Source organism: Strix aluco, chromosome 2 (genome assembly GCF_031877795.1).
Source record: "Strix aluco isolate bStrAlu1 chromosome 2, bStrAlu1.hap1, whole genome shotgun sequence".
Classification (NCBI taxonomy): Eukaryota; Metazoa; Chordata; class Aves; order Strigiformes; family Strigidae; genus Strix; species Strix aluco.
In genome coordinates this window covers 49,398,651-49,542,829 of record NC_133932.1, presented here as the reverse complement: position 1 = coordinate 49,542,829, position 144,179 = coordinate 49,398,651, and the positions used below count along the sequence as shown (strand labels likewise).

General features: G+C 41.6%; 4 protein-coding genes and 4 long non-coding RNA genes across 14 annotated transcripts; 3 read left to right on the top strand and 5 right to left on the bottom strand.

The window, feature by feature from the left end:
• The first annotated feature begins 37,635 nt into the window (after positions 1-37,635).
• On the top strand, positions 37,636-46,856 carry PRDX4 (peroxiredoxin 4). 2 transcript variants are annotated; one of them, XM_074814652.1, is made up of 8 exons: positions 37,636-37,904; positions 40,200-40,317; positions 41,336-41,452; positions 42,030-42,152; positions 42,800-42,930; positions 45,122-45,156; positions 46,343-46,389; positions 46,733-46,856. In XM_074814652.1, exons 1-8 carry the CDS (start codon positions 37,661-37,663, stop codon positions 46,734-46,736), a joined length of 819 nt encoding a protein of 272 aa, XP_074670753.1. In that variant the 5' UTR covers positions 37,636-37,660; the 3' UTR covers positions 46,737-46,856. The 2 variants fall into 2 exon arrangements, with proteins under 2 accessions (XP_074670753.1, XP_074670752.1); XM_074814651.1 differs by lacking the exon at positions 46,343-46,389 and having other exon boundaries at positions 37,638-37,904.
• A 5,183-nt stretch (positions 46,857-52,039) lies between these two features.
• On the bottom strand, positions 52,040-75,707 carry ACOT9 (acyl-CoA thioesterase 9). 4 transcript variants are annotated; one of them, XM_074814646.1, is made up of 16 exons: positions 75,526-75,707; positions 73,955-74,046; positions 72,347-72,373; positions 69,309-69,354; positions 65,533-65,703; positions 65,402-65,439; positions 63,206-63,289; positions 62,497-62,600; positions 61,312-61,385; positions 59,111-59,178; positions 58,039-58,150; positions 56,774-56,864; positions 56,201-56,286; positions 55,409-55,496; positions 55,104-55,254; positions 52,040-54,851 (listed from the first exon to the last, which is right to left on the bottom strand). In XM_074814646.1, exons 1-16 carry the CDS (start codon positions 75,537-75,539, stop codon positions 54,793-54,795), a joined length of 1,305 nt encoding a protein of 434 aa, XP_074670747.1. In that variant the 5' UTR covers positions 75,540-75,707; the 3' UTR covers positions 52,040-54,792. The 4 variants fall into 4 exon arrangements, with proteins under 4 accessions (XP_074670747.1, XP_074670748.1, XP_074670749.1 ...); XM_074814647.1 differs by lacking the exon at positions 72,347-72,373; XM_074814648.1 differs by lacking the exons at positions 72,347-72,373; positions 75,526-75,707 and adding an exon at positions 70,817-70,915.
• A 273-nt stretch (positions 75,708-75,980) lies between these two features.
• Positions 75,981-80,456, top strand: LOC141919325 (uncharacterized). Its single transcript, XR_012621931.1, has 2 exons — positions 75,981-77,351; positions 78,303-80,456. It is a non-coding gene; the product is annotated as an uncharacterized LOC141919325 (long non-coding RNA).
• On the bottom strand, positions 78,251-81,344 carry LOC141919323 (uncharacterized). Its single transcript, XR_012621930.1, has 2 exons — positions 80,723-81,344; positions 78,251-78,453 (listed from the first exon to the last, which is right to left on the bottom strand). It is a non-coding gene; the product is annotated as an uncharacterized LOC141919323 (long non-coding RNA).
• Positions 81,345-81,611: 267 nt separating this feature from the next.
• On the top strand, positions 81,612-84,642 carry SAT1 (spermidine/spermine N1-acetyltransferase 1). Of its 2 annotated transcripts, XM_074814645.1 has the most exons (6): positions 81,612-81,883; positions 82,172-82,223; positions 82,308-82,391; positions 83,584-83,685; positions 83,773-83,813; positions 84,127-84,642. In XM_074814645.1, the coding sequence occupies exons 1-6, from the start codon at positions 81,818-81,820 to the stop codon at positions 84,295-84,297; spliced, it is 516 nt and encodes a 171-aa protein (XP_074670746.1). In that variant the 5' UTR covers positions 81,612-81,817; the 3' UTR covers positions 84,298-84,642. The 2 variants fall into 2 exon arrangements, with proteins under 2 accessions (XP_074670746.1, XP_074670745.1); XM_074814644.1 differs by having other exon boundaries at positions 82,172-82,391.
• Positions 84,643-84,973: 331 nt separating this feature from the next.
• On the bottom strand, positions 84,974-88,171 carry LOC141919322 (uncharacterized). The gene is made up of 3 exons (XR_012621929.1): positions 87,991-88,171; positions 87,130-87,341; positions 84,974-85,108 (listed from the first exon to the last, which is right to left on the bottom strand). It is a non-coding gene; the product is annotated as an uncharacterized LOC141919322 (long non-coding RNA).
• Positions 88,172-89,019: 848 nt separating this feature from the next.
• LOC141919320 (uncharacterized) lies at positions 89,020-96,567 on the bottom strand. The gene is made up of 2 exons (XR_012621928.1): positions 96,267-96,567; positions 89,020-89,333 (listed from the first exon to the last, which is right to left on the bottom strand). It is a non-coding gene; the product is annotated as an uncharacterized LOC141919320 (long non-coding RNA).
• Positions 96,568-103,747: 7,180 nt separating this feature from the next.
• On the bottom strand, positions 103,748-138,816 carry APOO (apolipoprotein O). 2 transcript variants are annotated; one of them, XM_074814642.1, is made up of 9 exons: positions 138,744-138,816; positions 134,293-134,400; positions 131,810-131,929; positions 129,092-129,146; positions 127,915-128,010; positions 125,040-125,131; positions 119,485-119,592; positions 107,103-107,198; positions 103,748-104,075 (listed from the first exon to the last, which is right to left on the bottom strand). In XM_074814642.1, the coding sequence occupies exons 1-8, from the start codon at positions 138,750-138,752 to the stop codon at positions 107,130-107,132; spliced, it is 657 nt and encodes a 218-aa protein (XP_074670743.1). In that variant the 5' UTR covers positions 138,753-138,816; the 3' UTR covers positions 103,748-104,075; positions 107,103-107,129. The 2 variants fall into 2 exon arrangements, with proteins under 2 accessions (XP_074670743.1, XP_074670744.1); XM_074814643.1 differs by lacking the exon at positions 138,744-138,816 and adding an exon at positions 136,220-136,283.
• Positions 138,817-144,179: the final 5,363 nt, after the last annotated feature.

Here is a 144,179-nt window from a genome sequence, read left to right as displayed (position 1 = left end):
TGGCCTAATCATATGCAAATCTCTAAAATTAACATTTATATAATTCTTGGCTCATCTTTTTTTGAATTATTCACACAATAAAAAATTTATTCTTTCTATACTGAGTCCTCTGCATCACCTTTGGAGAGTATTCTACAAAGTACAAGTGTATGTGTATTTTCAAAACACACTTGCATAAAACGTGTAGTGCAAAACATAAAACTCAAAACTTGCTCATGTGCATATAGGTTTTCAAAGTTGAACTGCATAAAACCCCAGTAGAAATGCAAAACACTGAAGACTTGCTTACCATTTTTGCACTACTACATCCTCCAGGAAGATGCAGTATTTTCTTAGTATTTCTCAACTGAATCTTTATTAAGAACATTATTATTTTGCTGTCATTGTGTTTTGGTTATCACTTGCCCACAAAAGTTTCAGTTTTGGATTTGTGATTTTAAATGTTAAACTAGAAATTATAGGGTTCCACCTGCTACAGATATCATGGAAATTATTTGACACTTTGGGGTTCTTCCTGGCTTTACAACATAGGCAGCTTCACCATCGAGTTTAGGATCTCCTAAAAAAAAAAAATCTCTCAAGTGAGTGAAAACTATTGCTGCTGGGGGAGCTCAGTGGGTAACGGATGCACTAGGTGCTGCTAAACACTCAGTTCAGAGTGTGCGTTGGGCATAACTGGAATTGGAAATAATTAGATTAATATTTCAGTTCTGAACTGTTGCCTGTTCCTCTAATCCTCTCTGTTGCAACTGTATTTGCTGCTTAGCGATATCAGTTTTAATACTCAATTCCTAATTAGTGTTATCAAGCACCTCTCTCAATTCCATTATACAGAACGGGATGAAACGTTAGGTCAAGTGTAACCCCCAGGTGAGCTTATATTACAGTTTGCCTCCTGGTCTCTGTATGCACTCTTGATGTTCCACCTCAAGCAATGGCAGATTCCTTGTAAGCACAGAAATTGTTCAGCTGGGTCCCCAGGGCACCCCAAAACACAGCAGACATCACACAACAACTGTCACCATCCTGACTTGAGGAAGTGTTTAGCTATGACAGTGCAGCTGATAAAAATGAGTAGTCAGCCTATTAGCCAATAAATGCCACCTGGGTCAGCTGGAAGGAGAGTTAGGTTTAAAAAAAAAAAAAAAAGGAAAGCACAAACCATCCTTCATTTAAGTGTTCTTCCCATTCTTTCCATCCTCTTTCCTGACAAACACTTTGAAATAAAAAAATGAAAGTTCTCATTTCTGCTTCAACTTACATAAGCAAAAACTGATAGTTCATGTCCACTGCAAATTATGAGCATGAAAAATGTGAACAACTGTATGTATTTAGGAGGCTTGGAGGAGGCATTCAGATCATCAGGAGCCTTAACCACATGGTTTTTAATGTGCATTTCTAGATATGATGAAAAGTGTTTTACTGCTGGCTGAGCACTAATGGATTTGGAGCTGTTAGCTGCAGTCCACAGGCAGCCGAAATGGTGAGCTAACAGGCATTTAATTTTGCTCATTTGGTTTTAGTAAAACCAGGTTTGGTTATAACACTATAGTGTCAGCACCAGCAATCTGGGGGTTGAACACTGTGGGAGAAAGGAGCGTGAGTGGTCAGTGAAACCCTCTGAGAAGGGGAAATATAAAAAGATGTGGATGGAAAACAGAAGAGAAACATGCAGGGAAAAGAAATAGGAAAAATTTGGAGAAACAACAACAATAAAAGGCAGTGGCAGAATAAACCCCATAAGGGAGTGTCTTGAATAAACATCCACAAGACTTGTTGCTGGGAAAAGACTGGGTGCTGCCGAGGCACTCTGAAAACATCTTATTAATATCAGTGAACTGAGAGATGCCAGCATTCCTAATTTAGATTTCAACCCTCGAATAAGGATCTGGGTACTGGATCCTCTCCTGGAACAAGAGCAGTCCTGAAACCATTCAGTTAGTCCTGGAAACACTTAGGAGCTGCATGGCCATTGTATTTCAAAACAAAAGAGGAGGAAATACTTTTCAGGGAGGAAACTTAACATTAGCTACTTGGATATTTTACTGTGGACTTTCACCTCTAAGTTTTGCAAGTAATAATGAGCTGGCAGGATGTTGGCACAGGAGCTAAAGGACGACAGCCCTGAGTGTGTACGGAAAAATGGGACCATCTAAGGCTGGCAGGAGAGTTGCTACCAGCAGGAAGAGAATCCAAGGAAGCAAAAGGCTAAAAAGGTAGAAGTACTGAAGACTAGCAGATCTGAGCAATGATATCTCTTCTGCAACCCAGCAACATGACCCTCTTTCTCAGCTCCAGCTGTGCACCTCAAGTACATCCCAGCTCATAAGGACCTGAAACCCAGACCCACATTCCTAGGGAGAGGAAAGATCCAGCAGAACCCAAGCAGAAAAAGGTGCCTCCCCATCTACTGCAGGGTGAAGGAAAAGCAAGAGTATATGCTGTGTCCTAAACTGAATGTACAACCCAGCAACCAGGCTAACACCAGTTCAGCTGACTGGCACCAACACAGCGTAGCATCCTGGCAGGTAGACCATGAACCAACCACAGCCTGAACAGCTCTTGGCATTAACAAATGGACCAACCACAAAAAATCACGATAGTTCATTTTCATGGTTATAGATTTTGTTACTAATGATTTCATATCAGTTCAAAAGGACCCTCCATAGCTCTTAGCCTGGCAGACCCTGAAGCAGGGCCAGCTCTGAGCAGACAGTAGATATATTCCCCTAATTTTTAAGGCTAACTATGTAATATCATTTTGTCATCACTATCAACAAGGACTCTTCCAACAGGCAACCTTGGAGAGCCTGGGGGGGACTTTTAAAATCACATAAAAATATCCCCTGTTTTTACCACTAGCCAGAACTTCACCGATTTTTCCTGTGGGAAAGTAAACTGAAGAAAAAGAAAAATCCACCATCTCTGAGTGACTTGCAACAAGCACCAGGTTAAACTGTAATGTCAAATGTACAAGTTTTTACCTGCAGTGTAGATTCAGAACCTGCTGGTAAATAAATATTTAAATTAATATTAATCTCAGAACATTAGAAGTATGCTGCACATGATACAGGCTTTTTTCTAGTAAATAAAGAGTCTAAATACCAGCTAAGGTTTAATTATGTGTTCATACACCTACTTGTAATTGGACATCTTTGCAATGCACTCACGTACCAAAGTACTGTAGCAGTTTATGCGAGATATGAGCAGGGTCTGCAACATAGGTGTGCCGCTCTCCATCACAGCTGCTTCTCAGCTGGGTGAACAACCCTACCTGCAGCTGCAAGCTGCCAGGGCAAAGCTGTCTCCTGTGCCGAATCAGCTCGTTTGGCTTGGGTACCATGACAGTGTTTTGCAGTCAAAACTGAAGAAAAATCCAGAAGGATTAGTGGCTGGAGAGCAGGAGTTGAACTGAGAAACTTGCTCCTCCTGCCAAATAAATGCAGCAAATGAATCCTGGGTAATGGAAGTTGAGGATGCTGTGCAAAAGAAATGCATATTGCTGTCTCCTAAAATGAGGGCCCCAAACGACTGGCTGTACCAATTAAATTAAATCAACTTCAGAGCCAGTATCACACTATTGCACAATCATCTGTAGATAGTGTTATTTAAATTAAGAGAATTTTCTCTCAGTTTAGATTAAGCCAGTTCACAGTAAATTTTTTAAAAATTAATATAAACCATTGCTGAAGAGAAATCAGAGCCTTGACAGCACACCATTAGCTGATTTCATGCAAGTCTTGAAAAAGCAACTTCTCAGCAAGATACATAAAGTAATGAGCAAGGTTTTTGTTTCTTGTGAGAAGATTTATTATTACCACTATTATTTCTAAAATTCATTTCTAAAGCATTGTAAGACTTCACTTCAGCGTGGCTGGCTTTTTGCTTGAGTGCTGCAAAGCAGTTTGTCTGAATACTGAAAAGTTTTTTGCTGATAGAAGATACTGAGAACTTACACCCTCTTACACTTGGACTAACAAATGGTCATTGAAGATCTACCAGCTTTCAAGCTTCTTTAAATTAACTTATGAATTTGTATCATCAGTTATTAGCATTTTTAAAACTTCTAGAAGAATTTTTTTGGTTATTGTAGGAGAAAGAAACTCTTGAACAGTGAAGCTAGTGAATGGTGTTGGTAGGTGAGACTGTCCATCAGAAGCAGGAACATTTAGAATTAGTGTTAAAGTGTTCAGTCAGACTGACACAGATTTACTGCGAAAAGTGAAAGCATGCAGACATTTGAGTTAAATTACCTGGTAGGAATACCTGTTGGAGGTTTTTTTTTCCTGTAGTGGGATTTTATTGTCACTTCATCTAAGGCAAAGTCCACCCTTGGAATATTTGCCAGTATAATCATCTCCTATGTATATATGGAGAAGGAGGGAACAAGGCGGGGAGAGAAGGAGGAAACAAGGGAGAGGAGAAATTAGATCATATGACATTTTTAGACTGACAGAATAGATGTATTTCTGTTGGAAAATCACTTTAGCTAACCTTGTTTGTTTTATTCATATAGCTGGTATAAATAACAATGACAGATGTAACTTTTTGCTGTTAGAAGCTTATAAAGATTCCAACTATATTACACAACTGTAAGCAATGAAATTACTACTGCTCAACCAGAGGCTATCTGAGAAATCGTGAATGGTTTTGCACATATCCTCAGTCCAGTTTAGTATGAAGTGCAGTGGCTTGGATTATTCCAACTCCGTTTGAGATAGCATTGCTATTGAGGTAGAAATCACCACCCCCACACCCTGAACAGCTTCAGCAAACAACTTTCAGTCTGAGAGCAAGCTAAGCAGTCACAGCTCCTGCACTGAAAACCTTTTGAACAACTTCAGCTCAGGATTCCGCATTTGTCTGATGATACCATAAGAGGGGTGGGCAGTAAAGCTATTCCACTACACTATGTGTCTTCTAGAGTAGCCTTTGGCCATGACCCAAGAATATACATCCTAGGGCTCCACTTGCATCATTTTGTCAGGATTTATGGTCACTGCTCCATCCCTCTTATGAACAGGAAGAAATATCAGCTCCCAAACCACAGATCAGCAAAGATTCAGTCCTGCCCCTCTGACCCTACCAGACCTCAGCTCCCTGGCCATAGGACTTCTTTGAAACCACACTGGTATGATTTCTGTTAGCAGCTCCAGCCTCTTAAACTATCCCCTGGGGAGTTTTTCTCACATAGAAAAGTTGATAATGTCCTTATTTCAGTTGAGCATTCATTAGCTTTATATAAGCAAGCCACTGAGTGGGCAGGAAAGAGCAGAAGAAAGGATATGTATTGAGAAGACACAATGTTCTTCTCTGGCAATGTGGAAAGACTGGCACATCATAATATTCAGGGATAATAAATGCACTTCTAGCACCTTCACTAGCTTCTTGATCAATAGGTTTAACATATTGATGTATTTGAAAAGTAACCACCAATCCAGATACAGAGCTTGTGTAGGTCAGGATAAGGGCAATGGAGGAGAACTCTTTAAAACTACTTGATAAAAAATTTGATTGAAAACAGAAATATTTGAAAAGCAGGTTATTATTTCTGACTTTTGCTACAGAAATGCAAAATCTCAAATAAAAAAATAATATATTTTCATCAGAATCACTGGCAAAGCAGAACTAGTAACTGTCATTTGAGTGACTCGCGTTGCCCCTGCTGTAGGCCAAGCTCTGTGATCCAACTGCATGTCCTGTCATGCCTGAAGACATCACTCCCTCTCACCTGTGAAAGTCATTGCTTCTGGGAAGCCTGGTTTACAGGGCAGAATGGGGGCATGAGGAAAATAAATTACAGCTTTCCTAAGGATTTGGCACAGGACTTCCAAAACCAAAGGCACAGGTTTTGGCTGGACTACCTCTGTTTTCAATGAAAAGAAGTACCTATTTCTGCCAAAATGCCACTGAAGTCTGAGTGATTATTTTATTACATCTTAATGATTGAAAACATTACCTCCTCAAATTTTGTGAATTACCCTTCTTGAACCATAGGAAACAACGATGAACTAATCTTTCTTCTTACATTAAAAAGGAGAAAATGTGGTGCTATACAACTTGACTAATTTTGCTTGACTTTCATATCTGATAATAGCATTCTTCATAATTGATTTAGTCTTTCTCAATTCCACTTAAATTAGCTTTCTGCTTTAATTAAATCGCAACATATTTTATGCCAGGAGAAAATTGGTCATTTTGAACTACTGGTATAATTACGAAATATCATCACAATGCACAAGAGAATCCTGAGGTCTATAGTTATAAATAAGCTTAAGAGTTAATTTTATGCCTTTGTTTTCCCTACAATATCTACAGCATATTTGCATTGCTGATATGTTTTACGCTGCTATGTTTTATAGTGCTTTGCAGACAGTGCTGCAATTCTCAGCATGCAATAATAGGAATTAAATATTTATGGTTGTGTATAACTTCAATTCTCTCTGCAGTCTTCAGAGTTCCTCTTAGAAGTCAGCATTTGTCAGCTCGGAGCCTGCACTGGCAACAGTGATGATTGTACTGGCACTGCCTTGTGCTACAGCAAGGAATCTCTCTAGACCCAGCTCATCCATAATTTCAGTGCATTTCATCCTGTCTTCTTCACAGAAAAAAGTTATCAAATTCAAAAATGTTGCCCTGCTTTTCAAGCCTGAAGAAGACATGGTCTGCGAGCTAAAATTTTGCTTTGATTTCCATGCATCTCATGCACGCCTTGGAGTGGGAGGTTTGACTCTGTGTGGGACATTTGTAACTCATGCTTCTGATCAGGCTAAGACTTCAGACTTCACCTGACAATAGGCCACATAAAACACACAAGAAGAGATGTACAAGCACACTCCATAGCATTTGGGTCTCACTAACGGCTGCAGTGAGGAACTGAAGGACCAGGCTTTCAGGGACAGATCCTCTCCTTCCAACCAGAGCCACCACAGGACAGGACCACAAGAGCATCCAACCTCTTAGCAGAGCAAAAGCTGCAGTTGACACACACAACAGTTGAGACAAGACTTTGTTTACCTCTCTCTTGCTCCCTCCTAGGTCTGGGTCTTATCCTTAAAATCAGTCCTGGCAATGTTCCCAAATTTTGAGATCCTTTTCTAACTAGTAGACAGAAAAGCCACTGAGGAACTTAAAAGACACAGGACAAGAAAATGGAGATGGTAACTTCAAGGAGAGACATAATCTAGCTATGGATCACTTCAAGCCCAGTCCTCACCAGTCACAGGTACCATGGAGGACCACTGCTTCCTTCCAGTCACCACAAGCCACAAAGCACTCCAGCAAGCTACAGTGAACTCCAGGTGCATAGTAAACTAAAACCTATAAAGGGTCATGTACTTCGAGAAGTGGTCAGAAAGATCAGGATCATCACCAGTGTTAATGACACTGGCCTTTGGGCTCACTAGCCTTGCCCTGACAGTGGCAGGCCATCCCACACATTTATTCTAGAAATTTAAACATTAAATAAGAATCAAAAATCAAGTAAGTGTTGTTAACATCTCTTTAAAATGTCTAGACTTTTTATTTCTTTCTCTATTCCTTTATCTGACCATCTGTTCTGCTTTAAAAACAGGAACTCAAGTTGCCGTTATCTCCACTACACACAATTGAATGGACCTCCATAAATCTGCAGGCCCTTCCCCACAGCTTTTGCCCTCTGCTATGTAGGTGATGTTATTTTATGAAGTTATTTTAATGATAATATGACACTCTTACATTAGGCTTAATTTCCTTTCAACAGAACCTCAAAAGAGGGAGTTCATTTGCAGTGTTAAAAGCACTTCTGTTTAAGTATTGCCTGAATATTGTCCGAATTCTTGCAAGACAGAGTGCAACATGAATTATCTGTATCTGTATTTACTCATGAGCCTATAAATATTTTCATCTATTCCCTTCTTGCTTTTTCTTCTTGTTGGATTTGTTGTTTTCTTCGCAACATAATCTGTTAGGAAACTGGTAAATCATTTACATCAGTACATGTTGCCATTTTCAACCTTGAATGTAACCATCTAAAGAAAAAGAAGAGGTCAAGAAAGTCAAATATTCCTGTACTGTATGTACTCTCGTATATTGTTCCTAAATATAATTTCCATTTTATCTGACAGAAGCTAGGAAGGGACAGCAATGATTTCTCTTAAAAATGACAAAAGCTTAACAAATTATGGAACAAGATTTATGCCTCCAAAGGCCTATTCACTCAAAATGCCCTGTGTGTCTCAGTATGAGTAGAGTTACATGCCTTCTTGTTTGGACATCAGACTGTTCCCTGAGTGCCCTTTCTGAAAGAACATCCAGTCTGTAACTCGGACACTCATTAAATAGAAGTGAGGAAATCCTCTTTGTAACTTTGTGCGTAGACATAGGAAATGATCCCTTGTGCATAACTGGATACAACAATTTCCATTTTTTATACCTGTGTGTTTATATTTATATAGAAATGTAAAATATAAAGATATTATTAATGACTCACAGCTAGAATACTGCTGCCTATTCTGGTGATAAATGATTTAAGAAATCTCCCAAGGGATGGTGTCAATGCAGTAGAATTGGACAAGTGGAGTGGACAATTGCTATGGACAACTTGCTCTTCATGTGAAGATTTAGTGACAATATAGCCCTAGGTAGGTTTCTGTGGCAGATCTCTATCTATAGCTGCACCGGCTCTTTATATGAAAACATAGGTAAAGCCTTCAAATCATGCTATGAAGACTCATAGCACTAAAGCCTCTGAAAATATTTTATGAAAATATTAAATATTTTAATGAAGTATAACTGTGTGGTAACTGACCTGGTTCAGAAGGTGCTTGATGTAGTCATATATGCATGGCAGCATTCTACGACGTCTATCTGGAGATCTCTTTCAGTCCAAAACTGAGTTTTAATAATCATTGCAAAATGAAAATAACAAATTAAAGGCAAAGGAAAAAAGTAGTTACTTCCTAGCTTTTAGGTTCTACCACTATGACCACAAAAAAGCAGTAGAATTCAGTCACTGATCTTACATTTGAAATCATGTAGATGTCACCCAGGACATGCTGATGTGATAGATGAAGACAAAAGAAAACAGGTGAAGAAAATAATTAAGCAAGTCATAATACATTACTGCTATACATATACACAACATACAAAAAAAAGAAATCATGTTAGCAAGAAGAACACATAGAGGAGACCTAGTGGTTTTCCTGAAAAATTGTCTAAACTTCTCTCTGTAAATCTTATTTGGGAGCACATTGGGTTTTAATGCCAGTGTTTCTCATATATTGATAATGCGAGGACATTGATTTTTTTCATTAAATCAGAGCTATAATCCATAAGACTGACAACAAAAGAATTCATGGTACTTTGTCCAATTTTCAACTGATTATCATCCACTCCAAGCAAAGCTGCAGTAAGCAAAAAATTAACTGACTCATTCAAAAACAGACCAAACTGCATTTCTATCAAAAACTAAAATGTCCTTCTTTGGGAACACACTGGCAAATTTAACTGAGAAACTTATCTGTCCATGTTCTACTCAGCATATGACTTGTTTCATATATTATTATTTACTTGAAGTAAATCAATTTAAGCATTGCCAATAACCAAGTCTTTACTTATTGAGCTCTATCAGGCTTGTACCCAAAAAATCCTAATTTAGTTTGAGAGTCACAACTCTTTTTAAACACTTGTGCAAGTCTGTCCTGTACTTTTATAGAAAGGACAACTTTGCTATAATCTTTTAGCATTATTAACATGAAGGAACTATTCAGGTTTAAAAGTTGGCACTGATTTATTTATACAGGTGATTCTACAACAATTGTTATAGTTTCAGTAATACACAACTGTGCATGAGACAAGGAGAGAAGGCCTGCTGCATGCTGGAATAGACACTGTGAAGATTTCCACCTGTGGTGACACTGTTGAGTTGGGTCAGGTCAGTGACAGTGCAGACCATGCACTTCACTGCAGGGATGGTGACCAGACCAATCGTTCATCTGCAATGTGGTTTATAACATTTAACATTTGGCCTTCTTTGCCTCACAGCTCCAACTGCTCCTCCGACCAAGCCAAGATCAGCATTGCTCCCATAGCTGGAGGTGACCTTCCCTCCTGTGGGCCCGAGGGGTCTCCGGGATGGTCTGTGACGTGCAAGAGGCTCAAGTGCTCCTCTCAGCTTAGGGCTCTTTCCGCAGCAGGTCCAGAGAGACTGTTTGAGGGTTCCAAATCTGCCCACAGACTTTGGCAGGCTTGCAGTGAGGAACACCAAAGCCACAAATCCATAGCATTTGGGAGACTGTTCAGGGAAGTATCACTGTGTACTTTCTCCAATCTTCCTCTCTCACTCAAGTATCTGCTCCTGGACAAAAGGCAGAATACCTGTTTAGGTGGTCCCTGGTCTGACACAGTATGTCTTTGCTTATGTTAGGTAGGAGTACTGACTATAATTTGAAATCCAGAATTCAGAAAAAGAACGAGACAACATCAGTTTCTCTAGATCCCTTTCTTCCTTCTTTTTTTGATATTCCAAGGATTGCAAAAAAATTTTTAAGAAGTCGGTAAAGATTATCATGTCCCTGCAAGTAAAGGAATGACATTTAGACTTTCCACTATACAAGTTTGAATATCTGGTTGATTTTATGCTGGAGAATTTAGTTTGGGCAAGCAGTACCACTAAAGTCTCATGCATCAAAACGAGACAGACATTTATTTGAGATCTCCTGAAAAACAGAGTGAAACTGTAAGTTTAAACTCTTCAAGTACACTTGGATTGCTTAACCTCGTAGAAAGCACTCTGAGAGCTACCTATAACACCCAGGGAAGTGCAGCACAGAGTGAAGCTATGCTTCCATCTGTGTGGCCTCCTTTTTGCTATACACTTCTATATGAATGGTAAAAATTATCTCAGGAACGAAAGTACAGATTAAAAACTGGAGCCAAGATGTTCTCAGAACAAGAGCATTAACAGCAGAGCAACAGCTAGCAAAGTTTACAAACTGTGCCATTAGAAAAAAGCAGCACAGAGACTCAATCTAGCAAAGTTCCTGGGGAGAGAAGGTGGGCAGTGGCCAGAGAATTTGTTCAGACCTCAGGCACATCTGAACAAAGGTGGCCTCAGCCACACCAGTGACTCCAGAAGGCCACAGAAAGCTAACATCCCAGTACCCAACTGTAGGTCTCATTCTGCAGAAGGAGTGCCTGAGAGATTTCTGCCCACTGAACACTAAAGCTAAATCCCACATTCGCAAAGTGCAAAGAAGAAACTGGACTGGACTCCAGCTCGTAGTAAACACAGGCTTAAATCTCTGTTAAGGCAACCACAGGTAATCCATTAGGGAGGGCCAAACCTACACAGGGAACACCTTCATTGCTTGTTGGAGAGTATCTTTGAAATGCAGATTTGAACTATCATTCTGTTAGATGTTAGTGTGATTTAAAAGCAAAAAATTCAAAAAGCAAATCAACTTATTATTACAAATTCTAATTAGATTGGAAAGTGATAGACAACTTATTAACTTGTAGAGCTCAAATTCTGTTCTTTAGCATTCTCACAATAACAGTCCAGCTACTTCCTTTAGCTGACTAGCTTACAGTTAAATCTCATCATCTGATTTAGTTCTGAATTTTCAGATTAATTTTATCTTTTCTTACCAATGTTCTGTCATTTGACTGAACTTTCTCACCCTGCTTATTAAGGAGAGAGTTTACTTGAGTTTTAAATTATGATGGCATTTTTCCCTGGGACTGTATGCTGATAAACAATGCTATGCAACTTCTGTAACTATTTTTTTAGATACCAAAGCAATAACAATTTTATCTGAAGAGCACAAATACATTTGAGGTGACCAACAAAGACAAAATAACATTTTTTTAACTTAAATATTCTACAAAGTCAATACAGTTAGAGTGGGTTGACTGAAAAACACATCAGTCAATAAAGCAACAATCATCATTTCAAATCACTCAGGGAAAAATATGTTTATCTATAGCTGCTTTTAAGAGTGGAAATTAATTTAGCCAAATATCAGAGGGAAATAAATGACCTTTTGCCAGAGCTGCCATAACAAAATTGTAATTACTTGCTGACTTCTAGCATGATGGCAAAACCCAGAATCCCACACAGCATGTGAGTGCAGAGTCCCATCAAACAGAAATCAAGGAGAGGATCCAACCAATGCTAGTCCCTTTCAGAGCTATATACATTTATAACTACTCTGATTTGGACAAACAAAAAAACCAGGGCAGGATGAATGTGCTAGCTATTTCAAACCTACGGTAAGGTGTGCTGCTGCTTTTTGAATGAATTGCAAGTGTCAGGTCAGTTTTACCAACAAGAAGGGCGTCACAAGCATCACATCTCAAGAAAGCACGGGTTATTATTGCCAGATCAATACATGATAAATAACAGTGCATCCCACACAGACCACATATCTTAAATCAGCCCTGCCAAGCTATGCCTGTTGAAGCAGAGCTAAAAATGACATTGAAATTTTTCATGTGGCTTGTACTTCAGAGTGAATCCATTCAACCCAAGGAGACACAAAGCAGGAGCAGATCCTCTCAGAGAAACTGCTCTTATCTAGCAACAGCATTCCTGCTTCGCCGGGTCTGAGGACATTTTTAATGCATTTAACCAGCAGTGTCACTCAAGCATCCCTTCCCACAGAACTGAACCCTAATTTGACGAGTATGCAGAGCATAACATACAGAAGCAAATCACGACAGCTTTATACCCTGTGCCCTGCTCATCTCCCCAAACACCTCCACTTTCGCTTTCAGTGACTAGTTTCCAAACTTTTCTGACAAATGAGTCACTACCCATCCACCCATGTTTCTTTTGGCAGAAAAAAAGCCTTGTGCAATTTCCTTCATGATGAGGGATAGCAACGCAGCTGTGAAAATGGCTGTTGGCAGCAGGGCGCTGCTCACAGAGAACATGGGGCCAGCATGCAGATCCATGCACCAGGCTCTCCCAGGTCACAGCGTCCCAGAAACCCCCACCTCAAATAGAGGGACAGGGCTGGCTCCCCAGGACCACCGTGTCAGGCTTTTCAGTGCTGAGAAACACTAGCCTGTTGCAACAGGGTGGCCACCCGAAGCCAGAGCTGCAGGAGAGCTGGCCTCGGCACTGCGGCCCCCATCGCTGTGCACAAAATACTCTCAGAAAATGGCTGAGGGCTCCAGTTAACATTATACCACTACTAACAATTATCTTATACATCAGAAAAGGCAACTTTTAAGTACCCTTCCTGAACACTTGAAGGAACCATCTTCTAAATACCACCTTTCCTTTGAATCTCTGAGTTTACCCAGGTAACATCTCACTGAATGCCTACCTCGCCCTGCCTGACTCCGATTTTTCCTCCCCAGTTTTTCTCTATTATCAATGAGCTTCTGCTTAGACTCATTTTAAAATTCAGTTTTCATTAAAGTATCTTGATCTAAACTTTTTCTGTTGAAAAAGAAGTAAATGGCATTAAGCATATTTGCAATTTCTTGTGTGAAGTAAATCTGAACTGAAATACACTTCTAAGGATTTCAAAGCTGCTGCAGCTCCTTGTCATATTATACTGATAGTACCCTATCAACTAATTAAAGATTTTACCCTCTTTGAAAATGTGTGCCCTTTTTTTTCTCTGTTTTCTCAGACAAGAAGTTCTGATTTTTTTAGTATCACCTGATATTTTCTGGAAGACGTATCTTCCAGATAGACATTCTGGAAACCGCAGCAATAATTTCTGACCTATTATGGGCAAATCAGCAGTATTAAATCATCTTCAAAGCACTTCTGTGGATGGTGCAAAATGTATATAAGCTGCTACAGCCAGTTATTGACAAAATTATCTACCTTCTGGTGCCATTCCACAGAACAGCCTAATATGCATAATTACAGTAATTATGCGGAGTATAGCACAAACAAAAACAAAATTATATGCTGCTTCACACTGACACTTTCAGCCAAATTCATTTTCACGTTTACAGTATTGCAAATACAGACAACATTATTAAAGCAGAATTTGAATATAATTATGAGTACTGACTCCACATTAAATTGGTGTTTTCCATCTTCAGTAGGTTGTAGGTAGCTGCTGTGATGTCATTTTGATGGTACGTTAAACCACCTAAAGTCTAACAACCTGTGAGACTATTTCTGCTTTTCTTTCAACAGTATTGCGGGAAGTGAAATATTACAGCATCTCTAATCACCTGATGCCTTCAAGCTAACAGTCCCTGCTTTACATAGCACAAGAAGCTGGCAGGAATTAGCAGACAAGAAATCTTGACTTTGGGACCAAACGAGTCCAAAATCACATCTTCAGGTAATCCTGAAAAGAAACACCTTTTCTGTTTTAGAATTAAAAATATACTTTTTAATTTCCCCCACAAAAAGGAAAAAGTATAGAGAAAATATTTTAAGCACTATTATTTCATTTCATTTCATTTCACTTATTTTTAAGCAAAATGGAACCTTGGAGTCCAAGCTCTGAGACTTCCCACATTCCAGTAACAACCTGCATGAGCACAGCTGTTTCCAGAACATACATCCCTCTATACCCTCTGATAAAATTTCAAGCTACTGTTATTTTAAGCATGAGGTTATATAAAAGGAGAACCCCTGCTGGGACACAAGACTGCTCTGAGTTTGGGGCTGGCAGTTTGGCCTGTGGTTTGCTGGGAGCCAAACTGGACTTTTTCCTCCTGCCAGCCCCAGCATCTGGGCAAGGCACCGGGACAAGGGAGCTGAGGTTTGCTGGCAAGTATTTTAGGGGACAAAGTTGAAGGTACCTGCAAAAGATTCATCAGGCACAAGTGATAAGATACTGCTGTGGCTGAAAGAGTTTCCAGACTCATCTAGCCAAGCGGTAAGTGATTATAGCTCTGGTGTGTGATTGTAAGTGATGAATTATTGCCAGCACAGAATATCTGCTGGAAACTCCGTAGCTGAAAGAGGAAGAATAAAGGATGGCCCAGGTTAAAGTCTCCAGGGGAAGAAGCTTGATACCAGCAGTGATTATGGAAGTCTTTTTCACCTAACTATTTGGATACCAGCTCTTTCACAAGTGGTTTCATCTGTTCAGGCTTTTGATACTTGGGAGTGGGAAGGGGGAGAAAGAAAGAACATTGCAAGCAAGCTACTGAGGAAAGCCAAATTCTGAATAATTTGTTAAAGGACTAAATTAGTAGAACATTCTTCCACTTTGACACATGTTAATGATGTCCTCCTTCAGCTCAGAGTGGATACCCTAGCAGACATTAAAACCAAGACCACCAGGAAATGCAGAGCAAGGGAGAGTCAGCAAAGACTGAAAATGTGAGAGGAAATCCGTGAAGCTCCACTGTGGGTCAGCAGGGACAGGGTGGTGTTCAGGCTTGCCCGGACTGATCAAGCATGAGAGAGGAGACCTTGACACCAACAGCCAGACTCCTCCAATCACTGACCTGTCCTGAAGGTCCCCATATCTGAAGAACCGTGTGAGCAGAAAAGTACTGTTTCGTTCCATACGTTCCTGTAGTCAGTTTTGGTTCTTATTTTAAGAGTGAAAGCTAAAATGCTAACATTTCTTAAGGAAACAAGGCTCTTGGTGTCTGCATCCATGCTTGTTTCTCTTTTGTTTGGGTGTCTCTTCCCTAACCTTTTGTGAGCCTGCTGGCCAGTTTTGATCAAATAAGACAAGTAAAAAGAAGTCTTAAATTCATTAAGTTCCTACATATTTCCGGAAAAGAAGGTGTGGGTGGAAGAAAAAGTCCTCATTAATGCTGTCTGTGAGGGAAAGGCTGTTGAACAAACTCCCACCTCTCTAGAAACCAGATTGCACACAAGAGAAGGAAGGCAAGAGGTTATGAATATCTCAAGTGTGGGGAAAAGCTTCACTGAGCACTTATGCCTTGGTAGTCTGCAGAGGACCCAGACAGAAAGCTCAGAACCACAGGAATTCAAACTTTCCTTTCTCATATATTTTGACATTCAGTATTACCATTTGGGATAATTCAATCTTTTTTTGTTTCAGGACCTGAAATGAGAAGGGGACCAGATGTGTTTGTGCTTGGGGTCTAAGTGTACACATCTGTGAGTCCACACAAGCTTCATGCAGGAAGAAAACATGCCTCAAATAACACACAAAATTATTCATGTATTTTTAACTGTCCTGAGACTGGAGAATTGCCATCTGTAATTGCTGATAGTTGATGATCATTGATAAAATTGATGGGGGAAGGGAAGGGAAGGGAAGGGAAGGGAAGGGAAGGGAAGGGAAGGGAAGGGAAGGGAAGGGAAGGGAAGGGAAGGGAAGGGAAGGGAAGGGAAGGGAAGGGAAGGGAAGGGAAGGGAAGGGAAGGGAAGGGAAGGGAAGGGAAGGGAAGGGAAGGGAAGGGAAGGGAAGGGAAGGGAAGGGAAGGGAAGGGAAGGGAAGGGAAGGGAAGGGAAGGGAAGGGAAGGGAAGGGAAGGGAAGGGAAGGGAAGGAAAGGAAAGGAAAGGAAAGGAAAGGAAAGGAAAGGAAAGGAAAGGAAAGGAAAGGAAAGGAAAGGAAAGGAAAGGAAAGGAAAGGAAAGGAAAGGAAAGGAAAGGAAAGGAAAGGAAAGGAAAGGAAAGGAAAGGAAAGGAAAGGAAAGGAAAGGAAAGGAAAGGAAAGGAAAGGAAAGGAAAGGAAAGGAAAGGAAGCATTTGGTTACCACAAGACAACTTAAAGCTAAGATGAAATCTTTATAATCAGAGTTGCAGTTGTGGTTCATGTATTAGATAAACATTCTTCTTCTGTGTAGAGATGTTACCCAGCTAAATGGATCAGCTTTGACTCTTTGATAAAATTATCTATTTAATCAAGTTTAGAATCAAATAGTGGCGAATTTCTTACTAATTTCTTCACAGTGAATACGATTTTGATTTTATATATATATATACATATCTTAGCATGCTGTGTGGACTCTGACTGGATCTCCACCAGGTGCAGGGACTCAGGCCTTCACTTTTCTTGGCAGAAAATCTCCTACAATTCCCCTAAAGTTCAAGCCTCAATTCTCACACTTCTCCAGCACTCTGTATATAAGTCTCCAAGTTGTCACTTAGGAGTTATGGCAACCACTTGAAGACAATGACCCAAAACAGCTTTTCAAGCATCTACTTTTTTTATCTTACATTTCTTTTAACCTTAATTTCTATAGAAACAAATTTTTTTAAAGATAAAAAGATTTTAAATAGGGAAGATGATATTTTAATTTAATTTCTTTAATCACAAGATTTTCAAAAATGTGTCCACTGCAAAAGAAAAATTTCCACTGTAAATGCTTGAAAAATAAAATGCATTCCATAGAACGTTTTCAGCTTCTTAGAGTCACAATATTTAATTTCCATATCTGATTTATTTTATGGGAGTGTTCTGCCCATTTTCCTTTATCCCGTGATGTTGTTAGAATGAATTAATTTTATGCTTAGATCAAACCACCTCCCTAATAGGTTCATGTATCCTTTTGGCCTCGCTGCTGGTGTTCCAGAGCACAGTGCTGAAACTGCTGAGTCAGCACATCCAAGCCAGCGCAACACCTATCTGCTCCCAAAAAACACTGCACCCACAAGAGTACAGCACTGCACCTGAGCCAGGTGAGGTGAAACATGGTGCTCACACTACTGTAGCAGCTCCCTGTCTGTGGCAAATGTGACAATCACTGGCTCAGGCATGTCTACACTTCCAGAACAGAACAGGAAGATATTTCCCTTGGGGGAAGGAAAAAAAACCACCACAATCTATCTGTGATGGGATTAGATGGGAATTAGCTATCTACTGACCCCTGTAGGCACTTCAGTCCTATACTGAGAGTCTCAAAAACTGAAGAGTGAGGGTCTCACTCACACACTCGCTCTCTAGTGCTACATGCCTGACTATAGGCACCTGCATCTTCAGCCTTAAAGCTCCTCTGGTGCTACCTCAAACCTGGGCTCCCACCAGGATTTACAAACCGTGGCATTTGTCCATTTGCATGTCTCACTGCTTCTGCCATTTGCAGGCAACACTACCAGGGCCAGTTGAGGATAAATCAGCCCACAGGGGTTAGGCACACGACAGAAGCTGAGTACACCCAGGGCAAAGGATGATCACACAAACACTCCAGTGGGAAGCCACCATCCTGCTTTAGGTCCAGGATGGGACAAATTAGCTCAAGCTTCTTTCACCCACTCCAAGTGGACAGTGACAGTCAGGTGATGCATCACCAAGAAACAGTCACTGGATTTCACATTGGCAAGAATGAATTTTCCTAATGAGCACTGATTAAGAGAGGCTGGAAAGGTTTTGCTACCGCCCTTGTGACATCTAGAGAACAAGTCCTATGAGGAGCAGCTGAGGGAACTGGGATTGTTTAGTCTGGAGAAAAGGAGGGTCAGGGGAGACCTTGTGGCTCTCTATAGCTACCTGAAAGGAGATTGTAGCAAGGTGAGTATTGGTCTCCTTTCCCAAGTAACAAGTGGTAGGACAAGAGGAAACAGCCTCAAGTTGCACCAGCAGAAGTTTAGATTAGACATTAGGAAAAAATTCTTCACTGAAAGGATTGTCAAGCATTGGAACAGGCTGCCCAGCGAAGTGGTTGAGTCACCATCCCTGGAGGTATTTAAAAGACACATAGATGTGGCACTTAGGGACATGGTTTCGTGGTGGACTTGGCAGTGTTAGGTTTATGGTTGGACTCGAAGATCTTAAGGTCTTTTCCAACCTAAACGATTCTATGATGGTACAATCTTAAAAGATCTGGAAAGCTGGCATTAGTATTCACAAAACTCTGTTACAAATGAGGATTACTCTGAGTGCACGTCACTTATGGCCAAAGGCCAAGCTTCCACAGTTTGTATGGGTGGCAGGTTGATAAATCTGGAATCATGGCCAGTCCCCAGGAGGAAAATTGTTTGAAAGTTGCATGGGACTTTCATTTTCCAGGAGAAGGGCAAAAATCTAAGGATCTTGAGGAGCACAGTTTGATTCAATAGAGAGAAACACTTTTTGGAGTCTCCTACAGGACACCTGGGCTCTGTTCTCTGTTCCTGTTTCCATGAAAAGGTCTCAACCTCTGAGTAAAAATGTATTCTGGGTTCACAAAATCACAGATTGCTTGAGGTTGCAAGGCAGATCATCCAGTCCAAAACTGTGCTCAGAGCAGGGTCAGCAAGACACAGTTGCTCAGGGCTGTGTCCAGTCAGGTTTTGGATATCTCCAGGATGGAGACTCCACAACCTTTCTGGGAAACCTGTGCCAGTGTTGGCTCACCCTCACAGAATAAAAATAATAATAATAATAAAATATTATTATTACGTTTAAATAGAATTTCCTGAATTTCAGTTTGTGCCTCATCCTGTCACTAGGCACCAATGAGAATAGTCTGGCTCCATCTTTTTTACGCCCCCCCCCCCATCAGCTATTTAGACACATTGATGAGATCCACCCTGAGCCTTCTCTCCTCGAGGCTGAGCATACCCAGCTCTCTCAGCCTCTCCTCGTATGTCAGATGCTCCAGCCCCTTAATCATCTTCACAGCCCTTTGCTGGACTCTCTCCAGTATGTCCATGTCTCTCTTGTATTGGGGACCCCAGAACTAGACTCAGGACTCCAGGTGTATCTCACCAGTGCTGAGTAGTGGGGAAGGATCACCTCCCTTGACCTGCTGGCAATACTTTGCCTAATGACACCCAGGGCACCATTCACCTTCTTTGCCATAAGGGCACACTGCTGGCTCATACTCAACTTGGTGTCCCCAGGACCCCTGAGTCCTTTACTGCAAACCTGCTTTCCAGCCAGCACCTACTGGTGCCTGAGATTATTCCTCCCCAAGGGCAGGACTTGGCCTTTCCCTTTGCTGAATTTCATGAGGTTCCTGTCAGCTCATTTCTCCAACCTGTTGAGGTCCCTATGAATGGCAGCACAACCATCTGGTGTATCAACAACTGCTCCCAATTTTGTAGTGTCTGCAAACTGGCTACACTTGGATACAGCTGCCCCCTTCTTGAAGCAGCTCCAATTTATCAGTCAACCACCTGAAAGTACTGAAAAATATCTCTCTGGGTAGAATATCAGTATTGATCTGTCTTTTAGCAGAAAGGCATGAATTTTGCCTAGGGGCAATTTTTCTTATAAGGTTCAATATTAAAAGAAGCAGTGCTACTATAAAACCTGTATCAACAGATTTAATAAAAGATACCATCTCTTCCTAAAATGTCACATCTCTTATTAGACCAAAATGGTTGCTACTAGTACTACTGCTATTGTTACTATAAAATTTCAATCTTCTTATTTGGGCTTTAGGAGTAGGATTTACGGATTCTTTACCAGTAGTTAAAAACCCCTGGCTCTTACCTCTGCATACTTGAATAGATTGCCTCAGATAGTCTGTTAAATTAATCACATTTATTACCTGAAGATTTAAGCCTCCATTTGGGAGATCCATAGAGAGAGTAAGGAGGCATACACTGTTGGAGGGGCACATTGCTGAGCTCTCTACTTCTTCCATTAATCAAGGCACCAAAGGAAAGATGTCCACCAATACAGCTACACCAGTTCTCACCAGGCAACGATCTCCTTTTAACGTCTGAAAAGCATTTCTTATTTAACAATGCTAGATAATTAAATAATCAGAGAAGCATATGTCTATGGAGAGTCAGAGAAGTATATGCCTATGAAGATTGTTCAGTCCCAGGCACAAGTGTGAGAATGGGGTTTTTTCCTCTAATTATTATTGAAGTTAATTTCCTCCTTAACTCTTTATCTTACTGCTCATTTGAATTTCTCAGAAGCATTCATTCTGACTCTAAGAAAAGCTGTGTTTCAAATACTTGCACCTTTGCTGATGTTCGGATTAGATCTCCTCATGGAGCAAAGCATTCCCCAGGACGGCTCTGCTTAGCAGGACGCAGGGCTCGGTATTTGTGTGAATCAATCCAGACAGTTTCAGGGTCACTTTTAGCAAAGGAAAGCCTGCCTGTTAAGACCAGATAAGAGTGAGGTCATTGATTTATTTTTTCCTCATTATCTGGCAAGGTTTCAGTTGAAGCCTAAACTCATTATCTCTGTGGAAATACAAACATAAGTTGGTCCCTTGAAGCAAGTTAATTTAGTTTGAAAACAGTTAGGGAGTTACCTTCTGAATTCAATTAGCTAATAACTCCTGATGGGTAAAGGTCACAGAAGATCAAGACACCGTGCTGGTTTAAGTTAAATGCAATTCCAGGTAATATCAGAGCGTCACTTTTCCCCTTCCTACTGAATCATGGCTGCAGCTTCTGGCCACCATCTCCAAATTCTCCATCAATAAGAGAGACAAGTTTATGCCAGAAGGGAACACCTTCAGGGATGAGGAGCAGTACCTTGAGTCACAGCTCCTTCAAAGACTTCCCTTTGTACAGAAAAGAAGTTGGTAGGGGAAGAACTTGCCCCTTCCAACCACACTGAATAAAGCCCCTCTACTCACCTACATTAATCAGAATAATGTGTACATTAAAATCCAAATCCCTCTCTGCAGCAAGGTTGCAGCCAAATGCAGGATCCATTTTCTATTCCCAGATGTAGAGACGATTTTACAAGGACTCATGCCATAGAAGAGCCTGTGTTTCTGCAGAAGATGTAACTTCTAGATCACTCATGGGTCACCAGCCACAGAGGCTGTTTCAGGCTGGGCTGGGAAAACATATCCAGCTTAACAGCCAAGTTAGAAAATAACACTATGATAGAAACACTGACAGGCTTGATCACGGTATAATAACTGTTGGTATCACTATAATGGAGGGGAAGTAAACAGTGCAAGGGTGGCACATTGTAATTGTTCTCTCAAGGAAACACCGGACTCTAAACTACTCTGGGCAATCACAAGCTACAAGCAGCTGCCTCTTAGAGAAACGGTTTTTCATGTTACAATGTGAAAGCAAATTTCTTGCCAGTATTACCTCAGGTCATTAGCTGGATTGTAATTCCTGTGTTTTTCCAAACTGATTTCCACCTTAATTTGATTTTGAGCACTTGATTAAATTTACCCTCCCTGAAGAAACAGACATTCAATTTAACTCCAGCTCAACATTATCCTCATACCAAAATACAGTTCTCATGGTTGCACTTTTAGCTATAGAGTAATTTTGTCACTGTTTTAAAGTGGCATTCTCTAACCAATGACAATATATTGGCTCGTTCCTGCACATTTGTGCTATACACAAGCTCAGAAAGCAGAACAATAAACTGTACAGTGCAAAAGGCGGAGCAGTAACTCGTCAGAGAACTACAAAACATTGAATTACAGGATGAGGAAAGCCATGTATCATGCATTACTCAACACACTTTACCTAACATGCAAGGTGCAGCACTGGTATTCATTTTACTTCCTCATCCCACAAGGAACAGAATTCAATACCCAAAAGCATGGGTGTCTCTTTGGCCCTCCTCAGGTGGCTGGATCCATGCGACCTTCTGGATACTTTCTCTCCTGAGACTCCAAGTGGACATCCAGACAGGTCTAAATTCTTTAAGTAGAGATAAAGCCTCAGGACCCTGTGTGTCTCTGGGGTATTTTATGTGCCTTTCTCCCAGACTGATTCCTCATAAAAACATTATGCAGAAAAAATATATCAGATCAGATCAAAGGTCAATTTAGCCCAGTATCCCACTGCCCACAAGAGGCAGCAGCAGACACCAAGGGGAACATTTTTAAAAAGAGGTAATCACGCAGGCATTTTCTCCACTCTCTCCTCCCTGCATCCATCAGCCTGCCACACAGGCAGCTCCTTAGGCAGGAATGTCATCTTGCTGCCTAATAGCCCCTGATGGATATTTTTTTCCCATTAATTCATGTGATCGTTTTTGAGCCTGTCTAACCTCTTGACACCCATCAGATACTGTGAGACTGGTTCCAGTGTAATCACACACCGCAAGGACCAAGTTGTTCGCTGTTGTTTGCTTAAGCCACTACCCAGCTATTCCACCTGATGTCTCTTGTTCTTGTTCTGGGAGAACCGCAAATAATCATTTGCTACTTATTTTCTCCATGCCACTCATGATTTTAAACACCGCTATTGGATGCTTTTCTACCTTCTCTTTTCCCATCTAAAGAGTCTATTTAATCAATCTCAATTCAGAAGCCATTCTCTATTTCTGAAAACACTTGTCAGGTTTCTCTGTCCCTTTCGGACTCTGCTATATCTTTTCTTAGACAGGGAGACCAGAACAGCGCAGAGTAATCAAGAGGTGAATGCACAGCAAAATGATTATTTTGTTTTCTGTGTCTTCCCTAGCAATTTCTGACAATCTATTTACTTTTTGAGCATTGCTCTGCCCTCAGCCAACATTTCTTAGAATTACTGACAGCCACTCTGAACTCTCTTCCCTGAGTGGTAAGAGGTAGTTTAAAGTCCATCTTCAGGGTCATACAGTCAGGTTTATTTTTTCCCATGTGCATTATTTTGTGCTTATTGGCACTAAATGTGGGCTGCCATTTTACTGCAATGCTACTCGGTATCATGAGATTCTTCCACATTTTTTAAAGTAGAATTTTATTTTTCCTACCCTGAATAACTCAGTTAAAGAAACATCCAGCACGTCACTAGCACATTTTCCAGACATCACAGATCTTCGTGCAGATCCCTGTGGGATTCCACTTGTTATCTCCCAGTGAAATACCTGACCATTTATTCCTACTACTCACATCAGTTCCAGAGGGGATCTTTCCTTTCATCCTGCTACAGTTTTGCTTCTTTAGGGTCTTCCAACTGAGGAGCTTATCAAAAGCTTTTGGAAAATCTGAGCACACCATACCAACCAAATCACCCTAATCCATACACGTGTCAGTGCTTCAGACGAACAGCAGTGGATTTCTCTCAGACATGATTTGTGTCGACAAAAGTCACATTGACATCTTTCCAAAGTCCTTTTTAAAGACTGGTGTCAAATTGCCATTTTCCCTTCCTGTGGTCCTTTAGTACAGTGAATTGGGGGAGGGGATGTGGGGGCATTCCTGCTCTGCTACTGAGAGTTGGCTGAATCAGAGTACACTGTGGTTGCAATGACCAAAAGTCCTTCCAGCCCTAACTGGGCAAACGAGGTCCCACTTGCTCTTCTGAATGACGCCACACATTGTTTCTTCTCCCAGGGATTCCCTGTTTACTGACTTACAAGCAGTCACTTGTGCTGCTTACAACAGCAGTCTTCCTCCCCATCACGATGCTTTCCCCACTAACACTCCTATTTTTTTCTTCAGCTGCTCAGTTCTGTGGATTTCTTCCACTCCTTTAATGCCCTAAACAACCCCTGCAGAATAGCCTTCCCCTCAGCCATCAGACCTCTCCCGCAGCCACTCAGGCCACTCCTTGGGATCTCAGGCCCTTCTGGAGCTCACCTGGAGGGCCAGGGACCTGCTTCCGTAGGGGTGAGGCCCCTGCCTTTCACCCCTGTGTTCAGGCACCCTTGATGAACATCACACAATAGAGCTGTCTTTTAAGAAGTGTTAACAAAAGCCCAATTTACAATTCATATGGGTTGCCCAGTGATGAAAATTTTGAACCTACACAACCATACTGGCCCTTCCCTCTATGATTCTAGATTAATTGTCTTAGTGTTACGACTACTCATCTAAAGCCTGAGACATTAACTAAATGTCAGTGACAGAGTTCCTCTAATAACATCCAGCTATTTGTCAACAGATACGTAGTTATTCAAAATTGTTGTAGTTATTCCAAATAAAATTTAACTATGCAAACATACTTGGTTCTTTCTAATTTTACTTATTTTTATGTTAACGGGCTTATTCTTATCCCTTTTCAGATTTTTCATTCAATGCCTTGAAAAATATAAATGTGCAAGTTCCAGTGGCAACTTAGCTTTTCAGAACACATCACAAGTTCTTAAGGCTTTATACATACAATCAGTAAAAAAATCCACCAGGATCTTAGGCACTGCTTTGCATGTATGAGGTGCTATCTGTAAAAGAATTCAATCAGAAAATTCATTACAAAATGTGAGAAACGGCCCAGAACCTCCAGTCTAGTGTATGCAGAACTTTATGAAGTGGTGTAAAGGGAAAATTGTTTCCAGAAGGCATCAGATGGATAAGATAGCAAAGATAAAAACTTCCAGACAAGAAATCAGAAAACAGACCACACAATGATGCCCAAAAATATGCCATTATAATTCAAGATACCAATGCTCTAGTTAACAAGTAGATTTGTATCCACTCAAGTGAAGCAAGACTGGGGATTAAAAATGTTCCTGTCTCTGAAAACAGGTATTATGAAGTATGTCAATATTAATGGAGTATTCTCCACTGAAGAGGTAAAACCTTCCAGTGGAAGAAAAAAAATTAATTTGGGTTTTCTCACTGGCACGCGTATGTGTCTCTGTGTGTATAGGTATATAAAGATGGCCACGTGAGCTCATGGAGCACTGTGAAAACATATGCTTTGAGCTTTGCAGTATTTTTCCAATCAAAAGGTGAAACAGGTAAGGTAGCACTACTGTTCTGTTGTGAAACACCAACGTGTGAAATGTTTCATTTCAGATGAAATGTCTTTTGGACAGAACCATTTATGTCACCGGAGCTACAGTAAGTACCATTAGGCAGTAACTGGTATCATTTACTGCAAAATTTAGTGTGCAAAAAAATCTCCCTCCACAGCACTCCAGAAGCCAGGAGGACACATGTATAATGAATATTTCAGTACTTAGCATTCATAAAGAAAGGAAAATTCAGCAGTGTTAAATCCCAAACCCAACCACATTAGGACAATCACTGCACAGAAACAGAGTTTAAATGAACAGTTTCCAAATAATTAAAACCTAAAAACCGTAGCAATGTTTCCAGCTCTGCATGCTTCACTAATGTTTAATTTTTTTCCATTAACATTCATTTCATATAATATTTTAGCAATATTTGTGTCTTTTGATGCTCAGACTCAGTTCAGCTTCCTCAAGTCTTTATTCCATGCTAATTCCCTCGAGCGCCAGAGTCAATCTTTCAGAGATGACATTCCTCCAAACCCAGGCCTGGCCCAGCTGTCTTGAGGTATTTAACCAGGGCAGCAGGGTCCATTGGGCAGAGCGGAATCAGAGTAACGCCAGACTCCCCCTAGTGATGCCTGTAATCTCCTTTTCTCCAACCAGCCTCTGAAAACGGCCCCTGACCCTGCTTCATCTCCCAGCAGCAGTTGCCTGCTGGGGAAGAGGGTGGAAGGAGCTGCTGGACTCTCCCTTAGCCAGCCAGCAGCAGGACAAGCCTGCAGACACAGCAGAGGCTGAGCACCTGCATGGACCCCCATGCACTCTGCCCTTACAGCCACCTTGCTTAAGAGCCAACATCAAATCTGACCCATGGCAAAAGGAAGAGACTCCTCCAGGCTCTTCTGCCTTCACCTGCCCAAAGGCTGGGCACAGTTCTTCAGGAGCATCACAATATTTTCTTATTTTCCCAAAGTCCCTCCTTCAAAAGTCTCATAATTACATGAAAACTCATCTTTCATTTGAAACAAACAACAGTTTGGGGCCTTCATGGAAGCCCAGACATATGAACCCTACATGCACACAAGGAACCAGACAGGTCCAAAGGTCTCCAAGTCTATTACTGTTACTGCTTCCCATCCCCTGATCTTTTAGCATCTGGATTTGGCAACACTGCACAAAAGCTCAAGGCATGGGGCTCATCATTTCCTTTCTTCCAGCCTTGGGGCTGTTATGTGCCACTGGGGGTGAGGAAAGGGGGAGTTTTGGTGCAGTGACTTTCCCCACTGGTCTGCCAAGAAGCAGACCACTGCTGCCCAGCGAAGCTCCCGCTCTTCAGTTGTGGGACCACTGCCTTCACCAACAGCAGGCTTCACAGCAGAGACATTCAGGCTAAAAGCAAAATCTTTACAGCTGCCAAAAAACAGACAGCTCCTGTAGCTACAGACAGGGCAGACTCACATTTTCTTTGAGTGGGTGCAGAAGGATTTAGCACATCTACTGACCAGGCTATATGTTGTCGTCTGGAGCCTTCTGCTTGCTCTATATTTGTAATTTTAAAAAAAAAAAAAACCTTGGTGAGGAGGGACATACCCTGGGTTGCTGGTGACAGGCTTTTCCCTCCCTCCTGCAAAAACAACCCCACAGTGGCTCCCCCACCCATTATCAGAAGCACCCAGGAGCACCAAGATGGGACCATGGATGCGCTGAAGCATGACACGGTGTGGGATTATAATGAGCTACTGACCCTCAACAAATAATTTGGTAAATTTATCAGCAGTTACCTACAGTGACCTGTTCAAATGTGGCCAAGCGCCAGGTGCAGTGAGCAGGTGATTTGCAAGGCCTACTGCCGCTGCCTGCGGAGGAACCAAGCACAAAGCCCGTGACACAGCCAAGACTGTTTGGTACTGTGAAGAATATGGTGGTGATTTGCGTTAAGAGAATGTAGTGATTTTAACATGTTTTGCGATGTATATATGTTGAAGGAGATGTTTCATGGTTTTATGGTTAAAAGGGTTTGGAGGTTTTTTTTCCTCGGTGACTGTTGCTAAACAGGTGGAAAATTACTGGCGGGACCCCCGTCAGAAGCCCCCAGCAACACCAAATTGCGCAGGTGAAATATAATTGGAGGAATCCCTGCCAGGAGCCCCAGCAACACCAGAAAGCCCGGGAAAAGTTTAAGGGACCCCGCTGCGCATGTGAAGAAGAGACTATAAAAGGGAGTGACGCAGCACCACCTGGTGTGCGCCGGTGCGGAGCAGAAAGCCCCCCTGCCCCCCGGCGTACAAAGCTTGTTCTTATTGCAATAAATTTATAAAAGTTATTTTCGGCTCTGCCTCCGCATTTATAACAGTACTGATGCCAACTTGCCACAGCTGTTTCTGGCTGTATCCATGGTTTTCCAGTAAGTAAACTGCTCTTAGGTAATAAAAATGAAATCACCGAAGAGAAGATGTCAGGTATTTTTAATGAGGCGTTTTTAAAATAAATTATTCCTTGCTAAACAGTGAGAGGCTCCAGTCTGTTGGTAACGTGGCTGCAGACTCACCAGGATGAAAAGCATCAAGTCAGTCCTCTGCAAAATGCCAGCAAATGTTGCAAATGACCCTGAAGTCTGCTTTCCTACAGGATGATCGGGGGATATGGAATCTGACTTTTCCTTTTTTTTAAAGTGCTGCTTGTTTCATTTCCATTAAAAATACCATCTGGCAGAAGTCTTATCTCAGAAATCAACACCCAGGTCTAAGAGAGGAATTCTGCCCCATGAACTATTCAGTTATCATCTTTCTTAACTGGGAACTTGAGCTCACTCAGCCAACTTTTCATAACAACTATTTCAAAGCGTAGGCCTCAGGAATAATTCCATGTAACAGCTAGCTGTGCAGCAGGTCAACACATTATTTCATTTATCTCAGCAATACTTACCATCTTCAAAATCTTGGAAAGTTTTAAAATCTTTTTTAAAATAGCGGGAATTATTTAGCAGCACCTCCCACCCAGTGGGAGGCAGAGATGATACAAATTTTGACAAGACGGTTGCAGCTCCACAGCAGTTCAGATGTACCTGTCCCCATATCCAGGGACAGGCTTTGCTGCCTTGAACCGTGTGGGAAGCAGCCCTCAGCATTAATGGGAACTGTGCACATGCAGAACTGCTATTTTATTTTCAGATTACCTGATGGCATGAACAAACCCATTCCCTTTTTTATCACTTTAGACTCCATACTGAAGAAAACAGTCATAGTATTTCCATTTTCACTCCTGTATTGTGATTTAAGTGCCTAAGTTTCATACCATGCTTTATGTAGGCTTTGAGAGCAGCAGACACAAGAAAATCAGCTGCACTCAATTGTATCAAGTATTAGTATCTTTTAAACATTTTCCTCCATATTTTGATTCTGTAATGGTGAATGAGATTGTAGGGTATAAACATATAAATGCTTTGCATATAAGTAGTATACTTTAAGTGTACTATCTTGAATACATACAGTATCTTGAAATCCCTATGCTTTCACTTAAGAGTTTGTAAACTTGCAAACTTTCCTAAACATCTAAGAATGATGTCTTTCTCAAGAAAAAGTAAGCATGTAATAATAAACAAAACCCCTAGCTATAAAGGACAGGGGTTTTTTCCTTTAATTATGGGAAAACAACAGCACTCAATTTCAAGTTTAGATGTGGTAGATCAAATATTGGCTCTTGCACAGAGGCATGGCTTCCCAAGGCACCTTGGAAAGTTGACGATTCAAAGCAGAGACAGGGCTTATGTTAGTATTGACCTAAATTAATGTACAGTTTACTACCAACACAATTTATATGCCCAATTAGGCTATAGGAGCTAACTGAAGGAGATTCAAGACACATACCTATGGTCTGGGGAACACGACTATTAGATCTGTTTCACTGCCAATGACTAAGAAATTTTGCTTTGCAAGGAAACCTCTAGGTCCTTGCATTAGACCAAGCAGACAAGGTGAAATAGTTGAATCTCTGAAATGTATGCAAAATTTAATTGGAATGGATGAGAATATTACCATAAAAATTTGTAAAGTCTTCATTTATTTACAGCAATTCTAAATGGAGCACAGGGATTTCTGAAGCAGCAGAGAAGAACAAAGACCTGCGCACTCTACTCAACTTAGTTAAAGTAGAGATGATAGCTTTCTGGACTGCTATTTAACCTCCCAGAAAACTGTGTCTAGCTAGCAAAACAGGAAGCAGAAACAAAAATCCAATATTAATTTCAGTACTTCATAGTGATCAGGTTAAAACTTATCTTCTGTTACAAATTTCCACCTTTTTCACCACGAGTTTTATGGTTATTTTTTTCTTATTTTGCCCCCCTTTTTAAGAGACTACTTTAGTATCCCCAGCATCTTCACTCTTGGAGGCATAATAGAGAAAACTTACTGAAAAATTACACAAGGATGGTTACCTTTATTGTTGTAACAAGTTCACAGGAACTTCATCTTGCATTTCCCACACCTGTGAACCTTGTACTTTAGAAAAAAAATCTGATACCAGATCCTCAGACTTTAGGAAATTTCAGGCACTTGGAGAATACATGACTTCATTTTTTTTTAATCAGTATAACAGCATCTTACTGCCACCTAGTGAGCAGCGTAAAAGCGGCTAACTCATCAAGGTGCGTAAATATTTCTGGTCAAAAGCCATTTTTCTCTTTCACAAGTCCAAATAGAAGAGGAAGGCAAATTTAGATATGGAAGAGTGCTAGAAAATAGATAATACAAAAGGCTTTTCAAGAGAAGACTGAAGAGGGGCAGGTAGGCAAGCATAAGGAGAGGAGCTGGGAATTTTTTAAGACCACATTATCCCAGTATCATGGGAATGCAGCCTCCTCTCTTCCACAGATCTTAATGTGATCACCCATGCTTCAGGCAGTAGGGTCTACTTTTTTGACAACAGCTAAATATTTCATTTTCCTCCACTTATCCCAAATGCAAGGCAGCTAGCATACCCATAAGCTTGAGCGAGGCTTTAGTGACTACCCACAGAAGAGGAATATCCAGGCATCATCAACAACTATCAGCATCACCTGTTCTGGTTTGAGAGAATATGAAATTGTGTTGCCACAGAGTTTCTTTCCATCCATGAGGCTGTGGTGCAGATCCCTGCGAGGGCAGGATGCAGCTTCGCTTTTTGTCTGAGCTGAGGTGACAAATTTTCCACCTTTTCCCAAAGGCTGACTGAGCTCGAGGCTTAGACCAGAGTGTGCTTGTCTCAGTTCAGACCCAAGAAGGCAGAGCCAAGGGTGGGACCCCGAGGGCAGGAGCCTGTGAACCCCCATGAATGACACTGAGGGAGACCACTACACTTGACACAGTGGGGTTACTGCTCTGTGGGTGAAGATCTGTCTTGGCCGGGAACACCAGACAAAGATAGATACATTATTTTGGCTAGCAAGCTCCTAGCTGTGATGGTCTCAGGGCAAGTCAGCAGCACACTGCCAAGGGTAAGTCCAGACATCCAGTGTTGATTTTCTGGAGCAATACCTCAACTATCCTCATAGTCCATTGACTTGTAAAGGACAGCTTATGTATAACAGATGTTGTTCGGTGTTGACTTTCTCTGCCTTTACTTGTCAGTGAGACTGTCCAAAAATCATGCTAATGCTGAGAGACATTTTGGGCACTTTCTTTGAATACATGTTTGTTAGGAAGAAAAAACGAGATAGAGTGTAGACACACTTGTAACCCACCCACAGGTGACAGCCAAAGGAAAACTGACAGGGCCCACAAGGACTACATTATTTATTAGGTCAAGAAGGTGGTTTCACAATATTTGTTTACATTCACAAACTCCTAGATTCTGTCAGCGCTTACAGAGGCAGAAGAAAGCTTGGAACAGGTGGTGCTTTAGGAACCCTACACCGCCATCACCCAGTGACTAGCAGTATTGATGGCCCTTTTTTGCCATGCTCAGTCAAACACATTAATAACATGCTAGGTCCTGTTGCTATCACACAGGCTCCGCAGGGTTTCTGACACTGATGCCGCAAGAAGCAAAGCCAGCTGGAGGAGAAAGGAAAAGAAATGAAGCAGAACTTTTCTATGGCAGGCATGTTTGCAGAGGAAAATCATAAATTCGTCTCCAAACACTAGCGTATTCCCCAAAGGTAGGTTATGGGAATAAATATATCTGTGATACCTCTACACTACTGAGTGGCAGGTTTTAGAACTTTATATCTACTCAGCCATACTGCTTCAGCTTGCTGATAATATTAGCAGCAGTTAGAAGTCAGGATGAAGTTCCCATCAAAGCAAATGGCACCACCCAGCACTTCCCAGCCTGATACACATTTTCTTCAAGGAGTCTTTGCAGTCAGCGCACACATAGCTGATCCCACCAGTCTAGCCTTATCAAGAGCCAAAAAGGAGAAGACTTCTCTAATTGATAATTTTAATTATGGTCATTCTGATCCAATACCACTTACAAAACAGAAGTTTTCTACCCTCTTTTCTCGAGCAAAGTTTTCTACACTATAGATTTTCTGTCGTGCATGACAAGCAATGCAATATATTTGTTAAAATGTCCCTGTAAGCCATGAGGAAGATAAGCACAACTGCTAGTTTCACCAGCACAATATTGAACATCTGCTCCATCTGTTCCAGGAAATGGCGACAGACATCTTGCTACAAAATAGTATGCTAATTTTTCCAAGATAATTTTGTATTAGGTCATTTAAATGATAGTGAAGTATTTTATGACTACAGGCAAGAATAGACAGAACCTCCATAACCATTTCTAAATTGCTTTAGTAGCCTAAATCACTCTCTGCTTCCATAACTTTATTGACACCGTGGCAATTACACCCTGCCACAATCAAGCCCTTTGCCAAAACTGAACAACCTTGTGAGCCTGAATAGGGTGTGACATGCAGGAACACAGCCTGTTAAAAGAAAGGAAAGATTTAAGAGCTTTCCCCTTGCACATGGGTAAACCCTACTATCTTTGGAACAGCTGTACAACTGGATAAGTGTAGCACGGTGATGAACGTAGCACCGTGTTACTCATATTACATATTAACAGCATAACTTAATTTCATCAATTTAATACAAAAAGCAGTATTCACATCAAGTATTTCATCACTAGACAAAGAAAGAAGCTGCCCATGTTATCTGTTTGGACACTGAAGAGTGATAGATATGTGGATTTCTTCTTGGATTTCATTTACAAATTTTTTAATTTTTAATCACTTGCAGAAGTTTTGATAGTAGAGCAGCAGCCAGAAAGTTTTTCTTGTTGCCCTCCTGAACTCTCGTCCATGTCTATATATATTTAATCACATATGAACTTCAAATTAGTGCTATTTAACTACCTTATATTCTGCAGATAAAACCCATTTTTGTCCTTCAGCATTTTCTCCACTCACTAGAGGCCTGATTCTTTTCTATTTTTACTGCATTGATTTTATTGGTTTTCTCTCTCATTTATTGGTACCTTTCAACTGAGGGATATTAACATTATACAAAGTGCATACCTCTCAACCTCTCACTTTTTTTCAACTTTAGTATACAACTAGTCTTCAAATCACTACTCTTTTACAGAGAAGAGCAGGTACAACCAAAATAATTTTGTGAGGCCATGACTGTCACTTTCCTTACAAGCAGTGGGATTTAGGAAAGCTTGATGTTAAGTTTAGTACGACTAGAGTTGGATCATGCAAGACAGTAATCCATCAACACATTTTAGCAAGCTTAAATGTAAGGCATGCCTGAATCTGAAATCAGTGGGAGCACAAAGATTGTTGAAGTGCTTTTTTTCCATCAGGGTCAGAGTGCTTAAGCAAACAGGTTTTGTTCATCCTCCCTTTAATGACATGCCCTTGATAGGGGAGGAAAGTCAAACTTAAACAGCAGCGCTGAAAAGAAGATCAGATTTTATCCTGCTTCCAACATTTTAGGAGGTATAATCAGACTGACCACCATCAACTCCATGTGAAAAAAAAGGACAAAGGGATCTCGTGCCATCAAGTCCATTTCTCCTGTAGGCAGGCATTTAATACAGTTTTCCATAATTTCACACACACTGATCAAGCCTGACAGCTATGTAGGTGTTTTGCTTCCACAGCCATCAGAGGGCTGTTCCAGAGCCTTACCCTTCTGATCTCAGTAATCTTCAGTTCCTTCAGGTGGGCAAATACACCCCAGTAAGATTATTACTGTGACAGTAACAATATGAATGGCATTTTACAAGCATGATCCCTAACTTGTAGAGCCTAGACTGGAACTTAAAGGCAAGCATGACAAGAGATGGGAAGGGAAAGGAAAGGAGAATCTTCTGAAGAGGAGTCAGCTTTGGGAGAAAGGAACACTAAAATCACAGGTTAAGAAGTGCAAGCATGCCTGCAAGGTCTTGTTTCTCCCACTTCCATGAATTTAATTTTGTGAAATATCTTTTTAAAGGGTGGATTCTGTTGTAGGAAACCAGAAAAACAGTAGGATTTTTTCAAGGCACAATATATAATGATAGGTGCCTTGCTAAACCCTTTCTTCTTCTACAGAGACCGTATTCTTTGAAAATAGCCTTCAGCATTTTCTTTTGGCTCTGCTCTGTTCTATATCATTTCCCCTGGAAAAGGGGAAACATAACCACCATTTTTAAAAAGGGAAAAAAGGAAGGCTTGGAGAACTACAGGCCAGTCAGTCTCACATCTGTGCCCAAGATCATGGAGCGGATCCTCCTGGAAACTATGCTAAGGCACATGGAAAATAAGGAGGTGATTGGTGGCTTCACTAAGGGCAAATCCTGCCTGACAAATTCGGTGGCCTTCTGTGACAGGGTTACAGTGCGGGTGGATAAGGGAAAAGCAACTGACGTCATCTATCTGGACTTGTGAAAAGCATTCAATGCTGTCCTACACGACATCCTTGTCCCTAAATTGGAGAGACGTAGATTTGACAAATGGACCTCTCGGTGGGTAAGGAATTGGCTGGACGGTCGCACTCAAAGAGTTGCCGCCAACAGCTCAGTGTCCAAGTGGAGAGCAGTGACAAGTGGCACTCCCCAGGGGACAGTGTTGGGACCACCGCTGTTTAACATCTTTGTTGGTGACAGTGTGACTGAGTGCACCCTCAGCAAGTTTGCCAATGACACCAAGCTGTGTGGTTCAGTCAACACGCTGGAGGGAAGGGATGGCATCCAGAAGGACCTGGACAGGCTTGAGAGGTGGGACCATGCAAACCTCATGAAGTTCAACAAGACCAAGTGCAAGGTCCTGCAAGGGATCAAGGCAATCCCAAGCACAAATACAGGCTGGACGATGAGTGGATTGAGAGCCACCCTGCAGGGAAGGACTTGGGAGTAGTAGTGGAAGGAAAACTGACTATGAGCCAGCAATGTGTGCTCACAGCCCAGAAAGCCAACAGTATCCTGTGCTGCATCAAGAGAAGTGTGGCCAGCAGGTCAAGGGAGGTGATTATCCCCCTCCACTCTGCTCTCGTGAGACCCGTGCTGGGTTTTTGTGGTGGGGTTTTGGCAGTGGGGGAAGGGGCTACAGCTGTGGCTCCCTATGGAAAGCTCCCCTGGCTCCAAGTCAGACCCACCTCTGGCCAAGGCTGAGCCAATTAGTGATGGTGGCCACGCCTCTGCGATAATGTATTTAAGAAGGGGAACCTGAGAGGGGGTTGGGACTTATGAGGAGGAGTTACAGGAAGGACACTATGTGAACACCGAGGTCAGTGGAAGGAAGGAGGAGGAAGGGGGGGAGGTGTGCCAGAGCAGCTGTTATGTGAAAAGCAGATCCATGCCTGGCGTGCAATAAACCAATCTTAACACACTCAGGAGAGATATTGTATTTATTCAAGCCTGGGGGCTCGGTGGACTTTTCCACAAATCAAGCACACCAACAGCAGGTTTTCATGCTCCTTTTATACACAAAAATCAGAGGTTAGTACTTTTCCATAACACGCCTATTAGATACTGATTGATTAGTGATTAACATACAATTATAATATGGCTTACCTCATGCTTGTACTACTATGCATGCTCAGGGGGAGGGTCTTAACCTGGGCAGGGGTCTTCTTGACCTGTAGGTATGTTTTTTAGTATTCTAATGAAGGTAGTTCACTTTCAGGACACTCAAAAGTTAGTTTCATTGCCAAGTTAAGCAAGCGAATGGTCACTTTCCCAAATTGTCAAATAACTCATCCTCAACACAATCCCAGGCATCGTCTTCATGGTCCAGGTCATTCTACCTATTTTCTAGGGTTTAGAGATCAAAACCTATTTTTTATGAATTTCTTATCGCTCTCCATATGTGCAGTAACTATAGCTACTAGCATAATGATTAGCCATGGCTACAAGCAGCTGTGAAGTATAGTATATCACAGGGAGCCCCCCTGTAACCTGTGGTGAGACAGCAGGGCCCCCCCCGCACCACTCATGCTGGTCACAGGTGGAGCAGAGTGTGGAGGACACCCAGGATTCTGTGGGAAGAAACAGCCCCTGCTGTTGTAGTTCGGTGCTGGGAGGACTGCTACACGTGGAGGAGGCCCACGGTGGAGCATCTCAAGAAGAATCCATCCGGCGGGGAGAACTCATGGCAGAGAGAGTTTGTGGAGGACTGTTTCCCATGAGAGGGATGCCATGTGGAGCAGGGGAGTGCTTCCCCCTCTCCTGGAGGAAGGAGCAGTGGACTGACTGAAAACCCCCCATCTGCTGCCCCCTGCACTGCTGGGGGAGGAGGTAGAGAAATCGGGAACAAAGCTGAGCCTAGGAAGAAGGGAGGGGTGGGGGAAGGTGTTTTTAAGATGTGGTAACGCTTCTCACTGTCCCACTCTGTCTGTTAAGTGCTGGTTTTATTAGAGTTTGAATTAAAGTGATGCTCTTTTTCTTTCCCTAATGAGTCTGTCTTTTGCCAGTGACCGTAGTGGGCAAGACACCCCTCTCTGTCCTCATCTCCATTCCCGAGACTTTTGCTTCATTTTCTCCTTCCCTGTGCTGGGGGGGAAGGAGGGAATGAACAGCTGTGGGGCGCCCGGTTGCCCTCTGGGCTCAAAACCGCAGTAGAACCCACCTGCAGTGCTGTGTCCAGCTCTGGAGCCCCCAGAGTAAGAAGGACATGGACCTGTTGGAGTGAGTCCAGAGGAGGCCACGAAGATGATCAGGGGGCTGGAGCACCTCCCTTATGAAGACAGGCTGAGAGAGTTGGGGTTCTTCAGCCCAAAGAGAAGGCTCTGGGGAGACCTTACAGCAGCCTTCCAGTACTTAAAGGAGGCCTGCAGGAAAGATGGGAAGGGACTCTCTATCAGGGAGTGTAGGGATAGGACAAAGGGTAATGGTTTTAAACTAAATGAGGGTAGATTTAGACTAGATATAAGGAAGAAATTTTTTACAATGAGGTTCGCGAAACACTGGAGCAGGTTGCCCAGAGAAGTTGTGGATGCCCCATCCCTGAAAAGTCAAGGTCAGGCTGAACGTGGCTCTGAGCAGTCTGATCTAGTTGAAGGTGTCCCTGCTCACTGCAAGGGGGTTGGACTAAATGACCTTTAAAGGTCCCTTCCTATCAAAACCGTTCTGTGATTCTATGAATTAAAAGGCACTTAGTGGTCTCATTTTTGTTTAACCACACTCTTAATGCAGCCACCACATGCACAACGTGGAGCTTGCTCACAAATTGCTGCCCAGCTGACAGCAATTCCAGATTTCAGACCTAAGGCAGTATGCTTTTTCACATTTTGGGTATTCAATTAGGACAGAACGTACAAGCTGCACTTGGCAGAGATTGGTGTGACCGCGAGTGATGAAATGCCCACAGAACCCACGCTGCCGCAGATAGGAGAGATAGCAGGCGGGAAATCTCACATGTTGGCAGAGAGTTTCCTTCTGCAGGCACACGCACGGGGCTGCACGCATGCCCTCTCCCCATATACACCATTTTTCTTTTCTCCTCTACACACATACACAATTTGCCATTTCCTCCGGGGCTTAGGCGTGAGCCCACAGCCCCGCCGGGCCCGCCCGGGCCCCGGGGCCCAGGCGGCGGCAGCGCCCAGCCCCACCGGCAGGCCGGCTCTGGGGGGGGGCTGTGCGGGCGGGGGCAGCGCGGCGGGCCCCGGGCCTCCGCCTCTCCTCCCGCAGCCGGCCCGGGGGCGGCCCCGGCGGGCTGGGGGCTGGCTCTGGGGGTGGGGGGCGGCCCTGCGGCCGGCAGCGTGTGAGAGCGCCCCGACCAAGCTCCTCCCCGTCGCCGGGACGTGCACTCGGGCGGCGGGCTATGGAGGCGGCGCGGCGGCGGCTGCGGGCGGGCGGCGCGGCGAAGGCCCGGAGCTCCGCGCTGCTGCTCCTGATGCTGGCGGCGGCGGCGCTGGGAGGCGATGCGGCGGAGGCGGAGGAACCGCGGCCGGCGCGGCAGCGGGGGGACGAGCAGTGCCATTACTACGCGGGGGGGCAGGTGTACCCCGGGGAGGCGGCTCGGGTGCCGGTGTCCGACCACTCGCTGCACCTCAGCCAGGCCAAAAGTAGGTGCCGGGCGGGGCGGGCGGGGGCTGCCGCTGAGGGGCGGCCTGGGGCCGGGGCGGGGCGGGAGGTGCCCGTAACGCGCCTCCTCCTCTCGGGCTGTGCCGCGGGGTGAGGGAGCACGCGGGGCCGTTAACGGCCGCGGGGGGGGGGGGGCGGTGGCGGCAGCGCCACGTCAGGCGCTCCGCGCCGCGGGGGGGGCGGCGGGGTTCCGGCCCTCCCGCCCCTCTCTCTCCCCCGACACCCCGCGGCGGAGAGGCGCTTCCCAGGCGGGCGGCCGGGGGACCGGCTCGAGCAGCCCCGGGCCCTGCACGGCCGCCCCGCGGCGTGACCGGCGCGGTTTGGTCGCGGGTGTCCCTGCGGGAGTGGCAGCGGCCGCACGCCCCTTCCCCACAGGGGCTCCGGGCCGCGGCAGCACGGTTGCTGCCCTCCGCGGGGCCGGCGAGGGGGCACGGCCCCTTCCAGCCCTACGTCTTTGTGGGGAAGTGGCGGCGAGTTTAACGCTTCACAGACCCTTAGCAAGGTCTGTGGTTCCAGAGGTAGCGAATGAGCGAAGGGAAACGCTTTAAACAATATAGAGAAGCGTTTTGTTTAGCTGAGTCGCAGGGAGATGTCAGGGGCACCCGTTCAAGTGGTCAGATGCTCCCCAAAAGTGCCGCTCTGCAGAACAGAGAAGAGAGGCAAGTCGTGTAGAAACGATCTTCGCTGTGAGAATGTACAGCTTTAAATCCTTTTCCTTTACCAAGCCAGGGCATGACTTCTGTTTTAAACGTTTGCAAACATGCTACGAAAAAAATGGAAAACCAGCCAAAATATTTGTAACTAACACTGTTTGGTTTTTCCTCCCTTCCTAATGTAAATTCTTACAGCATTTCAGACATGTTTTTAATCCCCCAAAAAATCACCTTAATTTAGGAAGGGAGTCAAGATACATATTTTACTTAATTGCTTTTCCTTCTCCCTCGTAATCTGAAAGTCAGATGAAGAGAATGTTTTGCTACAGAGATTAGATTTGGGGTGTCACTATTTTGTAAAAAGCAACATATTTGAAACATTTTTGGAGACCTTGAAGTTACTTGGAGGTTAATCCTTGCTTTCACTTGAAAATAGTCCCATACCTGCAAAGACTCAGTAAAAAGACATTAGAAGTCGGGGGCTTGATATCTGATCAGAAAGAATTCTGCAGAAGACTTGAGGGGAAGAAGAGCATTTCTTCAAAAAATGTAAACTGAAATTATCAGTCATACCGACTGACTCTCTGTACCTGCATTGCTGCATCCTTTGTGAATTATATCAAGTGAAACCAGACTTCCCACTCAGGGGCACGAGCTGTCTGATGATTTGGGGTATTTTTTGCAGTCCTTGTTATACATCCTCACTAACTTATTCTACGGCTGTGGGTTGTCCTAAGAAAAGGAGAGCCCAACAACACAGTCATCCAGATAATTAAGATGCCATATATTTTTGTCAGCAGCATTTCCTCGGTTTCCTGGAGCTGTATGTCAATGTCCTTTATATCACAAGTGTATTTAGATCACCTTGTACATCCAGCATACCCCATCCTTTGTCTCAGAATTCGCATTACTATGAAAACAGTACCTGGCAGATTTCACTTTTAATATTTTAAATTCAAGGTTAATCCCTTCTGATAGGAATAGTAAATACATTTCATGTGTTTTAATTGGATTTTTTTTAAACACAACTATCTTCAAGTTATAATTTGCTTAGGAGTTGTATGTTAATAAATATACACTGTATTTTTAGGCATTTGTCTCCAAAAATGTTGTAGCATGTATTTTTTGTTGACTTGAATTCCAAGTAGTTTTTCATGGCTAAAAAGTAACAATATGAATTTGAACCATCATATGCTTCTGGTTCACAACAGCTATTCAAAACCAAATCCTGAGGGTTCCTGAAGTCTTAAACAGTTTCTCCTTCAGTCTAACGGTTGTTCTGCCATGAGCTGGTAGTGCATACGTGGTTCGTTCAGAATGCCCAGATAAGGTTTGTGTGCCCTTGATTATCAGTGATTCAGAGGGCTCACGTATAAGCACAAGTTGGTCAAAATATTTGCTTTCCACGTGTACTGAAACCTACATGTCTTCATCATCCTGTAACCTCTGCCAGCTGTGAACTTTTTTTAAGTGGTAAGAAAATTTCATTTTGTAACTGTGTCCAGTAGGTTGTTTTTCAAGCAAAAGGAGGAACAGTTGTCCTTGCACACCAGCTAGCTAATGAACAGCTTTGAACACGTGCTTCGCATTCTGACTTTTAACTGAATGTCCTTCCTATTTCAGTCTCCAAGCCAGCACCTTACTGGGAAGGAACAGCAGTCATTAATGGAGAGTTTAAAGAGTTGAAATTAACGGATTATGAAGGAAAATATCTTGTCTTCTTCTTCTATCCTCTTGACTTGTAAGTAAGACCAGTGTAGACATACCAAGACTGAGTGCAGCTGCCCTACACTCGTCAGTCAGTAATTTTCTTTTTTTTCAAAGGTCTTGTTTTTTTGTTTGGTAAGGGTTTGGGGGAGAAGAAATGAGTGACAGAAGCAAATACATTCTTTGCATTTGTGTTTTCTTCATGCATTGGTAAAATTGCAACACAATCTTTGTCCTAATAAGTGTGTCCACTAATTTGTGTCTCCACACAAAAAAATAGCTTTCAGTCTGTAGTACCCAGTCAGGCAAACTTTACTTTCTGTGTGATGCTGTAAATCACTGGTGCAAATAGAAGACAGCACCCCATCTATATTTTCTAGAGTGTATGTAGTGTATCTGGGAGGTGGCATTTTCCCTTTAAGCTCATCCCGTAACATCCTAAAAACACTCAACCATTACCCTTCTTTATTTAGAATACTTAACTGGCTGAGTGAAAACATCTCTGCTTTCCACCAGACAATCCCATTTCTTTCCTCAAAATGAGGAAAAGAGGACAGAGATGCATAACTACCATAACATTATAAAGGAAGTAAAGTGGCTCTTGGCCCTTAGCTTCAAGGCCCTAGAAATTGTGATCTTTACCACTTTATTTCCTCTGTAGTGGAATAAGTTCACGTCAAAATAGTTAAAACTTGCAGACATGCACAGTAACAACAAATTATAGTATGTACCTCTGAGAAAAATTGGCTAATTGTGCTTAAATTCAAGCACTTAATGTTCATAAAGTCTAAAAGAAAGTAAGCGTAAAAACGCTTGAATCCAGACTGTAAACTAATAGTAGGTTTATAATCTTCAGTAATAAATCATGTAAATAAGCTGGAGTCTAAGGCTGGAAGACTTGTCAGGCAGCATTTCAGTTAAATACTTGAAGAAGCAGTAAAAAATAAGTAAAAGCTGAAATAATTTATGATGAATACACCATTTTAAGTTAAACAGAGAACTTACTGGATGTTTCATGAAATTTTGACTTTATCTTGTCTTAAATTATCTAGTACATTTGTATGTCCAACTGAGATAATCGCCTTCAGTGACAGAATTGAAGAATTCAGAGCAATAAATACCGAAGTAGTAGCATGTTCTGTGGACTCAAAGTTCACTCACTTAGCATGGTATGTATCTTATCCTTGTCTTTCTCTAAAAATTATTCATGGGTCTATCTTAGCTGAAGAACGGTATCCCCAGATTTTTAACCTATGTAGGTATATCATACTGTGTAAAAGTGTGATGCTATTGATACAAATGCTTAAAATATTTTTCAGTGGTAAAAATTATTAACCCTAGTGCAGGAAAGTACGTTTATCTTTGAAGCTTGTTTAATATGTATTGCTTGAAATACATCATGTCTCAGTCCAAAAAATACTGCATATACAAAAAAAAAAAAAAGATAAGGATGGAAGTGTCTGTAAATGCATCACGCTGTCCCAGTTCATGAGCACATTGGTATAAAGCAAATATGACTGATAAGAAAGAGGTCATTATTAATAGATGTAGCCAAAAACTGCAAAAGATCTACTGAACATTTTGCTCGAACCATAAATAGTATTCATCTCTGTTGTGTGCAGAACAAAAAAAATGTCGCTTGCACTAAATCCTGCTGTCTGTACTGTTCTGGTTTATGACTTCTAATTTTGTGTAGGGAATATAAATCTTTGTGAGAAATACATCTGTATCTCATTTCTTTCAAAGGATTAATACTCCTCGAAAACAAGGAGGACTTGGACCTATGAAGATTCCACTTCTTTCAGACTTGACACACCAGATTTCAAAGGATTATGGAGTATATCTGGAAGATCAAGGGCATACACTTAGGTATTTCACTTGATTATGGTTTGTTGGGATTTTTTTTGCTGGGATAGTACTTACTACTCTATAGCTAAAGGACCATTTGAAATCTTTCTTTGAGAGCATATTTTACTTGGGGATTCATGCCGAGAGACAAAATAAATATTGAAGAACACAACAAAATAGCCCTAATGGGTCAAAACAGGGGTGGAGGTTAATATCCTATTTAATAGCAGTCATCAGCAGGTACCTAGGGGAGGGAAAACATGCAGAATTTCCCAGAATTGCAGTTACTCAGGGACCCCCAAGTCCAAGTGGAGTCAAGACTGAGGGTAACTAATGGCCTCAAAAGAGACATCTTTCATAAACTTTATTAGTTGCTTTCGGGATCCCTGTAACATGATAGCATCTGCAACATCCCCTGGCAGGGCCTGCCAAAGCTTAGTTTTATGTTCTGCAGAGAAGTATCCTTTTTTGTTTTTAACTTACCCTCAGCTCATGTATCTGATAGCCCAGGTAAAGAATAGTAGGTTACTAGTATTCTAAGGTGGTGGGTATTGGATGGTGTTTGCAGAGATCAAATTCCTCCCATTCAGCAGACATGAAATAGTGCTTAAACACAACACTGTAATTAGTTCTGTTTCCTAACACACACAAAAAAAATATTTTCACAGAGGCCTTTTCATTGTTGACGATAAGAGAATCCTTCGACAGATCACGATGAATGACCTTCCTGTTGGGAGATCAGTGGATGAAACGCTTCGTTTAGTACAAGCATTCCAATACACAGACAAACATGGAGAAGGTGCTCTTTTAAATACTTTCATGCTGAAGATTGTTTTGCTTAGACTGGAAGCTGTATTTGTAGCTTTTTGGAAGGTACTCAGCAGCCTTAGAGACTAGCCTCATGCTACAAGATTCTATGGTCCCCGTAACTCCACAGGTTGTTTCTAGAATAGTAATTCACATTTTGCTTCACGTCCATGAGAATGCAGAGCATAAAGCATTCCTTAGTCTGAATTAAGGCATTCTGTACCATTATCATGGTTTAACCCCAGCCAACAGCTGAGCACCACGCAGCTGCTCACTCTCTCCTCCCCGCTCCCAGTGGAAAGGGGAGATGGATCCAAAAAATAAGTAAAACTCATGGGTTGAGATAAGAACAGTTTAATAATTGAAATAAAATATAGTAGTAATAAAATAATAGTAAAGGAATATAATAATAATAATTGTAATGAAAAGGAATATAACAAAAAGAGAGAGAAATAAAACCCAAGAAAAGACAAGTGATCCACAGTGCAGTAGCTCACCACACACTAACCGATGCCTGAGCAGCGATCCGCCCCTCCCAGCCAACTCCCCCCATTTATATTCTGAGCATGACATACGGAATGGAATATTCCATTGGCCAGTTTGGGTCTGGTGCTCTGCCTGTGCTCCCTCCCAGCTACTTGTACACCTGCACACGAGCAGGACGTGGGAAGTTGAAAAGTCCTTGATCTCTTCCTAACAACTAAAAACATCAGTGCATTATCAACATTCTTATACCAAATCCCATACTGAACCCAAACCACAGCACTATTCTAGCTACTAAGAAGAAGAATTAGCTCTGTCCCAGCCAAAACCAGGACAACCATCTGTCAGAAGCGTAAGTCTGTACAAAATGTGAGGCCATGAAGAATAAGGCCAGATATTTCAGTTCCTGCTGGCAGTACAAAATAATTGAGATGCAGGCCATCCTTGTCCTGGGTCATTCATTGAGGATCTGTGACAAGTAATTGAGAGTGCTTCATGTCAAGATACATGGGGATACTGTGAAAGTCAGACTGCCATCACCTGTGTTTTCTTTACAAGTGCTATGTGATCACCTTCCCCTGACAAAGAAGCTTTCACTGGCTTCAGATCATTACTTTGTCTCAAGGATTCATACTACCCCAGTTCAAGCATAGGGTGAGCTTTTCACATTTCTTTAAATAATGTGGTTAAATAAACACATAGATTTGTTTAAATATTAATACACATGTTCAGCAGCTTAACTTCCATTTCAACTCAATTCACCTGGCATTTTAAAGCAGCTTTATCCGCAGGTACAAGTCATTACATGCTTTGCTGTACAGATTTAGAAAGATAAATGCTGATACTTAGGCTATGCACATGCGACTAAGGAAATTTAGCCTTTCTTTAGTTACAAAGCTGTCTTACAGAATACTGATCTGCAGTGTGTTTCCAGAGTACCACATTTTTTTCCAGCTCTACGTGGAATCTCACTGGCTTTTGTATGCCTTCCTAGGCACCTTACTGAATTCTTTGCACATAACACAGAAGAAAAATTCTCCAAAATTCCTAATTGCATTTGTGGTGCTTTGTCTAACAGCATGCCTCAAAGCAGTGTAATAAGGCATAACTCATTGGGCTAAAGCCTCAGAGGGAGAGCTCTGAACAGATAAGAGCTTCACTCCAGAATGTGTGACTCTGCAGGTGGTCACAGGGCTCTCGGCCACACTGCATGTTAACCACATGCTATAATCCCTTTACTTTGGAGCAAGGCTCCAAATAAAATCACTCAGTCTCTTGTGGAATCTTTGAACTGATTTCTTTGCTTAAAAAATTTACCCTAGCATTGGTTTTAAAGAAAGAAAGGTACGTCTCCATGTAGTCACCTGAATTTTATCATGAAACTTTTGTTTCTACTAGAAGAGGTGTTCATTGTCAGATACTGCTTTGCCAGTACTTTGTCTAGAGGGGCATGAGAATTAAACCAAGGCACAGGCATCCATCCAGAGATATGCAGTTTCCAGTTAATGGAAGTGGTATCAGGTATAAAATGTTATGACACTATCCCATGTATAAAGAAAACTGCATATTTAATCGTTGCAGACATTTACATGTGACACTTGTGTGCTGTTTTAGTTTAAGTTCAGAAAGAGAATATTGTGCTCAAAAATGTGTGTCTAAAAACACATTTAACATTGTGCTTGGTTTTGGTTTTTTTCCAGTTTGCCCTGCTGGTTGGAAACCTGGCAGTGAAACAGTAAGTAACTGTTTTTATTTAAATGCACATACTACTGAAAAACACTGTTACCATTTCCACTAAAGCTAAATCCAAAATCTTTGCAACTTTCAATGAGATGATATGAGTAATCTCACATTATTATAGTTACAGCTTTTGGATTACTACTGATTTAGTTAGGAGCTCGTTTCCTGCACACTAGACATATTCCAGTTGTTTCACATTCCCTGTGTGTCAACAAAAACTCTTGAGCAGCAATGAGTTCATGATCAAAAACTTTTTTTCCTCTTAACACCTGATGAGAGGAAGTTGGAAACTCTTGAGTCTCTCCTACCTTATCAGTTATTTGTCCATATAAATTCTTGGCTCTGTTGAGTCTTACTGTGGATCCTAGGCACTACCCAAAAGAAGAAAGGTACAAGTTCCCAGGCTGCTGTACTATCTGACAGAGCCAATGTGCCACTGTCAGAACTCCAGCAGAGAGCACTGCTTTGCTGTGCAATAGCGCTTCCTCCTTTGTTACTACTCCCCTACATGTGACTACAAGCAGAAGAGGTAGGGTTCAGATAAACACTCATTGAACTTGTTTGTGTTCTCTGGCTTGGATCAAGCCTCAGCAGAATAATGAAACTTTCACTAGAGGTCTGAGCTGCCTAGTTCAGATGAGATCACTGTCATTTATTTGAGCATATGGCTTTCTTCTGAACCATCTGGTGATGACAGAGCGTTGTTGTTTAAGAGCTGACTCAACAAAAAGTAGGTCCCAGCAGCCTCTAAGAAGGGTAGTGAGCGTGGTAATTGATAATAAAAACTGTGGAATGTTAAACCATGTTTCTTTGCTGGATGTGAAAACTTCCCAGGATGACTGGAGGCTAGGAGTCACCTCTTTCAAGCTAGCAGAGGAGTGTCTTAGTGAGGGAAGCTGGATATTGAGACTCTAAAATGGAAGAGGGCTGGCTGGCCTAACAGACATATTTTGAAGTTCTGCCCTCCATAACCATGGGTCACCTAAATAATACATTACCATATTTTCTAAAAAACACTCTTAGTGCATCTCCAATACTACCAATTTAAAGATCTAAACCAATACATAAGCATTCTCTTTATCCTCTGTGCAAAAGATGCAGATAATTTAAATAGCATAGTAGTTCAAAAAGCCTTTCTCGAAGATGTAGCCATGCCTTCTAAATGTGTTTGATTTAATTAGATCAAACCAGAGGAAGCCATGAGAGTGTGGTGGCCAAGGGAAGAACTGTAAGTAAGTTCTAAGACTCTTGATTACAGATGTTATTAAAATGTCTCGCCTTTGGGGCAAGCAACATAGATATATGTGCTCCCAACTGTCAAAATTCTCCCTTTGGTAGGCTGCCCTCTCTTTTCCCCCAGTCAGTTAAATCTTTCTGCTACTGCTCTGAGGTACCTTTAGAGATAAACAGTAACCTAGTGTCAAGTCAACGGATAAATTACTCTTCAGTGTTGCTGATGTGTTGGCCTTAGCATCATATTATGAACTACTATGCTTTTCTAGTTTTATAGTTTGTTGTGTTTGTGTGGTTTTGGTTCTTGACTAACATTTTCCTTTTTCTTTCTTGCACAGATAATTCCAGATCCAGCTGGAAAACTGAAGTATTTTGATAAACTAAACTGAGTCTCACTTCTGTTGAATTACATAGGTCACATCCAACTTGATTTTTGCCAATAAAATTTCATTAATTTTGTTACTTTCATGAGTTTGACTAATATGTAACTGTAGTAGACCATTAAAGGTCTTGTTGTTTAAACAGGAGTCTAACCTGTGCAAAGCACGGGTACCTCATTAGTTATCAGGGAATGTTCTTATGAAATACATATTTTCCCTTGTTTAGATGCTTTGTTTTCTCCAAATTTACTTTTCTTTGCATCTCAAGCTTAGATTCATGACTTCTGCTATTGCTAGATTACTTAATTTCTGCCAAAATGTTGTCTGCTGGGTCACATTCTAGGAGCTACAGCTAGAAAAGAGCCACTTTGGTTATGGTACATTAGTCTGTAGTCCAGAGGCAATAGCAGCTAACCCGGAAGTCAGAAATAAGTTACAGTTGCTGAATTAAGTTTCCAGTCTGTCCAAAGCTGGAAAACATTTTGAAACTACTAAGAACATACCCTACGCTACATAAATCAGTACAACTGCACTGAAAGAAATACAGCTGTGCCAGTTCATGTGATTCGAGAGCCGAACTGTGCTTTTCTATGCTTGTGTTTGTAGCGTATGTGCTGATAAGATCAATTCCATTTCACATGGTCTGAATTTTTTCCCTGGCCCTACATTGTTGACATATGTACATAGTGGTTAGTGTCCTGTGCTGATCCACTCATTAACTGTGGCTCCAAGTTTTAAGGGAGTTAATTGTAGCCTTTCCCAAGATCAGTATTGACATGTCCAATGGCCATCAGAAACTCTTGTGGCTCATGTACATTAATTTCTTCTTTCAAGGCAAAAGAACATCTCCATGGATAACATACTTCGTACTTGTGTGCACTGGAGAACCCTTTCATAAGAATGTCTTTTCCTGCTTCTTCCCACCTCTCCCTCTTTTTAACACGGTGTTCTAGAGTCTGTGCAACTGGAAGAACAGCACCTGAAGTCAGTGTCAGCTCTTCATGAGGGTCATCCTTGAAAAGGCAACAGAGAAGGCATCCTCCCTGCTCCAATCCAGCACCGCTACATTATTACTCTTGGTTGAATCCCACACTGGTGGGAACCTGCTTCCCCTTCCCCCACCAGACCATACAATTCCCTTCCTGTACACAGACACTTCAGTACAGTTCTACAGAACTAGACCAGAAGTTGCATTTTCACTGTAAAGTTACCTGATTTTGTAGACTCTGGTGAGTACTGAGCAGCTCTCTGGATTAGTCACTGGAGACAGCAGAAGCGGCTGCTTGACTTCTGCTTCAGCTCCAATACAAATACCAGCACCTAAGCGCATGCCTAGGGCAGAGGGAACCACGGCCAGAGCAAGCAGAACTCAGCCAAGCCCCAGCCTCCCTGTCCCTGTGAGGCCCAGGGAAAGGAGGAGCTCCTGATCCCGTCCAGGGGGTAATGGAGGCACAGCAGGACCAACGCTCCAGCCCATGGGATCTCAAAGACCAGAGGGCAGCATGTAGAAAGGTGGTTTCTCACATTACTAGGCTGTAAATCAGTGGCTTGAATTTTACTCAGGATTTTGTTTACAGCCTTTATCAACCCTGAAACACCAAAAACATCAACATAGAGAATGTTCAAATAACACCAAGCAACCGCAGTGTGACAAATGCAGGCCCAGCTATTACATGGATATTCATGAGCAGCCCGAGGCACAAGACAAACCTAACACTTGTGCCTGCCTTCAAAACAGGGCTTGTGCCCTCTTCAGCAGCTTTGCCTGCCTCTCCAGCCAGGACATTCTCATGGACATCTAACACTCTTCCAGCAGCAAAAACCTCTGTGGCACTAGGCCAGAAAATGAGATATTACAAAGACAGAGATGAGATATCACCCACATGTTTAACATGCTCCATCCAGCCCGCAGCTCCTTGTGGAGCCAGGCGAGTAGCAAGTTACAGCAACAAAACCATAGGTTGTATCCCTGTAGCACATACAGCAGTGAGAGCATCAAACAAAAGCAAGTGTTGAAAGCTGTACGAACCCTCAGCCAAGAAAGGAAAAAAGGACTGAGAACACTTACTGACTGAAGAAAACTGAGGCCATCTGAACACTTTGAACATTGCAGAGTTAGGTCTACAGCAGTGTATGTGTGTCAAATTTGAAAGCCCCAGCCCCCCCCCCCCCCCCCCCGCCCCCAATGCATATGGTAAGGAATGGGCTAAGGAGTTACTTTTTTTTAAAAGCAGTTCAGTAGGAATAAAAAGTCTTAGGGAAATAGTCCTTAAGCAAAGACCTGAGGTCACTATGTCGCATTACATATTTGAAATAAAAGATTATTTCTATGGAAAGGGAGAATGGGGTTTTGCAGAGATTTGGATATACTGGTAGGGAAGTTTAGGAAGGAAAAGACTGGGAAAAAAAAATGCAAAAGTGATAGTGTTTGAGAAGGAGAAATGAGAGTCTGGGGGTGGAAACAAAGGTAGATTATCAGTTACACACTGCCTCCAGGAAAGAGGGAAACCAAAGGACAGGAGATGAGATCCCTGAATAGAATAATAAAATTGGAAACTTGGTGGGGTCGAGGAGGAAGAAACAGTTTAGTTTGTGGGTTTGGGATCATAAGGATTTGCAGATCATAGAATCATAGAATGGTTTGGGTTGGCAGACACCTTAAAGGCCACCTAGTTCCAACCCCCCTGCCATGGGCAGGGACACCTTCCACCAGACCAGGTTGCTCAAAGCCCCGTCCAACCTGTCCTGGAACACTTCCAGGGGTGGGGCAGCCACAGCTTCTCTGGGCAACCTGTTCCAGTGCCCCACCACTCTCACAGTAAAGAATTTCTTCTTTACGTCTAACATAAATCTACCCTCTTTCAGTTTAAAACCGTTACCCTTCGTCCTATCACTAAACTCCCTGATAGAGACTCTCTCCCCATCTTTCCTGTCTGTCCCCTTTACATACTGGAAGGTCTCTATAAGGTCTCCCCAGAGCCGTCTCTTCTCTAGGCTGAACAACCCCAACTCTCTGTCCTTATAAGGGAGGTGCTCCAGTCCCCTGATCATCTTTGTGGCCTCCTCTGGACTCCCTCCAACAGGTCCATGTCTTTCTTATACTGGGGGCCCCAGAGCTAAACACAGTACTCCAGGTAGGGTCTCACAAGAGTAGAGCAGGGGGGGAGAATCTCCTCCCTTGACCTGCTGGCCACACTTCTCTTGATGCAGCCCAGGATACTGTTGGCTTTCTGGGCTGTGAGTGCACATTGCTGGCTCATAGTCACTTTTCCATCCACTACTACCCCAAGTCCTTCCCTGCAGGGCTGCTCTCAATCCACTCATCGCCCAGCCTGTATTTGTGCTTGGGATTGCCCCAACTCACGTTCAGGATCTTGCACTTGGCCTTGTTGAACTTCATCGAGGTTTGCACAGGCCCAACTCTCGAGCTTGTCATGACCCTTTCAAATGTTGGCGCAGAGAGTTGAGTCTAAGAACCTGATTTCCAGCTGCTGGTTTGAAAATGCTGACTTACATCATGGGAACCTCAAATGAATTCTGATAGACCAGGCAGTGCCACCTGTAATGGCCTCTCACAAAAGAGTAACTGAACAAACAACAGAGTGGTCTGTTCTTCCAGCACTCTTCACCTGATGTTTGAAATAGTGGAAGAATTCTCACACAACTCTGCTTCCCAAACCCTGAGATGTATTCATAGGTCTCTCTTGGAAGTGCATGAAACGCAGGTGCACAGAGCTGCTATCGTGAATTTAACTTTTCCATGGAAAAAGCAAAGAGCTCTGCAAAGCAGTAACCAGTAATGAGACACTGTCTTCAACTTCCACTGCTGTTTCAGGCAAGCCTCTCACATGCCTTGACTGCTCTCTCAGCTGTTAAAAGAGAAACTTGATAGGGTGCTGAGCTCTGCAGCTGAAAGCCACCTCTCCAAGCAGGACAGATCTAGCTGGGGTAGGAACTTTTGTGACCTGCCCCCCTTTGGGACGGGTACTCCAGCAAGCTTACCTCACTGAACACCACCCACCCGTGCTGCCCCACTGCCTGCAGATGCTCTAAGCGAGTTCTGCCTCCCCAGCAGCCAGCCCCGCCTCTCCTGTGGTGCAGAGCCCTGCACTAGCCTACTTGCAACGCCTGTAAGAAGAAACTCACTTTTAGCAGCACTTAATTCTGGAAGTCACCCCCTTACAGGCACCCCACCAGCTGGACTCAGAGGGCCTGGGTGACTGGTCCCTGCTGCAGGACCACACCTGAATTTTCTGCTGAACAGTTACCAGATAAAGAAGCGATGCTGTGAGCAGGGACCAGAACCCGTACCACTGTCCTTTCTGAGTGTCCCAAGTACCAGTCCCCAGAGCCACACTCCCCTCCTCCAGAAATCTCCCATTTCTGCTATTTAACAAAAGATAAGAGAGTAGGGAGCAGCCAATGCCCAGAAGTGCCTCCAGCCTCGTGGACTGGAGCCCTGCAGGGATGAGGATCCCCTGCTGTCAGGGAAAGCGCTCCAGTATATTTTCTGTGCAGGTATTGTCATCCAGCTACATCTCCCACAAAAGGCACCCCCCAGTTTCTCTTTCAAGAAATCTGCATATTTACCCTTTTATCTTCCTGTTAGCTACTGCCTCGCCCGTGAAGAAATCATCTCTCCCACACCTAGTTAAAAATGCATTCAAGAGGAGGATCAACAATCAAACAAGTCTGTCACCAGACAAAGGCTCGACTGAACCTGCAGTAAAACCAATTAAGCACGCAGTAAGTTTAGAGCAGGTTTCTGAACTAAAACCCTTGCTCTGTGGCCCATGCTGCACCAGCTCCAGCAAGCTTCTTCCCAGAATATTGTACACCATGACACAGCTGCAAAGGAATCGTGTGCATTTGAAGGAGGGCTACCAGAAGCTGTTACAGTAAGCCTGAGTAAAGTAATTTTAATTATTTTTTTTAAACTCAGAAAAATAAAACCGTTTAAACCAAAGTGCTTTTCCAGGCACTGAGCTCAACCAGTCCCACAGAAATCTCCTTTTATATCACCATTAAGTGAGAGGGTTAGGGGAGGCAATCCAGCTACCACAGGATTCCCCCTCCTCCTCGCTGTATTCCAAGACACAATGGGCACAGAAACATTCACTTCCCACTACAGAGCCACAGCCAATTACATAGATAGGTTCACTATAAATAAACAGATTTTCTACTAATACCTTTAGGCTTGTGTGGTAATGGTTAGTCACTTACAGTAGTGACGGATGGTCACTGAGTTGCAATGTAAACTCAATGTTAATTGGTATGTTAAAATACTTTAATTCTGAATGTGAGATCTGAGAACCATTTTATCACACACAAAGGTATACAGCGATGTGCATAAATAATACCCTTGAACAAAGATACATTTAGCCTATTATCAGAGAGGGTAACAACTTGGAGTGACTTTCTCAGAGCAGAAAATATGTGAGCACATATTCTATGTCTTTCTGTTTATTACTGTATATATTTTATATCTTTTACATATGTATATATATATACACACACACATTCTGTATGACTGTACATACATTGCTATAACTACTGTGATTGTGGTACGTGATTAAGTTATCATGAACTTCAACAGCACACTAATTCTTCTAAGCATCTTCATTTGCAGGATTCATTTTCTTCACTGTGTCCAGAGGTTCTGATGTCACACCTTGATCCCTACTCTATTAACCTCTTTTTCTCCTCTCCAATCCTTTCCTGAAGGTTGAATTTAGAAATTATGATAAATTCATCTTCAAATACCGCTGAAAAGGCAGTAGAGAAAGAACTTGGTACCCCCTTAACTTAAAAATGTTACACAAAAGTGACCCAGGTAGGACCACTGGGTCAACGGTAAAAATCTGCAGATAATCAGAAGTAACACATAGTTCTGAAATAGATCCCTCCACTTCCTGCCTTCCTACTTATTTTTTAACAGCCAACAGTGACCAATGCAGCAACAGGGGAAAAAGCTGGGATAGAATTTCAGTTCCTTTATTTGTGTGGTCAGTCAAGTATATTCAGATTCCAAAGAGTTTTAAAAAGAAGAAAAACAGAAAATAAAATATATATCCACAGTGTCATAATCATTAAAGAAAAAGATTATATCATCATACAGATACTGCATCAGCACTGGAGCGTGGCTATAGAGAGAAACTCTACGTAAGGAACCAAGAGCTTACTATCACTGCAATGCCTTCACCTGATCCGGATCAGGCAACACCCTTGTGCCTCTACTGGAAAACTATCTAACTTACAGATAAAGGCAGCCAAATCTTAGAAAGGAAAGGCTGATGTATAACACGCTGGTTATTACAGTGCTCACCGTCCTGACATGAATAGCAATCAGCTGTTAGGAGTCGTGACCTTCGTGCTATCCTAGCACCAAAGGAAGCTGGTCCTAACTGTGAATGTCTCAAACTTTCCTTTGCAGAAGTAAAATTTCAACAGGTTGCTTTATTTTATCAACCTGTTTCATGCATCTGTGCTGATTCACATGAATTCTACTTGCTGCTTCCTGATTTCAAAAGATTTTAAACCTAGCAAGGAAGCCAGAGTCTATTCTCATGTATTATAAGACATCACATTTCATCCATTTAACCTACCATTGAGCCCAACTACTACTCTTTGGGTGTCTTGATCAGACAGGGTATCAGTCTTGATTTGAAGGTATCACAGGTCCAATTTTGTGCTTGGACTAATCATCCTCACTGCTAAAAGTTGACGCCTCCCATCCACTCACCTTCCTAATTTCAGGATGTTGGGCTTTATCTGCCAGATACTGGAGATTATTAAAACTTTATCCACCACATCAGAAGCACTTCAGTATCAAGTACTTTCTTCCTGTTACTTATTTGCCATAGTTATGTCCACCATGGTGTCCCCTCTGTGGTGGGGAACTACTCTGTCCTTCACAGGTAAACTTGACAACCTATAAAGCTGTGCAATATTCATGTTTCATTACAGTCTGCCATGGAACCAGACTAATAATTCAGCTGAGGAAGCTGTCCTCTAGCTGTATGATAAAAAGTCAGTGTGATAAAAATCCCCCCACCATTCAGCCGCTGACTTGTTTGCTGGCCAACACAGATTCTCTGGACCCCTAACTCCAGCATCAAACATAACCATTACCATTTTAGCAGCATTTTACCTTTCCTGCTCCCAGTCCCTAACAAACCAAAACGCTCTGCTCTGCAGTGCCATTTCCCAGTCCCACCCAATCTCACCAATCAGATCTCCATTCTACAGACCATGAGAAACAATTCATTAAGGAACTCACTTACAGTTACATCAAAAAAAAAAAAAAAAAGTTAGAAGAGGCTGGCAAGGACCAGCTGTATGCAAACAGAATGCCAGAAGACACCATCTGGCCACCTCATTTCACTGCAAAAATCAGTTCCCTCCCATGGGAACGTCAAACTATCCAAAAGAGGAGCTGCAACAAACTTATAAAATCCCAGCTGATGGGAAACACCTGCTTTACATTGTGCACACACTAGTAACTTCCAAGTTTATGGTGCTGCCCAGATGCACGTGTCCTTGTTAAAAAAAAAGACCCTAAACCTAATTTACACAAAAATGTAGGTCAAATGAATTCATCTGTGTGTATCTACTTATTGCACACATTCCTCTGACAGAACTTCTATCCCTTAACAGGGAAACACAAAAGAGAGCTACTAAGAGAAAGAAGGCAGATGGTGACAAGCAAAGGTTGCAATGAGATCTCTCAAAGCAGACAGAGAAGCTATCTAAAGCTTAAGATTGTATTTTTTCAGCCTTTTTTCCTAGCATCAGCACGTAAAAGTGGCTTTCAGCAATCCCTAGTAGCAGAGAATAAAAAATCCAAATATATGCAAATACATAAATAGCACTAAAAAGGTGGAGTTTGTTGTGGGGTTTGGGGTTTTGTTTTGGGGTGGGTTTTTTTAGTATTGCAAGCACCTGTCTGTTAGCCATCTCTGGTGACAACTCTTTCCAAGACAGCATGCTGCTACACTGCTGATGCAGCCTTCAGCACGTCAAATGTCTTTCATGATTGCAGCAAAGTGTCGTTTCCCATCTAAATACAACATGGACTCTGAAATAAGGTGGAGAAATAGAGAATCACATTAGTAACTCAGTATCAGTACTACAGCAACTACACAGAATGGCAAGATTACGAAGCAATCCACATTGTCATCAAAGCATAAAATAAATGTGGCTTGCCAGGAAATCCTGTTAAATTATTCAAATGCCAACAGTCCACCTACTAAAATGACCAACGTTCAAACAGAAAGCAAGCCGTTTTGTCCACAGAGTTATGATGACAATGCATTAATTGGATACTTGCCTCCGTAAGTTTTGGGGACAACCTGTGGGATCTCATTTTCTGATATAAATGTAAAATGGAAGATATTTGTTGTCTGGTGCTCCCTGGTATCTGCATCATAAACTTCACTGTGTACTCGAACCTGGATGTAGTTTTTTTCTGTGTAACAGACCTGCACAGTTAAGATAAGAGTTATAGTTTGTAATTTATCACTGGCACTGAAAAACTGTAACAGACTTCTGTTTTACGGTAAAAGTCACACACTCTCATAATGCACCAATCATTATCGGTGATTAAAAGTCACTACAGAAAAGTTTTTCTCCTACCTGTCCAGAAAGCAGTAATAAGGATCCAACTTCAACTGGCCTCTGAAACATGATATCGTCAACAGATACAATAAAAGGTCTGGAACTCCTGAGCAAGAAAAAGAGAAATTTCTTCTCAAGAATAATGAGGATGTTTGGAGAAATTTAAAATATTTCATTGTCAGCATTTTAATGAAACCTCTCATGCAAAAAATACACACTCTCTAAAGATACATTATTGCATCATTACTGTATCTTATGACTTACACTTGCTAGGCAATCTTCATGCCATCATTGCTTAGGCCTCAATTTTCCAAGCACTGAAATAAAACACTTTCTATCAGGCTATGCATGCTCCATTAAACCTATGCATAGATCTTTGTTGGGTGATGACCTCAGTCACACTTTTTAAGCACAATCAGTTACTAGAAGTTCAGAAACCACTCCTCTTGTGTATGGAATGAAAAGATGTAATATTTATTTGATAGAATGTCTATTTTATATGTTTAGAAAGAAAACATATCTTCAAAAGTCAATCTCAATAGCTTGGTAAGATTAAAGAAAACAGAAAAAGGATCTATTTTCTATCTTGACATGCAATGCTTAAAAACCAAGCTCCAAGGAGCAAGATGCAAATCTCTTCATAAATACAAACAGATGCTCCAAGTAAAACAGTGCTGTGCACTAATAGTGCAAGATCCTACTAGATAGCTAGGTCTTTTCTACTCATTAGGTTGGTTAGCTTGGCTTCCCAACCTACATACATGTGCACAGGGCTCTGGATTATATAAATATCGTAGGCCTACAACTCACCCATAGCTGCAAGCAGTTGCCCATCCCAGTTCAAATGCCTTTCTCATGAGAAAACCCCCAAAGATTCTATTGAAGATGTTCCGTTCCTGTATGTAGAAACAAAAAAAAAAAAAACACCTGCTGTATTACATATATTCTTTTCAAAGCATTGTGTTGAAGTCTGCACTTCAGTTCACAGTATTTAACAGAACTCCCAGCATCTGAACGTATAAAAAGCACTACTGAAATATATATGCAAAAATCCAAATGGTTGAGGCAACTTAATAGGATCTCATCCAACTCATCTGACAACATACAATAAAAACTCAGAATTGTTTCAGCAACTAGAAGCCCAACTTAAACACTCTGCAAAGGAATTTCTTTATAGAAAATGAATAGTCTGGTAAGAAAACAAAGTAAAAATCTTCTATTTGCAGTGGCAATCCATACAGATAATAGAAAAATGGCAAAAGAAACTAAGATCAAAATAAATTGCAAGGACTGCAGAACAGAAACAAAATAATGGCTTGACTAGTCTTACAAGACAAATCATAAGTAACTGTTTCTGTAATTCATTAATATTTTTCAAAATACCTGAGGATGGCAAATCTGTAGGCCTTTTAGCTTTGCATCTTCCATCCACACTGAATTGGGTGGTAATTTACGACTCCGGAAACTTACTGTCCTTTGGAAGAGACAATAAACTTTATAGCCCACATTAGCAGAATTCAGCAAGTAAAAAATGCACAAACAGCAAATGCAGACATACACTAAAAAAAAAAAAAAAACAAAAAAAAAACAACACCACCAAAAATCCCCCAAAACCCAGAAATGCTATCACTAAACACTGTTCCAACTGACCTTGAAGCCTTATCTAAAGGGATACTTTGATTTGTTACTGCAATAAGCCTATACTCCTGCTCTTTCAAAAACTTCTGCTAATGTTTAACCTTACGTGAATGAACGAGCTTGAGAAAGGTACATGAAAGAAAAGATGAATCACAACCACAGAGTTCACACTTTGTCAGAAAAGCCTTATTCTGTTTTTTGACTCATAATATGAATTAAAAGCACACAGTGAACTAACAGAGTAACTCAACATCAAACATCCAGATGGTTCGAGGTTTTCAAATCCAGACAGAATGCATACAAAATACACCTGCTAATTTTAAGGGAAAGCATGTCTCACTTTGGTAAACAGTTTTGAAAATAACAATTGTTTAATGTTAGTAAATTATAGAAATTATAAATTATCCACAAATACAACATTGCACTAATGTTATTAGACACTGTTCTATCACCACTGGCACTGGACGATTTCACACAAAGCTCAAGTATAAGAGAAGTATGTCAACAACAGTCCCCCTCAAATAATGTTGTCAGGTATTATATTTAAAACACATTGCAAGGTTACCCAGTCAAAATATGGCCAATTCCTGCCCTCACAGGGTTTTTTCTAGATATCATGGCAGAAAACTCTTTGATTATGCAAGTCACATGGCTGCAAAACCATTCCATTCCCTTACTTGGTTAAACATCATTAACCTTTTTTCCTCAAGATTATTCCTAACAGCTTGCTGAGAAGCTCTTTGTGCTTACACTACCACTTTCACCATCTTGGCACAGCTAACACTCTTTAACAACAGACTCTTGTAAGAGATGCAGACATCATATTAAAGTTTGTACCTGTGTTTCAAATAAAATGCCACAGAATTTAAACGGTTAAATGGGAAAACAAAATGCGTGTGTTTATTCCATACTACCCTCTTACTAACACCCACTCAAAAGGCACATTACTTTTCTCTTTCATAAGACTTCAGTCCTCCTCCACCCCACCCCACCCCACCTCCCCTTCTTGCCTTGTGTCCAATGTATTAAGGAATATGTCATGAATAATTTTCCTTTCTTCTGCAGTGGGAGCCATTTTCAGTAAGGAAGCAGTGCTGAAATCAATCCTCTTCAGCTTGTTCACTAAACACACACACAAAAAAATTGTATTACAGTTCAAAGAAAAAGGAAAAAAAATTTGGCTTTGCTCTGAAGATTTTAACCTGGAATGAGCTGTCTCTTTCCTTTTTTCTTTTTCCCCCTGTAAGTTAAAGGCTGTAACTTCACAGTCCCGTAAATTCAAACAGAAGTTTGGCTTTTAGAATTGACTGCAAAGAAAAAATAAGGCAGAAGTTCACTGTTACCTCACCAATGTGATGAAGACCTTTTATATATATTCTATGACACCCACCCACCACTCCTACAGAAAACTTAAGTACTCCCCTCAAAGTACAGAAAAACGTATCAAACAAGAAACCCTACAGAACAAACAATCCTCTTCAGGTTTTGCCCATGGTACAAGAATGTAAATTTATGATAGAGCTTATCACCACAGGCCACATTGATGGAAATTTTAGCTTAAAAGGTCTTCTGTTCAGTTTATTCAGTTTTTAATGTTTCTCTAATTCCCTGATTTAAAATTCCAGCTTGAAACAAAAGAAGATGGAACTACACACTCCTTCCCTGGCTCTCCCCCTTTCTTTTGGAGTTTCCTTCCAAAAGGAACATGGGCCCCCAGACAGGTAAGGAGCTATGATGCACCTAGTAGACCCACCATGTGGGCAATCAATCACTCAGAGCACTAGGAAAGCCTGCCCTGCACTCCGATCTGAGGTGGAGTGAGCATCCTGGAAACAGAGGGGTCTAGTGGAGGTGCAGAGCACATCAGGAATGCCCTTGTCTGTCTCCTTAGCCAAAGAGTTTCCAAGAACGTAAGAGGCTTTTAAACTCTCTTAGGCTACTGACAACACGTGACAGAACAAAAATCTGATCTTAAACAAATTAGGAGCATTTGTAAGTAGCAGAACTTCTGAATTTTACTTCCTTCCAGCTATTAAGTTGAACCTGAGGCAGATGTGCATACTACCAGGAAATATGACATACATTCTCCTTGCTTGAAGATTTCTTCCTCCTCAGGGCTCTCAGGAACAAGTGGATTAACAAACGCTGGCCTATGGACAGGAATTTTTTTTTAAGTTACAAACTTTACAAGAATTTGTCCTGTAAATACGTTATAACAGTCTTCCATTTTTGCTTACATAGACAATACAAGATGAAAATACAAACTTCAGGTTATATCATAGAAATAAATACATCTGCCAACAGAATAACACATTAATTTTAACTCTGAAGAGACAGTTGAAGTAATCCAACCACTATCTAGTATAATTAAGAAAGAGTAAGTGATAAGTGATGAATCTATGCTTCTTAAAGAGGTAAAACTGTATCCATAGATTATAATGAAGATTATTCAAGCAGAAAGCTGTTTAGAAACTCAGCAAATGAAGATGTGATGATCTAGGATAGTCTAAAATAGATACACAAAACTTGAATGGTATCATTCCTCCTGGAATAGAAAGAGCACAGTGCCGGAGCCAGCAAGCGTTCTTATAATCTACATGTTCCCATGACAGCCTTATCAACAGCCAGAAGCTGTTTACCACGTGTACCACTTATCAAAGAAGATGATATGAGGCTGCCTTGAGCACAAACTTGTATGTTTATTTTACTGCACAAATAAGTTTACTCTAACCTCATTATATAACATTTAATTCTTTCTTTTCACAAAGAAAGGCAAATACTTATTTTCAAGAGCCACTCTTCCCCATAATTTCTAATTACTATTTTTCCATTTTCAACATTTATACAAATACTCAGAACAATATATATACACATACGCACACACAAATATCTGCTGAACAGTTCACCTCTACCCCAAGTCTTTACTCAGCCTGGTGACAAGAGACATGCAGAGAGGATCTTTTCACTTGGAACAAACTGCTCTTTACTGGTTTGCTAAACCTCTGGATTTTGGAGATACACCAGCTCCTTCTCCATCACGGAGCTCATTCTCCCTCTCCTCAGCTCAGGACACAACTACATTAGCTTTCCTGTCCAAGCCCCAGGCTGCTGAGATGCAAGCCTGCAATGGTCCAAAAGGCACACAACCACGTTTCTGTGGCACTATAACCAATCTAACATACCCTGTAGCCCTCTGAAAGGTTTTTACCTCACATAGAATAAACGCCCTCCTTATATGGACAGAATGCTTCCAAAACACAGCTGGCTTGTGGCCAGCTGGCTTGAAGAACAGCCTCTGAAGCTTGTATCTATCTGCACAAGTCCATGTAGGTTTGTCCTCAGTCAATCTGCTAGTGTATAATTACATCAGATTTTATGTAATTCTTTTGCAAAATAAGTCCTTAAAATGAGAACCATAAATATAAGTTTGTTTTTTTTAAATGTATAGTATGTTAATGAGCTATAAAAAGATCTCATAAATCTGAAGGAAACCAACCTAATAACTAACATTATCAGGACTAAATAATTATGCCAAGCAAAACCCCTTCATTAAACATATCCCTCTTCATTAAATACAGGCAATTATTTAAATTAGTTAGAAACAGAAAATTGTTTATTACTTTTGCAGGCTATACAAGAAAGAGATAAGAAATACAACCAATTTTTCTGGTGCTGGAATCATAAACCAAAACTGAAACTGAGCAGCCTGTTAGTTTAATGACTAAGGAATTACAGAGAGAGTAAACCAGAAAAATAAGAAAATTTGCTGGATTTTTTTTAAGTTCTGTGGGAATACTTACCAGTTCCATGTTACTTACATAAGCAAGTTTTAGGCTGAATTATTCTGATGACACCTATCATGTATCTATTAGGGAATTAACAGCACTATTCACTCAAAGACTATTTAACCATTGAAACTCAATCTTTTCCATTTTTATGGCAAGAAGGCAATTAATTCTAACAACTACTAGAATGCAGGTGGGTTTCTAGCAGACTCATTCACTTCTGCGTTCATCAGACCAGTTATTCAGGCACAAGGAAAATCTGTTCAAGAAAAGGGTCAGATCCCAAGAGTAACAACAATTCCTGGTGTCATCTCACTGCTGAAAGCAATGCTCTGAAGCTTGCTGCAGGAAAGTAACACTTGACAGCAGAAAACATTGACTATGTGATTTATTTATCACCTACACTGTATGGCCTATACACATACATGGCAAGCTGACATGTTTGCTATTTTCACCACAGCAGGAGTCTGAAAACTGTTTTTCTGTCCTACAAATTACCGTTTATTCTCTGGATCCCGGGCCACCATGACAAAGGTTGCATCTAACACAGGGCTGTAATCACCATCATGTAGCTAAGAGAGACAGGAAACAATTATATTTTTAAACTCTAAAATTGTAAATGTGCTTAGCAAGCTATTCAGCTGACATCAACTATGCCAGCACACTGTTAATGTTGTTTATTTTCACGTTCTGTCATCCCTTACAAGATCTCTCACGACAGGTCGAACAGAAGGAAATAACACAAATTAAAACTCTAGTTTCAGGAATTCTGCAATGTAAACATTAAACAGGGAATGCTTATTAACTACTACCTTCAGCTGGGAGGGGAGGAAATCAACACCGGCATTGTAAAAGGACCGAGTTACCCTTTATTCTGAGAAATGTCAAAACATTTTTTTGTCAATACCAAATTGCCACAAATGCCAGCACCGTGAGGAGTTCTGACAGTAAAGGTGTAACGTTATTTTCTACATCAGAGACTTTACTTAAGGAGACCAACTGAATAAACAGAGATTTACCTGTTTATCTGAATTATAGCCACTAACACCACTTAAGTGTTTATAGCATATTTTTGTTAGTCTAAATAATTAAATTGACATTTCAGTTAACTAATCAATTGACAGTAAATATTCAATAGAAATGTTAAGAATTTTTAAATTATTAATATTCCTTCTGCTTCCTGAACAGTGTAACCTAGTTACACCCTTCACTTACTTTCTATTATTTACTATTTAATAACTTATTACAAAAATTGTGCTACACAGTAGATAAGTTGAACACAAGAGATACAATTTAATACTGAATCTGAATATCAACATTAAAATTTATAAATCTATAAAATGAAAAGGTATAAGGAAAATAAAGTTTTTCAAAAGCAGGGAGAAATTTATTTAAGAACATGCAGAGCACAGCCACCAATTTTTTTCTGTAGGGAATACTGTGTTGCAATTTAATTACAAAATGCTGGTTAAGAAAAATGCATGTCTTAAGAAAGATTAGCAAGATCTTGCTGCACCTAGACTACTGGAAGTCACTTTGGTCTTGAAACACTAGGGCTGTCTCAGGTCCTTCAAAAACAGTTATTCTAGAAAATATAATTTAAATTGCTAATACCATCATCCAGAATTCCCCTTGAAGCACCTCATGTCTGTCATAAGATGGAGAGAAGTCACAGGAACTAACCTGCAGCATGTGCATCTTCACTTCCATTGAGGTCCTCCCAACCCAAGAAACATTGCCTGTGAATTTGATGTCACAGTCTGGATATATAATCTTCTTGCACAAATCTACAAGACAAACATTAGAGGTTACTGGAGACAGATCACTCACATCTAATATTAGAAAGACCAGACACTCTAAGACCTTTTCATGTTCTGCAAGTGGCAACACACACAAAGACAACCCGGAAGAGACAGTTGTTGCGAGGGACCACACTGCTAGCCTGCCGTTTCTGCCTTTTCAGACTCCTAAAACCAGAACAGGAGGAGGAAGTAGGCACACAGGAGGCAGACGGATGGCAGACCCACAGAGGTGTTCAGAAGAACATGCGACACAAGCAAGGTCCAATCCCACCAGAACAAACACTGTTCAATAATGAAACTAAGGAAACTCACTTGCCAAAATAAAACCAAACACAGAAGTGCAGGAAGCATGAAAATTGTATTTTGAAGGGAAGGGAAATATGAAATGCTGAAAAGCATCCACAAAACCCTCCTCCCTCCTCCCTTCAACAAAAGCCACAGTGCTCAGAGTTCAAAGCCAAAACAAGATGAAGTAAACTAAACAGGAGAGTGAAGAAATTATCCTCAGTAACAACCACGAAAAGGCAGTAGTTGCTGAAAGGGTAAGGCAAACAGATGAAACCATTTCTACTGACAAAATTGTCACTTACTGATTTTATCCACCAGAGCTGTAACTATTGATAAGGGAGACCTTGGCTGCATTTCCTGCTTGGTGTGAGTGTAGCAAATAAGAACTGTGGAGAGACCAAAAATGGAGTGAGCTCTTTAACAGAAACCTCAGTGGAGCAGATCAAAGACATCTTTGTGAAGCATGAGAAGTACCTGCAAAACACAAACTGAAGTATCATACTGTAAGAGTGCACAGGACTTCCACATTTTCATGTATGTAACTCACAGGATTGCTATAAAAAAACCCAGTAATTCAGCAGCTGTCTCAGTTATCTGCATATTTACATGCCACACAGAGAAATTTAGCTGAGCACTTTAAATCAATTCATCACTCCACTTCCAATCCCATGTAATCTCTTCCCTCTATCCCTGCAGCCCACTGTCTCAGATCCTTCCAACCCTCTATTTTGATTTCATGCAGGTTGTCCAAGGATATGTGCTATCTGAGGACTTATTTTCAAATTCACCTTTAAAGAGCTGCAGATTAAACTGTGCCTTACAGTCATGAAAACATAGTCAGATGTACTCATCATACTGTAATTACTACTAGCCAAACCACTAGTTAAATTGATTAGCTGTGCTCATAAGTGCACATCCAAGTAAACATACTCCTTAGAATAATACAAGCGTGCAAAGATTTTTTTTTTTCTAGTATTCATGTGATTTTCCCTCAACACAGATTTACATAGTCAAGAGTATCTGTTTGTACTTAATGAGATAAGAGAGAAGGACAAATTCTGTCCTTCCAGGTAATCTAAGATTTTTTTTTCCCTAAAATTACTGGTCACAATTCTAAAAACTGTTATGCCTATCAACTCATGACATCAATATGATTAGTAAGAGTCTGAATGGGATTTATCTGAATCTTATTGCCAAAGACAAAAAACTAGAAGTCGATCAGACCTTTATGCAGTACATCTGCCAGATCATAGAATATATTGGGGTGGGGCGGGAGGGATATGAAACAGTACATTTTCCTGTGAAAACTGCTGACCAGCATCCTGAATACCATGTTATTGAGACAGAATCTTGATAAACCCAAAATGACACATCCCCAGGGGAACTGACTGAAGCCCAATATGACTACAAACAAGGCAAAGACATTCTGTGCTACAAAAAGAAAAACTTAAGATCTTCACAGATTTCCAGGGAAAATAAACATGGCACAGGATGAAAAACAGGCTCATCTCATCTACCAATGGAGGGTAGCCAATAGTTTCAAGTTTCCTTTTCTAATTCAGGACAGGTACTGAAGCCAGTATCTTCTACATCCCAGAAATAAATATAAATCATCTAGCTATCTTGCTTATCCTTGATAGACAGGTGACATGCATTCACTTGTTTCTCTGCCTTCCTCAGTCTTGCCCATCTGGACCCACAGAAGGGCTTTCTTTCCTGTCAAAAAAACCCCTGTCCTATTCAGAACTTTCTGTTAATAAGCCCCTACTCTTTGTCAAAAACCTCCATCAAAATGGTCCCAACCAGCTACAGAACTTTGATGAAGAAGGAAGTCAGCTGGTGACATCTTAAGGTAAAACGAGTTATTTAGCTGCAAAACAAAAGTCAAGGATCTTGAACTTTTAAAGACCATGAATAAATGAAAAGGAGAAAAAGAAAGTTAACTCATGAAACAACTGAATTGTTTTTACCCTTAACATCAATTTGGAGACAGAACCCAAGATCTATATCAAGTGTTTTTCATTTGTTCTCAACGGATACATTCTGTTCTTTCCAGATTATACTCTCTTTTCCCCAAAGGGAAAATTAAAATATCTGCACCTCACTATCTGTTGGGTTTTGTGTTTTTTTTAAAAGAGAAAAATCATATGTTTTAATTTGAACTAGCACACTCTGCAAATTTTCTCTGATTTAATATTCAATGCAGATTCATAATCTAGGATCATTTCTCAGTAAATTATTTTCATAGTTGGTCCTTTATAAAATTGGCAGAGGCAAGAAGCTGAAGCTGAGCAATTTTGCTTCTGTCTGTTCTTTATCATCTTTTCTTCTCTTTCAGCTTTGGTATCTTTCCTTTTTTTCCCTCCCCTTTGAAACAGCCCATTGATGTGACTCCCTCCCTGAGGTCATACTATATCATACCAAACAGTGCTCAACAGTACTCAAACTCACTTTGTCTGCCCTACTTGTGCATTCTTTACAAGGGCATAGATACATACCTCCTAAACTGTCAAGATCTTCAAGTATCCTTCCAAACCTGTAAGATACGTTTTTGGACAGTCAAATACCTACATACATAGTAAATGAAAGTTAACGCTTTCCTGTATGTGTAACATGGTTGCTTTGTTACCTTACACTGTTGTGTACATTCAAGTACTTTTCTCTTATTTCAGGTTGACTTCCTAGAGGTAGAATAACTTCCAAGTAGCTATCCTTCATTCTCCTAGGAGGGAGATCTTCCTGTCGTTTTGCCAGTAAAGTATGAAGAGCTTTCCTTTCTTGCATTGCTTGCACATGATCCCTGGTAAGGAAAAAAAAAACACTCCGTCTGGAGTATGACAACAGAACTGCAACCCTAGCTAAAAGATGGCACATTGAAAATTATCAAAATGAAAACAAAAAAATAGTAAAAATAGGAAGATACAGTGTGCCTTGAAAAGAAAGTGAAATGCACATAATGAGATATACTAAGCAAGACTACTGCGGAAAACTTTTAAATAGTTTTGTGTACAAGTGGCAAGCACATACTTTGCACCAGAGATGATCTGAATGCTACCAAAATGGTTCCCCTTGAAAAGAGCAAATCAGATGTAATTTAACCTATGAGGGTCTGTGCATATTCATGTCTTCCATAGCTACTGTATCACAACTCTTCCTACAGTGCCAATTTTAAAGGACTGACTGTCAACTTACAATCTCTCCCAAGAAGTAAAGCAGATGTACAGTGTCAGTTAGTACTAACAACAAAGATAACTAATCTGCTAAGACATGCTATCATCCACAGGTGAGTTCTCCCTCTCCAGCATTAGCTCATACAGCATACACTGGATCAGCAAGCTAAAAGAAAGGGAAAATGAATATATTTCTCTCTCTCTTCCTACCCAGTCATTTTATGACTATACAGGAAAGCTATAGAAACAACACAGAAAAGGAAGCACTACCCCTTCAGAGCTGCTTTTCCAGCACCACCAAGTCAGAGAGGTTGCAACTCACACAAGGGAGTAAGGGCCAACTTACTGTCACTTCTTTCCAATCTACCAAGTTGGCTCCTTGTACAGGTATGTATAACAATCTTCCCCAACACTCTCTCTTACCTGTTCCTCCAGCGTTCCCTTAAAAGTGTAACCTGATTGAATAGAGCAAGTCTTTCATAACATCCCCAGAATCAACAACAAAGCATTAAAAACCTAAGGGTTAAAAATGTAACAGTTCCGGTATAAAGCCAAGAAGTATGCAAAACTATGAATCCATCTCATAGAGCAAGAGAAGACATAAAACACTATGTAACCAAACTTAATTTTAAACTTGCGGATGCGTGCCATTCATTCGGTAGTGCATGCTGCATTGCTGAGATATGAGTGCCATTGTGTTTAACAAAACCAATTTAAAAAAAAAATATGAAAGAAAACAACAGAAAGAACCTTTTCACCAAAAAGAAAATTTGTCTTAAGCTTTGACTTTGGATGAATTCTGGGTATTAGCCATTTAAGATGAGGACTTTTTTGGCTTGAGTTTTGTTTTTAGAAAAGTACAAAGCAGTCACACTTCAACATATTTATATTCCCTCTTTTCTGTTTCATAATTTTTGGGGAAATAAGAATAACCCATGATCAAAGAGAGTAAAAGTCTAGCAGAAAATTTCAGTTAGTTTTGTTTGTTTTAAATATGAAATATGGTTTACCTCATCTGGGCAACATGATTACTGCACAGTTCAGAGAAAATAGAAAGATAACATACTCCTCTAGGGGGTTAGTGTTTGAAGTTATGCCACTGCATATAAAAACCAGAATATACTAGATGACTAAGGAAAGATGCAATGTCTAAAATGATGTACCTTTATGCTTTTTAAAAGATTTGTTTCCAAGGTCTTTCAGTGAAAGGTTTAAGAAAAATTAACAAGAGAGTAAATCAGAAATTTGTCTACAAGAACAGAGAAACCAAAGAATAAAAATTTAACTATATCCTGTTTTCACCAGTCCCATCCTGGCTCCTCTGAGGTCAGCAGCAGAATTCTTCTTGCCTTCAGCTTCAGAATGTACTCTTCAATATACGGAAGTATTGGGCTCAAGGCAATAACATTTTTCAACAGATAAATACTGTTACACACTGCAGTACTAGTCATACAGTAACAATACTTCATCTAAGTATTAACTAACACCTACTCTAAACATTCCGAGAAATTACATTATTGATTTCTGAAATGGCCACAACTCTATCTAGATTCTAATTAGCAATGAACAGATTAATCATTTTAATTACAATTTAAGTACAAACCCAGACTAAATATATAAGCAAGATATTTCTTTCTAATACAAAATACCACTGGCCTTTACAAGAGAAATCATGAACCAAAGTTTCCTTTTAGCAAAATTAACAGCCGAAGGCATTCCTCCAACATGCATCTCTCCCCTTTCCCAGCAATCCAGAGGTACGTGCATCATTGCTTCCCTAGTTCCCATTTTGGGACCCCTATCAAGCTATTCTCTTAGGTTTGTCCTTTTTAGTCATTCTGTGGCCTAACTCAACTAAAGCACCGGCTGTTCAGTCTCCACATGTATCAACTCTTTGTCACTCCATTTTAAAAGCAGGATCTCAAAGGCTATGTGATCCATGTCCTCCAGACCTCCCCATATTAAACCCATCATTCTCGAGTACTCCCAGCTATGGGCTCCCCAGCTTTACTTCTTCATGGTAGTTGAAGCATACAGTACTCTGCAAACCATTTCTGCTGTATTTTATACAGCATAAGGGACATACCTATCTAAGAAAAACACTGCTGTGGTGATCCTGGCTTCAGTCTGCTCTCTTCCAGTGGGGGAGCAGTGGGGGAAAAGAAATGGACAGAAGATCAGACTTGACCACAGCCCCCTAAAATCTCAATCCTCAGATGGTATTTCCATGTGGCATGGTTCCTCTCCAGCCATTCTGGGCTGCAGGAAAGGCCTTTATAAAAGTCAACTTCTAGAGCCCTTTCAGCTGACCTACCAAAAATTTCAAGCCCCCTTCTGCTTAAATACTAAGCAAAAATCAGCTTCCCAGATGCAGGCATTTTCTTTAGTGTGCCTATAATCCTGTTTAGATAAACCTAGTCAGAAGGCCCGGACACATCAGACACTCCACCCATGCAAGCCTCTCTTCATTTCCCTATCAGTGCAAAAAGTTTGAAAGAAGTGCTCAGCAAACACAGCCATAGAAAATTAACAATCAATACAATAACTATGCGACCAACCAAACTGCAGTACGTAATTCCCCTAGACTGCTATACTGCCTTTTTCAGAACTATTAGCAGTAGAGGATTATAGTCAACTCTGGCTTATTCAACGTAACAGAGGGGGAGAAAAGTCACCTGAATAAAGCCAAACCGTCAATGATTTAAATTATATGCAAATTAATCTAAAATTAAGTTACAGCAAAGAAAGAAATGCCTGAGATGCTCCTGACTAAGGAGACACCGATCCCAAGCTGACAATTTTCCAAAGTGACATAGGTGCTGCCGGGCCATTTGTAATATGGCCTGCTTCACACTGAACCAGCTCAGCTGCCTCTGAATCCAGTGCAGGATAAATCCACCATATGGGTAATCCACCTACAGATAACTCAAGAAGTAACAGCAACATAACATTTCCAGCCAGACTCTATAGCTCCTAAACTTCCATTAGATTCAAAGCTAACAAGCATCAAGATCACATATTTTGTTCCTTTGGTGCTTAAGATCTTCTGTCAGAGAAACCTCAGAAGTTTGTGACTCACAAAGTAACAATTCAGAAACCTTGTTTGCATTACTTTTTAGCTGGATCTTTTTTCTTCCCCAGTCAGCAAGCTAACATTGTTAACTTCCACTACCACAATGCTGAGTTCTACCTGGGTTTCACAAATAAAGTAGAATACATTTAATGTACACTGTACCTCCAGTTGGTAGATGCTCCCACTATATCCCTCAATCTGCTCCGCACTGAAAAAAAAAAAAAAAATCAAAGCAAATCAAGCTTAGCTCTGCAAGTGATGAACATGAGGTTGCCTGGTGTAAAAGGCACAATCCTCATCCCAGAACAGGAAAATTAAGCAAAGTCATGCAAATAGCAGCCCAGAAACAGAAATTTGGCCAAATTTACTGATGCTGTTAGTAGGCATATCACAATAATGGGTTGAGTAACACGATTCCATAGCTTATCGTGTATAGCCAACAAAGAGTGTTTGTTAATGCAGTCAAGCACCTGCAGTGCTAATTAACAGCTGAAAGACAGAGCGGATCGAGATCAGATTGAGGAATTTTGATGTGAAAATATTTCAGCCTAAACACAAACAAACTGTGGAGATAACACAAATCAGAAAGTCATAAAAGAACATAAAAAGGAACAGTGCAGCTGGGAGACAGGGAATGAGAAGAGTACTATTTAAATAATTGCACCCATGAAGGCAGGTAATGTCAGCAGACTGGCTGTTGTCAGCAGGGTTTCATAGCCTAAATTCTAAGCACTCTCAAAGAACACAGTGTTAAGACACTGAAGACAGGCCTATAAAACTGATTCCGGCACTGTTTGCACCATCAAAGTTAACACTAGTTCTGCACAAGTTTTTCCTAAATTTTAAGAATAATCTGCATAAGCAGGTTTTCTACTCTTTCCTCGGATGAGGCTATTAAGTGTGCTAAGGTCCCATCAAATCTATCAAACTGCTCCATCACTGTTAGGCTGGTGAATGTATGCTGTTTGGAAACACCTAAAAACAAGCAGCAACAATTCTCAAGCTCAGAACAGAAGTTGAGAATTGTATAGTAGGGATTCCTTGCTTATTTACAAATATTTTTATACAAGGGCGTTCAAATATTAGGACAAAATAGTTAGGGACACGTCAAGAAAGGGCTACCAAAAAAAATCCAAAATTTCATGGTGAAACAGAAAGAGGGCTGCTGGTGACTCACAAGCTGATCGTAACTCTGAGTAACTTTTGGGTTATTAGACATCATCAGGCTTGGCACTTTTCAAGCTAAATGCCCAGTCAGAGTATTCACAATGATCAGCAAGCTGTCCTGTGAACCCTGGAACGAGCAGAGCCTGATTTCCTAGGTAAATCACATACCCCTCTCTCAGCCAGATCCACTCAGCTCTGCCTCCCTCCTCTCCATACAGTCACTTCAGTTTCTGCTGCTTTCCTACCAAAGTGCCCCACACCACCACCACTGCAATACCCCCAGCCTCCCCTTTCTTGTTCCTTCCCCTGCAACACCCTCAGCTCCCATCCCTACCCTCCCAGCCTGCTTCTGTTTCGCCTGCCCATGAGCTGTGGTTAGCCCAGAGGCAGGCAAGGGGCTGGCTCCCAGCCAGCCAGTGCACAGATCCCAGCCACTTGCCACCTGCCAGCAAACACCACGGTCCGGGGCTGACCCCAACACCAGCTCTGGGACCCTAACAAACCTCTGATTTGGAAGACAATTTTCACAAAGCTTGTGGAAACACGTTTCTCTTCGAGATTTATGCTCGTCTATTTTGGCTGACATCAAGCAACAAAAGGTTCTGGAAGAAGAGCGGGACAAGAAGATAAGCGGACAAAGACAAAACAGACTGCTTAGGCCTCAATTCTTTAGGAAATTAGGCTAAAAACATGTTTTGAAATTAGAAGAGTTCTACTACTAATTCTAAGAACAAAAAAATTTTCAACGAAAGAAACTGATTGAAAATTTAAGGTTGATTTTTTTTTTGGAAGGGGGGAAGGTCTGAAAGAAGCAGCAGGTTTGTTTACAGAATGGGTACTGCTTTCCTGTTACTCATACTCCACCTGTGAAGCTGCCATAGCATACACTGGATCAATACAGTGTTAGCAGAAACACTGTTACAGCTTCTAGAACACAAAACCTCAGTTTTCCCACAATGTGCAGACTGTGCTGGGATGGAGGGGGAATAAACAGCACTTTTCTCTGTTTAAACTAAGTTCACCTTCCTTTTCAACTCTAAAGGTTGAGGTAAAGAGCGCTGAAAAAAATCTCAGGTCCAAACCTGCAAATATATATACACCGTTAGTCCCATTTAATACTTCTGATTTCAATTTTAAGCATACAAGTAAGCATTTGCCAGGCTGAGAACACATAACTTTTATTTTAACAATAAAAGGGACAAAGCGTGAAAGTGTTTCTAAAATGTTGCCAAGATAAATCTAGTCCATTTTACAGGCTCCTAAGTGCACAGTTGCTTTTTTTTCCCTGCCTTGGGAAGACTATATCACTCTTCTAGATATTAGTTACTTACTTAAATTTCTGTTGTAAGGTAATTTAGCATAAAAATCCATAAACTTTTTCTCTTTTCTTATTTGGCAAATGTATTAAATGTGCAAAACAACTGCAGCAAACGGAGTTTATCTGTCATTATCATGTTGCTTATTTCACAGTATACCCTACACTGTGATCAGTGGATCGTTAATGCCGCAGCAGCAGGGTCTGAGTTTATTTGCACTGTGCTGTGACGAAGGACACAAGGGCAGCAGGACAAGATCGGTGCATTTATCTCCGACAGTGAGATCTGTGCCCCCTTGTGCTGGTGCCTCCCCAGGCTGTATTCCAGGTTCAGGTAGGTCACTACAATGTATTGTACCACCAGTTTTGGTATAGAACTTGGTCTGGAGTTGAGTTAAAGATGCAGGTTCAAATGTCTAAAATGAAGCTAAGTACTGCAGGAATTGCTGCGCAAGAGATTTTGTACCCCACAAGCCTCTTAGAAAGGAGTTACCCGGCACGCCACCAGAAACACGGTGTGCTGCCAGAGATCTAGTACAACAATATTGCCACAAATAAGATCACAGCCATTCACTGAAGGCAAAGAGGCTTTAAGCAAGTCGACAGAGAAGAATAATAGCATTTCATTTTTCATGAATGCTAGAGTAAGGAAAACAGTAGCTGAGTAAGTTTAGTGTTATAGCAAATATTGAAATATGTACAGATTACCACAACACACCATTATTCACATGAATGGGTAAGTGTCCTGTGGAGTGGAAAACACACGTTAGAGTAACAATTAAAAGAAACAATGCAAACAACATCTAGTAAGGAGTTACCTGATTATTCTACCTGCTTGAGTTTCACTTACGCATATGTTCCTTAATTTTAGTAAGCAACTGAAGGCAACCTGTCCTTGCCTGATTTAAGTCAGTACCTTTGTATTTTCAGCTGAGTTCATCCTTTCCTTCAATGCCAGCTTTCCAGTTCCTTTGCCTACTGGATCTGTGTAGTATCTGCTTGCAATGTAATTCCAAACAGTTTTTCAAACTTGGTGCTACCATATATTGTTGACAAACACTATTAGCTTTGGAAATAATATCTGGAGTATTTTTCAGGAAGCGGGATGAGAGTTACCTCAGAGGAAACTTCCAAAGTCCTGCTTGGTGTAGCCTTTGGGAGAAGCATGGAAGAAATGAGGGCATTCACAACTGGGACCCAAAGTTGGGAGGAAGCATGTGGAAAACTAGTAAGAATAAAGTATTTGGTGTTTTCTGAAAGCATGGAATCCAAATTAACAGAAATTAGTTTACGTATCAGCAAAAGTTTGTATAACATTATTTAAATGTTACAATTTCAAAACAGAATCTCAAATATTTACAGTTGTTATAGTCCAAAAAATATTAGCATTCCTTGGAAACAAATCAGAGGCAAGGCCAGGATGGCCTCACTGCTTCACTATTTTTACTGCCCTTCTAGGTGGTATTATTATCAAATATCCAAATAAAAGGGCAGAGCAGTATTTGCAAGTATGCAATATTCTGTATCCTTGCTTCTCTCCTTTAACCTCCCAAATTACTATTTAATAACAATAATGAAAAAAAGTTCTCTGACAATGAATAACCCTCATCTTCTCTTTTAGTGGATAACCCGTGGTTTCTATTCAAATAACAAAGGGGAAAAGATTTCAGAAACAAGCAGAACTTCTTGAAGAAATTATTTATACTTGTCTCCAGCCCTTTTCCTTCTCCACCTTTCTCAATACATGCGATTAGAATAGGATTAGAATGCAAGAAAACTTTTTTAAAAGCTTCTGAAACAGGAACATTATGGTTTATTACTATTAGAGCACTAAAACAGTCTTTCAACACAAAGGTCTATTGACAAGAGCATTTTCACAAGGCAATGCTGCTGATCTGATTAAAAGATTTCTCTAAGTTTACAAAATTAATGGTACTGACACATTAAAAGTTCTGTAAAACATTATTTCCACTCAGTTCCTCCATTTCTTGGCCATTCTCTGCAGTTGCCATAATACCTGTCTGTACTATGTTGACTTTCTATCTAGAGTCAACCTGAGAAGCAGTTGTTCCTCCAGAAAATAATCACACGCTCTTCCAAGACTAAAGAACCGGACAAGCCTCTAAATCTGCAGCTTCAATGATTGTACATATTTGTTGCCATTAATCTTCAAACACACACAGTGATTTTCTGCTACTTCCTAAACACTTACACTATGAGCTAACATTCAAGGGCATGTTCGTTATCCAAAGAAGAGCCACCACCTCAAAGAATAAACTCCCGAGAAACATTGCTAAATCTTCCAAAGTACAGCCAATTACTTTACCTTCAGACATGTCAGGAAGTACTGGGGAGCCACTGGTCCCAGAAGTGAGTGTCCTAGCCAGAACAGAAGGAAGCTTCCGCATGATGCACAACCTATAGGCAGAACGGATGAATTTAGTGTCATTAAAACCAATGCCATCAAAATAACTTAGGATTTATATTTGGAATGGTGCTGATTTCTTCAGAAACACCACTCCTTATTTTCAGCCTCATTTTTAGAACCAGATACAATCACTACAACAGTTCATGCCAGCTGAAACTCCAACTGATACCTGTCCTTATCTGAAAACAGGAAAGAAGAAGGATTTGCTGGCGGTAACTGTTCTCTTCACTGACTACTCAGATGCCCTGGGACAACCAGCTTAAACCAAACACCAGTTTCTACTCTGTAGACATCCTAACACAGACGGGGTCTGTGTGCATCTAGGAAATCATCCATGACCCTAACCATACACTTCTCCTGCACTTGGCTGGTGTGCACAGCAGTGGAATACCCCAAGAAGGATATCACAAGGCCTCCCACACAGTCCCATTCAGCTAAGCCTGGTCTTCTCCTCCATGGCTTAGTACTGCTGCAACTCAGAAAAAGCCCAAAGTGCAGGATATAATCCTTTTAGCTGTTCAGCCAAAGGGACAACCACAAAACCCTTCAGAGAATGTAATCCACCCAGCAATTCAGTAACTGTTCAACCAGGTAGTAGCCAGTGTGACTCCTCCACTGTGTAGTGGTAACACAAAAATACACAGAGGGTCAGCAGGAGGAAAACCCCTCGCGACAGTTCACGGCATTTTCCTGACAAGGAACGTGGGTTGCCTGTCCCTTCGTTTTCTTCAGCTGAGGCTGGGGTTTCACCTCAAAAAAATGGCAAGTCTCCAGGCTCCAGAGGAAAAGGAGGCCCATGTACACATGTTTCTCTATATACATCCCTCACATACGTACCTGCACATAAGCTTCCTCTGTCTGCAGGTATACCAGGAGTACTTAAGGGAGTTAAAGGGAACACACACAAAAAAAACCCTCAGAAGCCAGCAGTGTCTCGTACGCCCCAGAGAGGACATGAATGGCAATGGGGAAAACTCCCTATAACGGGCGCAGCTTCTGGACTCGTGTCTCATGGCACAGGCAGCAAACGACTCCCCGCTCGGCCCAGCCTGCGCCCCGGCAGGATCTCCCCAAGATGGGTGACATTCAGACGCGCTGAGGGGGGGTGACAGCCGCTCCTCCTGCCCAGAGGGGCCAGCAGTGACACGGCCGGCCGCCATCACTCGGACCCGCGCTGCCTGCACCGCTGCTGTGCAAGTTTTAGGGGGCCACGCCCTGGCATCGCCCCGCCGGCCAACGGGCCGAGCCCCCCTCGCCGCAGAGGGCTGGGCAGCCGCGGGGCGAGGGTCGGGGCGCGGCACCGCACCCCCCGGGGCAGGGCGGCGGCCCAGGGCCCTGCCCGCCCCGGCACCGCCGCGGGGAACCGCCGCCTCCTCCCCTCGGGGAGCGGCGTCTCGGCCGACCGCCCCCCCCCCTCCCCCGCCCCCGCCGCGGCGGGCAGGGGCTAAGCGGCACGGGGGCAGCCTTACCGGGTGGCCAGCATGGCGCTCGCCGCCGCCGGGGCCAGGGACGGAGCCGGGGCTGGGGCTGGGGCCGGGGCCACGCTCGCCCCAGGCACGCGGCGGGCCGGGTACCGAACGTGCTCCGTGCGCGGCCCTTGCGCCGCGGCGCCCCGGGCCGCGCCCCGCAGGCAGGGCCGCTCGCCGCCGGCTCCCCTCACCCCCCGCCCCCGGGCCGCCGGCCGTGCCGCTGGGACCCGGCCTCCCGCCAGCGACCGCGCCCCCCACAGCCGGGCCGCGCTGAGGGGCGGGGGTTGGGGCCGCCGTTAGGCGCTGGGCGGGCCGCGGCAGAGCGGGTGGGTGCTGCCCGCCGGGTTCCGCGTGAGGCTTGCTGCTAATCAACACCGCGGTCGTTTTAAGTCTTATTTTTTTAAAACATACTCCTTTTTTTTTTTTTTTTTTTTTTTTTTTACTGTGCCTTGAAGAGGGCGGGCTCGCGGGCGCAGAGCGGGGCGTGCCGTGGCACCGGGCCCCGATCCCGCCGGCCTCCCCCAGCCCGCGCGGCGCCGGCGGCCGCTCGGCGGGACCCGGCGGCGCTCCCCGGGCCGCGCTCCCCCGAGCGGCGGGACCCGGCGGCGCCGGTTCAGCCACCGCACGGCTGCGCGCAGCCGGGGCACGGGGGGACTCGGCCCGCTCCCCCCGGCCCGTCACTTGGTGGCACTGTAAGGGAAGGGAACGGAGAGCCCTGGTATTTTCTAAGGAGGTTGACGGGAACGCTGCCGTGTGAAGTGAGCCGTGCGCTCTCCACAGGCGAAGAATCAACAGATCTAATTCATCAGAACTACTTTTATCGCTGGGACTGCACAGCCTCAGAGCAGAGAGGACAGTCGGCCTGCGGCGGGGTCCGCGGGCAGCGGGTCAGCTCCCGGGCTGCCCGGAGGCGCCGTGGAGCCGGTGAGGGTCCGGAGAGAGAACCGGCCGGCCGCGGCGCCCGCACCTCCGCGGGACTTGGCTGTAGGTGGCCAGGCGCGGCCCGCGGCTTTCACACCGACCGGCACGGACCGGGCTCTCGCGGGGCCTTTCAGCTCGCCAGCAAAGTGGTGCTGACAGGAGGCACGAGTCGGCAAAGGCGCTGTTAAACGTGCCTGCCTAAAGACTTACCGGAGGCCCCACTGAGATCGCACGAGGGTATGGGAAAACAGTGAAAGTGCATTAACCAGATTATTCATCATTTGCAAGAGTAACACCCAGTCACTCTTTTTTCGCTATCACCTGCTTCTTGATAAATTGCTTCCAAACCAAGGGTATGCGAACTGAAAAACAGGACTCTTTGTTATATGAGACTCGTGAGAGATTGCAGATTTCTGTTTTGAAAGACCAGCAGCCTGAAGTTGCGTGTCTTGCACACCGAGTACAACCCGCCCGGAACCGACTGTTGCTACTAACACGGTTCTTCTGTCACGGATGCGGTGCGAGCGCTGCCTTTCTGTTCCATGGCTGCATCACCAGGCACAAGTGAGGGGCTTGGCGGGTGGTCCCCGTTTGTGGAGGAGGCAGAGAGCAGGCAGGGTGGCAGGCATGGCAGGACGGGGGAAAGGGTCCTCTCAGCTGGCTCACACCCCAGACGTCTTACTGACAAGTCCCGTCCCCGGCTACAGCCCTTGTACCACCAGCCCACCCAGTTCTACGTGTCGACAGAGGAAAAAGTCAAGAGCGTTGTTGCAAAGCTGCTTGTTCATCTGGTCTGGGAAAAAATGCGGAAACCTGGTATGGGCGCATGCTGAAGGTTCAAAAAACAAGATGCCATGAAAAGAATCGCCCCTGGACAGTGAAAAAGGCTGCGCCAAAATACAAAGGTGTGATTGTGACATATAAGAAAAACACCTGCTGAAAAACTGATGTGAACTCCCATCAGTTTCAAGGAAAAAATTAGATTCCCCCAGTTTCTTTTTAGAGCCCGAGATATTGCACCCAAGAACACTGATTTAAGTATATTGCAGGATCAGAGCCAAAGGGATTTCTACTGTATCCAAAACATAAAGTTACTGTATCCAAAACATAAAGTTACAAATTGAGGCCTGGCTTGATTTTTTTCCCAGCGCTTATTTCAATAACTTTTACACCCCAAATTATTTTCATGGATGATACAGATGATTTGTGGATGCAGGCAGATAATTAGTTATGTCTAAATCCCAAATTCATCAAATTGCATAATTACAAATGACAGATGAGATGGACTAGTTTACAGGAATAGGGTTCTAATGACCTAAAATATGTCTTCAAAGATAATAATGGAAAATGAGGGTCCTTTTAGTTCCACCATATGGAAATTCATGTAGTTTTATTATATGAAACTGTTAATTTTGCATTTGCTCTGAATTCTGAGCAGTGCTCCTACAGCATTTATTTACTATTCTGTACTATTCTGATAGAAATTATTTTTTTTTCTGTGTACAGCCTATTGTTGATAAACTGTAAATTGCTTGAAAAAATATCTGGAAGCACGTGTGAACTCATAAATATCACTGCAAGTTCTAAGTTATTAGGAAGAAATTATTCAGTTGAAAATGCTAAGAGAATCCTGAATTTTGTCCAAAGACTAACCTGGAAAAATTACAGGTCAATACTGAATATTATTTGCATTTTCTGTATTTTGCTCCAGAGATTTGACAGGAGAGATAATTTAGAGATACAATTTGGATTGAAATACTTGAGCACATTTAGTAATGTAATCAAAAATTATTAACTCACTGCATTTTAATGTGGAATAAGCAGTTCTTCTTCCCTCTTTTATTTATTATAAACAGAGAATCTTTGAGGCATGGAGGAGGCATTCATACAGGAATTCAAGGAATCTTTCTAGCGAAGGAGGAAATCAAATATTAAAATACAAGAAGAGACTTTGATTAGTTGAACAGTAAAGAAAACTGGTGCCCACTTTGAGCTTTTCCGTCCAGCCTGCAAGAAAAGAGAATATTCAGAAATTCAGATGCAAATAAAAATATGCTATCAGTACAAGTCCAGCTGAGATCCCATAACTCTCTGAATAAATTGTTCAGTTGCATCGCCATGAAGGGATCTTGGGGAACTAGCATGGTTATTTCCTGTAGCTTGTGACTAGACAAGACCTCCATCTCTGGAGAGGATGTGGGGAAAACTTGCCTCAGTCAGATACGTAGCACTCTGTGTGCTTTTGTTAGTACCAGTTCCTGTTGCATGCTAAAAAAGTCCTGCTTGCTGTTTTGCATGAAATTTTCTGTTTCTCCACTTACAAGTAAGATTTAAGGAGGAGATAAACTGAGAATAAGAGCAATGATGCACATGATCTTTTTAGGTAATTCTAGCCATTCTACCCCTCAGACACCAAAGTACCAACCCTCCTAGTGAAAATGCAGATGGATTCAGTCAGCAGGTTGTGCATGGAAGAAGCTGCTGGCTGGGAACAGAAAAGTGAGCTAACCCAGACTTCAGTGCGTATTTCATTATAACAGGCTATTTCAACATCAGTTTATCTTAAAGATGTTTGCTAACCACTTTCCAGCATACATATTGGCATAATTTGAGAAAAACTTGATCCTTTTCAGTACATTTACCACTACTCATTCCCTTGGAGAGAAGTGCAGATAAACAGGCTGACCACTCAAGGATAAAATCCAAGCCCTATGCAAGTCATTAGAGATTTCACCACTGACCTCAGCTACGTCAAGATGACATGAAACCTGCTCAAAGACGAAGAGACTGGAGACCAAAGGAAGAAGCTGTGAAGTACAAGGCCCATCCACAGTCTGATTGATTCACAAAACTGAGTTCTTTTAGAATCTCTTTTACAATATTCTTACCATTCTTATTGATCTTACTTATTCTGAAAAAATACCTCTAGTAATATATAACTAAATAATTGCAGCATAGCCTCTAAGATCTAGGTATCTCAGATATTTTTCATTTTTCTTTTTTTTTTTCTCTGCATTTCCTATTTTTTCATGAAAATATTTTTGATACTTTAGGAAATTTTGTAATAGTGTTTTCTTCTGCCTTGTGAATTTGAAAGCTAACTCCAGTGAACTGCATTCACTGGGCTAACACAATATCAGCATATTTCTGAGCAAGTTAAAGCAGGACTTTCAAAAACAGTCGAAGTGGAAAATGGGGGGTTTTTTGCTGAAACTTCAGCTTCTAAAATCATGACATTTCTGACTTGATAATGAAAGAAACCAGGCACTTTCTGCTCTTACACAACAGTAGGTTTCCTGACAGCATGACTTCCTCATTGTGAAATGCAAAACAAGAACAGTTGACACAACACAAACACTGTTCAGTCTTTCACAGGGAAGTATTCCCCATTTCTGATCCCAGTCAGATCTTTTCTAGAGATTGAAAAAATGTCTTTTAATTAAATGTATGTAGCTAGGCTGAGTCCATTCTTTGCATTCCATTCAGATTCAGTCTCCCTACCAAAAGCCCTATCCTGAAGAATTTCCAGATCTGTAACCCATGAAACAAATCTTAACTGTTCTACTACTAGCTATTGGCAGTTGATTTGCATTTTGGAAATGCTTCTGTTCTATGGGCACCTCCATTTTTGCTCCAATAGAGGGTAAACTGAGCCAGTTAGGGTGTTGGCATAAATCCTACATTACTCTTCCAGGACCCTAGGCACTTTCCACTGTGTGCCAAAGTATTTTCTTGGCTAACAGCAGCCACCAGAATACACATTTCTTTATACAATTCTCTTGTAGTATCATGTTCCATGCTGACCCCTCTGTCTAAATGAAGGTGAACCTCGTAGGTTGTTGGATACACTGAAAATTAAAGTGCGAGTGTTGCGTGAGTGTTTGGGAATCCAGGTTTTCAGGATTGTTATTCTGCAGCAGTAGCATGACCTAGTGTCTTCCCATATCCCAAATCACTCTTGAAATAAGTCAGATTAAGCTAAATGTAAAATAAAGAGTTCTTCACAGTAATCTAAGAATGGACATGATAATTGCAGTTTGGAGAAGAGAGTGAAAAAAAAACCATGTGTATGCCAAAGAATTATACTTCTCTGGGTGGCCTAGCTGGTAGGTCTATAGACACATGTAGTCATCTAGATCAGGATCTGGCTCTCATTCTGCAGCACAGATCTACATCTGTAGTTAACGAAGAGCTGGGCTGGGGATAAATCCTCCATCCTTTCATACTCCAAATCCATTTTGGGAAATTTATCCAGACTGAACTTCATCACACCCACCTCTCTCCTCAGGGATATCCACACCTCCATCGGGAAGGCATCTCAGCCTCCCTGACGGCAGACTACTGGCAGATCCCTCCTGTTCTGAATCACTCCCTTCCTTTGTGCTTCTCCCGGCGCTACCCCTTCCTCTCCAGTCGGGCCGGTAAACCGGGTCGGTTATGGTGCGTGTGTCAGGCTGGGGACTGTCCCAGGCCCGAAGAGCAGCTAGATCTTTCGAACCTTTTTCCATCAGGACGCTCCCACCCAGTGCGTACCGTGGTACCAGACACACGCACCCGCCTCGGGGTTTGATACCGATCATTACTTAGTATTTCAAGAAGGTACCAAGCGTTTTTTTTTTGCTCCACACCGTGCCGAAAGCCGCCGTACTCCCTGAGCGCTGGCCCTGCGGCCAAAGCGGCGCCGCGGCCCCTCAAACGGTGAGGCAGAGCCCCGAGTCAGGCGCAGCCGCGCTCGCTGGGGCGACGACGGGTTCGCTTTTCGGGAAACCCAGGAAGCCGGTGCCGGAAGAGCCCGAAGGCCCGAGGGGCGCCGGGGCGGGCTCCCCGGGCGGGACCGGGGGTCCTCTCGGCCCCGGGGCCTCCAACTTCCCCCCCCCCGCCCCCAGCCCGGTGCCGCGGAGGGCGAAGGGGCGGGGTCTGACCCCGGCGCCCTGCAGCGCCGCCCGGCTCCGCTAGGGGGCGCCACCGCCGAGAACGGGCGGGGGGGGGGAGGGGAGGGGGGTTCGAGTCACGAGACATCCCGCACCAGCTGTTGCCGGCAGGCTGAGGCGAGGTCCCGGGGAGGGGCGTTATCATTGGCCGAGGGCGAGCACCACCGGCGCTCCTATTGGCTCGTGTGCGGGGAGGGGCGGGGCGTGGACGTCTATAAGTAGGGAAGGCGGGGCGGGCGGCAGGCACAGGCCGAGGCGGGGGTACAGTGGCAGCCGCGGAGGGTCGCTTGTCTGTCGAACGCCGCCGGGACATGCTCGCAGCCTGACTGACCGCAGGTGGCCGCCGCGCCCGGGACACGAATGAAGAAGCTGTTGCTCCTCCTGTTCACACATCGGGGACTCGTCAGCCGAGGGGGCCGCAGGGGGAAGCGCCGTCGAAAATGGCCTCGTTCAGCATCCGCGCCGCGCGTCCTGATGACTGCCCTGAGCTCCTGCGACTGATCAAGGTGCGGGGCGGAGGGAGGGCGGCGGCGGGCGGGGGCGGCAGAGTCGTTCCCCCCTCGCTTGAGCGCCTCTCTCGCTGCGCCCTGCCGGCGGGGGGCTCGTCAGGCGCCGGACTGCCGGTGGTGGGCGGCTGGGTTGGGGCAGATCCGCAGGGTTCGGGGGGGGGGGCACCTTTGCCCTTCTGTCTGAACAAAAACAAGCTCTTGCGCAAGGCCGCGGGGGGGCGGGGAACGACCAATGGGGAAGCGGGGGCCCGCGGGAGAGTCCGCTTACACGGCCTTTTCTTCCAGGAACTAGCGAAATACGAGGACATGGAGGATCAAGTGGTGCTAACTGAGAAAGGTATAAAAGCGACGGCAGTTCGGCGGGCTGGTGGCCTGGTGATGGTCTCTGTAGCTCAGGTGCCGATTTGTTCTGCTTTTCTAGAACTGCTTGAGGATGGCTTTGGCGAGCACCCTTTCTACCACTGTCTGGTTGCAGAAGTGCCAAAAGAACAGTGGTCGTCTGAAGGTGAGACTTCCTTGTGCTTACTTTTAGACGCTAAATACACAAGAGGCATCTTGTACTTAATGTTTCCGATTATACATAAGGTCCCACCAGTGCATTGGGGTAGGAGGAATAGGTTAACTGTTAAATGCAGTAACATACAGCGATACTCTGCTGAAGTAGTTGCTAATCCTGGAGGCGTGGGAAGATCAGGTATAACATAATGTACTTGACTCCAGTTAATTAAATGGCTTTTCTTGTTTGACCCTGACTTACCTTTATGTAATCCTGTTGAATCACATTTTTTTCTTTAATTTGTCCCCAATCTTCAGGTTACAGTCTCTAGCTTCGCCATGTACATGGCCCTTCCGTGTACATGGATGGGCGGGGAGGTAACTAAAAGATCCGTTACACAATAAAGTAGATGATCATAATATGAGGTAAGGTCTACAGGGACAAGTGCTATTCCCAAACCTTTACCAAAGACACAGTAGATCAGAAATCTGTTTGCACGCTTCTCTTACAGTATGTGCAGAGAGTTATAGCAGATACGGTTAAAATACTCAAGGTTTAGGTTTGACTGGGCTGCTGTTGGAAAAAAAGTTGGTTTCCCTCTTGAGCCACAGAATTGTAATTGAAACTGCAGCTTTACTTACCTTGACTTTATGGTGCTGAAGGTAAAGAAAACGGCGTGATGCTCTCGGTGGAAGCAGAAGTTGAGGTGCTGGAAATGCTGCTGTAAAGGTGGCCTGTGGGCATGCCTTCTCGCACAGTGTAGTTACTGAGGAATATACATTGGAAGATCAGTGTCCTTGAGAGTTTGATAGACTGTTTTGGTTACTAAGGAAGCAGAGTTGGGGCAGTCATTGAGATTGTGAACTGATGTGTAAAGTTTTTACTTGTATTCCAGAATGGAAATACTGATAAATCAGTAGGGTATGCATTTGTTCGTAGAAAAGAAGGCTTGTGTTCAGCACTTACTATGATACTGCTTTTGAGGATTTCAGGGTACAGCAAGGTTGTGTCAGGTTGATACAAGTTTGTCAGAACTCGTATTTTCAGTTGTGTGCTTACTTGCAAACTTCATTGTTCATTCTAACCTAGTAGCAAATGTCTGCATGTCACAGAAAGAATCTGTATGTTTAAACATGCATGTAAGACTTAATATTTTTGCCTTTTAAATTCAGACTAGCTGAAGTTACACCCTTTGTTTCAGAGCACTGCATCGTGGGCTTTGCCATGTATTACTTCACTTACGATCCATGGATTGGAAAACTGCTGTATCTTGAAGATTTTTATGTGATGGCTGAGTATAGAGGTATGTATTACAGAATTAGATGAGTTGCTTCCTGTAGGGCGTCTTGAAAATTAACAGTTTCTTGTTGTGGTTTTTTTTTTTTTTTAGGACTGGGCATTGGGTCAGAAATTCTGAAGAACTTGAGTCAGGTATGTCTAAGTGATGTCTAAAGAAGTGGAACTGAGGACATATGGCATGGCAGTATTCTTGCTTTTCTGCTAACTGCATGAGAGCTTCCCCTTCAGCAGTACTCAGAGTTAAATTAAAGGAGGTGACAGGACACTAGACAGCTTAAAACATTGTCTAGAGTCTGTTAAACAGTGACAAGTGCTGAAGTGACCGACAGAATGAACTTGATGACTTGTGGTGATACTCAGTTAGTTGCTGAGTAGTCTCACCGGTTCTTACTAGGCTTATCATCTGGGATTGTTGTTTGAAATGTCACGTTGCACACTTTTGCAGGTGGCTGTGAAGTGCCGCTGCAGCAGTATGCACTTCCTCGTTGCGGAGTGGAATGAACCATCCATCAGGTTCTATAAGAGAAGAGGCGCCTCTGATCTGTCCACTGAGGAGGGGTGGAGGCTCTTCAAAATTGACAAAGAATATCTCTTGAAGATGGCAACAGAAGAGTGAGAGATTATTCCAGCAAATAAATTCTTTCTGCGAATATATATGCTCTCTGAATAAACTCCTTCTTGCTTTCTGTGTACAGTTTGTAGTGGAATAAAGTAGTATGGATGCTAATAATGAAAATGCTATGCAGGTGTGGTCATAGAGTAATTGGTACTGTGATCTGGAGTTGAGGCATCTGTGAAGTTGTGTATGTGCTTGTGTGCATCCTTTACCAGTGTGGGCTTGTAATCTTTGTATATGGAAACTTCATTCTTGTAAGTGTCATTCAAATGTGTACAATGTACACACTGGTAGAGTTTGTTTTAATTATTGCCTTTTATAAAAATAAATAGTGTTTTCACTTCATGGCAGTAGTTTTGACTTTAATTCTCAGATACAGTTTTCAGTTAGATAACATGCAAATTAATAAAAGACACTCTTACACACCCATACATTTTCATGTATGAAGCATGATTTGCCACAGTCCCCGAGTGATGAAAGGAGCACTTGTGTGCCTGTGGGACCCAGGGGGTGAGGTTCTGAACCCTTGTGCTGAAGCTGTGTTTAGAGGGGTTTGAGATCAACCTCTGGTTCCTGTGTGGTGCAGAGCACCCTGTCGAGGGAGCACTCTGTGACAGTGAGCTATGTTTGTGTGGCAGTTGGTTCATTTGGAGTCCTTCAGTTAGGCTGCTGATCTCAGCCCTCTAGAAAGCAGCTCCAGAAAAAGGAGCTCATGGTGGTGCCTTCTTGGGACTTCCAGTGAACTGCAGAACTCCTTGGTCATGAGGGCATAACCTTGAAGGTGAAGATGCATCCAGCTGCTTTTCAGAGCCTAAATCACAGAAATAGGTTTGACTGGTCAGGAGTAGGAGAAAGTACTTTTACAAACCACTACAGAACTCCCTCATGTGAGTCTTAAAACATCAACATTGAATGCTGCTGGTAATTGGGTTTATGTACATGGTTTCAGATACTGCACAGAGTTTTTCACATTCTTCAGTGCTGTGTTAAGCAGTAGAATTATCTCAGGTCCTGTGTGTTTAAACCCTTGTATAGCAGTAAGTGAAAACAATGCCACTCATCAACTTTTTAATGGGCTTGGAAATGAACTTATGGACTTTGCAATACTGTGTCTGCCTTTCTCGTAAGTTGATGGTGAAAGTGGATGCATGCAAAATTTACACTGCTCTCCTCTTGCTCTGTAGTAACCCTGCGATAAAAGGCTTATTTTTGCCATCACTGCTTTCATTTCAAAGGAAGGGAAGAGACTTACCCGCTTTGTAACATGCACTGGTTTAAATAAACCAAGGTTTTAAACTAATTTTGACTGCTGCATAAATTGTGTGCCATCTGGAAGATATCTCCTCATCCTAGAGAGTAGTGGTCAGTGACTGCTTCAACCACAGGTAACGCTGAACTCATTTTAAGAAAAAGGTGTTCCTCTGTCCAGTGCCAGCAGCAGGTTGTGCAGGGCATTTAGCATGAAATTATTCTTGTTTTATGCTTTGTTTTTGTTTTTAACTAAGGCGTAGGCAGCAGTGTGCCAGCTCTGCCCAGGTGTGAGATACAGCTGTCAGCTATTGCCTCAGGAATGAGAAGGCCAATACGGGGAAATACAGGAGCTCTTGGAAGAGAACAGGAGGTAGCATATGTCCAAGTGGTTGTCTGGACAAACACAGGCTAGATTGAGCCCAGAATCCGTCACATAAATTACCCTGATTTAGCAGATCAGGTTCTGCATAAGAAACAGACATCTCCAGACACTCCCCGTGTCTGCACAGCACCTCAGCCGCTGTGACAGCATTCATAACACAAGTAGGAGCCTGAGGCTCAAATCCCTCTCCCACCCAAGGGGAACAGAAATCTGGTTTCTTGCTTGACAGCATGTTAACTGCTAGGCTACGAACCGCCCTACTTGCTCTTGCTGAGCCTGTACTCTTCTGTAAATCAGCAGGCCAAAGGAGGTGAGAGTAAGCCTGCCCAATGAACTGGCCTGCTAACTAGAGCTGGAGGTGGTATGGGAAGGATGAGATGGTCTCCAGCACCTCTTGCTGAGCCTCAGGGTGTTGCACCTTCTCACTGGTGAAGCTCTCGTAACTTCACTGGTTAACTCTGTGAGCTGCAGCAACCTACTCGTGCATCTCAGGCCTAGTGGAATCTGGTTTGAAGTTATTTTAAGCTGGTGCTTTTGGCTCTGTATATCAGTCCAGAAGGTGATTACCAGCAGAGCAGTTTAAGAATGTTTTTATTTTCAAATTAACAGTTCATTAGATATCTAGGACAGACCTGCTTAAATCTCAGGCCCCAGACTTCTGGAGCACAATAAGGCTATCAAAGCTGCATGACTGAATAGAACAAGCTTACTAATTAGGCATTATAATCAGAAAAGTAAGCAGTTTGGTCAAATTTTCAATCAATTTAAAAGTGTTTATCGTATCTTGTTCATATTCTTCTGCCAAAGCAGTTTACTATTGCATTTTCTAAACTAATTCTGCTGAAATAGATTCTCATGGAGTCATAGAAAACAAGCGAGGCAGTGCTAAATGAGAAGACCTTTTCTAGCCAACTGTGATAATTTTAAACATTCACACTTGAAAGAAAAAGACTGACCTTTCAAATGTGACTTTCACTGAAATCCTACTAAGAGGTAGGATGTTTAAAACCAGCAGAAATATTCTCACAGTTATTGTACAGTGTCCAGCAGAGTGATGTGGTAACGCCATGGCTCAAGACCAATTTTAAATTCCCTCAATAACTGTCTCAAGCTACCAGGGGACCAAAGTGACTCTGTAACTACAATCAAGACATACAGCTGAGCATTTTCTACGGGTTTAGACACAGGAGAAACCTCACCTGACTTGACTTTCTTCATTTCCAGGATAATGATCACACCACCAAGCTGCAGTATGAGCATATAATCAGGGCTAAGCAGTTCCAGTAGGCTTTGAGCTGGTCACTGGTATCACACCAGCAGAATCCATCAGCACAGGCACTGGGCTTGTGTGGGGCCTGAAGGTATGTCAGCCTTCCACATTACTCTATTTCCTCCTGCAGAGTGCCTGCCTCTGGGGAAAAGTTAGAGAGTGGGTGTTACAACAGTGCTGATAACATCTCTGGGGAGGTGAGGTGCAAAGATCCTCCTAGGTCTTGCTCTCAGGCTCATGACCTGGGAAGTTCTCTTCAAGCCAAACCAGACAGCAGAAGACTTTGGAATTGCAGTGTTTCCGCATTCCCATCGGGTGGGGAGGGAAAGGTGGCCTTGGACATACTTGCAGCTGGAGGATGAGGTGGAGGGCCATACCCGGCTGCAAGAAGGAGCCCCACGCTCACTGCCCCCTCTCTGCTTGGTGTTTTCCTGCTTGCAGGCTCCTGCACAATGATCCGAGCCGTAGCCATAGCGACGGCATGGAAGGAGGCTTTTTTGTCTACATAATTTGAATTAAAACATAATATATGCGAGAAAAACAACCCTTCCCCCTCCCCTTTTCTTTTAAAGAGCCTTTGCTCTCAACATGATTCGAAAAGCCAATGAAAACTTTTCCCCCCAAAGAGCATATAGGTGCTTTAACACGTTCCTGCACATGGTGTTTTGTCTTGGGAGACTTGCCATCCTGGAGCCTGGCCAGCTGAATGCGGAGGTCTCACTGACGCAGCTGCAGGGAAAACACCAGCTACGTATGGAGCAGAGACTCAGAAAACCATTGTGTAACTCACCGCTGCACAGTGTTACCGCAGGCTGGAGGCTAGCCCAGAGATGTGCTTCATGCCTCCCTTTCTTTGACTTGAACAGAAGGGGTATTTCCTTCAGCTTGCACAAGTTTGCTCCTCACAATTTCCCTGGGCTCTCCCTCCGCACGCCCTTGAGGGAGCAAAAGCTGAGTGGAAGGAATGCACGTACAGCCATACACACACACACACGCACATGTGCGCACACACGCACAGGCACACACACACACACAGGCACACACACAGAGGCACAGGCTGACCGATGGCAGCACCGATGAAACCTGCAGTGTGCAGCTGTTTGCCTTGGTTTAAATAATTCAGCTCACGTAACAGACTCAGCTTTGCCCAGTTGTTTTGCTTGCCTGGACAGGATTGCTGAAATGCTTTTTTTTTGGAACTCAGGTTTCAGGGAAGTGGCTGCAATTTAAATAAAGGCATTAGCTGCTATCTGAAACAAAACAGCACATGACTAGCTTGCCTGCCACTAATGTTTAATCTCACTGCAAACTCAAAACAGGCCATAACATCACCATCCAGACACAACTCCCTCCCAGGACTCTTCTTTCTCCCCTCACAACCTGGCTAATTTTTTTCTGTCAAGCCGGTTTGTTAAGTGCAACCTTGATGGAGGTCTTTAGAGCCCATCAGGAGCTCACACTAGTCCCTGTTGGGAATGCATGGAGGAGAAGGTGTAAGGCTGAAGATGGTGGATGTGGGCTCTGGGGCAGGAGCATGGCCCGACACCAGTGCAGCACTGCCAGGTACCCTTCTGTCCCCCAGGCCTCACCCTACTGCGCTCTGACTTTTTCTGCAATCAGAAACGCTCACCATGGTGGATAACAGAGTAAAGCACAGATACACCTCTACCAAAAATGGGGGGCAAGGGGGAATTCCACCTTCAAACCAGTTTCAGTTTCATTTCACAGATTCACTGGATGTCAAAGCAAGAGATTAAAATCCCCAGGGGATAATTAGCTCATGAGGATGAAAAACAAACATGGGTTGCAAAAACTCCTCTAAGTTAAATAGTTTTCTTTATTTGCATTTCGACCTTTGTGTATTTCTATTATTCGCACAGCAGGTGTGAGCTGGTCACATTCGCTCAAATGGAAAAGGCATCTCCATTTTCTTGAGCTCTGTTTCCCTTCTTCACCAAAAGAGGTTAAAAGGACGGTGCTTTGGGAAGCTGAAACCTGGTGGCCGTCCTCTCCTGAAAGTTTGCAGTACAGCATGATGAGGTGGCTTCACACCTTCCAAATCACCTCCCAAGAGCCCACCATGCAGGGAAGGGACATGAACCCCTGAAATTCCTAGTAGAAACCTTCCTTCACCTGGGGTAAAAAGCATGAGAGAGACAGTAGTTTTCCACATGACAGCCCATCGGTGTTTCCAAGTAACATGGATATTGCAGTGGTGTTTTCAAAACACACTGGTAAAAGTGCGCGGTCAGATTTTTCAAAGCTGGTTACTATAATTAGGCACCCAGATAACACTGCAAAGGTACTTTTGAACAGTCTTCCTCTAATTGCTCTCGTGATGTGCAAACTCCAATCTGGGCTCTTTACAGTCTCCCTGAACTTTCACATTTGACCCGTTTAAGTCACTGACATAGAAACACCATCGTACAGCTTGTAAAAAAGGAAACAAAAGGACTCTTAGCTTTGGTCTATAGTCTTGTGCCTTTTGCAATCCGTTCATATGGTAGAATTATGGTTTTTTTCCCCAGCCAACTTCCTACCATGGGCTAACACGGATGTACAAGAACATTTCCCACCACACAGCCTGAATACGATTTAGCTACAGTTGCAGACACATGGTTCTCTTTTTTAAAATTTTTTTTCAGAGTTAATGTGGAGGGAAGGATCAAAATCTGCGTTCACCACTCATAGAGGTAATAACCTCTGTACATAGCTGTAGGTTTGCCATTGGGATAGAAAATATAAAGAAAAAAAGAGGCAGGAGGAGAGGTCTGCAGCAGTGAAGAGAAGCCAGGTACAGGGGCTGACTATGTAGCCTGCCACGGGAAGCCATGCACCCCACAGAGGCAATGGCGTTGAGGGAAATGGTTTAGGCTTCATTCTTTACACGTAAATGTAATCAGAAGAAACTAGAAGACTCTTATTTCGTGAAATCAGAAGCCTCAGAGGTAAATTCCTGGGATACATTAATAATTTCTGGATTATTTTTACCTCCTATTGATCTCATTAGCCAAAACTCAGTGGATTAGCAAGCATGGGATTTAGTGGTATAGGAGGAGGAATTATTTGTTGCTGAAGAGCAACAGGCAGAACTGGCAGATAGAGGCAGCAACAAGTGCTATACTATAGTAATCCAGTTTTAAACAACAACAAAACTAGCTCAGAATTCAAGGGATAGTGGCAGTCAGTGTATGCTGTTCCTTAGCCAGTCAAGGAAGCACACCCATTTTATGTAACTACATATCTCTGAAAGCTGGCAGACTGTAAAAAAGGCTGATAAAACAAAGTCCACCACATTACAAAGTACAGCTGGTCCAAATTATGGTGAAGTGAGGACAAGGTTAAAGAATACCAGAGGCAAAAAACAAAACCTTTTCATAAGCAAATACTCAGGATTTATAGACATCAGTTGATTACCTTCTCAGCACAGGGAAGTAATAAAATGATTCTGCATTTCCATGCTGGGTTTGCCATCACCAAGTTTTGACTGAAATTTGATTACCAAAGTCCTTCAGGGAATCAAAACCCCAAGGCTCCTTTTCTAGACTTTTGGGCTTGGTGTCAACAAGCTATTATTTTCTGCTGTTAAAATCCAAAGCACTTTTCACCCTTGCAGTTCAACGTACTCACATCACTGCTTCACTCCCAGGCAGGACCAGGTTTGCCTCTATGCACCCATAGCCACGTGCCTCTCCAGCACAGTTCAGGCAGCTGGGGCTTCGCTTATACACATTTACGTCTGGTTTCTCAGCTAGGGTATTTTCTGGAATAAGCACAGGACTGTAAGAGTCAAAGTTCCTCTTAACACAGGTCTAAAAGCAAAAAGGGTTCATGAGGTGTAGAGGAGGATGTGACATTATCTCCCGTTTTTTCTTACAGAAGCTGTTGAGCCTTTGGGATCCAAGAATTGATGGACCTTTCATTTAAAATATAAAGCATCAGGTGCTCCTGTTGCAGGAGTAAAGAACGTAGAACAAATCTAAATCCTCCTAAAGCCACGTGCAGCTTGCAACAAAAGGGTTAGAAACACAAGTATGCTGTGGGCTGTGCGGGGCCAGCCCTCGCCGCTTGCTGGGGTCCAGCCCCAGCCCCTCAGCTGGCTGGGCTGCCCGGCTTGCTCCATAGCCCCAGCGTTATGGGGACAGTGGCACTTGCAGCTGGTCCTTCTGTTTCATGATCTTTTCTAAGTTCGGCCATGGTGGTCTTACTTTACACAGTTCCAAACAGCACCCGTATCCTCTCCCTAAACCCATCACAGGCACCACAGTATGTGTTTCTGTGGAGGATCTGTGGGAGCTGGCGTAGGAGGAAGTGGCATGGAGGTGGCCATGAGCAGCTGGAAGCCCTCAACCCTTTGGTGCACAAGAACTTGCCCTGCGCTGGAGGTCCCACCAAGTACTCCATGGGAGAGCTGACTGGGAAATGATCACAGACAACTCCAAGCATCAAAGTCTCATAGCCTCGTCTCTGCTGCTACTGCAGCCAGCAAAACCTGCCCAGCTGCAGCGTGGGGAACATCTTCTGCAGGCTCAGCACCTGCTGACACACCACGGGGACTCATGCTGCCGCCAGTCAAAGCCAAAACAACATCCCTTTCCAGTGAGGCTGAGCCCCAGCAATCTCATGACACAGCAAACAGTATTTGGGAAGAGCCCGGTTTTGTTTAAGACAGCTTCTCTGCAGCGGGGCTGAGCTGTGGCAGATGAGATCTGGTGCCTGCCAGGACATGAAAGCCAGAATCACGGCCGTGGGCTCACTGTGGTCTGTGGTGGGAGCACGATGGAGGAGAAACCCACTGAGGTAAACATGGGAAGATGTGGGGAGCAGGTGTGGATTCACCCTTCCTCAGGCATTTGGGCACCCCACTGGCCAACGGGGAGGCCTGGGCTCACCAAGGGGAGGGAAAGGCTACCAGTGGGTCCACTTCACTGCCAGGCTCCCTCGGCAGCCATCTTACATCCCAGGGAGAGGAAGCTCACCCTTCTTCTTCAGACAAGGAAGTGTCTCATCCGAAGAGACTTTCAGACTTGAACGTGATACACAAAGGGCGTGTTATGGGGCCATGGGCACACACTTGGGTACCTGTCTCACAGGCTGCTTCCTGGCACACTGCATAAAACTTACATCAAGTTTTACAAGCAAAAAAATACAGCACCCTGCAGTCAAACAACAGGCATTCCCCAAACAGCTTTCTGCAACACAGCTGGCATGAAACATAAAGATTTTTTCCAGAGACCCTTTTTGACCAAAACCCTGCAAACTCAGCTACTGCCTAGGCCAGGCAGCTGCCGGCAGTTGGGGCCTGCACACCCATGATTGGGGACAGCACCAGGGTGTCCCCGGGGCCGAGTGAGTACAGCCAGGGGGATGTTCAGGGCTGCCCTTGAATCAGCTCTCACTGCAACACCTGGCAATGACCTCTATGGACATCCGGCAGAGCTGTTGCCATTAACTAAATCTCCTTTTCTTCAGTGTAGTTTATTAAATCACATAGCCTCATAGTTATGTTTGACTTCTTGTATAATGTGTGTGTGCATACGTATGTGAATTCCTCTTCTTTTGCTATGTTAAAGCTATAGTTAAAAGACTTCTCCCACAGAAACATAGTGGAATTTTACTTCTTTCCCAGCAAATGCAGTATCTGAGTGATAACATGAATACATAGTGCGTAAGTTGCACCAGGTCATGACGTGGTTTTTGTGTTCTTTCCATTAAAGGAGTAACAGTGAACTTCTAATGCCCATGCTCGGCTGTGGGATGAGCAGGTTTACGGTGTGCTGGGTGAAGAACTGGCCAAACAGCAGGGATCAAACAATTGTAGTGAATAGGCCTACATCTAGCTGGCAACCAGTCACCAGCAGTGTTCCTCAGGGCTCAATTCTAGGGTCAGTTCTGTTCAATATTTCTATTGAACTATTCAATGATCTGGATTCAGGAGTTGAATACACCAAGTTTGCTGATGATACCAAACCGGGAGGTGCTGTTCACTCTCTTGAGGGACGAGAGGCCTTGAAGAGGGATCTAGATAGATTGGAGAATTGGGCAATGATTAACGGGATGAAATTGAACAAGTCCACATGCCGGATTCTGCACCTAGGACAGAGTAACACCGGGCACAAGTATAAATGGGGAGAGGTGTGGCTGGAGAGCAGCCCTGCAGGAAGGGATCTGTGGGTGCTGGGTGCCAGCAGGCTCAATGTGAGTCAGCGGTGTGCCCTGGCAGCCAAGAGGGCAAACTGCACCCTGGGGTGCATCAGACACAGCATAACCAGCTGCACAAAGGAGGTGATTATCCTGCTGTATTCAGGGTTGGTGCAGCCTCACCTTGAGGACTGTGTTCAGCTCTGGGCCCCACCATTTAAGAAGGATGTGAAGGTCCTTGAATGTGTCCAGAGTAGGGCAACAAAGCTGGTGACAGGGCTGGAAGGCATGTCCTGTGAGGAGTGGCTAGGGACTTTGGGTTTGTCTGCTTTGGAGAAAAGGAGGCTGAGGGGCGATCTCATTGCTCTCTACAGGTTCCTGAGGAGGGGAAGTGGAGAGGGAGGTGCTGAGCTCTTCTCCCTGGGATCCAGTGACAGGACACATGGGAACAGTTCAAAGCTGCATCAGTCAGGGGAGGTTCAGAATGGACATTATGAAGCATTTCTTCACTGAGAGGCTTCCTAGAGAGGTGGTCAATAACCCATGCCTGTCAGCGTTTAAGAGGCATTTAGACAAGGCCCTTAACAATGTTTTAAGTTTTAGACAGCCCTGAAGCGGTCAGGCAGTTGAACTAGATGATCATTGTAGGTCCTTTCCTGCTGAGCTATTCTATTCTATGCTATGCTATGCTATGCTATTCTATTCTATTCTACTCTATTCCATTCCATTCTATTCCACTCCATTCCATTCCATTGAAGACTACAGAAAAGTGTGTTAAAGACACTAAACGCCGCATTTATGTATAAAGTAATTTATTCTAAGTGTTTTATTCTTTAGACAAGCAACTGCACTATTAGAGCATTAAATAAGAGACTTTTACAACCACCAGTAACAAGTGCATACTATAGCCTTGGGAACTGTTGTCCATTGCAACCAAGTGCCATGTTTTGTGTGCCCTTTGCTCAGCTGAGAAAGACACGCTACACCCAGCAGCCCTGGCATGTCCCCAGCTGCATCCTAGCGGGCGAGGAGCTGGTCCCTGCAGCAAGGACCAGCAGCCCTAGAGTGCTCTGGCCCCAGTCAGTACCTGCCAGCTGCCTCCCTAGAGGTGTTACAGGGCTTTTTGGCATGGGAGGAGAGCCCACATCCCGCTGAGCCCTGTGGCAGGGCTGACTAATGGCAGAGGCGTGTCTCCAGTGCAATCCTGTTTGCTTACAGCAAGCCCTCTTTTCCTGGGGGGCAGGGGGTGGCTGAGTGCCACTTGGGCATTTTTTCTTGCCTTTCATTTTGGAAAAAGGGCAGGTGGCCCTGCAGCGAGCCCCTGGGCCACCCATGTTGCCCTGGCATGCAGCGCATGGGGTCTCAGCATCGCCTCAGGATCACCTTCCTTGGGCCATCACCTTGCAAGTGGCCTTGGCACAGCCTGACACCACGAGTTCGCACCAGCACTGCCTGCAATACCAGCTTCCTGCAAGTGAGCCCTAAAAATACCGGTTGGGCATCCGACACCTGCCAGTTTCTTTTTAGTCAGAGGCTTCACGACAGTTTTATCTGTCCTTTCCTGCCCTGCAACAACCCCTCATTTCACTGACTCATCTGAACGTAAATAATGCCCAGGTAACTCGGTGCTCAGGAGGAAATCCTCACCTCTGCTGTGGCTGCTAAAAGGTTATGAGACACAGCTGTAACCTTCAAGCATGCACCAGGAAAAAAATCTGGCACACTTTTCAGCAAAGCATTTAATAACATTTATTAATCCAAAACCACCACTGGACTGGGATTGTCATATGATATATTACTCCAGGGTGCCTACTTTTCATTAAGATAATCGATGGCTCAGGCTTGTTAATCTATAAAGAGAATTAGGGCACTGTAATTGCACAGGCATGCTTGGAGAGGCCCAGATAGCTGCTTCTTTGCTATAAGCACAATTTTGCTTGTCTCTTCCTTGTTTTTTTTTCTCTTTTTTTAAGGACAAATTAAACAGATCAGATGAATAAATCAATGGCTAAATCTCTATCCCAGGAGAAGCAAGCAGCTCTTCTGTATGCCTTGCCACAAGTAAGTTATTCTCTATGAATTTTTTTAAAACGTCACATTAATTCCCTTTTCCTGAAGCCAAAATGTTTGAACGTCGAAATGTTTAAAGAATACATTACCTACAGCAATCAAAAGAAAACTCATTATGAAATATGCGCTTGAGCGTTGCCTTTCAATCTAATGATCCAATCTAATTCTCACATTTGTTATGAACATACCGTTGAAAAAAATAAATCCCTCCTAAGGAGGTGAAAAACTCTCCTAGGAGATTTATCAGTAGGCAGGGTTTCTCCTCTGCACACAAAGTAGCACTCAGTCTCTGCTATTCCCTAACACACAAGTAACATAAAGACCCTTTGCAACTACAAGGGTACATTAGGAAAAAGTAATTATAACAAGATTTATGGGGCTATGTAGCACCTTGAGTGAAATCAGGGCTGTGTTGTTGCCTGCCCATCTCCAGCCTTTTGCATCCCAGAGAAAAAAGTTTTCCTCTTACACAGCTGTAAGTCACCCACAAAAATATCCCTTAAGCTTTAATGTGGGGAGGAGTGTGGCCTGCCTCCAAGTGTACTGCTGAGCTGGGAATAGGAAAGGGGAGAAAGGAGAGGTAGGAAACCAGTCCTTACTAGTGGGGGTAGAAAGTCAATAACAGAGAGCACGCATAAAAAAATCTGCCATAGTTCCTCTGCATGCTTTCACTGTGTCCTGGCTGATCACAGTGCACGCTTTTGCTCTCTCTTGTTCTGATGATTCTTTTTTCTCTGGTTTGTCATTGCCATAGTCCCCACACTCAGCACAGAGGGAAGGTCAGGTCCAAGGAGCTCACCTGCCCAAGGGTACCACCACATCCCACCAGTCAGGACAGCTATCCCCTATACCTACCTTCACATGAGCAGGAAATTGAGCATTAGAAAAACAAATGCAATGCCAATCTCTTCGTAAATAAACACTCATATCCTTCAAGTAGGACGCTTTTATGCAAGGCATGCGGTAACACCCTTTCAGATGGTTTTGGCTGCAGGGTGCCAAAAGCGAAGCTGTTGTTGCCAGGCTTTTAGGGACAGCCACCCAACCTGCAGCCTCTCCCGTAAGGGAGGAGAGGCTGCTGCTGCACCAGCATGGGGAGAGAACCTGCACGCACCCACGTCAGCACTGGGTGATGTGCCACGGCCCCACACACCACGTGTTTAGGAATAACGGCTCCAGGGGTATCAGGAGTCCTCCAGACATGCCAGTGCAGAGCCAAGGCCCCCTGTACTGGGACAGATGAGGCCAGCACAGCCATCACTGCTAAAAATTAACCTGGCTCAACACCTTGACATTTAAAATAAATTTAAAAAACAATGAGAACACTGTTCTCCAGTTCTTAATTGACCAGGTTTTAAGGAAAGACTGTCTCAAAATCGGTGATAAAAGCTTTTAGCGGTAACCACACATGAGAAGGAGTTTGAGGAATCCATAAATGAGAAACCTTGAAAGCAGGGGCAATGAGGTGTCAGAATTCCTCAAGAAAATAACTGAGATGAGAGAAAAATGTTTGGAAGACCTCAGCAGGACCCGCGGGCCAGGGAGGTGTGCCAGGCAAAGCCAGGAAAGTCTGCCAGAGAGGGGTCACAAACAAAGCGAGAGGAGAAAGGGGAAACAAGTTGGTGCAGAGAATTAAATCAACAATCAAGTATGGAAATGTTACTGGACCTTCTGCCTAGGGACCACAGCGTTGAGTTTCTGCGGATGTGGGCAGAAAGGGTCCCTGTTTTCCAGTTGGGAGGGACAGTTTTGAGCTCTCCGATGCTCTGGGACCATCCCTCCAGGGCTGGCAGGTGAGCTGGGTGGTTCCCACGATTCTCCTCAGCCTCCCTACAGGCAGAGCAGGTTTTCAGCTACAGAAGAGGGGAGAAGTTGTGTGCAAATAAAACTGCTCCCCTCATGCCTTTCACTCCGCAGGAAAATACAAACACAGGGAAGTCCTGCAGGATTACTAATTAAAATTACCACTTCACCCTCCTTAAGGGTTATGATTTTCTTTACAGCAGTTTACTTACAATTGATGGCTGAGTTTATACATAGTAGCTAACCCTGTAGCCTTCCAAGACAAAAATCAAACTCGGAGCACAGGACGTTCTTAGCTCAGAGACTTGTGGCCTGAGGTATGTAGCAAGTTCTGTACATCTGTGTCACACCTTAGCTTACCCACCAGGAACCTAAAATCACTTGGGTTTTTTGCTCCCATAGTTCTGTTACTTTTGTGTGTGAGTCACCCGTTAACCCAGGGCTGAGGGTGTTTTTACACCACTGTTCCTCTAACATTCCTCAAACAACAGAGTCTCCTTAGCAGGCTAACCTCATCTACAAACAGAATAGTGTAAAAACAAGAATGCTAAAAAGCAACTGGTAAAGTATCTGGCTTTTTAAAGAGTTTGAGAAGGGTCATGGTAGTAAAAGAGGATGCACTCACATTTATGTTGAGTTACCTCTTTTTTCCACAAGCTAAGACTTCTTCCCCTTTACTGTTTTCTTCTTGGTCAAAACACGGTTGCTGATTTTAGCATGTGTGTGTTTTGCTCTCTTGTACAAGGATAGATCATGCTGATCTTATGCCATCAAGACAAAAGTACAGCCAAAGGTTGTTTGGCCCCAGGGACATGCCCTTGTACAGTTGGATGCTGTGCAAAAGCTGCTAAATGACAGAGGACTCCAATATTATGTATGAATTGGCTCACTCTCTGTTTTGGCAGAGATGGGGGAGAGCCGAGCAGATGCACATTTCCTTCTTCCATCAGCCAGTAACAGCTCATCTTTTTTATTGTCAGATGGACCTGGAGGCAAGCACAGGAGGGATAAACACCACAGACTGTGCCTCACTGGTGTCCCACCAAACCACAGACAGAAAAGTAAGTCCTTTACCACCGTTAACAGCTCAGTTTTCTCCAGAATCTTCACTCAGTTTAGCGTACAAGGGGTTGTGCTGAGCCCCAAGCCTGCCTGGGCTTGCTGGCGAGGCTGCTGTGCAAGCACCGTGCGTGGCACCGCGCCGGGGGCCAAGGCTGACTCACTCGCAGCTCCTGATGCCATTCCTCATCTCTGGCAGGATATGGAAAATGTGTCAAGCCTGGCACACGATAGTAAACATATTCCTTTTGGCTGGCTTTGGTGCTTTTACCAGCCCATTTTGGTTCAGGCAGTTTGCAAACGATGCTTCTAAGACAAGATCGAAAAACCCAGTGGTGCGGCTCCTCAGTAAATGCAAAGATGACTTCAGGGTGCTGTGTTAAATAACAAAACTTTTTTTTTTTTTTGTACAACGCCAAAGTATCAGCGGCAGTGCGCAGTGCTTTGAACGGAGGTTACCTTTATGATTCACAGCATGAATGAGCACTTAGTGGGTGCATACAAGAGCGCTGTACGAATCAGGAAATGGCTCTTTCAGGTCTCCTTACAAAAGGAAGTGAGTCTGAAGCTTACTAAATTTACAGAGAGGACGTTTGTGAATTTAATCTAGGGCAGGGGAGGGGGGGAAGGGAAGAATCCCTTTTCTTTCACTGTGGGTTGATACATGAACTCTGCAGGTTTCTGTATGCAATTTGTAACAACAAAAAAGGAAAGTAAAGGGGCTAAAACTGTGGCAGTGAGGGCTGTCTCCACATGACCCTTAGCTGGTGCGTGCGTACAGTCACGAAGACTATTCTGGCTTCCTGCTTCAGTGTTCCCCCCACATCCCTGGAAAAATGAGCGAGTCTCAACTTCCCTGAGGTAAAACCATGAGTTGGAACGGAGGGAGCATCACTGCCCACCTCTACTCAGGACGTTCTTCCTGCCGCCTCTGCCTCGTTAGCCAGCTGCTTGCGGAGCGGGGGCACAGCAGGCTCGCAGGGCACCTCAGTGCTCCCGGCCAAGGGCTGGATGTGGCTCATTTTCAGTTCAAAGCAACAGATCAGTTCTTCAAAGGCACGGGTGCTGCGCCCTGGAGTTGAGTGTAGGTACTTCAGGTTAAGACGTGGGAGATACGGATGCAGTGGGACACAGAACACTGGATTTTGAAAGGTTTCTGTACAGGAGGTGGTATGGTCCTGTGGCCTTCACACCGAAACAGCCAAAGGAGGAAGGAATTAGGTTTTCATCTCGAGGTTATTCTTTTATCCAGGCATGCGGTTGCTGAACTCACTGCTACCTTAAAATGAATGCTGAGCAAGCCCCTGAAGCAAGATGAGGTGCTCACACGCAGCCCTCCAGCTCTCGTCCGCACAGCAGTCTCAGGGCTACAGGCTGCTTGCCTCAGATGGAAAGGCTGATGAACCCAAGTGGTAAAAGCCAGCAGCAACAGCCTTTCTGACATGGCACCTGCCCTCTCTACCAAATTACAAATGACCCATCTCGTTACTTCACGTCTTCCGAACTTCAGGTTAGTATTGCTGAACAAGATCTGGACACTCAGACTACCCGTAAAGCACATCCTCTAGCTTTAGTCTCTATCAAATTAAAGTATTGAGTCTTGTGCAGGTTTATATCCACACTACAAACAAAAAGACAAGTTCCCTGACCAAGCTGTCCCATTGCCCCACTGTTGCTTTCATGGAGGGCACAAAGGCTTTGGGATCGCGAGTCCGAGTGCGGTTCAGGCTGCTGCATGGCTATTCCCAGGCAAAAGGTACTGAGTCACCTGGGATCCATCTTCCTCTCTCCAGAAGATCCAGCAAAGTTTACCAATAACAAGATCATGCCTCAGTAACTCGGCCTGGTGATGGAGCACCACAGCTGAACGTGGCCCACATGACTGACTGGCTCTGTGTGTTAGTTGGTAGATTTAGATCTTTAAATGCACCCCCCCAAAAGAAAGCCAGGAGTCAGCAAGAGAGCCTGACAGCTTAGTCTGGTACATGCACTGTAGCCCCACTTCCTATGCAGAAAGGTATTTTTAGAGGAAGAAGATTGGTAACCAGCTGTGAGACATCCTGAGCCCACCTTTGATCTCTCCAGCTTTCACCACCAATGCAATGGCTACCAGTAGCACCCGCTTGAAAACGTGGCTGAGAAAGCTGCATTCTGGTGGAATCCACGAACTTCAAGACAAGATGAAAGTCCAGATCAGACTTTGGTCTTTAACCAGAGATGGACAGTTATGAACTTCACTGACATGAAACAGGAAAAAACACAATTGCATCAATATACCAACGTTGCTTCCAGAGAGACCTTGAGAAATCTGTCAGCTCCAGTCAATTTGAGAACCATACAGTCAAAAAATACCAGGATCAGCTAATGGTCCAGGCTTAAGAGGACAGGGAGTTGTTACACAGTTAGAAGCATCCTTATTCTACCACAACAACTTCTACTCTGTAGTTATTATTATCAAAGGTTTTCCTTGTAAACAAGAAGCTTTTGTACCTGTCAAAACCACTCTGCCATGGGGCTGACCTATCCAGCTGCCAGGCCATCCAGGTGCAACAGCTGACCCTGCTTTGAGACGCTGCATCTAGGAAGGTCCAGTGGGAAGTTATGCAGGTCTCCCCAGCACGCCTCAAGAGGCAAAATGCTCCCTGTCAATAGAAGTTTATTATGATAAAACTGGCTTTACAAGGAGTTTGGAATTTATGGGAAGGTACAGAAATAACCTTTACAAAACAAACAAAAAAAAAGGGGAAAAGAAACGCATGCAGCAGGAGCTCACATCTGTTCTGAAACAAGTGTGCTCATACTGAGATTTTTCTGCCAGGGTTAATAAATAGAGCAGCAGCAAGCCCCTTCAACTTCCAGGGCATTCTTTTCTCTAGGTCTAAAATATGATTCCCTCCACAATCTTGTTCTTTATTGCACTGCAGTTGTAGCTCTCTTTGAAGGTGACAGATGCAATGAACATTTCAGTTACAACCGCTACTAATAAGTCCACGTCTGGGGCCTTCTGCACTGAGTCTAAATCAGATTTTTGCAGTGAACACTTGTGGCAAAATACTGTGTTTTTATACAAGGCTGCAAGACTCTGCATAGTTACCTGGGCTAACAGGATTATTCCAGGTTGGTGATGCTCGAACAAAAGGAGAGGCTACACTGTCCACTTTTACTCAGACAGCTAACACAGTACCTACAGGAACTGTCAGCCCAGTATTGAGGCCTGCATAGGCCAAGTTGATGATCTCAGTTGTATGATTTTCACACGCTGCAAAGATTAAAGATCATGTTTTTAAGAGAGAGCACTGCAACCTGGCCCCAACCTATCTGGCAGCAACCACTATGGACAAGGATGCTGAGATGAGAACACTATTTCCTCAGTTGCACAGACTCGTTACCAAGCTGAAAGGCTTCAAGTGGAAAGATGACCAAATGATGGGAAACCCAGGTGGGGAATATATCGTTTTTAGCTTATGTTGTAATACCCACAGGCAAAGTCTGGCAAAAGATAACACATGCATGCACAAATTAGTTCCATGGATCTCTGTATGTGTACGTGTGTGTGTGTGTGCGCGCATATATATGTATTAACAGTGGTCAGCTGCTCTCCTGTTCCTCATTAGGAAAGTCTGTGCCAAGTGAGTTGAATGTTTACGATCTCTTGCACTCTTACCAGCATGAAACTTCTGTTTTTTACAAGTACGGGAAATAAAAAAAAAAGACATAAGGGAAAGGATTTCAGTTAAGGCTATCTTGCTCACATTTTGGAACCATCTCCTCATCATGTGCATATGCAGGTGCTCGAAGGCAGCCATTTCCTGCTAGATAAAAGCATTCTGTTTTGATGTCTATGGCTTGGGACATTTTTAAGCAGCAGTGTAAATATGCAATATGAAGATGTGACCATGTAAAAAGCATTTAAGTCAAGTGATACTTATTTAACCCAGGATTTTATAAACGTGCACACACGTACATATGTAAACAAATATTAAAAGCAAGTGTGTTTGGATGAGGATTAGCCACTGAAACAGACTGGACATGAAAAATTTCACTTTGCTCTCACAGGCAGTAAAAGGAAACAGAATAGCGAACCACTGGATCAAAAAAGAATGAGGAAAGCACATCTTGGTAGAGTCTAGGGGTGAAAATACCTGAATTACCAAGTAATCATATTCTTAAAGGTCACTGTGGCATATGCCAAATATTACCGAAAAAAAAAAATACAGGCCTCTACTGCTGTATTCCTAACTCAATGGTAATAAAGTTCTCTACGATATGAGAATGCATAAGTGAAAGACTATCTTTAAGAGAAGAAACAGATCTATGCCTGTATTGCAAGAGCGGTGTAACAGAGCAGTTACAGCTATGACTGATATTTCTCAAGTTTCCTTTCCACTATTGACAAAAACACTACTTTGATCCTCCCAAGCCTGTCTGAGCTATGCTGGTGAATTTACAGTAAAAACAAAAACCACACACACACCCCAAACCCCACAAAAGAACTCTGCTCCCTTTGCTAAATCAACATCCATCTTTACCAGTCTAAAACAATCATAAAAGCACACACTGAACATGTCAGGAGATACTGTTTTTCTGTCTGAGGCAACCACATGCCTTATGCCCGTATTAAAAAAAAGAGTTGGCCTGTTTTATAATGCCCACACAGACTGGTATTCGCTTTGCCAAGGTCTGTTTGTTTTCTCTAAACGTTTGTGGAATATGCTCAGCTGGAATACCTAACCAAGTAATAACAAAGATGTTTAAAAGCATTTTGAATCTGATTTACTTTGTATTTTCTTCCCTGTTCTTTAGAAAGTTAATGTATCATACAAGTACACATTTAATTTCATCCTTCCCCCATTCCTCATATTCACTGATTAATTTAGCAACATATAAGACTCACCAACACAGCTTTAAATGCTCCAAGCTACTTGTATTACAGTAACTTGTGAAGCATCAAGCCCCACAAGACTCACTCATGAAAGTGGCAACAATTATGAAAGGGTTTTATTGTGCAGAGATTTCAAAATGCTGGAAATCCTTTTGTATTTCCCTTCGCTTCCCTTTTTCCTCCCCTCCCCTGGCTGGGAATAAGGAAACAGCCAAGTTAATTCTATAGCTGGTTCCCACCACTGTAACGTTCTGGTTCCCACTGAGCTGCGCATTCAAGCAAAAACAAGAACGAACACTGACAGCTCCATTCCCATCCATCTACTAGACAGGAACTCACAGATGCTTCATTATATACCTCCTGCTGGCACTGATGAGACAGAAGATTTGTATAGAAAGGAGGGGCAGACTCAGACAAAACACAAGAGTCATTGTAATTGTTCTCATTCGTAAACATCATGCTACTTCAAGCTTTTCCTCACTGTTAAAAAATACAGGCATTGTCAAGAGCATCTCAAGAACCTTTCACAGATTGTACAAATGTCACATACATGAGTTTAAAGAAGATAGGAGGCGAGAAAAAAACAGTACTATTTTGTGTAACTGGAATTTTATTTTATATATAAATAACAACAAGAGACTGAAGAATTTTGAGATTTGCTACTAGCAATGCTGATCCTGCAATGGGACAAGCGTGGGCAGACGTGAGTCCCGCCGCAAAACTGAGGACAATGTCTCAAGACTGACCTAAAATACATAGTGTCCTTTCACAGATTTCATACCAGCAGTCCAAGCAGCCTTTCAAGTCAGTCTTTCCTGAGGCAGAAGGCAGATTAGTCACATTCAAAATCAAAATGGATTCAGATGTTTCTCCTCTTTTTCTTGGGAAATTGTTGCTCGTATCTATATTTTTGTATTCACCTATAGCCAAAGAAAGGGGACAGAGGATATGGGGGAGAGAGAAAGAGGGAGAAAGCAGAATTACAATATCATAGGCTTTTTCTTTCCATTGTCGAAGTGTAATTCAAACATTTTTTCTTTTTTTTTTTTTTTTTAATGTGGCAAGTTGATCACTCTATTTGAGGAGCATAATACCAATTTACTTCTAAGTAAAGATATTTAACTCTTCACATTACTGACATTAGAGCACTAAGTATGATGTCTACTCTAGAGAACTTGATTCCTATAGCTGAACTGTATGGAAATATAAAAAAAGAAACAACACTTCACAGTCACAAAGCACCAACTGGAATCTTGTGTAATAAACCAACTTTCTCAAAAAGAATTATTTTTAAATTCCCATCAAATGCATTTTTTCCTAATCTCACTTACTCTGGTGTAAAGCTGGGATAATTTAATGCAAAGAAATGGAATTACATAAATACAGAACCTGAAAAGAGTGAAAATGACATATGTTATCTTCATGGAAAAACACAAAGCCATGTCACTTCCGTGCAACTCTTCAGCACAACAGCTGGATAAAATTAAAGCTTGCTTCTCCCACAATGGGATGTGGTTTGAGCTGTAGTTTGCATATAATTATTGATGACAAACATACTATAATAAAGGAGGTGCAATGCTGCTGGTTTTTGGAATGGAGACATATGTTACTGTCTCCAACCCAAAGTGATTTTTGTCCTTGGCTGACCATTCACAATTCAGAGACCTGTGCTGTGGCAAACTGTTGAGGAAAATGAGATTGTCTTTATTTTAGTAACCATATTCAACTAGGAATATTGCCAACAGTTGAAAATACAGTGGGACTTTCAGGACTGATCTCTTTCAGAATAAACAAACATATCTTTTCAAAGGTAACAGCAGCATTCTCCAGCCTTTGGGATCACCCAAATCCAACAAAGCATCTGGACTTGGGTATGGAGTTAAATAACTGGATTCAATTTCAAGCAGAAGTAACAAATCACCACCCCCGCAGAACAGCTGAAAATTGATACTGAATTGAACTTTCACCATCTGGTTGCTCTCAGTCAAAAAATCTAGCAGTTCCATCTATGTATCTCCTCCAGAAACAACATGTGGCAAAGAAAGTAGATTTCAAAACCAGCAGCACCCAGGTACTCTAAGCACCTGAGCACTTATCTTCACTCTTTAAAAAACCACAGAAGAACATCCATGACAGCAACTGTTAGTGAGGTTTTCCTCAAAATTTATTTACACAGCATAAGTATATTTATGATTAAAATCCTGAAGACAAAGGGTCTGGACACCAAATTTAGTATAAGTCTTCCTGACAGCTTTTGTTCCTTTCCTTCCACCACTCCACCCCCACCAACTCCCCACAAAAAGATAATGTGCCTTAAGTAAAAAGCCTTAACATTTCAAAAAGTGAGCAAAGACCTACCAGAAATTATATTTGCGTAGTATGAAATGCTAAGAGAAAATATAAATTATTTATGGATTTCTGTTTCTAATGAACCTTGGTATTTGTACAGTGTCCCACATACATAAACAAAAGTTGAATTTTCCTGGATTTTTATCATTTAGTAGTTCTGTCCTAATTCACAGTAAGCACAACATTTTAGTGAATTTTAGAGCAGCTTTGCTTCCTCTTGGTTCTCCTGGGTATCTTTACTCAAAAAAACACCTGTTCTTCCTATTTTTTTAATTTTTATTTTGCATGGCTATTTTATAAAATACTTGGAAAACGTGTATTCTTAAAGATTTTATATTCATATGTCTGAAGGAAAAACTAATGTACTCATTAAATCAGCCACTGAACATACCTTTTTGCCCTTGTGAGAGTTAGCTATAGCAATTAAAAACACATTAAGGAAAACATAACATTAGAAGCTGGTTTTGCTTTTAAAGCTGACCATGTAACAGTGGAACGCTGTTGCTCAGCAGATGTGTGCGTTCCATCACATCTGCAAACATCTGTGACTGATGAAGATGCATGGAAGAAAAAAATTGATGCAGTTTTCTAAATCCAGACTATTTACACAGTTGGCAGTTAGGAAAAAAGAGAATTTTTCTGGTAAATGGAACACTGCATACAAAAATAATGAGGAGTCCCTACAATGCTAGGATCACTTTCTGATGAAAAATAAGCCTTTAACATAATGTAAAAATAATACAGGGCAAAGATAAGCAACTAGAAAACATGTTCAGAAGAGACAACCTTTATCAACTGATAACATAGCAGACATTATCTGATATTTTTGTACTAAATAACGTCCAGTTACATTATCATTAGCAATAATAAGCCTCAAATACAGAGCAATTTTTGTGCTATGAAACTGAACCATCTTAAAGTTGAGAGGGTGTTTTTGTGTGGCTTTTCTAGAAACTGTAACAACCACAGGACTTGCTTGAGTTTAGAAAGCAGCCCAGTGGCCAAGTCAGAAACAGAACTGGCATTTCAACTCGAGCTTCTGGCTCATAGAACTGGAAAATGCTGCCTCCATTTCCTCTACCATTCATTCCCAACTGATGAAGTACATCTCATTAGGGAGGTGCATCAACATGAAAGGTCAGGCACATTGTGGACTGTTACATGCTGTAAGATAACACTGTATGCTGGCACTGAGAAATCTTTACAGAAAAGATATCAGCAGGGAAAAGGTTTCTTTCCCTGCCTTCATACCTGCACAAGTGTGACAAAGGAGGTTTTAGGTATGGGAAGCAGAAATGGGGAGAAGGAAAAACCAACTAACAACCAATAATACATTAAAACAAAGCATTGCTAAATTAACCCAGAACCCTTGGCAGAAACATATATTTACTTGCTATGCTCTAAAGATGAAGAATTTAGTTAACTTAAATAGTGTTAAGGAACACGCATATTCTTAACAAATGTTACAACAAATAAAATTATTACCCGTCTTCCCCTCTTCATCAGTATGAAGAAAATAACTACAAGTCAAACTTGCAAATATTCAGCTTTTCCAGGTTATTTTGCTGCTGTAGCCACATACTATTACCACTCTTTACCTGTTTCACGCCAAGTGATCTGGTGTTCTACTTCTGGACTCGCTCTTCATTTGAAGCAGCATGGATTTCCAGGGGCTTGTTACCATCTGCATCACCCTTGCAGAGGGAAAAATATGCACAAAATTTCAACTGAGGTAATCCATGATTAATGTTTTTGCCAGAATAGAAACCCTCTTCAAAAGCTGAAACCAAAAAATTCTTGCAAAATCACGTGGTTGATGAGACTAATTCAGTATAATATACTCAAATATGATCTTCTCCCAAACAGTTTCTAGATTTACATCTTCCTGCAGTTAGCTGAGCAATTAAAGGTTTTGAAAGAACAAGTAGTTCAACAGAAATGCTTTAATTGACTCATTTTGCCTGCACTAATAACAGAGGATGAATTCCCACAGAGTAGTTGCTATTTTGCATTCTCTAAATTCTGTGTGGATTTATACAATAGGTCTCTTTTAATACATATCCTTTGAGAGAGTGTTCTCACACTCTCCCCAAAATAAATGATAGCAATCAAAGAACGGAGGGAGGCTTGTTAGAGTGTCTGGTCTATCTACTTGCCAAGTATGCTATAATGAACAGGCATTTGACTATAGTTTTAAATAGATATCAACAAAACATACTTAAAGGGCCACACACAGCTATGGGACTGAAGCACATGGCATACAAGGACAGACTGAGATGGGGGTCTGTTCAGTCTGGAGAAGACCAGACAAAGGGGGAACCTAATTGCTATCCACAGTTCCTTAATGGGCATTTACATATTTGGAAGAGCTATGCATCTCAGAGGTTCACACCAAAAGTACAGGGAGTAAAGGACATGAGCATGGCAAATTTCTATTAGATCTAAAATAAATGTATTGCACCACTGATCAAGCACTGGAGCAGGTTTTCCTGAGAACTTTTTGAATCTCCATCCTTGGAAATATTCAGCACTTGACAGCACAAGGCCTGAGCCAACGAATCTAACTTCAAAGCTGTCTGTTTTGAACAAGGCGTTGGATGAATTGATCAGTGGTGGCATCCAGCCTTAATTATTCTTAAAATTCTACACATGAAAATTAAATGGCATTTTCTTTTTCTTCTAAAAAAGATATTTTTACCAATACAACTTAAATGTGATGGAAAATATGAAAAAAAAAAAGAAGCCGGAAGAGACTGGAAGACAAACATTTCACAGGATGGGTCAAATTTATGTCCCAGCACAAATTAAATGTTATGCGCAAGGCATCAAGTCTGTGAGACCCTGCATATACTGTGCTGAAGATAGGGACTCCATACATCAAGATTCAATTAAGATAATTCTTAAGTTTCTTATTCAAAATATGCCTAGCAAGAACTTTAAAATGTAATTCTTTCTTTCAAAAGCCCATTCTGTTTTGATCACTATGCTGGATATTTCATAGTATAGGAAATCACATCTACAAACCACACCCATTTCAAAATAATGATCTACTCTGTAATTTTCCTGTACAGGAACTTGTAAATTATTACATTTTACTACAATTTATAATGAATAATCTGACTCATGATGCTTCATCTCAGGGATTACTCAATCCTGAACAAATGAACTAAAAATAAGTTGTTCACAGAGAGTTCTATGTTTTTCCACTTGCTTGTTTTAACTTGTAAAATCAAATACCATCTAGATAAGCTTTTTTTTTTGTCCTGAAAGAGGTAAAAATCCCCACAGCAACACACACACAAATGTACAGGAAAACAGGGGTCTTGCTCAGTTCCTTTGTTTCTGTGAGCTCAGTAGACCTCATCACAGGGCTTGTCTTCACTTATTAAGCCCGAGTTATTTAATTCGAGCCAATCCGCTGCTAAACTGTCATTCCTCACACAAACTCATTTGCTGAATTAGCAATTAAGAAGTTCATTTAACTCTGGCCACTGTACGTGCCCACTACATAGTGAGCCTGAGTGAGACTGATCAAGCAGTAACATGGGTAGCCAGAAAAGGACATCCTTTGAGCTGGCACAGGAAAAACACAGCTAATTTTGCAACAAAGTGTCAAAGTCCTCTAGTCACACTACAAACCAGATCAGAAGCAAGACACATGTTTAGATCAATGACCCAGAAGACAGACCTCCCCTGTGCCATGATGCCCTCTCATAATTAGAAGCAGGCACATGATCAAGACGGTTTTTCTACTTTCTGGCTCCACGCAACCACTCCAGTGGCCAGAGGAGTTCACGCATCAGAGCTCTATCCCACAGCTGAAGGGGAAGTATTTTCCATTCTTATGCTTCTGACAGTCTCAACCAAAAGGTGACTGATAAGAAATCTCTGTAACACATTCATTAGTGAAGTGTTCAGTACATTAGGATTCCACGTGGTTAAAAAAAAAATTAAAAATAATTTGAAGTTGAAAATAATATTGGAACTAAGGGGACTGTACACAATGCTATTTGTAAGGTTTCAACACAAGTGATTAAAAAATACCCCAACTTAGCTCTCAATATCTAACAGAGATACACTGAGACCTAAATTTTAAACAACTTAAGCCACAATGATTTCTCTGAAAATTTTCCTTCCATACTGAGAAAAATGCCCAAAAGCAACCTAGCCTAATGTAAAAAAACCCTGAAGGTATGGTGGCTTTTTTCTCACATTACAGCCTAGCCAGATGCAGAAGTTAGTTTCTGTTGCTACCTCTGAAAAAAGTCTTATAGATGGCCAGACCCTTTTACACTGGCACCTAACCTCAGAGACTAACTCCAAAGGTAGGTATTAATCTCTCTCATGCTTATGGAAAATTCTTGAAAGGTAGAGTGTGGCCACCAGAAAAAAAAACAATGGCTCATCTGGGCTCAGAAATTAATAATTTACCTTTTCTTCTGTCCTCTTCTCTTTGCAATGTATTGCTTAGAATGAAGAGAACATCACTGGTTTACTTTATTCATCCTCCACCAGTCAATCAATAACTTATTCTCCTTCTTTTATTTTCAGTTGAGCTTGAACTTAACTCTCTCAGAAATACGTAGCACTTTTACAAATCTTACTCTAAATTGCCCTTAAAAAGCTCAACTTTTTGCAGAATAGATTCTGTCTTTCCCACCTCTAACACATTCAAATTCACTGCTACCCATACTAAGGATTCAATTAAAAAGAATAATTTTTACAAGTTTTACTCTGTTGTTCTTACTACCAAGCAACAAAAGGAGAGCATATGACAGGGAACAGTATTTCCTGTCAGAAGTAGATGTTTATCTTTCAGTTCAGATGACCAAACTTTTGCTTGTCTGTTCAGAAACTACCAAAGACAATTCTTACAAGCACTTGCTGTAGAAAGGAGCTCTCTCAGCTGTTTCTGTTTTAAATGATACTCAAAACACAAGTGACTTAAAAACTCTCCTCTTAAAACACAATTCAAGGTTTGCTAGTCACAATCTGTGATGCTGAAGGTAAGGTTCCCCAGTCAACACACTGACACAACTTCCACCAGAGCTTTCAGGTGAGGAAAGTTCAGGTCCATAATTTCCTTGATGCTTGTTCTGAGCAAGCACAAGAAACCAGCACCCAAAGCTGAGCAGTCTTTGCACTTGGAAGCAAAGCTAGCCTGGTGACTTGGAAGTCACCAGCTAGCACTTCAGAAAATACCCAGAGATAGTAATATAGAGATTTTTAATATTTATATATTTTTATGTGTGTAATACATATATATCTATAGGTTAAAAATATATTTTCTAATATTGTAAGTCACAGATGGTGTCTATCAACAGACCAGGCAGGAGTGAAAATCAAACAACGTCACAAGAGTGTGTCTCAATCTCTGAAGCTATTTTAATCAAATGACAGACAGAAAAAAAAAATTAAAAAAAAAAAATCAGTTTTCTGTAAGACCTTATTACTGATTGGATCAAAGTAGGAAAGAGCACACACTTGAAGAAAGGAACAAGACCTGAAGAGAAGGGTGTTTTTAGAGCTCTAGTGCTGTTCTGTTTTTTCACATTTTGGCCACTTCAGGAAAAACAACAGGTGTCCAACTCAGTGTCAGGGAAGAGAGAGAATCCAGAATAGCAGAAAATACAGCAAAAGTCTCTGAGTGGTATAAATACAAGACAAAGCGAGAACTAACTGTTTTTCTGTGTGTTTCAGTACGTATTAGCTCACTTGTTGGAACAAAACCTGGGTTTAAGTGACTTGGTGCCATAACACCACAAGACAAAGACAAAGTCATTATAGTATGAGAGCTAACAACCCTACAGCACAATAAACCAGTACAAATTATGGAAGTATCGAAACCAGCAGCAGAAGAGGAAGGGCAAAAAGGCTGCACTTCATGAAAATAAACATCAAATGAGCTGACAAACAGGACCCGACTGTTAGAAGCTTACAGGTAGTATGTATTGAACTGTAGCTCTGAAATACTAATTTTTAAGCAGTTTTCTGTAAATAACTTATAATCCTTTGTATGGAAAACCACAGTCCTTAAATTTATGCTGCTGCACAAAATCCTCAAGCTGCTCATCCATCCCTCTGACCTAAGGACAGGTATTAAAACTGATAAACTCAGCCAGTATTAAACAGCTTGCTGTGGGGAAAAAAAAAAAGCTGCAATTCACTGGCTTAACAGTTCAATTAGTTCAACACTAAGGCAAAAAGTGAAGAAGAAAATAAATGTAGAAAAAGATCTTGCATGAACTACAATAACATTGGGCAGAGCAGAGGGACCAGTTACTCACAAAGACTAGCTGAAAGCAATGCAGGGTATTAGCCCTGGTAATTGCAAAACCCCAGTAATGAAAGTTTGGTGCTGCCTAAGGCTACTCAAAAGGCTTTCAAACACACCATTCTAAACAATTGCATAAAGGCGTAAGCTTCTCTACAAATTTTGCACACTAAGTTCAAGATAAACAAGGTTTCAGGGACATGATCCATTTCGCTATCACGTCCCCTGAAGATTTACAACCTGGTAATATAAATGTTAATACTAATTCCACTGATTTTTGTGGAATTACTTCTTGTGAGTAAACATCACTCAAGCAAGCAGAAGATTTTCAGAAGATAAAAAGCCTTAAAATATACCTGGTGACCCAATAAGATGGTTACATTTCTTCTACTATCTTCTCTACCAGGGGGAAGTAGAAAAGTTGTCCACTTTATATTGAAATAAAGTATAAAGAAGCTGAATAACTACTCCTGCTGCTCCTTATTAGGAAAATGTTTCATCCTTTTGGAAATAAAGAATGTGAGCACGGGTTTTTATTTATGGTACTTGTGTAGTTTTAGCAAAGGGCTTTCATCCTGACATCCTGAAGAGCTGGTTCCTCCAACAAGCCAGCTTCAGGATACCAGAATGCTACACTGTAAACAGCACATTCAAAACCTTATTAGACTGACTTGCTGTATGGAGGGGCTCCAGGCACAGTGTTTTGAAATGTAGCAGCAGAAAGTCCTGGAATTCATCTTCCTTGGCAGAACTTAGATTTCAGTTGATATGACCTCAATTTGGCACAGGTTTTTGTTTCATAAAACCTTCAGAAAATCAACATACCACATCTATTTTAATGACATACTGCTGCACAAACATGACACTATGCACAGCTGTGGTACCTATGACTATCAAACAAATTATGAGCAACGTAACAAATTAACACAAGCCGAGAAGAGCCACCCATATATTGCTTGACTATTTGCAAGAATCCTTTGTGTAGCAACAGGAAAATGCTAGAGTAAATGTCACAAAACCAAAAAACATCATGTTTTACTCTGGCATGGTTTCACAAAATGAGTTACATCTGCTGTAACAACGTCTCAAAAACAACATTTATATTTGCCTTAACTAGTTAAGGAATCTAGCTGCCTAGTGGACAGTAAGAAATAAATACACAAAACCAACCCAATTCTTTCACAGGGCTGTCAAATTAAGACAGAAGTCCCAGAACCTATCCCAGAATGCTTTGCCAACTTTAGTACATGATAGTTAAAAGTATTTATTTTCTTCCATGACACTTCTGTTAGCAGTAAAAGCTCCAATAAAAATGTAACTTAAGCAGAAATTATTTTGCTGGAAAAGTTGATACTGATTTGGTGGATCTAATAATCTGTATGTATAAAAAGTACTTTTTTTGCACCAGTAAAACCACACAGCATTAAAGACAGACTGAAAGTTTTTCTAGGTTAGACTTCACCTCTCATCTCATGTTAGGGACATACCAGTGCTTATATGTATAAAAAAAATTTTAAATAAGAGGTTTTCATTATTATTTGTGACTGACCACATCCTGATAGAACATCACAACATTGTCTTAAAAAAAAAAAAACACAGAACAACAAAAAAACAAACCTGCCCCTACCTCCCCAAACTCTCAACTATGTATTTTACTTCACCAACACAGACGGAAGGAATTTTCAGAGCAGACTGCTTCCATCAGAAATACTTTTCAGTCCACATTCGAGGGACTTCAAAAGCATGCGACACTTTACAACTGCTGTTCAGCTTCTCTAGACACCAGGGAGACAATACCCTCTCTTTAAAAGTTTCAGAGGACAAAGAAACAATGAGGCTGTGTGCTCCAGGGGTAAGCAATCACTGAACGTCTGAAACGCAAGCAGTTTCATCAAGTGCGTAGTGCTTCTTCATTTGAGTCACAGAATTTTTGTATCTTGCCTAATCCATCACGTTAAATGGCAAGTTAACGCTAACGATCTGAACAATTAGATGAAATTTAAGTCAAAACCATCCAATGGCATTTCGCTCCTTTGTGCAAATAACATATTTTGGCAACTAAGGGGTGTGATTTAAAGATTCTGCAAGGAGGAAGAGAAAGAAGTGTGTTTACTTAGTGGTCTCTGCGATTTTGCATGTCGTTTGTTTTTCTGCTGAGGTAGCAAGTGCTTGAATAAGCCTTATAATAAGATGAAAGCTTCAAAAGTTTTTGCCTTCCAATAACAACCACGTGTTTCCTTTTGAAAGCCTGGGACACAATAAAATAAAAAGCTCAGCTAATTTTTACTGATGCTGTCAGTTTGTCTTTCTAAAATGTTTTAATGTTGCCTATTTTTTTGAGATATTTTTGACAGCTTAGGTTTTAGGAAAGGTACAGTGCGATTGATTAACTTGTGTTTATTCAAAGAGCTATACAAGTGCATTTACTGAAGTGCCTAGGGTCAATACAGGATGAGTATCCACTGATGAAAGTCTCCAGTCTCATAAGACTCAGCAACTGACAGGATACGTGAGCACTGCTCTAATCCAGCTTGTTTGGACCTAGTCCCACACCTACACAGGGAACTCAGTCCCATACCTGCATTCTATTCAAGTGCAATTGACTCTCCAAAACAACTCCCTCTCAGTGGCCCTTAAATCTTCGGCCTCTGGGTTGAAAATACCATGTTCTGGTCAGATAGGACTTCTGGTTTACAACCATCCAGAAGCTATACATCATTGTCAACCTAGTATGAGCTGTTACCAGTTGTGTGCTCTGGCTCTATCAGGAGGTCTGCAGCAGAAAATCAAGACTTTCTGCTGGTTCAAAGCTGTTTTCTAATCACCTGTTAGTTTTGCCAGGCTACATTAAACTGAAATAAGAGATGGGAAGCAGTCTACAGCTACGGCAGCAGTTCATATCAACAGAACAAGCATAGTTACTTAGAAATCAGGAATTAAAGACACAGTGACTTTAGAAGTTAATTTTGAACCACAGAAGCTTTATGTTATGCACCTGAACTTTTATTTCTTTAAGCAGCAGTTAAAATTCTCTAAAAATCTTACAGGCTCTCCCTGGCACCCATTTAATCAATTCACACAGTCCTCTGGTATCTTACACTCTGCTTCACTGAGCCATCTAAATATATTTGCTAGAAGTCAGTTTGCTTATCTGTATCAGAGTGGTACAACTACAAAGACAGCTTGCTCCTGTGGGGTAACAGAAATGTCTAGTAGATAAAAAACAAAAACATCATTAAGATACTTAAATCCAGAAGCTTCAAGCAGGTTCTAAATTATGCTCAAGACATTACATAATGTAATGATTCATTAAAACAAGTTCTCATTTCTTCACAAGTCAGTGCTAATCTTTAATATCATTAACCAATCATACAAACTTGGTAGCATTTTGTAGAGTGCAAAATGCATCTTGAAGCAGCAAAATAGAATTTTCTTCTTTATGATTTTTGGGCTGGGGGAATATTTATGAATATTTGCTCTAACATAATGATGTCACTGTTACTGCTCTATTGGACATTACTATCCAGTCATAACACCTAGCAATTTGTAGAAGCAAGCAATTATAGATATATAAAACTAAAATCCTACAATTCACTACAGTTTTGTATTATGCTTGACCAACTCTACAAAGTTTAAGTACTATGTCCAGTTCTGGGTTGCCCAGTATAAGAGAGACATGGACATTCTAGAGTCCAGCAAAGGGCCACAAAGATGATGAAGGGAGCATCTCTCCTATGAGGACAGGCTGAGAGAGCTGGGACTGTTCAGCCTGGAGAAGGGAAAGCTCAGGGGGAATCTCATCAGTGTGTATAAATACCTGAAGGGAAGGTGCACAGAGTACAGAGCCAGGCTCATTTCAGTGGTGCTCAGTGACAGGACTAGAGGCAATGGGTACACACTGAAACACAGGAGGGTCCCTCTGAACATCAGGAAACACTTTTTTTACTGTGAGGTTGACCAAGCCCTGGCACAGGTTGCCCAGAGAGGTTGTGGAGTCTCCATCCTTGGAGATATTCAAAAGCTGCCTGGACACGGTCCTGGACAACTGGCTCTAAGTGGCCCCACCTGAGCAAGGGGTTGGACCAGATGACCTCCAGAGGTCCCTTCCAACCTCAACCATCCTGTGGTTTTATAGAAAAATATAATACACATTATATATATATAGTCCATACAGTATATTATACTCTACTTGGCAGAGTACCATGAGATAAAGCCCTGGAGGGAAGAGGGGCCCAAGAAAGCTGGTTAATATTAAAGGATCACCTCCTCCAAGCTCAGGAGTGATGCATACCGACAAAGAGGAAACTAGGTAAACCAGAAGGCCTGAATGGATGAACAAGGAGGTTCTGGACAAGCTCAAACACAAAAAGGGAGCCTACAGAGAGTCAAAGCGAGGACAGGTAGCCTGGGAAAAATACAGAGAAACTCTTCAAGCAGCCAGGGATCAGGTTAGGAAGGCCAAAGCCCTAACAGAATTAAATTTGGCCAGGGACATCAAGGGCAACAAGAAAAACTTCTACAGGTAGATCAGCGGTAGAAGGAAGACCAGGGAAAATGTGGGCCCTCTCCAGAAGGGAACAGGGGACTTGGTTACCCACGATATGGAAAAGGCTGAGGTACTCAACGAATTTTTTGCTTCAATCTTCACTGGCAAGTGCTCCAGCCACACTGCCCAAGACACAGAAGGCAAAGGCAGGGACTAGGAGAATAAAGAACTGCCCAGTGTAGGAGAAGATCAGATCTGAGGAACGTGAAGGTGCACAAGTCCATGGGACCTGATGAGATGCATCTGCAGGTCCTGAAGGAACTGGCAGGTGAAGTGGCTAAGCCACTATCCATTATATTTGAGAATTTGTGGCAGGCTGGTAAACTTCCTGCTGAATGGAAAAGGAGAAACATAACTCCATTTTTAAAAAGGGAAAAAGGAAGGCTTGGAGAATTACAGGCCAGTCGGTCTCACCTCTGTGCCTGCCAAGATCACGGAGTGGATCCTCCTGGAAACTGTGCTAAGGCACCTGGAAAATAAGGAGGTGATTGGTGACAGCCAACATGGCTTCACTAAGGGCAAACTGTGCCTGACAAATTTGGTGGCCTTCTACGATGGGGTTACAGTGCTGGCAGATAAGGGAAGAGCAACTGATATCATCTACCTGGACTTGTGCAAAGCTTTGGACACTGTCCCACGCGACATCCTTGTCCCTAAATTGGAGACGTGGATTTGACAAATGGACCTCTCTGTGGATAAGGAATTGGCTGGATGGTCACACTCCAAGTCGCAGCCAACAGCTCAGTGTCCAAGTGGAGAGTGGTGATGAGTGGTGTTCCTCAGGGGTCAGTGTTGGGACCAGCGCTGTTTAACCTCTTCATTGGTGACATGGACAGTGTGACTGAGTGCACCCTCAGCAAGTTTGCCGACAACACCAAGCTGTGTGGTGCAGTCAACACGCTGGAGGGAAGGGACCTGGACAGGCTTGAGAGGTGGGACCATGCAAACCTCATGAAGTTCAACAAGGCCAAGTGCAAGGTCCTGAACATGGGTTGGGGCAGTCCCAAGCAGAAACACAGGCTGGGCAGTGAGTGGGTTGAGAGCAGCCCTGTGGAGAAGGACTTGGGGGTAGCAGTGGATAGAAAACTCAGTGTGAGCCAGCAATGTGCGCTCACAGCCCAAAACGCCAACCATATCCTGGGCTGCATCAAGAGAAGTGTGGCCAGCAGGTCAAGGGAGGTGATTCTCCCCCTCTACTCCACTCTTGTGAGACCCCATCTGGAGTGCTGTGTTTAGCTCTGGGGCCCCCAACATAAGAAGGACATGGACCTGTTGGAGCAAATCCAGAGGAGGCCATGAAGATGATCAGGGGGCTGGAGCACCTCCCTTAGGAGGACAGGCTGAGAGTTGAGGCTGTTTAGTCTGGAGAAGAGAAGGCTCTGGTGAGACCTTATAGCGGCCTTACAGTACTTAAAGGGACTCTCTATCAGGGAGTGTAGTGATAGGTCAAATGGTAACAGTTTTAAACTGAAAGAGGGGAGATTTAGATTAAACATAAGGAAGAAATTCTTTACTGGGAGGGTGGTGAGACACCGGAACAGGCTGCCCAGAGAAGTTGTGGCTGCCCCCTCCCTGGAAGTGTTCAAGGTCAGGTTGGACGGGGCTTTGAGCAACCTGGGCTAGTGGAAGGTGTCCCTGTCCATGGCAGGGGGGTTGGAACCAGATGATCTTTAAGGTCCCTCCCAACCCAAACCATTCTGTGATTCTATATAGATAAAAAAATCTAACATAAAGTGTTAATATACACTACTTTAACACACACAGACATATAATCAAATAGTTAGATACCAATACAAACACTAACTCAAAACCAAGGATAAATTCATTCATGTACACTGAATAATATGACTTAAATACAGCACAACTACTTCAATGACTGTAAGTCAACTATGGAAGAGCACACTTTCCGAGATACTGAGATTTCAAGTAACTAAAGGCACACATGTCTTAAAATGGTGGTATTGTATAAGCACGGACCACAGGAGTGCTGGGAAAAAAGGCTTCCTTTCTCTGGTGAAGTACACAACGAAATCCTACTGTATCACTGATGCTCTGTAGGGGGAATAAGGAAAACTGCTCCATTCTAAAACTAGAGCATGCAGACATTCACTCAGTTGTATTAGCAACATCAATTAAAAAATACTGTTTTAAAGAAACCTCAGTGCTTGTCAAACTAGAAGACAAAGCCATTATGTTAGCATTTGCTCTGTCATCAGATGCAGGCATCTCTAAGGCAAGACATCAGTCTGCTTAGTATAACATAGAACAATAATGCCAGGCCAAAAAAAATAACCACCCCAACTTGTAGAACAGAAAATAAAGATGAATGTATTCTAACTAAAATTTAAAAAAAAAAAAAAAATATTAAAAAAACACACATGTGAATGTTAGTCTGACACCTCATACAGCATTTAACAACTAGAAATCTAGAAAGCAGAAACTTTCAGCAATGGCTTGGTACCTCACCAGAATGCCCAGTTCAAATCAGACTCAAAAGAAACTCAGTATTTATTGGCAGTCTTCTGGATGAGAAGCAATTAAATCAAAGTTTCCTAAAATACGGCTGTAAGTATTAAAACCACACAGCTAGTTGTCTAGGACTAAATCCCCAAGAACTGCATATCCCTATAAACTGCTTTTTTTTTTATGACTAGATAGTAACATTTAATAGAGCAGCACACAATGACATCATGCTAGAGCAAATATTTGTGAACATTCAAAGGAAAAAAGTCCAAAAGGGAATAAACTGGAAACAAATTCTATCTTCTCTCCTTCAAAGAGGAGATATGTAATGAAAAAAGTTTTCAGATTTTTAAAATGGAGCTTGTCAAATTACTTTTAAAAAAACAAACACCAAGTCACTTTTTAAAATAATCAAGACCATAAAAGCCTTGATCCCTAGCATTCCAATCACAATATTCCCAATTTTTCTATTAAACGCTTCATCGATTATACTAGAGAAAACTTCCAAACAGCATCTCTGAAAGTTTAACTTTAAATAAGCTTAATATTTTTCCAGAGCTTAGAAAAATAGAATGAAATCTTAAGTCTTCAGAAATAAAAGCTGAGTCAGAGTGGAAAAAGCAACACTATAGTTCGTATATTCTTTGTCTGAAAATGCAGGGATAAATTCAGAAATCAAGTTCCTCAGACTTCTTACCTTACCACTTTTTTCCCCAGATTTCTTCTTCTTAGGATTATCCTTCCAAAGAGATTCTACAGCAATATATCCCTGAAGACTCCAGTCATACAGCTGTGTACCAGCAACCTTTGAAACAAAAGATATCAGAAAGCATAAGCTTAATAATCTGGGAAATACTATTTTGCTTTGTGTTTAAGTGGAAGAAGTCTCAAAACACAAGATCTTTAACATCTTCCTGTTCAAGCTCAGGGTGTACAGCGCTAATAAACATCTTGAAAAAATATGACACATGAGGAATAAGAAAAGCCTGCTTCGTATAATACTGTTTGAAAGCTACCTGAAAATATATCTGTATAAAAAGGGGTGAATGATCCTGCATGGATACAAATCTAGTTTTCTTAGTATTTGATGTTCAACAGATTTAACATAAGCAAATTTTTTCTTAATTTTACTATACTCATTTTAAAGACCAAAAAAACCTCACAAACCACCCAACCCAAGCCCTACTTAGTTTGTCACTATTTTGCCATTTTACATTTTCACTGCTTTGACAGAACAGTGAGAATACCCCTTTATTTCTTTTTATTTGCTATTTAGAAGAAAGGCCTAATTTGCTGATAGATGGCCGTAATGAATAACCAGCCGTCAACTCTCAAAACAGAAGACAGCCAGGAAAGAGGGTGTTTGCTATATTACACCAACAGGTAATTTTACGACAGGAAAAATCCCTAAATTTAATACAAGAGTATCTCCTGCCCCTTACGTGACATGTAGTATTCACAGCATCCTTTAAAACTCAGGAGTGTTAGGTTTTTACAGCTGTAGGCTCAGGGCAATACTCACTTTCATATCACTATCAGTGAAAAGCAAAAATGGACAATTTGCCCAACTAGACAGCTAATAAAGTAAAAAACTTATGAAATCAAGTAATAAGAAGGTATCATCCTATCTTCCAAAACCAAAACTACGAGAACAGGGCAAGCATAAATGATGTTTCTGAAACAGTTTCTGAATGAAATTAAGTTTCTTCCAGTCTCCAACAATTCACTGCTCAGAGTACATGCATAACAATGCCCACGGAATTTCCCTCCTATGAACTTGTTGCACTTCCCCTTGAACCCCAGGCAAATTTTTAGCATCCACAACATCCTGTGCCATGGAGTTCTACCGCTGGGCACGCATGGTGCAAAGAACCACTTCCCTTTATTTGTCTGAACAAAATTACGTACACCAGTTATGTACCACGGTGGTAAGGGATGCGCTTCTGGCAGAGATCATGTTACTACCTTACAGAAAAGGCTATTTAATAATTAGAATTAAAAGAAAACAAACCCAAATTGGCAACCACATTTCCAAGTCACAACTAAATCTGAAACATAGGCTGTTTTAAATACAAAGAGCTAACATATTTGTCACCACATTTGACAATTACAGTTGTACTTTGGTTTTAAACAAGTCTGTATGATGCACTGAGTTTTCTCTGTATTTGAAGGTGATAAAGGTCATCAGAAAAAAAGCATACCAACTGCTCCAGGGATGAATGTGTTAAATCTCCAAAATCTCTGAATTCAAACATTACAGGTACAGACAGTTATCTTTTTCAACATCAGGAGTGTTCATTCTCAAGTACTTCAACAAACTAGTTCTGAAAGTCAGAGGAGCCTATGGCTCATCTGGAAAGATAGTGTGATCAGTTGTGCAAGCAGTGCAAACCTACCTGGACTGAAAAATAACCACAATAAACAAACAAAGGGGGTTTTTTGTCTGCAATGTTACTGTTGACACAGCTATCAACATAAAATGAGAAACAACCACCATCCATAAGCCATTTGTTGTCCTGCTTAAAAATACTCCATTGAAATACTTAAAACCACTCTAAATACCTAACAGTACAAACACAAGAATATTCTCATTATAAAAGCCATATAATCAAGTCAATGAGAAACTGGTCATTCACGTTGCTGGAGTAAAGTAGCTATATCACAAGGTACAGTAACTCAGATAGTTTAGTCTGCCACAGTCAACCAATGTTTCAACACTGTACACACCTCCCAAGAGCTGGGACCCACGCACACGTTCACAGTTCGCATGGGTTGAAAAATACAGTTCTTGACTGTAAGCTGAAAATTACAGGGTCAACAGGAACATAGCCAAGAAATGTTTATAACCACCCAATGCATCCTCTCATGAACATAGCACTCGAGTCATATGTTAGGCTTGTGTTTTGTATCTCCTCTTTCTCATGGAGCAGTTGAAGAGGAAGTAGATAGGTGTACTGCAGTTGCCACCACTATCCTTGGCAGTGGCAGGTCAAACCAGAAAAAGTAAAAGGAACAATAATAATACAAACAGTTCATTCAATTGTTGAAAGTGTCCACTCGAACATTCATACAAAGAGTTCCTTTCAAAGAGGGACAAGTTTTTCAGTCATCTGGAATTCTTAATTTCTGGAAGATAACAATTTCCAGCTTGTTTCTGTTAAATTACAACGTGCTAAAATACCATCTCTGCTCAGTGCAACACTAAGTAAGTTTGTATTCTAAAATCTGAACAAACAAGTTCAAAAGAGATATTGAACGTTTCTCAACAGAGACTCTGAAAGAGTTTGGAAGCAACTTTGGGCCACAAACACCTGCACTAGGCACTACTGGGGTAGCATCAGCAGTCTCTAAGGCCTGATGTGCATGTAAACAAGCTCCCATATTTTAATTCCACACAGGACTGTAAGTATATAATATTGACTATACCATATGATATATGTCAAGATTACCGAGCAGAATTATGGTTAGCAATTCTTTATCTACATTGCACGCTGAGAAACTAAACTGAGAATCCGCTGGCTTTTCTACATTTGTATTGTTAAAGTAGCCATAGTGCAATTTCACAAGCATTTCATTCAGCAGTAAACATCGATCAACTGACCCCAACTCCTCCTTTTCAACCCACAGTTCCTGTAATCATGTCATGCTCTCAGTTGTGCCAGTACAACTGTTTATGCCTTATGGACTGAACCGAGCAAGGGATGAGGTATAGGTTCAAAACACATAGAAATAATGTAGTTTGTTGTCAAAAAAATAAACTTACGTATTAGGAAGCTTTTCTTTCTTTCAAGAAGGTGGTAAGCATAGCACACACTAGGAAATTTGAGAAGTTCTAATGACAAGGAACAAAAATTAAATTCTAATGATAGAGACTGATTTAAGTAATTTCATAACGGAAAGTTTTTTCTAGATGGAAGATAAGCTGGGGTAAATACAAAATATTTTGAATGTGTTATGATTAGCTGGAAAGCAATACAGTTCCAAAACACTAAAGTTCCACTAGAACAAAATAAACTTTAGTATTAAATTCAGTTCCCTTACCACATATACAGTCTGACCATTTGTTCAAAGCCATACAAAGTAAAGTAATACTAGCAGTGAGGAAATAAATCCCTTACAAATCTGTGATGCATTAGAATGATTACTAAAGCAGGAAAAAAAATAATAATTAGTTTGTGCATGTCTTCCATCTCCAGTTAGATGAATAGTGTCTGAAAACTACCTATTACCAGTGGTGAACTCTGCTGCTCTAACTTAGCAGCTCATACATTTTCACTAAAAAAAGTTTTCTTCCAGACAGATGCATCAAGTATTGTACCTCAACTGCAAATGTATTTTGCCGTGTTTATTTCCAACTCTCCAATGGAAAGTCTTTAATAAAAGTGGGAAGGAATTAAAAAAACCTAAACACCCACAACTCTTTTAGTCTTTTAAAGTATGGTCAAATCTGAAAGTTTAGCAAATGAAGGGAACTATACCACTGTAAATGAAAAAGCAGTGATGAAGTACTCAAATGTGGAAGAAAAATATAAATAATAAATAAATTTTATGTTCCAGAATATTTCCTATATTGTTCTATTAACTTGACAAGTGAGCTTTGTACTGCAGGCATCCCTTTCTAGGCTTACAGAAATTTTTTGAAAGGCCTATGAAACATTTCAAAATAATTACTAGAGAGCAAAGAGTTTCCAATTTCAGATTAAAGCATAAAAATTATGGGTAGTAAAATGTGGTACGATTAAAACTGTGCTTCTTCAGAAAATAAGAGTGTGATAGAGATTAGAGAAACCAAAACAGTATCTAGGATATCACTCTCTCCACAGAAGTTTCCAAACTCCTATGTCTAGTGTCCTGACCAAGTCAACAAAGCTAAACCTATTCCAATCAAGTTTCAGGCTCATGGTCTCATATCAGATTTTTCATTACAGTCAAACCAAGAACTGTGAATTAATCAAAGGGCAATCATGCACTTCAAAGTTTTCATAAAATAAACAGGTATTGTGAAGCTGTTAGTAGCAAATCCACAGTTAAGACAGAACTGAGCTTCTTTAAAAACAATAACATCAGTTTGAACACCATTCAGTCACTTCCCACTTCACTGTTCAGAAGGCAACTAGAATTTTAATACACAGTTTCCAACAGAAGTGTCTAAGCTTTTTAAATTTCAGTGGCTTTTTGTCTGCCACTTGCATAATTTTCACTCCCTGAGAATAACTCAACAGAACTATCCGTATTTAGAGCTTCTGAAATCTGGAAACACTAAAAAAAGATTCCATTAAATATCAGGGTATCATCATACTGGAAGAGTTCAAACCCAGTGGTTTTGACTGTCCCTAAGACAATGACCTTTCAGTTTTCAAAGAACACCATATGTTCTTGAGAATATCGTATTTTCATCCTGACATCTCAGTGTCATTCACAAGTCACCAATAACGGGATAGCCAATTTACCAAAGCCTGAACTATAAAGAATTTCTGACACACTAAGTATGTGCACTGTGAGTGGTTAAAAGCTGGATTTGAAAAAGAATGTGCTGGAGAACTGAGGAATCTGCCAGTACAATTAAGTGTGGACAGCAAGCCACATGAACTGACATCAGTAGGGGCTGTAAATAATTGTCTGGTCTCTTCAGCTTTTTCTTTCACAGGAAACTCACTTAAGAAACACGTTAACTTACAGTTGCATATGTGCCTGATACAACAAATGCACAAACAGGAAAGGGACCCAATAAGCAGCAGAATTCTCATCCCATTCCAAAATGTGCACGCTATCTGTCTTAAAACTCTTATCCAACAAAAATGCAGAAAACCTCAATAACAAAGTTTATCTCAAAACATTGTTCCTATGACTTCTCTATAGAACTTTTTTTTTTGTTCTTTATTTCAAACCCTGTTTTCATTCACTCTCAAGAAATTTCAGGCTTCCTTAGTCTTGTAAGTAAACGTGCAAACTGTACTTACTAAGCATATTTACATTAATTTATAATTACTTGATGTTAGAGATTCAGAAAGGAATTATGTTCCTCAAACTGAAGACACTATTGCAGATGTTAGAAAAAAAAAGTCACAAAAAGAAAGAGCGTCTGAGCATCTTTCAGCCTAGACTCCTTGTTCTTTGACAGAATAACTAACATGTTGTTAAGTGCCAAGCACACTGACATGGCTTTTAAAAATGGATTACCAGTTAATTTGAAGGTAGGAGGCAATAATCAAAGTAAAAGCCACTTCTCCAAATAAAGGTATCATCACTGACCTTTGCAATAGCAACTGCTTGCTGAGGGTAATACATGGAGGCACCAATACCCATGAGACCTGTGGGATACACTAACTTCTTTATTCTTGAGCCTGTTTCATAACAAAAAAAAAAACCAAACACCACAAAACACTGTTAGAGTATATGTTAACCAAGACAGCTGAATGGCCCTACCCTTTTATTTATAACCAAAACAATTTTATTAAATTCAATTTAGCATATTCTCTATTAAGTCCTACTGGTTTCTTAAGAAACATGTTTACTTTTATCAGTGAGTATTCTTTTAAACTTTTAAAGATAATATTTTTATTAATATATTTCCATAGTGAAAAATTACCTTACTGCTATATTTACTTTATAACAGATAATTTATTTTAGTACTGAATAATGAAGTAAAAGCCACAGCTAAGAGGTATGTAAGAGAACTATACCAACTGATACTCTTTTCTAAAAGGAAAAATTCAGGCAAAGCAAGGTTAGGATAACATTCTTTTGACACATCAAGCAGAACAAGAGACATTCCAATACAAACTTTGTAAGTTACCTTGACTCACAAAAACTGATTTCTTCCACAACTGCGATTATGAATAATTTTTCTTAAATCACTATAGCAATTTGCAAAGCATTTGAAAGTACTTTTAAAGTACTTACAAATTATGCTATATGCCTATTGCTCAGTCCCCAACTAAATTTTGAACAGTTTAATCAATTTGAACTCTCTATTCAATTATACGAGTCTAAAATAATTTAACTGCCTGAAAAGTTCATCCTCTTACCACAGCTGGCCAGAGGCTGGGTACCCTGGCTGGCCAGTGACAACATGCATCACTGAATCAGTTACGGGGCATGCTGCAGTTTATCGAGTCAGAAAGGAACATAGAAGGGAACAGGTGAAGGAGAAAAACAAGCAGTACAGGAGAAAAAAAGTCATAGAACAGACGTACAGGAGTCAGGACGCAGTAGTTCTGTTCCCCATAGAACAGCCTGTTCTGTATGCGAAGCCACACGTGCTTCTAATAAAGGAATAATTAATTTTGAAGAGGAAATGCATATTAGAAGTGTTTAGTGTTTTCACTAACATATGCTCAAGATGAGATGAGAAACTTAGCAGTAAACAAGAGACATTCATAAAGTGACATTGCTAGCCTTGTGAAGAGGGAAGTTGGTACCAATTAGCTGTAAGAAAGCACAGAAAAGGCAAGCTTCACTGCTTTTAATGGCTGGGAACAGGGAAATCTTCCTCAGTGACAGCTTACCAATGCACCTACAGCATCACTTTAGGAATAAACATAATAGCTGAAGATAGTAATACCTTCCAACAGGCTGTTACCTGCTGAAAATACCCGTTAGAGGGAAGTTTAGGAATACTCCTGTATTCATTCCATTACTACTCAACAAGGCTAGAACAAATTATCTTCAATGGCATTTTACACCAAGCTGGATGACTGCACAATATTCACATGATTAAACTCTGAATACTGTACTTCCTACGTAGTGCGCAGCTGTATCTTCAGTGTTAGACCTGGAAGATTTTATCTGTACTTTCCAAGAGGGCAGTTTTTCCAGTAAGACCAAGAGGGGAAGAGATAAAAAAAGAGGACATTTGGTTCTAACTTTTGGTAGCATCAAAATTAAGGGGCACTTCCTTCTACAGCTTGAATGCTTTCTGAAAATAACAGCCAGTATTGTAAACTATAACCAGACAAAAAGTTTTAAAACTATGGCTTCCATCTTAAAAGATTCACAAATCAGACATTTGTATTATGAGGGATTTTCATTTTTACTAAACTTAGGATCCTCTAATCTTTCACATCCAGCCCCAAGACTGCACTCCCCCCACTGCCCCAATTTTGCTACAGTTGTAAAGGCTGGAAGCTGATCTCATTCATAATCACATAACTCAAGAAGCAGGAATTTGAAGAGAAAGAACTTCAAACGGGTAAAGTTGGAGACCTTGATTTTCATTTAAAAAAAAAAGTTAGAAAAGTACTGCTTTCGTCATCTTCACTAGAAAATGAAATATTTTGAGGAGTGCATATATAAGTGCATATATTCACAGAATGCTTTCCATTTCTACATGGCCAAGCACACACTTCCAGTTTGTTCAACACATACAGGCCCCAGAAAAGTGTATTTTTATCCAAAGCAAGTCCTCACTAGTATTTAAATTCTAGAACTTCACAGTTCTGTTACCTACCAGTTTTCTTGTGTTACTTCATTTCACTGTATTAAGAATATCTCAATACAAACACAAAAGACTTTTTCACAATTAACAATTCTTAAGACATTTCCATGAAAGCATAAACATATTAATTTCTTCAACTAGTGTGATGAAATTAACTGTATCACATTTCTATAGCATAAAATGATGTATGTATGTATAGTACACTCACGAGTTCACAAGTATTTTTGCTGAATATCACAATCTGCAGCAGCTCTGTGCCTGAACATACAATACTTTGAAGGAACTTGAATATACAACTAATTGTATGCGTGTCATAGTTCAGGAACCTCTGTATTTTACCATACTTTATTCCTCCGTAGTTTTCTACAGTGACATATGTGATCAAGAACTTAAGTAATTAAAAATATTTTTAGGCTAAAAAAATAATCCTTTCCTACTTTTGCCGTAATAAGCTAGAACTAGAAAAGATCAAAGACTAGATTCCAGTAACAAATACAGTATTCATAAACAATAATTGATGGTTATTACACACCTTTTACATGAAGTTTCTTTATAATTGCAGGAACGCTGTAGGAACATGCTTGTACAGTTAAGTTAGATCTCATGCATCACAATTAAAAATTAGTACCGAAAACCACAAATAGATTATTTATCCCAAATCATAACATAAGCAGTTCAAAAGGTTCTCACCTCTAGCAAGAAACAATCCAACAATTCCAGCAAAACCTATCACACCAAGCCTTGGATAAAATCCAGCAGGGGGGTTTTGGAGGAATTCATAGCCTTCTGAAAAGAAGTCAGAACAAAGTGCTTTAATGTAATGTGAAAGTGTTTTTGTGATAAGGAATCATCAATACATGCTGGCAATTGTTATAAAACAAAGAGTTATCAAAACACATTTAACTATCAGGCATATTTTAGATCTGCTGGCATAAAATTCAAAGCCTTTGAGATCTTCTCTAGTGACACATGAATGAAACTGAACATTGTATTGTATTCACCAATTTTCATAGAAGCTTTTGCCTTTGCTCCTGGGCCATCTGTTTTGTTTTGCTCTTTTGCATCTAGCTTATATCTTCTTCAAATTAATGATAAAAACCTTTGCAAAATGGATCCTTGCATTTACATATTAACAAGAATTAGTTTCAGTAAAACACCATATAAAAAACAAACTACAGAACAAAGGAAAGACACAGCATAAGCAAAGCTCACTCCAAGGTGGGAGCCTGATTGGGGAATGAAAAACTATGAAAAAACTTCCATAAAAAGGAGTTCAAAAGACTGAGACTGTTAAGTTTAAGGAGAATAGGCACGGTATCCACGGTATCTGAAATGAGCTCTAGATAGCATCCATGCTCAGTCCTGATGAGCCTAAGTATGAAAGGATTCTTCAAAAAATCAAAAATAAATACAAATTATTTTTGATTAATTCAAAATTCTTAGGAGATGCAAGAAAGTAAGCCAAAATGAAAGGTTTAATATTACAAACAAAAGACCTAACACTTGCGACAAGTAATAAACATTGCAGGAAATTTCAGTTACTAGGCTGGGTCAAGCAAATACTACTGACCGGGAATAAATTGTGAGGCTTTTCTTTTTTTTTTTTTCCCCTTTTTTTTCCTGCATAACTGTCATTTTTAGTGACAGTGGTGAACATAGATGCAGGTCTCAGACTATAATTGTTTAGAAATGTAGTGTCATAAGGACCTACAAAGGAAATCTGAACAGATATACAGAGCAAATAAAGTAGTCTTAAATGCATCAGAAATTGTATATATAATGATGCTTAATGGAACTCCCCTTTAACCAAAGATATAGTACAGTCCTGCACTTTAAATTGCTAGTTAAGAAAACTAAACTGATTTACCTCTACCATGCTCAACAGCTTTTTCTAATCTGGGCACAGCTTTGGCATAAAGATCCTGAAAAAAAGAAAGAAAAGAATAAGAACAGTAAATAGGTACCAAGTAAGTAAATTAACTGACCTGATGAAGAGCAGGGGGGGGGAGGGGGGAAGGGAAAAAGAAGAAAAAAGTGTCAGGTCCCTAAAATAACTTCTTTTTATTCCCACTTCACTTACATGGCTATGCTTGCTCATCGCGATGTTTGGTATAACTTACAGCTTCTTCTCAAATAAGTCTTTGGACACAGATAATACCTCAAAACACAGAAGTCAACTTCACTATTTCACTGAGTTCCTGATCAAGTAGCTGGAAGTCAGAATTACCTCAGGTTTCTCATTGTGCGTAGGTATCACAAAAATACCTGAGCTGATGCAAAGAAAAGTACAACACACTAACAAACTCTTTCCTAGCACTTCACAGGGGTACATGACTCATTCTCCAAGGTGATAAATTCCACTTCCCAAGAGACTATCTTAGGCTAACAAAACTGCATTTTTGAAGTGATGTGGAAAATGAGATGCCCATACAATGTCTGAAGTAAATCAAAGAGGACTACATCAAGCCCACAAACTAGTTCTAGACTTTTTTCCTCAGACTCAAAATATGCAGGAAATAAAAGAATTCACATTGCCTTTAATCAAAAGTAGAAAGAAAAATCTTAACATGAGCAACCCTGCTAATTGTTATTATGTTAATAATCCTTCAGAGAGACAGTGTAAGACTGTCTATCAATTAGGGAACAAATTCATAAACATGCATGCCCAAAGCTAAAGCAGAGAATGATCTCGCAATAGCTCCTGAGCTGTATCTGTGCAGAAGTGAAAGCATTTGTTTAGGATACTGCATGGGGATAATATCTTTAGAACTTTCATTTCCTCACTGGCAAGAGTGACTTAAAAAAAACCTGTCATGAAAAAACAGTGCTAGCATGTGACACAGATCATAACTCTAAATGAATGTTGGTCTTATTAAAAGCCAATGAAAAAAGCACATGCTCAAAAGACCCCAGAGGCTAGGTCTGATCTTCTGTCACAGCTCACACGTAACTGGCTCATTTCTACATCTGTTTTGAACTGACTTTCCACTACAGTTAAGCAAGCAATTTTGGAAAAGTAAATGGATATATGAACATAACCAATTTTATTCTCATTATCCTGTGTTATGTTTTTAATCTTAAAGACAACTGATACACCCCTAAAATGTTATTTTTCTTTAACATAGCAGGGGTGGAGGGAAGGAACCAAAACTATCTCTGACTACAGTTAAACAAGTAAGATGACCCCAAACCCATGAAGTTTACATGCCCACTTCATAAAATGAGTCAGTAAACCACTGCCAGGAAATGGTTTGTTGCATGTGAGCAGAAGAGCACATCTTATGTAAGTGACCACCACGCAGACAAAAAATAAAGCAAATAGGAAAAGAAGAGGCCAGTGAGACATAAAGCGCTGCTCAAGGCTTACCTGCAGTCAGTCCAACTGGGCAACTAACCTCGTCTCACATTTCATTCCTGGTTATGGTTACCGCAGGCAACCGAACAGAAAATGCATTTAGAAGGTCAGAACTCTAACTATACTGTGGAAAATCCCCCTTCTTCAAAACTGAGGTCAGTACTTCTGCTGGTGGCACTTTAGAAACACATCACTAGACTGAGTAACCCTGAGTATTTCTGAAAAAATGTATCAGTGTTAAAGGTTAGCACCACAATGCAGAACTACTAGGCAGAAAGGACATACTGATCTCAGCAGCTTGGCTTTCTAAGGAGAACTGGAAAACCAGCTTGCAGCCTAAGAAGAGGATTCACAGCAACAAGAGTGAAAAGTAGAGAATCACCTAAAGTTGCCAAGAGGCAACCAGATGACAAGGATGCCCTTGCTTCAGAAGTAAGTATTTCCTGGGTCAGGAAAGAGCAAGAAAACCATCACATGAATCTGCAATCAATATCAATAATTTAGGCCTTGATTACAAAGATCTTGGTTTTTCCTCTGTGCTCTAAAGACTTATTTTTGTGTACAATGACTGTTTAGTATAAACATAAAATAAAATACATATGAAAGTTTTGGGGTAAGGTCCAGGGGCTAGGTTTGCCACTACTAGTGGCCTGAGATTTTCTCTCTTCCAGAGACACGCACTCCTTCCCTCAACATTCCAGTTGAGCAAATACTGACTTATTTTCTGCAAAGTTGTGCTTGATCACAGTAGCAGTAAGGACAACTCGGTATTGCTGCTCCAAAAAACACTGCTTGATAACTTAAGACCATCTCCTTGAGAATGGAAAATGAAAGTTTAATCACTCTCCTGTCTTCGTCAGCCATGCGACAGTACCAAATCCAGATATTCCTAGATATCTTTAAGCTTAAAGTTTATTTCAATTAACAGTTCTAAGCTTTAGTTAATTTTCTTTTAATTCTTTTGGAGGGATACAAAATGCCAAAACGCAGAGGTTTAGTTCAGCAAATCAGTAGAAAGAAACAACTGGTTTTGTGTGAGAAGGGGTAAATATTATGACCGAACTGGGGAAAATTTTTAAGTAATCCAGCATTTTTGAAGAATGCTTGTACAGCTATCAACTTTTACTTTGCTGGTATCTATTAATTCTGTCTCTAAAAAAAAAAAAAAAAAAATCCCAGCTCAACCCTTATCACTGAACCACTACCAGATATGATATAAAACCATTATACCTGACACCAGGCTGTATATGGCTCCATAACATGCCGTAAACGCGAAACTCCCTCTTCCAATTGGGTTTGTGGATTCTCCACATATTTAGTCTCACGAGCTGGAGAGGAGTAGAGTGACAGCTGTGAATATTAGCAAACAAGAGGTTAAAAAACAAAGGTGTAATTGTGTAAGTAGGTCTTCAGGGCATGAACAGTCTAACCAGAGAATACCTAACACAGTGCTTACTACATAAACAATACATAATAAAACTTCAGGTACAGCTGTGAGACAACCACTATGAGCAAAGTTTAATTATACACTATGATGAAGATGACTTCTAATTGCTATGCAATTCATCCATAGCTGCTGTATGATCCAAGTCACAGGTTATAAATTAATATTAAACTAGTTTAATAAGAACACAAAACATAATTGTGAAAAATGTTTCTGGTCTTAATCAGCACTTCTGGTTCCCAGTTAAAATACTAAATGTCCTAGAACTCTGAAATCACAATCGATCATTTTCTATATTTGCACAAGCCATCATTAAAGAGTCTAAGTAGCTTCTAACAAAGGTAACATCCGATACAAATTTGTCTGTTTGTTACTGAGCAGGAAAATGGTACAACATCCCAATGTTGCAGTCATTAACCACATCAGCAACTGACAGCATTAACAGCACCACAGGGCTGAGCAAATAGGAACTGTAATATCCACTTGAAAAGCAATGGGCATCTTCACATAATAAATATTAAATACAGTGTTTTAGTGTTTAGCATCACAACGTATTTATTACAATTACCTAAACCTGTTTAAAATTGTATTCTATTAAAAAAAAAAAGAGAACAAAGTCTATGCTGTTGAAGACGAACAGCAAAGTTTAGATTAAACCAAAACCTGTTAAAATTCCTAGCAGTTTTTATACTACACTGATGTTTAATATAAAGAGCTTATATTTTCTACCACATTTATACTAAATTTCGTAGTTTATAATAAACTGATGTTCACACATTGTTGCATCAAAGTGTAGATAAGTTGGAAAACAACTGTATCTCTATCATAATAAAAAAACTGCTCACCATAAGAAAAATATATAATGACATCGAATATATCAAATAATTCATTAACTCATGCAGCTGGATTTCCCACAGTACTTTGAAAGACAAGCATTTTAAGTCTCATTTCCCTAGGAAATTTGGTCATCTCTGGCAATCATAGTTACAATCAGTTTAACTTTGATCCTGTGAGACAGCCTAAGAAGCGTGTCTGGCACCAGGACAGAAGTCTCAGAGATAAGGAAATTCCCACACATTTTATGAAACTAGACAGCTGACAGAATTGAGACCCAAACTAACATACTCTGTGAATGGCAAGAAAGGCAGCCAAAACTCCACGGCTTGCACATTCTGCTTTGCTGAAGCTGATGGGCAAGCCAATTATTCAGCACATAAGTAACTTCAAACTGCTGCCTCATTACTGACTCATGCCAGTGGTGATGGAGGGCACGCGACGGCCCAAGCTAAGGTTACTTCACTGGGGTGAAGCCCGGAGACTGCTTCAACTATTGATCCTCTCATATTATGCAAGTGAACTGCCCTTGCGGGCACATCCAAAAGACCTAAGTATACACAAAAATGAGTTTAATTTAGTTTCACTGCTCACGTAACAACACTTTAGCCTGGGTTGAAGTACTTCAAATTTTTAAACAACTACAAACTCATGCATATAACGCTGTATTTAGTAATAAACTACTTTTTTTTTTTTAATCTTAGAGACTGTTAAAAGCCTATGCAACAATGCTGATGAGTCTACAGTTTGACAGGGTGTTTTAAAGCTCTACTTGTGCTATAACCAATTTGTAACAGAGAAGCAATAAAGTAACAGGGTTTTATTATTGCCACTTAGGGTATTTGCTGTTGCTTAGGTCTGAATGCTGTAAAGGAAGGAAAAATGATAAAATTCTCTAGGCTACTACATCGGATTCAAAGCACTGCCAGACAAGAATTTTGCCTGTAAAAAAAGAGAATATTTTTAGAAATAAAAACTTTTGATTTCCTGTTTTACTGGAGAACATAAATGAAATTGTATTAGAATTTGCCAATAGTACTTGTAATAAAAAATACATAGTGTTACCTGGATAAAAAGCAAACAATACATTGGATTTCATTTTGTGGATCTGAAACATGACCACAAGTAAATCTACAAACATTAAAAAGTAATTTCTGAATGAAGAACAGGCAGCTTTAATGTAGGAAGAAGATCTTACACAGAAGCAAGCCTGATTCTATCAAATGGTGGGTATCAAATGCAACCCTCAGGTAAAAGAAGCAAAACCATATCAATATCTCCATTACTGAAAATGAAGAAGCAAGTTTAAAGGCAAAAATACAAAAGGTGAAGAGATGTACCTAAAAGCTTTCATGCTTCAAAAGATCATGTCTTCCAGAATTCTGTAGATAGTTCCATATAGATAGAAGAGCGCTAAGACTCTAACTATACTTACCTCCTCAATTTTCAGCAACTCCTTTTTGGAGGTCTTCTCTGAAGAAGAAGCATAAACCTGGATAGAGAGCAAGCTCAGGCTAACAGGGGTGGCCCCCAGCCGAATTACCTAGAAACATTATAGGAAGACATGTAAATCATTAAGTTCAAACAAAATGGCAACATGTTTGAACACATCCATGTAGACAATGTTTACATCCCCACATATGGTAATAAGTGATATATTATGATGCTTAAGAGAAGGGGGAGTCAGTGGTACACAATCTAATGCTCTCAGGCACTCAAATGATAACAGCTAAATTATTCAGATGGTATTTGGAAAAGCCTAAGGCTGAAGGAGACAGTAGATGTAAATGCTAATCTCATCAGTTTTCATCTCACAAAAAGATCTTCTGTCTTCTCTCAATCAAAACATAATTTTCATTAACTTTCTCAGTAGAGACACTAACAACATTATATTCGTATTTTAAACAACTTTGTGAATGTCCATAACACCGCCATTTTTCTGTAGTTAGTACCATTACGTTCAGCGCTTTATTTCTACTTATTGTCTGCATCTAGATTTAGAAAAAAAAAAACAAAAAGAGATCTACAGTTGAAAGTATCAGAACGTAATCACTGCTTTCTAAGAATTTTAGGAATGTCTCCTACTTTTCTGTGAGAAACAGGAATTACAGTGCATCGTGACAGACATTTGACTGTTTCTGAATACTTCAGATTCAATCCAGTCACACAACACAACCACCATGAGTAAGGTGGATATAATTCTTCCTATGTTCAAGACCTACTCTAAATTGTATTTCTTAACAGGAGAGACTGCTTTAACTTAAAAAAACAGTAGATAAAAATCTTATCTGTGTAGTGAATCAAGAACGGATGGAAAACATTTTCCAGCAAATGCACGTCCTTATTAAGAGCATCATTTAACTCAAGAAATGGCAGCTGAAACATGAAACCTTTCAATGTCTCATATTCATGTTACTGCTCAGATAAACATATTCAAAGTTACAATAGCCTGTGTTTTGTTGTATCAGGTTACAGCGTGAGTGGATCTAACAGCCTGCGGCCACGAAACTGGAGAGGTCTGGCTCTGCTTGTGGCATCGGTTCCCAGAAGTCCTGCTGCTCACCTTGCCCTAGCTTTGGTGGTTGGACGCTTCCACCGCAAGGCAACTCACCTCGCCAATTTGGCAAAAGATTAATCCTGAAAAAGAAGTGGAGAGCTTTGTGCGGGCTTAGTAAATTGAACCCATCCATGAAGCAGCCTGACAAGCACCAGAGGAACTGTGTGGACAGGGAAGAGGGGATGAAAAAGGACAAGGCAGCAAGCTCTCTTCCTTTTCAGAAATAGTAAGGGTACATTACATTGACCTAGCTGCTTGTGAAACTGAAGCATTGGTCAAGCCATTATGATAACTGACCTAGTCACAGGACTCTGAAACTTTGTTTCTGTCCATTGCAGAACTGTTAGAGGATAGCTTTAAAATTATCCAGACTACATGCTTATTGTATACAGATCAGCATTTGCAGCTTAAATTTCTTCCACTGCTTTGCAGATGGAATATTTATTAAATGTGACCAAGAGACTCCTCAAACTCAACGTCAGACTATATAGCTGTCAAGCTTCCTGAAAACGTTCGTTTATCTATAGAGAAACAGCACACAAGAACTAGGTCATAGGATTGCTTTTCAGAAAGATGTAAGGGATCTGATGGATCAAAAGGTACAGAAAAACTTGCTTAAAATGGAAGTTTTTCCTCACTTGAATTTATGAACTCATTATTACAGCACTATAATGAAACACCACAATGACTGGATCAGCTGTTTCACAGCCAAGGAAAGATGTGAATAATCTTTAACAGTGTTTACTTAAACAAAGACTTTTCACATAATTTCATTAGCCAAGATAAAGACATGAACGCCACTAACCATTAATAGCTGTAGAATCTATTTTCTCAATCTTTCCTTTTTTCACTGCAAAACTGTTCTGTCACTGAAAAGGCAAAAATCTAAATGCATTTTCAATCTGAAAAATACTTGCAAACTATATATAGAAATGGTGCTAAATGTCACCAGCAGAAATATTAAATCCAAATGCTTTAAATATTTGAGATTTTTATATAAAGATTCAAGCAGTCAAGTATAAGAATAGAAGCACCTTGGTTTCACAAACAGGTATCACTGATCACAGAACTACTCAGACCAAAACCATCAACTGTTCATATTACCAAAATACTGAAGTGCAGACATTTTCCAGAGGTTTCATATTTACATTTTAAACAAAAGGAAATTAACCACTAAAAGTGCAAAATTAATCTCTCCTTAAATGCGCTGTTCAAGCTATACTGCAACAATCCCCTACATCAGCTAAGTTTATGGGACAGATACAACCGGTACTGAAGTACCATATATACGCACACACTACAAGGTTTATTCGGTAGTATGAAAGATTAACCATTCTACTTTTTGTTTCCAAAAAATCACTTTAGGGTCTCATTTCTTAATTTCATATTAACCGTGTATTACTAAACCAATCAGTTTAGTAAAGCGTTTTGATTGAACTGTGCCTTCAGCCTGCCTATCTTACAGCTATTCAGTTGATACCAAAAAAGTAGAGCTGACATTCTTTTCTCTAGGCAATACTCTGCATTTACTTTAAGTTAAAAAAGATACTAAGCTTATTCCTTCCTCTAGCTGAAAAATTCATCTTTATCTGTAGACACCAGATCACCTCTAAGCAAGTTCAATCTAAAAGTTGGAGGGAAAAAGACTATCATATTTCATCTTCTATTGTCTTGCTTTTCTGTCTTTCTCAAAGTTCTTAATTCTTAACTAAAAAATGCCTCTGAGAAGCGTAAGTCCTATATTAGTTCTCAGTGCAAACAGGGGAATGAAGAGCTAAAGATTAACTAGAACTTTTGAATTTTTTTTTTCCTCTTGTCTGTGGTTTCTCAGTTCACTTGTCGCTGTTCTTGTCACCCTGTCAAAACTTGGGAAGGAAGAACAAAAGGAAAAAAAATCCTTAAAAATATTTTTGTGAAGGCTGATATTCATCCTAATGTATGAAGCTGCTTCATTTTTCTATTTTTCCATTCTTCCTCCTCAATCCCAACTGAAAAAACAAAAGCCCAAAACCAAATTCTTCAGTACTCCTGTTCCCTGAAGCACAGATATCAAGGACAAGAAGCCACCTTCCCCTTCTGCTTTTAGAGGCAAAAATTTAGGTTGGCCTGAAGCACTGAGTTCTGCCTAACCTCAATCGTTGTGTAAAAGTAGTAATATTATGCATAGCACCTAAACCCACAGGTTCACACGTAACCCCTTTAATGACAATTCAGCATCACTCACGGAATGCTCAACGATTCTGAGATAAAATCCTTACAGCAGAATTCCAGCAATTGTCCCAACATTAAAGTACAAAAAAAAAGTTGTGACAAGAGCACAGAAAGCATGGGCTGCTCAGCACATCAGTATATTGATATCTATTGATATATTACCATCAATAATTGGCAAACAAAAAAGGTACAAAAGAGAACGAATTTCAAGAATCAAGTGTCACCAATTTTTTAAAAGACCTCCCGCTTCTCGAGTAGTCAAGACAACAATTCGATTGAAACACACAACTTTTAGCCTGAGGGAAGCTGGGGCTGTTCTTATCAGAGGCAAATACTTTTGAGACAATTATCAGATTTAAGCCCAGATCACGCACAACCTACGTGCAATAAAGGGAGAGTTTCAAGACAAGGACTTTCACAACTGTACAAATCCAAACTCTGCAATAACACTAACTCACAGCTCCGTGATGCTGCATCCGAGAAGTAATTTTAAGTAAGGAGTGTGTTTATGCGTTTCTTTTTGTGCAACACGGATAGGGCACACAATTGTGAAATATTAAAAAGAGAGATTACGCAGCTGTCACGGGAGTAAAGCAACAGCTTCTGAGAGGTACAAATACCCTGGGTACAGCTGTCACCAGATAACGCGGGCTTTCGAACAACTTTAGCTGGAACGTGAAAAAAATCACTCGCTGGGAACGACGCCAGGGTATTCACTACCGCGTCTCGTCAATCGAGTCATAACCAGCTGCTCTAAAACGGGAACCGGGAGAAACGGGCCCGCCCCGCCCTCGGGGCCAGAGCACCGGCCGGCTTTGCCGCTCACGGCGGGCCGCGCTCCCGGGCCGCCCCCTGCCGGCTTCGCCCCGCCGCCGCACCAGACACGGGCGCCCCCCGAGCGACGGCCCGGCCACACCGCAGCCGCCCGGCCGCCTCCGCGAGAAGCGACGCGTCCCGCTGCAAGGCCCCGGGCCGGGGCGGCAGCCAGGCCTGAAGAGCAGGGCCGCCGCCTGCCTCCGCCCTGTTGGGGGCAGGGGGAGCCCCGTCAACAGAGAGGGACTGACGGAGGGACGGGCGGGGAACAGCGACGGCCACAAGCGGGGGCAACGGCTCCTCACCTTGAACATGGCGCTGCTGAGCAGGCGGTACGCACCAGCCGCGTCGCCGCGCTGTGACGTCAAAAAAATGGCCGGTAGGGGAGGTGGGACCGCTGGCAGCAAGACCCCAGAGGCCGGCCCAGGCCCCGCCCACCGGCGGCGCGGTAACCTGGCAACGCCGAGGGGGCGGGGCTTTCTCATCCCCCACGTGGCCCCGCCCATCACCCTCCTGCTGCCGGCGGCGGCGGCGACGGCAGCGGTGGCGAGGAACGAAGGGAGAGAGAAAGGGGGAAGAAAGGAGGCGCCATGGCTTGTGTAGACTAGGCGAGGACATGGTTTCTATCGATTGTTAATATTAAAAGCAACGCAAGCATGTATTCATAGGTAAGGGGAGTACATGAGGCACAGTTTTAACTGTTGTTTAAATTTGGAACTTGGATCTTATTTTGAGTAAGTGCTTACTGTGCACTGGAAGAAGTTTGGTGATGGAAAATACTCCAAATTTCAGTATCTACAATGCAGAAACATCTCTTTAGAACTTACGTATTAAAAAGAACAACGTGCCAGCGCCCAAAAGCACATACACACTATTCTTTAGACTTGCAAGCCCAGCTTAGTGTGTTACCTTGCGGCCTTTATAAAGGATATTCAGAGACATCTCAGTGCCAGTAGAATCTGGATGGGGCTACAGAGCACGGAGACCAGCACAGGGATCCCTGCCTTTCTAATCTGAAAATATTAAATTAAAAAAATACAACTACCCTTTTCTCCGTATCTTAACACTCCTTGGTTTCTACAGCCCAGGATGTAGCATCTCCAGCTCACTCAGCAAGCTGGACAGGAAGAAGCTCTTTCCCGCTCACATCTACTCTGAGGGTGTCGTATACATCCCATGCTGTCTGACTCGTTACTCAGTGATAGAAAAATATCAGAAATTGTGAGTACTAAATTCCCATCAGATAAGATAAACCAAGGCAATAGTCTGTTCTGATTTAAATCATGGGGAATCTGTTCTCATATCATCAGTTAATAAACTGCTTCTTTGTTTCTTCAGATTTGCTGGTCAGGAGTTTTCACCTTTTGCTGTGCTTAAGATCTTTTGCAGCACTCAAGGCCAAGGCAGAAAATACATCAGCGGAAAAAGAAGTCCACCAAATGAGGTGACTTCATGTTCATGTGTCATCATTTTCGGACCAGTTACTTGGATCTTGTTATTTTTAATGGTTTTTTTACGATATTTATCGTTGTACCTAATCTTGGTCAGGTAACACCACATTTCAAATGCAAACAAGTGCCTTGCTTTCACCAAATACAGTTAATTTTTAGGTAGGGGTGAAAAATTACCTTGAAGCTTAAGACACAAAAGATACTTGAAAGCATTAGTCTGTATTCTTTGTTCAGATTAACTGTTACATATGGCTGTGCCATACACTTGCCATCACAGTTCTGTTGGGGCCCACTCCGTCAGGAGTTGGAGTGAAGGGGCAATTCAGGCTGCCTGACTTTTGAAACCTCGTAAGAGCCCCTGCTGCCTGGGCAGGGATGGGGTGTAGGCTCTGCCAGAGGGTTCACAGCAGCACCTTTCTGCTTTGAAGCACACTCTGTCACCTCCTCCTCCTCCCCGCCGCGGGGACAACAGCCTACGCTCCTCATTTAGACATATAGGAACACCAAGAAAATAATGTGGCTCCTCTCTTTATGAGGTTTTTTCAGGTCACCCAGTAATTTAAAACTATTGATTTTAGAGTATGAAGAATAGCACCCTATTAAGTCCTGGAAAATGTTGTAAAAAAGAATTTTTACGTAGAAAGTAAAGCACCTGAAGAACACAGTAGCAAATAGTTCATCAGAGAGGGTATCGTGGAAAGACAGATGAGGTATGCACCCTCTTATAATCTTAAATTTTCTTTCTGATGATAATTTTTATTGTTCCCTCTTTAAGAGTATTCCTAAATTTCTTTATTGTAGTCTCTTTACAGACCTGACAGAATCAGCTATACCAAGGAACAAATATTTTCCAGACTAATGGGTATGTCTAGCCATTGCATTGCAGAATTGGGTGATGCTTCTCAATAAGCTGTTTGTAAAATCAGCAGACAGTCCTTCTCATTTGTTGGCACATTGGATTATTGTCAGAAGCAATTTGAGGTGAGATAAGAAGACTTCAGGTTTGTGTTTGTGCCTTTTCTTTTTAAAGCTTTATTGTGTTTTTCTGCTGTATTTCACAGGCAACTGCTGATGTTTGCAAGTTAATGGGATATCAGAAATACCATGAACAAATGGTACAAGATGAGCTTCAGTACCCAAACCACAGGATAACAGATAACAATGATATTTTATTATATATTTGTTTATGAAGATTCCCTCTTTAGCAAGGAAGAGTTATACCTAAAATGTACATAAGTGACCATTGGGTGAAGAATGCTAATGGGCCTCTTTCTCCATTGTGTTATGCTTTGCAGACAGAGTCAGTTATATCTGTGGAATACAAGCAGCCAGGATGCAGCAAATGTGTGTGGAAAGCTGATTTTGCAGTATTTTATGGCAGTTTTGTGAGAGCACGGAGAGTGATCAGGTAGTTTGTAAAGCCGTTGCATTTCTTGATGCATTTTATTCATCCTGATGGAGTTAGAGAAAGAAAATTTTCAAAGCTCAAAATGACAGTAAAGCCCACAAGAGGAGTGATGGCACCGAGGTGAATATTGGCACCTGCTCAGGTTAGTTCTCGACCAAAGCTAAATCCCAGGTTGTGGGTGGGACTGGCTGTTTCCCAGTTTTGCAGAGGACAGACATAAGAATACTTCAAGTGCATTCTCTTTTTAAGTTTGGTACATGAACAGTAAAGAAAATTCCAATTGTTTCTACACATACAATTGTGTATATCTTACAAATACATATTTTTGTGATCAATTTATATTAAATGACTACACAGCAATTATTGATATAATTATGTAACACAGATATAAATATCTAAAGAACAGATGGCTGTTTTATAAAATTTTTTTAACCAAACAATTTTATCAGCTCCGGCATCTCCAGTGCATTTTTTTCTTTAATGTGGAATCTAATCTAATCTAAGTGATTGATATGACCAATTAAAAAGAATGGTAAAACCTTTATAGAGAAGAACTATACAAATATATTAGCTTTCCAATAGGTGTATTGTTCTCTTACAGCCTACCAGTAATCTGGATGAAAGCCCTGCGTACTTTGGTGGCAGGAATAACTGCTGGATAAGGTCGTCGCTGCAAAATTTCCCTGGGACAACGATAATATAAGCCATAATGGACTATGCACAGTCCAAAACATTGTCAGACAGGCTTAAGAAGGAGCTGAAGTTTCTTCTACTGAGGCCACAGAATAAAGAGCTCTGGCATGACTGACTCCTGGCTGCAACTATACCAACTTTCAGTTTTATTTTGCATGCCACTATTTTCCCCTTTCCTTGGTAAGTGGCTTTTCTAAATACTTGTGAAAGAAATACTTCCTTTAGGAAGTTGCAGCTCAGAGAAGCTTGAAAATGTTGCCACAGTTCATAAACTGTATTTCAGCTCAGGCAGTAATACAATTTAAGAAACTTCATCTCTAATCCCTTGCCTTAGCCATTAGAGTCTGAGCTTTCATAATGTTGCATTATAGTGCTTATTCATGGTTTAATTTTTTGTCAGGAAAATAAGAACAGTCCTTTACTATCAATACAATGACAGTTATTTGCCACACATTTATAGGTATAGTAGAAAAAAAATGGATTTGTTGCACATTTCTGTTAAAATGTGAGTTTGCAACATCTGCTCATTAAATACCAGTGCAGTTACTTACTCACACTGATCACTGGAAAACATAATTCTGAAAGGCTGGCTTATTTTGATGTTCTCCTTCATGATAAATCTTGTTTTATATTTAAAAAAAATAATCCCACATTTTTCCATGCACCTTTTATTCACTAAAATGAATGAAGTTTTTAATACCATAACTTGCTACTACAGTTTTGCCAGCCTGTTTAGAATTCATTTTTAAGATCTTTATAAAATAAACTGCTTTTCTGCCTCTCACAGCTTTTCTGTGTTGTAAGTTAAAAGAATGCTGTTTGGCAGACCTCTCTTCAAGTTCTTTTGAAAATATGTAGTTAATAGGAAATACACCACCACAAGGGCTCCAATAAACTCAACTTTCAGTTGTTAAGCAGCTTCACCTAATGCCATGAGCCTGGCTTTCTAAATGCTCCACATAAAGCACAGTCAGAGGTGACATGACAGATACATAGCTCTTCTAGATTGGTCTCCAAAGCACACGATGCATTTCTCACATTCCCATCACTTTCAGCACATATTTGTTGAACAGCTGATTGAACTGGCTTTTATAGTGGTACGTGATGATGGACCTTCCCCAGTGCCTTTATGAAGGGAGTGCAGTTCGCATATTCGTAAGAATACTCTTTCATTCTTTCTACTTTATTCAATTCCTAACTTGTAAAAAAAAAAAAAGGTGTTGAACAGATTTTTGTATTTAATGATACGGTTTTATTTGGAGTGAAACTTACCTTGTGCTTTTGCTTTTCATACTTAAGGTGGGTCATTTTTCAACGTTTGTTATAGGTGCTCTTTTAGCAACTACAAGGTCTGAAGTCAGACATTCAGAAAGTAAACTGAGTGTTAAGGACAGATGCCATTGCACAGCTCTTTGTGCCTTCCCACTGACCTACCTTTAATTGTAGCAAAGGCATTACTGCATTCACACCTGGGGTAAACCAGTATTTGAATTTCAGCACATGCTGTATCATCAACTTTGTCACATTCTGACAACATCCAAAATATACCCAGTGCTTTCCAAATAAAGATCCTATATTCTGAGACGGGACAGGTAGAAAAGAGAAACATACCATGCTAAAAAAACAATGTAATCCAACTGCATAAAGTTTCACTTTTGATATTGCCATGGTTAAACACCCAAACGTTCCTTTCCCAATTCAAATCCTTCACTTCTCACTGCAGCCATCAGTAGCTCTAGTTGCACATTTTTCTATTACTCCCTTCCAGCACCAACAAGTAACTCTTCTGTTAAAAAGTTGTTGATACTACCAACAGAGATGTCAGCTAATGTGTGGTGTAGCTATCATCTTCTAAAGCACAGATATATGCTGTGAGTAGCAGTGAGAACACAAACACGTTTCTGAAGCTCTTAAGCACCCATCACAACAAAGTCCAACTCCTTTCAAAGTTCAGATGCATCTTGATTTCAGTCAAGCTGGATACATTTTGGAAATCAACTGAGGCTAAGAGGTGAAAGGCCTTGCATCTGTTGCCAGTCTCTTTAGTTATTTAGTGCATCAAATCTTTTTATCTTAAAAATTATTTTCACAGTAACCTTTAATTTCTTAGCAAGATGATGTGAATATCTTTACCTCATTTGCCTATAAATGTATTATCAGAATCTTCATAAATATATATATATTAAACG

Coding starts and splice junctions, on each gene's coding strand:
- PRDX4 (XM_074814652.1), top strand. CDS start 37,661: ATGGAGGCGGCGCGGCGGCGGCTGCGGGCGGGCGGCGCGGCGAAGGCC. Junction 40,318..41,335: donor TTCTTCTATCCTCTTGACTT/GTAAGTAAGACC, acceptor TAAATTATCTAG/TACATTTGTATGTCCAACTG. Junction 41,453..42,029: donor AAGTTCACTCACTTAGCATG/GTATGTATCTTA, acceptor TTTCTTTCAAAG/GATTAATACTCCTCGAAAAC.
- ACOT9 (XM_074814646.1), bottom strand. Junction 63,290..65,401: donor AGATCTTGACAGTTTAGGAG/GTATGTATCTAT, acceptor GTCTCTCCACAG/TTCTTATTTGCTACACTCAC. Junction 55,255..55,408: donor TATTACTGCTTTCTGGACAG/GTAGGAGAAAAA, acceptor TTAACTGTGCAG/GTCTGTTACACAGAAAAAAA.
- SAT1 (XM_074814644.1), top strand. CDS start 81,818: ATGGCCTCGTTCAGCATCCGCGCCGCGCGTCCTGATGACTGCCCTGAG. Junction 81,884..82,171: donor AGCTCCTGCGACTGATCAAG/GTGCGGGGCGGA, acceptor CTTTTCTTCCAG/GAACTAGCGAAATACGAGGA. Junction 82,392..83,583: donor AGAACAGTGGTCGTCTGAAG/GTGAGACTTCCT, acceptor CCTTTGTTTCAG/AGCACTGCATCGTGGGCTTT.
- APOO (XM_074814642.1), bottom strand. Junction 131,930..134,292: donor AGTTGCTGAAAATTGAGGAG/GTAAGTATAGTT, acceptor TAATATTCACAG/CTGTCACTCTACTCCTCTCC. Junction 128,011..129,091: donor AGCTGTTGAGCATGGTAGAG/GTAAATCAGTTT, acceptor ACTTCTTTTCAG/AAGGCTATGAATTCCTCCAA.